The following is a 123,201-nucleotide window of genomic DNA, read 5'->3' as shown; positions in this document are numbered from 1 at the left end:
TCAGCACGAATTCGCTCAAACAATACCAGCTGAATTCTCTGATGAAAACCAAAGTCTCTCTCTTGGATTTCCTTTCTGGGTTCTCTGTTTTCTATATACAAAAGCAGCAACACCTAAAACAAGAAAAAGGCCACCCACTTGAGACCAAAGAAAACCGAAGCTAGGAACCACCAAGGAATCTCTGGTTCTTTGAGTTCCAAGAATTCCTTTCCTTTCCTTTCCAATGAAATTTTCCATCAAATACAAGACATGGGACAAAGAGGGAATTGCTTATCTTTGTGAGCTTTGAATTCTCAAACTTGGATTGTCACCTCCCTATTGTCTTTGCTTGTGGTTTTCCTTTGAATATGGTCCAAAGAAAGGTACCAAGCAAGCTTGGAATCCAAGCTGATTTGAAGAAAAAAAAAATGAAGAAATCTAGATCAATCAAGCTTTCAGATATTGAGAGCTTGAGATCATCACCTTTGAGAAAACATATCCCAACCAGGAAAGCCACCACCACCATCTCTCAATGTTCCAAACACTGCAGCTTTTCCTCAGAAGCAGCCCATGAACAAAACAACTTATGGCTCACCAAACTATATGAAGCCCACCAGCTGTTCTGATGCAAGGAAGGAGCAATCCTAGAAAGAACTTCAACAAGGACATCTAGTTTGAAGCTGATATGAATGTTCAGAGCATGGGCCGAGCTCGAAGAAGTTGCCGATCATGAAAACAACCACCTTGGAAGCTATGAGTGTAAGCTTTGCTTGACGCTGCACAACAACGAGGGCAACTACTTGGCCCATACACAGGGGAAGCGCCATCAGACTAACTTGGAAAAGGGAGCTGCTCGTGAGGCCAAGGAGGCTCCTGCTCAACCCCAGCCTGACAAACGCAAAGTCAACTTGCGAAAGACAGGTGTGTATTTCATATTTGTTTCACACGAATTTTGTCGAACAGTTAGTGGGCATCACCTTCCAGTTCTCTGCAAGATCCAATCCAACCATAGCTGACGAGCCCTCAGTGGCACCACCTCAACACGGTTTCATCTCTGCAAATCCGAACCCAGCGCAACATCTTCAAACTGAAAGGCATGGTTTTCTTGAGCTGGATTAGGCCAAGTCCTGAAGAACAAAAGGCTTGCATTGACAGGTCAGGTAGCTTTAACTATGAGGCTAAATTCAGGGGAGCTACTACTAAGTCCCTGTCTTCCCTCCAAGAAGACAAGGGGCTCTCAAACAATGGTTTCTTGTTCAACCATGCGCGCGTTTTGGTTGGTTCTGGTGTTGACACTTATGAAAAGGGCAAGAGAGCTCTTCAGGACTGGAGGCATTTTGGACTGAATTGGGCATTTGTTGACCCAAAGACGCCGGTTCAAAATGGAGTTAAGTTTTGTGTTTGCGCGGATGATGATGAGGTTTTCTCCAGTCGGCAAGGACAGAGAATAAAACAGTGTAAATGCAGAGGCAACTTTGACAGACCGAAATGATGAGCAGCACCCACCGATAAAGAAGATCCAACAGCAAACCCACCGAAAGAAAGAAAAATAAATAAATAAATATAAATAATAAAAAAATCACTCAGCAAGGGCACTGACCCTAAAGTAACGATAAGATCTCTGCTCCCTGATCTTCCCTATTATTTCCTATTATATTTATCTGCTTTTCTATTACTAACCATTAACAAAAATGGACCCTTGGTAATACTAAACATATTATCAGTGGGAGACCGTTACTAATACTAACATTTTTCTTATTTTATTCGGTGGTGGTTTTAACCCCTTATTTATATTTATTTTATTTACTGTATGGTGCGGGTTTATCGTCCATACAACAGTATTTATTTAAAAGGGTGGTGCGGGTTTATCGTCCACGCCTTTACTTTTATTTAAATGTATGGAGCAGAATTAGTGTCCATACAAGCACAATTTCCTTTACCGCACATTTAATTTTATTTAAAGTATGGTGCGGGATTAACGTCCATACAGCAAGCAATTTAATTTATGAATTTACTTTACCGCACATTTAATTTTATTTAAAGTATGGTGCGGGATTAACGTCCATACAGCAAGCAATTTAATTTATGAATTTATTTTACTGCACATTTACATTTATTTAAAAGGGTGGTGCGGGTTTATCATCCACGCCTTTACTTTTATTTAAATGTATGGAGCAGAATTAGTGCCCATACAAGCACGTTTACTTTATGAATTTAATTTACCGCACATTTACATTTATTTAAAGTGTGGTGCGGGTTTATCGTCCATACCAGTAATTTATTTACCAGTAATTTATTTTATGGATTAATTGTGCTGTATGATGAGTTTTTACAGTATGCAGATCAGGACCAGAAGTTCCTTGATCCTCATCATACAATTACATCAGGACTTGAAGATCCTTGATGATGATGTTAATATGAGAGCTGGCAGTCTCTCCGGTACTATATTTGTAAACATGTGATTGGACTTGAGGGTCCTTGATCCCTGACATGTAAATAAAGACCTGGGGTTCCTTAATGATGTAACAGTACTGTATTGTTTCATAATACCGTACACATGGATGATAACTGTACTGGCAAATGTACTGTCCACATGAATAGTACCGGATATATGAATAGTGACGTATACATAAATATTAACCATTTTGGGTAAACCGTCACTATATACAAAAGGGAACCTGTAGTTCCTTAAACTCATGGATGAGCAATTAAATGAGATGCCAGAAGTTCCTCAAAATATGGACAATTATGTAAGGGTTTGAAGTCCAGATATATGTACAGAAAATTGTAAGAATGTCCATACCATGAGAACATGTGATTTTGGCTTGAGGTTCAAAATCTAACAGTGTTGAGAACCTGAAGTTCCAATAATTAAATGGACAACCCTTGAGGTATTATTGCAAATTGTGGTACGCCACATATTTCTTTGGCATAAGAGAATGATGAATTGAGGCTTCCCATATATTTTGTTATATCTGGAAGCTCATGAACCCAAATATATGAGATATTAGCGTGACTTTTACTCAATCCATATTTCATGTTCATTTGAAAAAGGGCAAATAAATTCTGAGTTTGTGTTTAGCACAGGCCAAAAGTTCCATACGTTGAAATATGAAATTTGGGAGAGTCGATGTGGTTATTTGAACCTATAAGGCACAAGGTTCCAAACCGTCATTTTGAAAAGACGTAAAAACCACAATTGCAAGTTTAAGAATGTGCGCAATTATTATAACAGGAACATACAACAGATAGATTTTTTCCTGCAATGAAGGTGCAGGCCCTGTAAAATCTATAAAAATAAATTATGTTCCGGAAGCCTCTGAAGGAAGAGGACGACGCCTCTTAAGCTTAGCCATGAGCTTCTCATGGTCTCCCAAAATTCTTTCATTGGAGACCTGCAGCATGTCTAGCCTTCTCAGTGTATCAACAGAGTACGAACTCACCAGTTTCAACAAGACATTATTCTCTCCTTTAAGTTTCTCAACCTCCTGTTGAGACTCATGAAGCATTCTTTGGAGAGACGAATTTTCAGTTGTTAAATTCTCAACCTCGTTTGCTCTGGCACGCAAACGATCAGCCATGTTAGAAACAAAAACAGCACTCTGAATGCTAAAAGCCATTGAGTCATCAATAGCCTCTTCCTCTGATCTCCCTGTCAACAACATTTCATCCATTGGAGTAATGCAATTCCTAGCTACTATGACAGCAGTAGCATCATTCATCATCACAGAATCATTAACTGTGAGATGACGATTTTTGGATACAAAGGATGGACGCCAAACTTGGGCGTCACTGGTTGTTGTGGGAGTATCATTTAAATTGAAATAATTTGGGCAGAAAGAAGAGGAAGCCATTTTTAAGAAGGTTTCGAAGAAAGCCTTAAGAAAACTAAAGTTTCAGAAAATGAAGGAAGTTAAGTTGAAACGCAGTTGCTCCAATCAAGTTTTGCAAAGGCAATATCTATAGGAGGAAATATGGCTACAGTTTTTTCAGAATCCCAATATCTTTTCGGATCCCCATATTTTCTTTCCCAGATTCCAAAACTTCACGTGGCCTCCATTAATGTTTGTCGGCACTTTCGGCGTTTTCAAAGTATTATTTTCGTCAAAAGCCGATCTTGCTTTGCGGATTTCACGGAGCTACTTTTTCAAAAGTATCCCGAGAATCTCGCAATTTTCCTATGGTTAATTTGAAATTCACCGGTTCTACCTATTCATTGTATTTGTGTATAAATGTGTTACTAACGAAATTTTCTTTGCAGAAGACATCCAGTTTACTCCATACCTAGTGATGCGATATCTACTTATTTTTCTTATCAGTGAGCACTCAATATGCCCGAGAAGCAAGACTATCTCTGATCATCCATTCAGGAAGCAAGACTATCCCTGATCACGTTTCCGCTACATCAGAAAACTGTGAAGGCGATCTTATGCTCTAATCTCCGAAAGTCCTTCTAGACTAGGAGATATGAGAGCTTATTGTCTGCTCCCACCAGCTTCCTTCCCTGATTGCTTACCTTCTCTTGCAATCAATATCACAATTTTATTTTATTTTGCATTTTTTCTCTTTTTGTAACTCTCTGAGGGTTATTTGTTTTTGACAGAGAAAAGAGTTGTGATTTTGCTCTTGCAGGATAAAACTAGATCATCAAGCGCTACGTTATATTTACTGGGCCGATACGAGCTTGAATGATACTTGAGAAAAGTTTCTCCCACCTAAGGATGTAAGCAATACTTGTGTTCTTTTTATGCTTATATACTTATTTGATATTTTATCTTGAGAGGTAACCAAATGGGGAGATAAGTCTGTTCCAAAAGAATGGCTTGTATGTATCCATGAATTATTAATGCAAATTTTACAGATTGCAAGTTGGATACATTGATAATACACTGCACAGATTAAAGTCCCATAAGAATAGAATATGGGTATAGCAGTGATCAATATGATGCACGCCTGTTGCGTAGCAAATGATGTGGATTGAAGTCCCGAAAGGACAATCCTTTGACATGTCAATATTGATATTATGCACGCCTAATGCGTAGCAAATTATATGGGTTAAAGTCCCATAATATGGGTTAAGGTCCCAGAAATCAATTGACATGTATGTATTAATCTGTGGCATGCCTTCAGCATGACAGATATATGGGTTCTAAATGTTCCAACTCCCTAAATAGAGATTATCCACGCCCTCCTGCTAAATAACGCTCCATTGGAGGTTATAATCCACATTCTCACATAATAAAAGCCCCCTGAAGTGGCTTGGGTACCCAAAAGTAAAGAAATGCTTATAATTGATGCATGCGCATGCAAATGAGAATGGTGGGATCATGAATTGATGAATGACAATTTTTGGTTTTGGAGTAGCTACTCAAATCATCAATGGGCTGTGTTGATTGGAACCACGTTCAATTATTAAATGTCGACAATATCATTGGCCAAAATGGAACGAGGTAATTCCATTATAGATGAGAATGAACGTGAAAGAACAAACCCACAGTACGAACCCCAAAAGACGTTAATACTGAAATTTATACTTGGGTGTTCGGAATAAAAGGGAATATACCTACTTTGTATGACACACTGTTTCTGGCAGAAACAAGGAATGTTGGGTTTTCTCCATATTTACAGATTCAATTGTGCCCCCCTTATTACACAATTACGGAGACCAACATATTATCTTAAAGGGTTATTAAATGCACAGAGCATATCGCCAGAAGCGATTTCCTAAAGATGTATAAATAGCTGGGTAAAAGCTATATAATGTGTCATAAAGTTTAATCCCTTTTAGACAAAATCCGTTGAGAGGATTGACATTGCATAAAGCAAGTCCCTAAAGGACATGTGCTTGAAGCACAAAATTTGTACTCAATATTAATATGCATAAATTACCTCAGTGAGTACATTGATTATAATGTGATTGCAACACATTAAAGCTTCTGCAGAATTCATGAAATATTTATCTCGATCGAGCATTATGCCAACGAGATTCTTGCTTATACTAAAAAAGTATTGAAGCATTTTTATGAGTCTTATCCGTTGGTCCTTAAATATTTTTCCGGAAGTATACTAGACCAGATAGAGCTCAGCTCCATCACCACCACTTTGGGATGGCTAGTCATAAATTTTTCAGGGGGAGATATTCATCAGGGGGAGCGTGGTTTTAATAAAGACCTTCATACACTGTACTCTTTTTTCTTCATCCAGATTTTTATCCCACTGGGTTTTTCCTGGTAAGGTTTTAACGAGGCAGTGTCGCTTAAGATTGACTCACAGAAGCAGTGTCAACTACGATATTCAGAAAGGTGATCAACAGTATGACTTAAAGATATTTTGCCAAGCATCAGGGGGAGCGTGCTATCAATAAAGATCTTCAAACATTGTACTCTTTTTCCTTCGTCCAGGTTTTTATCCCACTGAATTTTTCCTGGCAAGGTTTTAACGAGGCAGTGTCGCACGCGCGTCAATATACATAGAATTTTATGTTACACATGATTATGTACTCTTTTTTCCTTTAACTAGTTTTTGTCCCACTGGGTTTTTACTGGCAAGGGTTTTAACGAGGCATATTCTATATCATTTGTGGTCTCCAAGGGGGAGTGTTGTAAATGTGATGGAGCCCAAATGCCTATAAATAGGGCTTCTCCATTCCTGTAATTAAATGACACACATTCAATGAAGAGAAAACATTCTCTTCTCTCTCTCTCTCAATTTCCTCTCCAATTTCTCTAGATTTATAACAAAAGAAGGTTTTCCTATTCTAGTTCCCGTAAAATCAGGTATTGATTACTTTCCAACACAAGCCACATCAGCTATCTTAACTTTAATGTTATTTACGATGTTAATGTTTTTCTGCTTGTCATCTTCTTCTTCAATTGTTGCTGATTTCTTTGCTTTTTATTCCTCCGACTTACAGGAAAACATGGACTATTAACTATGTTTCTAATGGCAGGAAAAGAGGCAATTGATTAATCCATTGCACAACCCTCGTATTCTAGTTTCCACATGTGCCCATAACTCTTTTTTTTTTTTTGGGTCGAAAATGACCAGAAACCTTCAACAATGACAAAAAGGAGAAAGAAAGAGACAATGCTTAAACCCAACAAGCTAATGGAGGTGGGGCACTCAAATCAGAATTTTTTTTTAAAACACAAAATCTGCTACAAAATAATTTTGAAAACAGATGGGGAAGTTGGGATTAAATTAGAAATTGAATCCAAACCCCCAACTTCCAGTAAACAAAGCCAACGACACCAAATTTTATTCAGACATATATATGATGCTCCGAGCTCACAAATTCATTGAATTAAACTTCTCAGAAGATTAAAAAAGAACGAATGCAGTTGTGTGGTGATGAATTGGGAGCCAAAGTACTGGTAAAAGTCGTAAAGTAACGGAGTTAGCCATCAGTTTTGATTTTTAAAAAAAAAAAAAAAAAGATCAACTAAAAGTAAGGCATGTGGCTATACGGGTAATTGTTGTAATTGTTGAGATGAAACTAAATACGGGTAAATGCAAAGAATCGAGATCTGTTTGTACATACCAAACTAAAGATTCTCTAGTTTATAGAAACATTCTCCCGCCTATTTGAAATTTTGTATTTTGAAATCAGCAGGAAATAGTACTTATGCCGCCAATAAGGTTTTTCATAGTTCTAATTATGGTGTTTCACTATTAAACATTAGTTTCTGTAGGAAAAAAGTTAATAAATGGAAGAGACTAGAAAAAGAAGTCAGTATCCAATTGAAGGCAAAACGCCAAGGCGGCTGAGTGAAGGGGAGGCAAGCAGTTTGCAAACAAAAATGGGGAGCCAGCCAAGCTTGTTTGGCTGATTTGTGAGTGGAGCCGAGTTTGTTTGACAAATTGATTCTGATAAAAGGGCCAAATATGAAAGGAAGAAAATGAAAATCACTTTATTTCTAGTGTCTATCCCAAATACTTTTAATAGGTATGGTGGGAGAATTAGGACCCGTTCGGTAACGTTTTCGAAGAATGTTTTTTTAGAATATTTTCAGAAAATAAAAGCAAGAAAACGAATTTGCATTTTCAAGAAATGAAAATGTGTCTGATAGATTAATTAGAAAACTTCTTCAGAAAATAAAAACAATGAAAACGTCTCTACTAGTACAATTTGAAATAATAATATGTGAGTTGTTTTTATGAAAACGTTTCCCACGAGAATGAAAACAACTTGTTTACTATTTTTTACAAGTACACATGAACTTGTTTTCATTTTATAAAAACATTCTCAATGTTTTCTGTTTTTGGGCCATCGAACGTGTTCTCTGAAAATAAAAACAACCCCTTAAAACGTTACCAAACGGGCCTTAGTTTCTAAACAAAATTCAAAAGCTACTTTTATGTTTTTTTATTATCTAGATAATCAATGGGTAATGGCTGTTTTTCTAGTAGTGGGCTCTTGACCAACAGCACACCGGTGTTCCCCAACTGACCACCATTGATTTTGTAGGGTTCTTAAAAGAGTTCATTCAAGAGACGCAAGGATCTTCTCCGAATATTCTAAGGGAGGAAATGTGCACAAACAGCAGTAGTGTCTAGTATGTATTGCACCTTACTGTTAATGTTGATTAACGAGCAAACAAATAATTGATTAGAATTGCATACGTGGGTTAGTTCAATTGGCCACGGCAGTGAACCCATCCGCTTGCACCAAAGTCAAGTCCTCTTCCATAAATTAGATTAATTTAGAATAGTTTAGACCATCATTTATATTAAAAATATATATATATATTTAAATTTATTATTGTTGACTATGTAGTGAATTCTTCTTGTTGTTGCGATTAATGTAACTAGACTCTTTGTAAAAGTAATGAATAATAATAGTAAAAACTAGACAAGAAAGGATGCATAAGGATTGATGGTCGGGTAATACTTATATGCTAGCTGACTCTGCACCTTCATTCACGCAATCCTGGCACTTTCCTTTAGTTAAGAAGTAGTTTTGGACAGTGCGATCATTCCAGATGCTATTTTAAAACACTTGTCATGCGGTTAAGCTGAAATTATTTATATTTCAAAAAATAGAACGTACGTGTTCTTAATTTGTGGTTCTAAATATACATTCTAATTTAAGAAAGGAAATATGACGTGCGCGTAAGTGTTTCCCAAACAAACCAAAAAAAAAGAAAAAAAAAAAAAGAGTAACGTTTTGTATAATAGAATACAACTCCTCTTTTTCTTCTGTTGGTGAAGACGGAAGAGTAGGCTTCTTTCTCATCCTCCGTCGTCGACATTTTCTTGCATGCAGGAATGTACAACAGGAAAAATTAAAGCTCTCTGTCTAACATGGTTTGCCCACAAAGCAGTCAAGAGCGCCGGCAAACTTAGTCATTTTTGTGACGTAGGTGCCGGGCTTGAAGGGAATCATATCAAGCTTGTCTGCGCGCAAATTGGCTGGGCTCCCAGATTCAACAAAGAATGCTCCATTCATAAACAAATCTCCCTCAGATTTCCAAAGCCAATTCTTCCACTCCGCTTCTGCCGTATACTCCCTCTTCGTCACCTAATCATATATTTAGTCACAACCAATCAGTAACTAACTATCTCGTCTGACCATCTAGGCTACCATTTTTTTAATACACGCGGCAAACGCTATTAGAAAAATAATTAAGACCTTATAAGGCGGTTGATTAGTTGAGATGGTACAAATATTATACAAGAAAAATTACCTCTTTGGTGGCGGAGTTTAAACCAGCAATGAACCTGTTACCCTGGCTGATGATGGTAGGGTTCATGCTGCCACCAATGGCATACATGAGCCAGTGGGTGTAGTCGTTGTTCACCACGTGGAAGAATCCGTGCCGGCACCTTGGCATCCTCTGCACCAAACCCTTACCAAAGTGGTTGAAGGCCACAGTAATTTGCATCATCTTGTCTTGAGTGTAGCTGTTGCTGGCACCGAACAACAGCACCTGCATATCAAATTTTTAATATATATATATATATATCCACGAACACACATATACTATATACTATATATATATATATATATAGAGAGAGAGAGAGAGAGAGAGAGAGAGAGAGAGAGAGAGTGTATGTTATAATTTAGGGTTTGTACGTACCTCATTGTGCTTAGTGAAGTGGCAGTTGGAGATGGTGATACCGGTGGAACCCATGATGGCGTCTATGAGCCCATCTGTGCAATTTTCCATGGAAACGTGGTCAATCCAAATGTTGGAGGAGCCGAAGATGGAGATGCCATCACCATCACTCTTGGTCCTCTGACCAAAATGGTCGACGGAGTCTCTGATAATTCCACCTTCTTTGGCCTTAATTTGTTTGATGTGAAGGTTGGTGATGATCACATTCTTCACAAACTGGATGGTAATGCCAGCACCGTCAAATATGTTAACATTGGCTCCCCTACCATCAATGGTCTTGTCACTGGCCACCATCAGCTCTTGCTGCAGCTTAATCACCATGTTGCGTGCAAAGGTGATCCAAAGAGGCCCTTTTTGAATCACGGCGTGACGCAGGGTTCCCGGTCTAGGGTTTACCAAGTCGCCATCTGAGGGATCAGTCACGACATAAATAGGTCCGCCTTTACCCCCGGTGGTCTTGCGACCGAAGCCTTGGATACAGTCCACGATCTTCATGCGGTTGTTGGCCCAGTTAGGGTCACACCTCCAGCAGGAGTCAATTGGGTTGGTTACCTTGCATGGACCAACATATTTCTTTTGACCCTTCAAGTTCCTTCTTGTCTCGTTTTTCCCCATTATAAGCCTGCATGCATGCAAAATTTAAGCCACGAAAGTTGATACGAAAATTTATGTAATGTAAAAGAAACATGCATGCATATTGAAACGATGTATATTGTGATGAAGGAAATTAATTGATGAAGAAGACCTACTCGCCAACTTCAGCATTGAACTCGTCGGTGACTCTCTGAGGATTTGGTTCGTAAGATTCCATGGTGTAGTTTTCGGCTTGCTCAGCTCGTTTTTTCCAATACTCATCTAATTGTTGAGGTTGATCACTTTCGGCATTGGCAATAATTGCAGCAAAGGATAAGAAAAAGAAGAAGAGAAGGATATATGAGTTAAATAATTTTGCCATTGTTTTTGTGTTTTGTGTTTGGTTCCCTTTGCGAGGAACAAACTGGTACGTACTTGGGCGGGTGGGCGAAGCCAAGGTTAACTCGAGGGCTAGCCTTTGGAGCTAGGCGACCAACCCAAGCCAAACAGATTGAACCCACAAGAGAATCAAAATGGGTTTAATCGGATATATTTTGGTTTGCTTGGCCTGGGATAATTCTTCAAGGTGGGGGTGTTTAAATACTTAAGGCAACTATGGAGGATTTGCCAGTGATGATGGGAGATATGGCGGGAAGTTTGGGGAACCACTTCCAAGCTATGGTTCACAGTGAAAAGCGGAGTCCATTTTTATAAATAGTGCTTATCCAATATAGGTTCCTACAATTTCTATTTTTTAGACATAAATCTATGTATAAAATTCAATTTCAAACTTAAATGACCAGTAGGATATAAGAGGTCATAGTATTCCTATGTTTTTACATCGTTTACCATCAGACTTCATATTTTATTTATAATTTATTCCAAGTATTTCATTAACTGTCATAATTGTAATTAAAACTTCCTATTAATAGTATATCAATCACTCTATTTCTTTTGGTTGCCATTCCCTCTAACACATCGCCCCCAAATTGCAAACCATATATATATATATATATATATATATGTGTAAATTACATATCCAATAATCTACATATGAAAAATAAAAATAAAAATATATACGTATAAAAATATAGGTATATTATTTACCAAAAAAATAAAAAATAAACTAGGTCAATTACTTTGTAATTGAAATTTCCGTACATTTTTCATAAATTAAAATAGGTACACAATAATTTATAGAAAATCGGTATGTTGTATAATTGAAATTTATGCACATTTTTTATAAATTAAAAATAGGTGCATTATTTAGAAGAAAAAAAATAAGTTCATTATACTAGGTAAATTGTTTTACTAGGTATACATTATTAGATAAAAAAAATAGATACATTATTTAGAGAAAAATGCTTTTCAAAAAACAAACAATAAATAGATTATCAAATTATTTTTCAACATAATTATAATGTACACTATTATTCATAAAACTATAATAAAATAGATTACTAGTCGTATAATTCATAAAAGGAAAACAACATAATTTTTTTTATTAAATAAACCAAAACGTTAATAACCTATAGATTACTACAATCCTGATCTCTTGGACCACAGGAGTCCAAGAAATTGTGGTCACTCACCGTTGGATATTAATCTAATGGTTCAAAAAAGTTTCTTAAAAGGAGTTCAAGATTGAGTGAACCGTTGAATTTACATCTAACGGTGAGTTACTACAAATCTCTTGGACTCCTGTGGTCCAAGAGATCGGGACTGTAATACATTAATGTTGAATTTAATATTTAATTTCAAATAAGTTTATAAATTAATTCCTACATCCATTACAACCATTTGGAGATCTTTCCAAATTCAACGTGCATCATCAACCCCCCATAACACATTAACTTATAAATAGAGGTAGTTTTGGAATCCGAAAAATACAATAAATCATATTTTAAGTTATATTAGGTAACTTGCTTAGTTGAATCCTAGTCATCGGATATTATTTTAAAAATTTGGGTATTTTAAATAGAAAAATAAAGGAATGGGTTGTAGGTGATTTAAAATAAATTTTATGGGTCTAAGCTCAATTTACTATTAAAAAATATTCATAACTTCTTTCTTTTGTTCTTTGACATGGACTTTGAGTTGGCAGCTTCAATCAAAAAGCTAGCCATCAAACTCTAATTCAACCATGAAAAGGGAAAATTACTAAAATTCACCCTAACTTTCCTACAACCACATGACGATCACACTCATAAAAATTTCTCATTGAGGGTTTAGGTCGAATTAAATTAGTCATATTTGTTCCTTAAAGAAAATAATAAATTAAAATTAAAATAAATAAATAAAAAGCATATTTACTGTAATACCACCTGAAACTTCAGTCAAATCTCACTTTAACTCCCCCTCAAAGTTAAAGTGACCCACTTAACCCCCTTGATCGTGGTATTGTGTTCCACTTTACCCCCCATTGTTAACGTCATCCAAAACACTGTCAAAAATGCTGACGTGGCAAGGTCATTATGGTACAAACACACACGGTGGCCAATTGCTAAGCATAGCCTACTTGGCAAAGTGGACCCCACATGCTTTTAAAATCGAAATCTAAGCAGCTCAAGGGGTCAAGTAGACCACAATTTACAATACTCTCTCTTTCTTTTTCTTTTTTTCGATAAAAGGGTTTCTGAACCCCAAAAACAAAATTTACTTACCACCATTTTGAGGATTGAAGGTGCTATACCCAGATAAAAACTTCTCCATCTTTCTTCAGCCTCATTAACAACAATGTCATCACCCTCATCCTTTACGTTTATAGCCTTTTCATAACCCTCATCCTTCACATTTATAGCCTCTTCATCATCTTCATCCTCCTCATACATACCCTCATAACCAGATTGTTCATCACTCTCATCTTCTTGTTCAAATTCAACAGTAGGTTTCTTGCAATAATGAAGGGAAATTTAGGTGTAGGGATTTCTATGACCCCATGAATATATGAGAGAACAAATCATCTAGCCTATGCATATCAAATATGAAATCAAATAAAACGGAAGCAAGAAAATAGCTAGAGATTCATGCAAGTCTCAACTTAGGTCCCAATCTTTATAGGTCTATGAAAGTTTGCACCTTTGACACTAATATCACATATTAAAGAGAATGTAGGAAGTGAGCTTAATTACCCTTAGAGCGAATTTTGAATCCAATGATGGTATTCAAGTAGAGGGAATGGTCCCTTAGTTGTTGATTCTCCACCTTATTCTCCAAATAGGCACAATAAAGATATGCCTCTCCAGAGTATCTTCACTAAGGTAGAATGAGAATAGGAGAATAAGGAACCAAGAGGAGAATGTGGGTGCTAGCCTTTACTTCCTCTATGGTGGCCGACCAAGGGAGACTAAGGAAGAGGTTTGATGTTTTCCTCTCTTCCTAAATGCCAAACTTGAAACCCTAAGGAGGTGTTGTGCTATAACTATGATTATATATAGACATATTGTCACACATGTGCCCTTAGAGACCCCATGTACCGCACCCTCCTCTTCCTTATTCTTTTTGGGCTACTTTGATCTATCACATTAATCTTATAATGTGTCACACTTTGCCTAAGTCTATTAGGTCCATTTTCCTATAAATGTTTAAGTCATATAGGACCAAAACTAAAGTTCCATAACTTTAATTAATTCATTAAGCTAATCTAATTAGTTTAATTGATTTAATGACTTAACTAATTACATCACTAACTTGTCTAATTAGCATTGGTCCTAGTCAACCTTGTGTTGACCACGTCAAGTCTCAAGTCAATGGTTTGACCTTTAACTTTGACTTTGACTTTGACTTTGACCAAGCTACAAAATCATTTATTCTCTTTTCAATTCTCGATCCATACCTTTTCGGTGTGCGACCTTATAGGTTCTTATTAGCGAGGCTGTGGGGAAGAATGATTACTTCTAAACCGAATGTAAATCGTATCCCTCTATACAATTCTTCCTATTGGCAAAAACTAATTGTAATTAGTCCTTACAGAGCTTCCACAAACTATGAGTGACACCTAGCAGTCTGTCATGGCTACCCAAGCTAAATAGAATTCATTTTGAGAACAATGCAATACTCTATGTCTTGTTGTTGTTAGGATATGGTTAACTCGTGTCAAATCCCTCACATGACATCAATAGGTTATATGATTTACTTGGATGCAATTGCAAACATTCTTGTTTCAATTCTTATATTGTACTTTGGCCAAAGATTCAACGAATAATATCTTTATAGTATTCTCTCTTCTTACTAAGAGTAGAGATTTCTTACTGTACGTTCACATGCCTCTGTGCATATGATGAGTATCCTCAAGAACACTTTTAAGTCACATCCTTTTGATACGACTGTATAGTGTTCTAAAAAACAAACAGCTCATACACAAGATAACTATGATGTCTCAAGTCTAAGGACTAATTTGCATTATCACACTTTAGAATTATTTGTTTGACACTTGTGAGTAAGACTTCCATACAAGAATTCTTGAGTTGATCGCATTCAGTGAACTCCATCTCTATAGAGCACCTACGTACATGTCTCAGTGTCTTTACACGAATGACTTGAGACTAGTCATCCTCCTATTTGAGCAGACATAGGATGTACTAGTCTTTGCGGTTCACCATTTTCCAATTGGTGATCCTATGACCATGAACTTTTTAGGATATGATACTTCTATGATGGAAAGGTTTCATGAATCTAACTTCTTTAGACTGCTTTCCATTCATATCTTTATCCATGGACTTGTTACTTTATGTACGTTATGTATCTTAGAGTAACATTCACTCCCCTTTGATTATATTAATTATATTATATCCTTAGAATATTCCATTTTTATACTGGTTTCTAGGGCATATATCTAACAACTAGGACCCCTCTCCCTCCAAGCCACTGTAGTTTCATCCACATCAATAACAGTGGAGTGTTCCAAGTAAATTACAATCACTCTTTCAGCTATGAGGCACCAAATGACACCATTAAAGTAGCTAAGCATCACTGTCTATACACACTTTCTTACCACTTTGTATCCATGTCACAACCACTTGGTCATGGTAGCCAAGCTTTTTTGCATACCCATATATCTCTAACAAATTTATGTAGTTCACAAGACACTAATCCAAATAATCAACAAACCCCTCTTGCGCGCCCCCTTCTCCCCACACACATAAAACCACCACTCATTGAGGTTTGGGGACTTTACCATTATACTTCCATGGTGTACTTCAAATGTGATTATTCCTTTGTCATATGCACAACAGAACATTAAAAAACACACTTTAACCACTGCCTAGTCATATGTACAGTTTAAAAAGGAGAACACAACAACCAAACTACCAGTAAACATAGATGGAGCAACATTCACACACAATCCTAGGATTTATGTTGGATTTTTTTGGGTCAAAGAAGCGGACAATCCTGGGAAATATATAGGTTTACCTACTATTTGGGGAAGGTCTAAGAAAGAGGCTCTTAATTATATTAAGAGTAATGCTATTTAGACACACAATATTGACCACCTTAGCTGACCACCTTATGTGGCAGCTGAGGTGTCTTGCCATGTCAATTAATGAATATTGACATGTGTATTCTATTTTTTCTTTTTCTTTTTTCAATAATCCTTAAAAACCAAAAACATTAAAAATTAAAAATCAAATTAAAAAACCCTAACGTCCCTGGCAAGTGGCCTCACGCCGTTCTCAATTCTTCCTCGCGTCTCCACAGCACTCCCTTTCTCCATTGTTGCTGCACTCTGATAAGAGAATCACTAGAACGTGGCTGAGAGTTGGAGTCCCCCCGTATTCTCTACTTTGCTTCTCTCATTGCCTCCCTTCCTCCACTAAATTTATCCATCCCCATCCTCCACTGTTGTTGGTGAAAGTTAAGAGTTTTCTCAAAAAGAATGAAATTTGCAGTCTTGGGCGATTGGGTGGTTGAAGAATGGAGAGGTTCACTTGTCTATTCTTCTCCAAAAGCCTATCTGACAGAGAGGGTGAAGATTGAGGTACATACCCAATTTTTAGAGTAATTTTGTTGTAAAAATTGTTGTACATGTTCTTAGTTTTTGTTTCTTGAATCTGCAATTTGTTGTAAAAATTGATTAGTGTAATTAGTTGGGTCTTGCTAGCATGTAGTTCGTGGGTACTGGGTGGCTATAATGTCACTGAATGTGATAATATTTGAATTATAAAGATCATAACACTTGTGATTGAATGCAAATTGTGATAGTTTATATGTGGTCTTTTCTTTTTATTGGTGCTGGATTGTTGCCGGAACTTTTTGAGGGACATTATTTCTGTCAGGCACAAAGGGAGGACTTCTTTCAGCGAGCAAAGCCTTACAAAGATCATCAACAATTCTTAGGTGAAAGCATTGGGCAATAGCTTTTCAATTTTGGTTTGATCTTCCTAGCTGTCCTCATCTTGGTTTCTGCATCGTGCTACTAACATACCAGGAGAACCTTTAGAAAGAAAAATGGAGGAAAAAAAGTTCTTAATTGACTTGGGAACACTTTTTTGGCAGTAATACTTATGTATTTTATTGCTTGCTCTGTAGGATGCAAAAACTTATGTATTTTTTTGGCAGTAATACTTATGTACTTTTTTGGGTGTGGTAATACCAGTTAGTTTCTTTGAAGAGGCAAATAATGCCCATTACAACTCAGTTAGTTTCTTTCAAGTTGCATAATGTTCCTCTTATTTGATCTCATCTTTTGATTATGATAAAAGCCACTATTTTTCTGCTGCAGGCTACCAGGAAAAGTTCTACTTCAATCCAGGTGACACTGGATTCTGTAGCAGTATATTTACACACAAGGGGTCCTTCAGGTGACACTGGATTCTGAAGCAGTATATTTACATTTTGTAATCTGAACGTTGCATAGCTTGGTCTACAATGACAAGGAAATTGAGTGATTTTATAAGTCCAAATTCTGCAACCCCAAGTTTTGTTTTTTTGTTTTTTTTCCTACAATTGCAGATAGGTTTCTCTGTCTTGATTGTAAATGCTCACTGATGAATAAGTGGCTATACTCATATATTTTTGTAAGGAAATTCATTGAATTATATGTTTTGGTTCTTTGGATCAGTATTGGCGTTTCTTTGAATGTGGTTCTTTCTGACTGGATGATAACCATCCTACTCTTAGGCAACAATGCAGGGAGGCCCAAGTAACTCTTAATAGAAATGCTGGAAGTAATTAGACAACATTGATATTGGAAGAATAACTATAGAAATTAATAATGATATTTCCAATCCACGAATGGACATGATTAACAGTATCATGTAGATTAAATTGCTACAATAGTGATATATATGAATGAAAAGGAAAAAGAAAAAAAAAACTAATTTTGTGGTTGAGTACAAGATCAACTCCATTACTTCTGGACACCAAAATGGGACTTGAGCACTTCCTTATTTCATGTGTTCGTGAGGTTGTAGATAAACAACAGGAGGGTGTCGTGTGCTTTCTATCATATACTCTCCATTCAAGTGATGTGGACAATCTGTTTGAGCAAACCCCATAAACAAATCCAGTAACCAAATAATTTCAAATACATCACTAATTTAAAAATCAAACAATTAAATAAAAAAGTAATAGAACAACATCAGATGAATCTTTTCACAACTCACATTTTGAATGGGAAATGTAGGGGTATTAATCATCATCCATACCACCATGACTATCCTGTGCAATTTGAGAATCCTGAAGTACAAAAAAACCAAGTATCTCATTTTAAAAATACATATGTATCAAGGCCAAGATAAAGAATGGGAATCACAACTAAATATTCTTACAGTAAAAAGAATACTCTCTTGTGTTCCAACTATATCACAACTAATTTTGTCAGTGGGTGGAACATCACTTTCTACCATCTGGAACTCCTGAAAAATATACAAATACAACACATGTACAGCATGAATATTTTACTCACTTAACATAACAAAATAAGTAATAGCCATTTTATTTGCATACCTTAATTCTTTTTCTTTTATTTGTATTTTTTTCTTGAGATGTGCTCTTCTTTTCTCCTTCTTTTCTCTTTCTAACAATTTGTTCCATTTTAGATTCCTTCTTTTCTCTTTCTAACAATTTGTTCCATTTTAGATTGCTTCCTTTTAAATGGTGGTCGACCTTTGCTTCTGACTGCTAATGGGGTAAGTATCTTCTTCGAATTTGAAATTTCATTAACACAATTGTCAAAGCTCCTACCAGTTGGTGACTTGGGAATTGGTTGAGTACTCCCACAAACGTTGTCATGGTTAGACAATTGCTCCTTTAGTTTCTGCATCTAAGCCATCACAATCACACACTTTTCTTCAGAATCAGCTGCCAACTCCTTAATCTCATCAAAGGTCTTCTGCATCTTATCACACTGATGTGCTTCAAGTGTGGCATTTGACTCATTATAGCTAATTTTAATCTTTGTGTGACGTCTTGTCACATCTTTCCTCCATCTTCGCAAGATGTATTTATCTGGAATTAAATCCATCTTATGCTTAATCAAGACATAAATGGCATGTCTGCACAGTATTCCCCTAAACTCAAACTTGGAACAATTGCACTTAACTTCGCTGTCAAATTCATGGAATATAACTGTAAAGTTTGCACTCTTTTTTTTCCCCGCAATTATCATATCTTCAGATATCTGATACTTTAAAAACGCACCATCTTCCTTGGTATCAACTACCTCACAATACATTTTACCTGTTAATTCATTTTGGAACTCCTTGAATTTTACTGTAGATGACAATTTTTAAGACAAAAAACTTGAGGTAGCTAAAATTCCTTGTTCGTAAGGTACCTGTAAATTCCTTGTCTTTTTGGAGTCTATAAGGCTGATTGTTCAAAGCATTATAGGCATCTGTTATTAATAACAGCAGGGCGCACAAAGTTAAGAACCTATACAACAATTTTTACAACAAAATTACACTAAACATTGGGTATGTACCTCAATCTTCAACCTCTCTGTCAGACAGGCTTTTGGAGAAGAATAGACCAGTGAACCTCTCCATTCCTCAACCCACCCAATTGCCTAGGACTGCAAATTTCATTCTTATTGAGAAAAGCAGAGTAGAGAAGCAGAGTAGAGAATGAGAAGTAGAATGAGAGAAGCAGAGTAGAGAATATGGTAATTAAGGGGACTCCAACTCTCAGCCACGTTCTAGTGATTCTCTATCAGAGTGCAGCAACAATGGAGGAAGGGAGTGCTGTGGAGACGCGAGGAAGAATTGAGAACGGCGTGAGGCCACTTGCCAGGGACGTTAGGGTTTTTTAATTTGATTTTTAATTTTTGATGTTTTTGTTTTTTAAGGATTATTGAAAAAAGAAAAAGAAAAAATAGAATACACATGTCAATATTCATTAATTGACATGGCAAGACACCTCAGCTGCCACATAAGGTGGTCAGCTAAGGTGGTCAATATTGTGTGTCTAAATAGCATTACTCTTACTTTATATCGTGAAATTGATTCACTTATTGCAAATTTCTAGTGGGGTAATAATTCAGTAGGGGGAAATAAAATTCATTGGAAGTGTTGGGAGCTGATGGCTTTATCTAAGGCAGTTGGAGGAATAGGGTTCAAAAACCTAGGTTATTTCAATGATGCTATGCTTGCTCGGCAAGCCTGGAGGATTATTTGCAACCCGGGTGCCATATAGGTCCAAATTCTTAAAGGTTTATATTTTCCTGATTGCAGCTTTTTGGAGGCTCAAAAAGGAGGCTGTGCTTCGTGGGCTTAGTCAAGCATTCTAGTGGGACGGGATATTATTCTTTCTGGAGCTCATTAGCATATTCTAAATGGATCTTCTACCTCAATTTGGCCTGATAAATGGATCCCAGGTGATTATTTGCAACCTTGTCTCCTTGTTCTTATGGATGCTCCTGTCAAGGTGTGTGAGTTAATTGATTGGGATCATGGAGTTTGGAATTTGTTACCCATTGCTCATCTTATCTCCTAACATGAACTTAATGCTGTTACGGCTATTCTGATCGAGGGGTCTGTTTCTGGTGACTGGCTGGTTTGGCCATAGGTCAAGTCCGGTAACTTTACTGTGAAGTCGGCTATAATTAGATTGTAAATCAAAACATCAGGTGTCCCTTGGCTAATGCACAATCTTTGCATACCATTTCTCTTGTCACATGGAAGATCATTTGGAAATCTAAAACCCTTCCAAAAGTGAAACAATTTCTTTGGAGAGCGGTCTCTAATATTCTCCCTTCCTTCTTAAATCTCTATAAGCGTAAGTTGTCATCTTCACATTTATGTCCTATTTTTTTGGAGAGTCCTGAATCAATTGAACATATGCTGGACATTTGTCCTTGGACAGCGTGTGTTTGGTTTGGAAGTGCAATTGGCTATCGCGTGGATTTGCAAAGTTTTACTTCTTTGGATAGATGGTTGGGCAGTCTCTTGAGAGGGGGGGAGTATGTTTTCACCCAATTCTAGGTGGATTTGGTTGGTTGTTGCTTTCACTTGTTGGCATATTTGGAAGGCTCGATGTAAATTTGTTTATAATGATATCCTAATTGTGTCTGCAGCTACTAGATCTCGTGCTTGTTTGGTGGTGTCGGAATTTTGGAATGTTACAAAGAAGCTAGTTCTTGGGTCTGTGGGTATGCCTATTCAGATTTCTTCTCCTCATCCTTCTCATTGGCTACCCCCTATTTCTTCTTATGTTAAGATTAATACTGATGGTTCTTGGAAATCTGGTTTTGCTATGGCTGGAGTTGGAGTTATTATTCAGAAGATTGCTGGTTCTTGTATTGGGGGTCTTGCTGCTCAAGTGCGTGCCCAATCTCCACTTATGGCTAAAGTTTTGGCCTTGAAACATGGTCTTTTGAGAGCTAAAGAGTTGAATTTGATTTATGTTGTGGTGGAATCTGATTCTCAAGTGGCTATTAATTCTGTTCAAAGGGATGTTTCTTCCTCTAATTGGGAGTTGTATCGTATATATCCTTAAAGGTATTAGGTTTCTTAAAGCCTATTTCACAATTGAATTGGGCATGGATGCCCCGTGAAGCGAACCGATCTGCGGATGTCGTTGCCTCGCTTGCTAGGAAGGAGATGTACTTGGAGTCGTGGTTTGTGCGACCTCCATCCTCTCTAGTTCATATTTTATCTGGGGATGGTCTTCCTTGCCCTCCGCCTGGTGCTTAATCTTCTGTTGTGTGGCTTTTCGCTTGTTTTGTTCTTTTAGCTTGTTTTTAGTTCTTTGGTTTGGTGTGTCTGTCCTGTTTGTTTGGTTGGGTTTGGCTCCCCTTTGGGCCTTTGCGGGTTGGCTTTTAGAGCAACTCCACCCATTTGCCCTTAGCCATGGCAAGGGTGGAGCTAGGGCAAGCACTATTCACGTGAATAGTGGTTGCCCTTGCAAATAGTAAATCGTTTCTCCACCCGTTGCCCTTAGCCATGGCAATTACTATTCACTTTTTTGTTTTTTCCTCCTATTTTTTAATGAAAATAATTAATTTGGGTAATATTTTCAGATAAGATTTTCGGATTCCTACGTGTCAAGACTATTCATAATCAGATAAAATTTTCGGATAAGATATTTGGATTCAAATTTCGGATTAATTTCAAAGTTCAAATTTCAGATAAATTTTTGGGTTCAAATTTCGAATGAATTTCAAAATTCAAATTTCAGATAAATTTGGGTTCAAATTTCAGATAAATTTGGGTTCAAATTTCGGATGAATTTCAAATTTCAGATATGATTTTCATCCAATAAAATCAAGCCACATGGCATGTCTATCTTGCCAAATTTTTCTATAAAACCAGAGTCTCAGCTCATACCTCTCACACCACATCTTTCTATATTTTCATTTCTGAGAGTTTATAATTCATACTTCATTCATTCTGAATGGAAGAATTTAGGAGATGCTTGGAGAGACAAGAGAGAGAAAGAAGAGAGAGAAACCGTAGAGCAGATGAAGTCAATGAGTTGCAGAGACAAGTCGATGAGCAAGTTCTCATAACAGTGGCTTTGGAAGAAGAAGAGAACCAAGGTCGCCGCCATAGTTCACAAGCCGGCCGCCGCCGGAATGTGGAAAGACATAGGCATTCTAGGGGTAAGAATCTTTTGGAAGATTATTTTATCCCAACTTCTTTGTACTCTGATGTTGATTTTCGAAGGCGATTTAGAATGCAACCTCATTTGTTCAATAAAGTCATGCATGATATTTGCAATTATGATGCATACTTTGTTCAAAAGTGTGATGCTGCTGGGGTTTTGGGGCTTCTTCCGGAGCAAAAGCTTACAGCTGTTATACGAATGTTGGCGTATGGAGCATCTGCTGATCAGGTGGATGAGATTGCCCGGATGGGGAAGTCCACTACGTTGGAGGCTTTGGTAAGATTTTGTCAAGCTGTTGAAACTCTGTACACTAGGGACTACCTGCGTAGACCTACTCCCAGGGACCTCCAAAGGCTTCTGCAAAAAGCCGAAGCTCGAGGATTCCCTGGAATGATTGGTAGCATCGACTGCATGCATTGGCAATGGAAGAATTGCCCAACTGCCTGGCAAGGTGATTATGGAAATCGAAAAGGCCAAAAAAGTATCATCCTTGAAGCGGTTGCTGGTTTCGACACATGGGTTTGGCATGCCTTCTTCGGAGTTGCAGGATCACAAAATGACCTCAACGTGCTGGGTCAATCCCCCGTCTTCAACGATGTATTGAGAGGTCAGGGCCCCAATGTCACCTATGAAGTCAACAATACAGTATACCAGACAGGATACTACCTAGCTGATGGAATCTACCCGAGGTGGACGACTTTTGTCAAAACCATTCCAAATCCCCGATCCCAGAAGCAAAAATTATTTGCTACATATCAAGAGGGATACAGGAAAGATGTCGAAAGGTGTTTTGGCATCCTTCAAGCCAGGTGGTTGATTATTCGAGGTGCGGCCCGCATGTTTGATGAGGAGATCCTCAGAAGCATTATGATGACTTGCATCATCCTCCATAATATGATTGTGGAGGATGAGTACGATTATGATGCTTTAGAGGTCTACGAACCGGATCCAATGAACACGGCTTTGACACGGATTTATGAAAGGCCCATGGGGCCAAATGGAGAACCGTTTGAGCCGGAACCGTTGGTGAGGGATGGTCATTTGATGACCCGAATGATAGATCGATATACGGAGATGCAATCTTCGTATATTCATGAAATGCGTCAATTTCACTTGATGGAGCATCTATGGGCGGTGAAAGGCAATGAAGATTAATAATGGAGAATAGATGCTTTGCTTATGTTTTATTTAGTATGGTTTGGTTGTGTTTTTATTTTTATTGTGCCTTGTTTGTACTTTTATTTTTATTATTGTGCCTTGTTTGTACTTTTAATTTTAATTTTATTATGTTTTGTTTGAAGTATGGAATATGTTGAATAAAAAGGTAATTTATTGAATGCTTTGTTTATTAAATAATGAAATGTAATACAAGTCATTATGAATTACTAATAAAATAAAATACATGAATTATAACAACTTTAATAGAAAACAACTAAAATACAAATACATAAAAGATATGCTAACTAATTTAATGGTTTCCATCATTTAACCAATCCGTGTTGCTAGGCCCATCATCCCGGAAAAGTCTTCTTCTCATAACATCCCTTCGTTCTAGCTTCCAAAATTGTTTTGTTTCAGGGGACATATGACTTGTATTCATCGCCATGGTTTCCCGATCTGTCTTGTCCATATCTTTTTTGCGCAAATACTCCCTTTCACGTGCAAACTCAGCATCAAGGGCCAACTCGTGCTCTTGGCGTTTTTGCTCCATTTCTATTCTTATGCCGTTTTGCCTTGCAATTTCCTCCAAAAATTGTGAATTTTGATTGCTTGAATTACCCTTCTTCTTTGCCTTCGCGGCCTTTCGGCCAATGGGCCTCGGCTCCTTTTCGATGGGTGAGTCTTGACTCATAGGAGAATCAAGAGGTGAATCCGATGTCATTGAATCACGGAGTGGCGTCTCGTTTAACACAACCTCCGGACCCGTTGGAATAATTACGAAGCGTTTGCAAAATTTCACCACCTCCCAACATTCATGATGGGTGAAACTTTTTTTGCCACCCCCGGTTGCACCGAACCACATTTGTGCTTGAATCATCTATTGAACAAAAAAATGGAAATGCAATAAATATTTAAAATATATTGGATATGCAAGAAATATTAACAACATATTAAAAATACAAGCAATATTAACAAAATATTGAAAATGCAAGAAATATTAACAACATATTGAAAATGCAAGCAATATTAACAAAATATTGAAAATGCAAGCAATATTAACAAAATATATACAACATATTGAAAATGCAAGAAATATTAACAAAATATTGAAAATGCAAGCAATATTAACAAAATATATACAACATATTGAAAATGCAAGCAATATTAACAAAATATTGAAAATGCAAGCAATATTAACAAAATATATACAACATATTGAAAATGTAAGCAATATTAACAAAATATATATATTAGGAGATTAAACTTAATAACACAAAAATTATAAAATACTTACCTCGTTAGTACGATTTTGCCCACTTCTATAGTTGTCCATCGCTTTTGCTAGGGCATTTCTCCATTTTCCCAACTCTTTATTGAGAATTTTCCACCTACTGGATAATGCCATCTCCGTACGAGTAGACCCCGGAATTTTTTCACAAAATTCGGCATGAATTTTTTTCCACATATGAAAAAATTTCATTTCATTGCCGGACACGGGACAATGACAAATTTGGAGCCAAGCCTCACACAAAGAAACATCTTCCATTGTGCTCCAAGCCCCTCCGGTTTCGATAGAAGAAGCCATAAAAATATGAAATCAAAATGCTAGATGAAAAAGAGGAAAATGTTGTGTAAAAAGAGTGAATATTAGTAGAAGTATAATGAAATGTAAGAGTATTGGTGTTGAAAGTGAAGGGTATTGATAGGTATTTATAGAAAAAAAATACCAGAATTTTTTAGAATTTTTTAAAATTTTTTTTCATATTTTTTTCACCCAAAAAAGCCTCAGCCGTTGGATTAGAAAGGAGAAGCAGATCGGAAGGCACTGAGCGCGACACGTGGCAGCCTACCGTTGGCGCTGGCGTCAGCGCTGACGTCAGCGCGCGCTGATTCAAAATTTTTTTACCGTTGGCGCGTGCATTGCACGCGCCAACGGTAAAAATTTTTTGACAGCCCTAGCTGACGTCAGCGTGACGCCAGCGCTGACGTCAGCACCCGCGTTTTGGACCTGGGGCTGGTTTGGCCTTCGGGCTGGCCCGAGTTGGTGGGTCCCACACCAAACCCGGGCCTGGGCTGCACGCTGGAGCGAAATTTTTTTTTTTTTCTGCCCTTGCCTCGGGCTGGGCTCCTTCGCTGGAGCCACTCTTATGATATCTTTGTTGACAAAAAAAAAAGCACTAAAAGAACCTTTAAACAACTAGTAAATAACAAAAACATAACATCAAGACATAGGGGACCACAACAATATTTAATTCCAGACTTTTCAAACTCAACGCCTTTGGACTGGACCTAACGAAGCAAACAAACAATAAAGAAGCTTAAACCTGGACCACACTCTGTAAGTCTCTTGCTTTCATCGATTCCACGTCTGAAAAGAATGGCCACTTACCATACTCGCGTTGAGAACCTCCTTTTTCTCTCGGTACCGTCATTGTCTTCTTCAGTCTCTTAGATATTCGCACTTCTCCCAAGATTTCGAATCTTCTGCAATATTTTCTCCTTATCAGATTCTCTCTCTCTCTCTCTCTCTCTCTCTCTCTCTCTCTCTCTCTCTCTCTCTCTCTCTCTCTCTCTCTCTCTCTCTCTCTCTCTCTCTCTTCGATTATACACTCTAAACCCTAATCCCTAAATTTTTTCGACTTAGAAGCTTCTTCGTTTGGCCAAATCTACGAACTCAGCTACTTAGATTTCGATTTTAAAAGCATGTGGGGTCCACTTTGCCATGTAGGACGCTGATTATACTTAGCAATTGGCCACCGTGTGTTCTTTTACCATAATGATCCTACCACGTCAGCATTTTGACTGTCTTTTGGATAGCGTTAACGATGAGGGGTAAAGTGGAATACAAAACCACAATCAAGAGGGTTAAGTGGGCCACTTTAACTTTGGGGGAATGGGTAAAATGATATTTGACCAAAGTTTCAAGAAGTACTATAATTTATAAGCTGAAATAAAACTGTTATGGTTGGCTCAGTGTCCATAGAGAGAGACTCTCATGCAACGGAGATAACAATTCTTGGTATCCTCGGCCAATAACACAATGACACATGGAAGTTATCCCACGTGTCATTGTGTTCCCATTACAAAAAAGTTTTTCGTGATGCACTAATTAAACGTTTTGAGTTTTTTAAAATATTTTATATACAAGCGATATTGAGGAGGAGGGAATCAAACCTAGGACCTCATGGACATGAGTATACTCTTAACCTCTTGAGCTACAAGCTTCTTGCAATTAAAACATTTTTAGTTAAAAACATTGCTTTATTAATTAATCAATGAACAATAACTTGTTTACACATTAATGGAATATACACCAGAACATGTTTTTGCATAGAAGGAATCACAATAAATATCAATAGTGTATATGATGGAAACACTGCCCTTTTAAACCTAAAACATGCTCACCACTTCCACACCTAGCCGACTGGCTGCAATTTTCTATTGCTGAAAGCAGGTCTTTCTGATCGTCTGTTGAGCTTTGACAATCCCTTGAACTACGGAAATGCATGGCAAGAAAACTTCAATTCAAGGTTCTCAGCCAGACCTCCAGAGAGAAGTACATATTATTCTATCTTGGCACCCTTTGATTTGCTTAGATGTAAAATATGGGAACTTCCTTATTGAATCATCCTGCAATCAACTTTTATATACTCATAGCTACATAATATCGTTGTGGACAAAGTTATGATGCTTCCCAGACCTTGTAGTCTCTGCCCTCCGCACTTTTAGACCATCTTTGAGGTCCACTTGGGGGTTCGTAGTGACCTGGTCCGATTTTTACAGCAACCTTTTCATCAATGATGGCCGCATACACGTCTCTTTCTGCCTGGGTAATTTTAACCTATATTGTAAAATGAAAAATCAAATCGATGCTTCGATAATATGTTCCACAGAAGAACGGAAACGGACATCTAGTTTGATAGTGAATGAAGCCTACAACTTGGTTATTGATACTTACTCTACTCCGACAGTTGAGCTTGTTCCGGTTTCTCAGAGAGAGTAGAGCTTTAATTTCAGAATGGTAGTGAGAGAAAATGTGGTCATAGAAAACTGTTGGTGTTCCTGGATGAGTCAGAATGTAAGCATATCCTTGCATTTCTTTATCATGTGGAAACCTCCAATGACCCTTCAAAAGGAAAGAATGAAAGTAAAAATTTGTAGCTGGTTACTCCTAAAATATCAAAAGTAACGATAACACTATAGAAAGGTCCAAACACTACTCTCTGCTCTCCACTTATCTGAATTCCTGAAAGGAAGGTTGGAGGAGCAAGAGATAACTCAAGATATATGGTGATCCATCCAGAATGTAAAAGAGACCAATTCCATCACTTCGGAAGAGCTCATATGGAAGGGCCCATTTCAAACCCAGGTAGTGAACTTTAAGTTTTCTAGCAAAGAGGTCTTAAAACAACAAAAAATTTTGAAATGATCTACAGGATTTCTCATGAATGTCATCTACAAATAAAAGTTGCCCCTTATTTAGGGGAAGCAATTCAGTGTAGTTGCCTTCATTCTCAATTGGATTGTATCATGTTAAAAGGTAAAATTTAGATCAATGTCCTACCCAAGCTTGAATCTGATACAGGCTGTTGGAGGTAGGTGGATTTTACCCTCAGCTGTCTGATAGGGGAGATCAATATTTTTCTTGGCTAGAAAATAACGGGATTCAAGAGCAAAGAAGTTCAAACCTGAGTAGAACCAGTATCGTGATTCTCTATGAAAGTGACAGCACGAGATGGCCACCATCCAAGAACCCCTGGAGGCTTTCCCTTCTGATCTGATAATCGCCAATACTCGCATTTTTCCAGTGCCTACAAAATATATTCTATGTGAACAAAAGTATCATACAAACATGGAAAGATGGAAAGCAAATAACTATAGTTTATAGACAATGGCCAGTGTATCCAAAAGCATATCATTCTTCAGAACAGTTACTGAACCTCTTGACTGGACATCAAACAGAATCAGATTATAAAAGGAAAACAAGCTAATATAGTTGATCATATCACATATACGCATTTGAGTATTATGTACCACTTAAAATGCTAACTTTAGGCCAATACTTGAGGTGCAAACTATCTCCTTTCTAAGTAGGTGAGCACTCTCAAAAGCCCTTTTTCTTTTATTTAGAAACATGGTTTGCCACTAGGTGATACTGCTTCTTATGGAACAACCAGAATTCTGCCAAAAACTATAAGCAATATTTTACTATAATGCCTGATAATGCGGCACCCACTAAATGGATGCTAAAATTCAACACACAAGTCAACACTATAGTATGAAGAAAAATAAAATTAACATAAACCTATGAATCAATACAAGCCCATCTGATACCACTGTGGTGTACTATAGGGGACCAATTGAGAACAAATTTGGCAGTTGCAATTTAAAATTACAAAGATGAACACTTACTGCATGGAGAATCCCTTTTGTTGTGACATCAAATGCACCAGCAGTTCCATTAGTAGCATTGATCCAATCAACAATTCTCTGTCTGTGTGCATCTTGATTGTGATCCATTTCACCGTATGTATAACATAGGGAATCCCAATACTCGCCTACAGCAAAGTAGGGCTCAGTAGAATCTATGTAGTCCTTGACATAACCACCCCAAAATCCTCTAACAAAATCAAGCCTCCATCCGTCATACCCAATTTCTTCCCTGTGACAGTCACTCATACATTTACATCAAAATGCTAGAGTAAACTTTCAACATATACAGCACAAGGGAAATGCACTTCAATACAATAAAATATAACAAGTCCATAATTTTTGAAGGAACGTCCATAAATATTAAATGCAAAGGCCAAACTGATATTGTACGTCAGCATATGTATAAGAAATGCATAAGAAAACCTCATCTCAAGAACTCTTGAAATATTCAATTCAAGAAAAGGAGAAGTATGAAAAGAAGCAATTGCTTGTTGGAAAACCCAAATTAGAAGCAATTCACTAGAAAACATAAAATGGCCCCATGGAAAGAAAAGACAACCCATAAAAGTATACTACATTTTTCTCGTCAAAATAAAAACAATGTAAGTTTATACCATCAATGAAACCTTTAACAGACTGCCTTTAAACTCAAAAGACCATGAACCCACTCAAGAAGACATCAGTGCATTTATTTCTCAAAAGAACAAAGGGTCTCAAGGCTAGGTGGCAACTAGGACTTGCTCTATGGAAAATCCCGAGAAATGCTATGAGACACCCCTTGAAGGTACTATGACCTCTACTCTAATTTCCATAGCACAATAACTCAAGTCTATGATCAAGCATGGGAATGTGCCCGAACTTACACACGTCCTATAACAGAGAGATGATCTAGCTTCAGGATCTACTTTTTAGTTTCTAGGATGTGCATTTCTCTTTTACATACAGTATTTGTGTTTAGTGATAGTGTGATACAAATCTTAAGTTGAATTCTCAAATAATAAGAACATCTTAGGAAATGGAGTAAATAGTCCAGACTATTAACCTTAGCCATTGTAACCATTCTTTGATATCCTTCCTCACAAAATCTTGTGAATGATCAATGTTTGGAGCAGCATGAAAACACTCCCCACTACTTTTATTGCCCCTGCCCTGTATAACAGAAAGAAGGCATTTTCACCAATCTCAAAACATACTGCATACAAAATGTCACCAAGATAACATACTAGGCAAACTTTGGCATATAAACATTCACTCTGCACATATGATAGACATACGAAGGCAATTCCATAAGCTGCAAGCTTCACACTTTTTACCCCTTTAACAAAAGTAGTCTAATACAAATCTAGAAGTAATATAATTTCTTCTTCCCACATATCACATTTATTCTATATTACTTTTAGTAACCTATAGAGATTACAAAATACTTTCCAAAATTAGTATCCAATCAACCATAAAATGAACAGACCTAGACAATCAGTTTTTTAACTATACATGTGAAGAAAAGGGGACGGAAGAAGATAGTCTAAAGAACAGGTAACATGTTCCAGTAAAGAGTTCCTTTCATTATTCATATTATTGAAATCAAATACGAATTTAGGGTCACCATTTGGTCGATTTGGACCGTAAATGCACTATGTTTATCCCTTGTAATGCTGAGCACCGTGAACATTCCAGAAACGAATTTAAGGTTACTTTGTATGATTGTCACACGCTAGCAAGGTCATATTCTACCGTATCACATGAGCACATCTATGCACATGAAATAAACCGCAGTATCACATGCTAACAAGTTCATAAACTACAGTATCACATGTACACATGTGAGCACATGAAATAAACTAAATATCATGTCTCTTTCTGAGCATACCCATGAACATTCTAGAAATGAAATTAAGATGGGCACAGAAAAATTAAAGAACTGAAAATGTGGAAGAAAAAATAAATACCTGAAAATGTGGATCGTCGGCAACAACTGCACGATCATCCCAATTTAAACGACCACCAAAGATATTCCAAATACCATTTTGATTCTGATATTCTGCACAACGGTGGTTCAGCACAGCATCTCCAAGAACTTTTATACCGACTTTATGGAATGTCCTCACAGTCTCCTTTAGTTCGTCAATATTTCCATATCTGAGAAGTGTGAGACAGCAGCAATCAGTACTTTTTAGTTTTTACAGTATACTCTATACAATGATACTAACTAGCATTTCTGATATGAAAGTTCAATATGAAGACTAGAAAAGAAAAGTAACCCTCTGAACCAAATAAAAGGAAATTTACTACCATTCCCATAAATGATAAAGAATGAAACCTTAAGGTTCAACAAGTGATTGGTATGTTGATCAGAATGCGCATAAACCAAGCAAGCAGAGGTATGCCAAACTACAAGTTTTTTTTCAAGAGATGTTACAAAAATAGTTATAAATTTTTGAAAAATACAAGTGAAAATAGTAATCAAAGTGAAAGCAGAACAGAGCTAGCTCAATTATTTGGAGTGAACTATGAAGACCATGACAAAATTATTATGTGCATTATGAATTTAAGATATGGTACCTGGAGTTCAGATTATATAAATCCTTCGGCATGTACCCTTCAGGTGACACAGAGTCTGTAGGGGGTGGTAACCAAATCACAGTGAAACCTAGTGAAGATAATTCTGCAGCTTTACTTTGGAGTTCCATGTACCATCTTCCAGTTTTATGAGATTCCCAGTTAAAACCTTGGCACAATATTTCAAAACCTGTGCCTGTCCCTGAGCATATTTTGGCGGGGGCTTTCAATTCTTCAGTCTCTGAAATTGCTTCCTCTGTGAAAGTTGGAACAGTGCTTCGGAAGATACTATAGGCTTCGGAAGCCAATTTTTCTATTTCTTGAAGAATGCTTTCTTGTGCTTCTTTGGACTTTGTCTTTTGATTCTTCTCAGAGGAAATGTCACTCACCAAGTTCCTTATTTCATTTATTATTCCATTGGTATATGCAGTAAATTTTTTTTCTTGAACTGCTTCTGTACTACTGTCAGGTACCTTTGCATCTTCAGATGGAACCTCTCTTGGTAGAGCAATTGAGTGATTTGAGCTGGACAGAGGGATGTAGAAGTCATTGCCCGCACATTTCAACCACGTACTTTCATTTAGTTTGAAAACAAAAAGAAATCCTGCGAGTCCTTCTTCCAAAGTAAACAATGCCCAACATCCTTTTCCACCCTCTTTTTGCTGCACACAGGATACCCATGAGAATTCGACCAAACAAAAAAAGGATACCAATGAAAATAACAAAATTGATCTAGAAAATAATCCATTATTGATCAGCTTAATTGAAAATTTCTCAAGTAGGCACAACACAACTAGGAAACCTTGATTTTAAAGTTTTTTTTCTGGAGAAGAACATATAGTATAATGACAGTAAATTTAAGATTAATGATTAACCAAACAATTGCAAGCATGAAGATGCCAGAACTTATATGCATTCACCATTTCTCTATCATCTAAATAATGTACACCAAGTAAGTGTGCACTGAACTGCTAACAAAATCTTCAGATTGGGTTTTGATCATATAAATGCTCTCAAAAACAATCCCACGTCTCCATTGTTCAAAATCATGCTCCAACCATCACAAAGGTATTTGTATGCCTGACGAGTTAACTAAAACTAACAATGTAGCATGAGTTTCATGATCTTCAAAGATGATGACCTAATTAGTAATTTGAGTAGAAATTTAAAAGGCACATATTTGTGCATGATCAAGTGAGAACAAACTTGCACTCAACTCCTTGATCTCCAGTTATTATGCTGTCCTGCAAAAGTATTAGAAATTGTTTCTTTGAGCAAAATCTAAAATTTAAAAAAACAGAAAGAAATTAACAGTGATCCCGTAATTCGAATAGTAACATTGTGATAGTATCTAAAAGAGGTATACATCTATTCAATGTTATATTACCCCAAAATAAAAAAAAATAAAAAAAACTAATAGCAAAGCCGTCAAGAAATAATTGCATGAGAAAGGGGAGGGAATAGAAAAGAAAAGAAAAGGTCATAGAAACCTGTAATCGAGTCCGCAAAGCCTTGTCCTTGAATACTACTGTTTCTGGTGGATGTGGGGCAGCTGGAATTTCCCATCTTTTAGAATCATCTCTACAAACTCCCCAGTGAACAACAACATGATCAGGCAAATCTGTTTCTAAGCATAGAAGATTCTTAGCTGTCTCAGGGCACTTCCTTACAGAAACAGTTGCTGAATTATTCACAGAAATTTCTTTTGCAATAGGCAGTTCTTCATAGAACTCTTCTACACGCCTAGTTTTCTGTTGAGGATCTCTGGATTCATTGCTGCTATCTTGATCTTTGGAGTGCGATGATTCAGCTTTGACAAACACATTTGATAGCTTTCCCAAAGCTCCTAGAATTGAAAAGGAGACAAGCAACTTTCTTTCAGCTCAAGTTGGATAACTCTGGAGAAAAACTGAATATCATAATCCAACCACCCATAACCCACCTCCACAGCCGACAAGAGTGGGCATGTTTGGGCTCTACAACTTAGTAGCAGTGACTGCGAGACAGCCACTTGGCTTAACTATTGGCATTGACATAAATTCACGCTAGATAAATTCAGGAAGAATTCATGCTACTAAACAACACCTGCTTTCCATTTCAGTATATAACTACAAGAATAACTAGACAAGGAATCATTTATACATATTGACCTTACTAGTCTGTTTTGAAAGTGGGTCCTGTCCTCAATTTTATTTTTAAAGATGTATAGAAACAAGGGAGTCAGTTTCACTCTTATGTTTTACTAGGACATTCATCATTCCTCCAGGATTTTGTTACACCATTTCTTGGAAAATCACAAATTGGTTCAGGCTGTAAATCGTTGGAAAGTGTAAAAGATCCAACAGCATTACGAACAAAATAAATCAAGTAGACCAGAGAATAGAATGGCTTTGACAACCTGGCCATGCGCCCAAGCCCCATTTTGCTCCAACCACATTGTCATCCTCTTGCAGGTAGTCCACAAGAGGCACTCTAAAATCTCTCCCTCTATGCTGATACCAAGCACCAGTTTCTTCATCCTGCACCACCAAAACCCCCCAACAAGGGCAGAAATTCTCACTAAAAGATGCATAACATTATAACAGCCTGCATATCTAACATAAAGGGACGAAATTCTCAACTGTTAATAGTTGAAAATTAGAACCTTGAGAACAAAATTTATCGCTGCAATTGCACTGTTGGGTTTAACATCAATCTTCACTTCATGAGATTGATCACCTCCTACGGGCAACGCTGATTTATTCAAGGGTGTATCTATTGCATAGTCCTGAAATTCCACATCTATTTCAAATTCATATTGAACGGAGCTCCGCAATCAAACTTAAGAACCCAATACATACCTTGATGGGAATTGAACCAGGTGGCCTCATTTCACTAGGAGGTTGATCCCATTCACTGCAAAAAATAAATACGCATTCTTTAAGTTATTATGAGATTAGCATAACACCATGGAGAGAGAGAGAGAGAGAGAGAGAGAGAGAGAGAGAGAGAGAGAGAGTAATTGCAATCTAACATTAAGTGGAAGCTTTACCTGCCAACGTCGTCAACATAAGAAACTCCCCAGTGAAGAACCCATTTTCCAGGAAGACTACAACCAACGGTCAGCATCCAATTCTTGGCATTCTTCCCATGATCTAATCTGACAAAGATCTTCCCCTCTACCTACAAGTTCAAGTAGACTAAATAAGACATCGCTAAACTCAGAAATAAAACTTGACGCTCTGTATGGTCGCCGAGAAAACAGAGGAAAGAGTAAAATTTATAAGAAATAAACGAACACCACTACAAGTTTCCAGCTTTGGAAACACTGTTCATCGATAGAAATTGCAGAGCTTCAAATTCAAGCTCAACAGTCTCTTTTCTTGCGTATTTTCAAATTCAATCTCAATAGTTTATTTTCCCCGAATACAATACAAACAGATTCGACAAACCAACAGAAAAAGACGACGACCCAGAAAGGAAGAGCTCAAACCACTTCAGTCCGCTTGAGAGGAAAGGTCTCCTTGAAGAAGAGGTCGGTGGATTCAAAGGTCTCGACTGTAGCTGCGTCGGTAGAGGCAGCTCTGAGAGTGAGAGCCCTGGGAGTGGGAGGCTGGAAGTTGCAGAAGCTCCGGCCATTGTAGACCAGCTTCTTAGGCAAAGCATTCAAAAAGCTGAGCTTGAATGACTTCGATGGAGAACGGTAGCTGGGTTTTTCTCTGCGATAGTAGTGGAGAAGGGGCTCTATTCTAACCGTCGACATCGTTTGAGCCACGGCCAATGAGACTGAGGAAATGAAACGAAATTTATGGACATTAATAGTGAAGGAATGAGAGAGGTGGAACTCTATTTATTTTACTTTTTTAATTTTTTTTGTTTTTATATTATATATCAACGTTGCTGTAAAAACCATGCTGATTGTATGCGAATAAGATACATAATATAAACTAGCTCATTCGTTTTTTAGTGATATTTTTATTTTCAATGACGAAAATTCTAAAATAAATCAATTTTACAATTTTAAACAAGCCCAACCTTTTTCTTTTTGGTGAGCAAGAACATCCCAAATTAGGAAACCCCATAAAATAAATAAATAAATAAAAGAATAAAGCACGCCAGTCCTTTGCTTTTTAGTGAGCAAGCATGCCGACTTCGACTACGGGTCAAACAGATATTTAAGAGCGTTTTGTTTTTTTCTGTGGATTGAATTATTAAAGCATTTATGTTTTTCCGTGTCAAAAAATAATAACACTTTTTGGAGCATTTTTTTGTTTTTGTTTTTCAAAGTTAGAAAGGGGATTGAAGAAAACTCACACACGGGTACTATGAGAGTTTGAAACCAGGACCGTTTGGGAGCGTACCAAAGTTCTGGGTCAATCCAACTAACACATCATGAGTATTTTTTGAAGGGCATTTTAAATGTGTGCGATAAAAAGAATTTTTTATTTTTTTATATAGATAAAAGTCGTTAGATATTTTCATCACCAATTGATTGATATGCTCTCCACAAGAAAGAAAATGAACATCATTATGGATTGAGAAATATTTACGTTCACGCAAATTGTATCTTTGGATATTCTTTAGTCCTTTTTCCCCTTTCACTAAGGTCAGGTCAATGGAACCTTTTGTCCACACGTACACATGCGTACGGCACTTTTTGTTTCGTTAAGGCACTAATGAATCTGATTGTGAGATCCAAAGACAAATTAACCAAAAAAGTCGGATCGTCTTTGCGTAAAAACCTGAAACTTGATTATTATCTCGAAAAGGGTTGAAACAGCTCTTTGTGTTCCATCCAATCCAAGTAACACATAAACAAAACTGAACCCTTGCTTCAAACTAATCCGACGTCATTACGTAATTGCAGAACCAGAGGAGAAATATTAAGAGACTCGGAGGATAGAACTTTGGGTGCATGAAACTGTGAACATCAGGTGACGAAACTCCACATTAAAACTTTGTGTTTAAACTTTGAAGTACATCCTCCATTGATATTGGGATGGACGGAAATTCGGAAGGAATATGACATCGGTCCGTGCCAATTATTTTATACAACCCATTACCACCAAGATATGAAATGAAAAACGAATAGCACCACAATAGGACCACAAGTTCATCAGAGAAAATTCTTCTTCTATCTAACTACTACCCTTATTGCCCTCCACCATGCAAAAACAGAACCCACCTTCCCATTAGCAACGGATACCCGCTTAAGCCTATGGCTTGAGTGCCAAGGCCAAACCGATCTTTGCACTCTTTTCAATTGCCCGGGTATCAACCTCTCCTGAGATGGTGAAGAAAGATTTGGGACGCCACTCATGCTGGATGAGAGCACTTGCCCTGCCATAGTTATTCACACGACCCTTCACTGTGGTTAGGGGGTCAAGTGCATGCTGAGTTCCAATTGTGAGACTGTTTTCATTGCTTGAAAAGCTATGGGAGAGCTCCGCACCAACAGCAGTGTTGGTGAGTGGACTTACAGTGTGGTAGTAGGAGGCAGTAACAGTGTCGGCTTTATCATTCCTGTATCCATCAACAATATCAGTAGATCACACAAAGAAGCACATCAGCCTGAACATACACATGCAATAAGCACATCGGCCTGAAATACACATGCAATAAGCACCACTCAACTGAAATAAATCTCTTTTGGTTTTTTGTTTGGGCATCAAAAGAAGTACTCACAGTATAAGGGAAGCAATGAGATCAGTATGGGTGAAATTCAACCCTGCATTCCATTTTGTGAAGTTTCCAGAGGCTGTATCAAAGGAAAGATCTGTTCCAAGAGAGAGAAGATTGTTCCCAACAACACCAGAAAAGTTAACAATCGGATTGGCAGTCAACCCAATGCCAGTACTTATTCCAGCATACTCATGCTGATATTGGAGCTCCACCTGTTTAACAAAATACCCAAGTTCGGACCATAAATCAATGATTCTCATGCACATCAAACCCAATATGACATGCAGCAATAGAGCATAAATGTTCACATCTTCAACAACATCAACTAATAAGCCAAGAAATGGACACTATGATTCTTACCTTGCCAGATCTCTGGTCAGGTACAATAAAGCTAAAGATTGCCTTTAGACCAGGTGCAGGCTCATCAATGGTAATGGTTGTACGAAGCTGCACGTAACAGGCAATTATCAGTCAAAATATCATAGTATGAACTTCATAGTAAGATAAACAAATTACTTCATTCACATAACTTTTTTTCCTGTTCATCACATGAAATTTACACATGCAAAAAAACAAAGGAGAATACAAACATTTAAAGGCATAGCCCTGGCTACAACAAATTGATGATAGAAGATAAGAACATAATTATAAGAGCCATACAAGAAGGAAAAATCAATGCACTTCATTTGACACAATACTAACAGCAAATTATGTAATGAGTAACGAAATTCATAACAATTTTTGGTCTGTAAGGCTGAACTAACACCATCTAGGCCCCGTTTGGTTCATGGAAAGGATTTGAGGGGAAATCACTTCCCATGTCATTTCCCAAGGGATGGGAAATGGAAAATTCCTTTCCCATGTTTGGTAATGCAGGGAAAGTAACCATGAGATATCACTTTATTTCCTTTCCCGTGTTTGTTTTGAATAGGAATGGAAAACAAAGTTTGCATATTGTATTTTAAAAAAAGAATGCATTTAATGATATATTGTAATTCTAAATTGTTGATGGGTTAAAATATGGTCATGAAAAATGGGCATTTAATGCTGGCCCATTTTCCCAAAGTTTCCCATGGGAAGGGAAAATGACACCCAAGGGGGGAGGAGGGTTACATTTTCCCCCTATTTTCCCATGTGACAGGCAACTATTTCCCATGCATGGACTTACCAAACATGGGAAAGCAATTGATTTCCTACTCCCAAGCCTCCTTTCCCATGAACCAAACGCAGCCCTAGTGTGGTTATGGTCTTATCTAGTAGTTGGGGAAAAAAAAACAGAGCGCTTAAAATGATAAAACAAAGTCTGCTTCGGAAATTTTATATAACAATTTTTCATGTTTAATTACATGGAGCATCGCTTCCATGTACATTAGCAAACAAACCCAAACAAATTCATTGTACCATCGATCCAACAAGTGAACCAAGCAATAGTAAATTCAAGGCCCGGGGGTTTCTGGTTAACACATTGACTTATTTACACGAGCAGAAAATATGCTCAATGGTGAGGGGCAAATTAAATAGAGATGTGATTAGCTGTTTTGACTTACATTAGAGTCGGTGTCAACTTTTACATCAGTTGTGATGTTCTTGTTCTTCAGCTGAGTGCTCACATCTCCCAGATAGAGGTCACCCTTCCTAATTCCAGTTGAACTGATTGCCTTGATAAGTATAATGAATCAAAATAACAGACGAAAGCAAAGTCAGATAAAATGAAAGATATAAAACTTAGATGTAAATCATACACTACAAGCATCCACATCCCTAGTACAACATATATTATAATTCTCTTTTCCGGATTACCCACGATCAAACAGGTTATTTATCATTTAGCTTAAAAACAATCATTCAGTCCTCTACATTCAACACACAACTAGGCTTTCCATTTGTTTAACCAGAAAATGTAAGAATATTAGTTGACTGCAAGTATTTTATTTTGACGGTCAAACTCAACTTAGCTCAGCCGTACACATCAGGAGCCTTTAAACGATTGGATACAGTAAAATAAAGCATGGAGCTCAGTATATTATTTCTTTCTTATTCTAGTTTCAATGGTTTTCACAGCAACCGAACTGAAAAAAAATCGAACAATGAGACGCATATTCCTTTCGCGGATAAAAATGAAAACATCAAAACCGGAATAAAAATAAAAAGAAACTAGAAGCTTACAACTCCAGTAGAAGTGTAAGTGGTAACGGTGAACTTGTGGTCGCTTTGGTAATCCTTGTAGAGAAGATCTGGGGAAAAAATAATATACATATTTATCAGCGAAAAAGAAAAATATCGATAAAAAAAAATGGAAAATGGAAAATACAATTCATCTGAAAAATAAATTAACAGAAAAATAAAAAGGATGAACCTCTGGCTTTCTTGCCGATATCCAAGTAGAGACCGGGGCCCTTCACCATGATTGTTTCTCGAGAAAATTCGAAAGGAAAATTGTAGAGAAAGTGAGGGGTAATTTGTGTTTGGCTCCGCTGTTGATAAAAAGACAGACTAGAGAAGAAGCATAATGTGTATAATCGAAGAAACCCTAGAATCAGTGTTTTTTGGGAGGACAGATTTGGGCCGTTGGATCTTGGGTTGGGTAGAGGTACGGCTTTTCTGGCCGTTGATATAAAGAAAGGTCTCGGTGCTTTTATAACCTCGAGAATCGTAGGGAGGTTGTGTTTGGCATATTCGCCCTTTTGGTGCTGTTTTGTGACACGTTGCTGAAAAAAAGAATTTTGTTTTTTCTCCCGTGCTGTTTTCTTTTCTTGAGGAACAGTCTCATGTTACTCACAGCTGTTTTCTTTTGTTTAATTGATCATTTAAACTTGATACTCATACAAAAAATTGCACAGAAAATGATGATTTAAACTTTAGAGATAGTTTGTCCAAAAAAAACTTTAGAGATAGGACACTGCCTCCTTCCTCCCAGGGAAAGGAGGCATTCCTAATTTCTGTAAATCATAGTTTAATATATATGTGAAAATGATTTTACAAATTTAGTTATATATTCAATTTTAGACATAGTCTTATAAAGAAATTCTATACTATTTAAAAACTATAAACACATCTAAAAAAAACTCAAAAATTGACAGCTGTCAATTTTATAATTTAATAGCTATTTTTCAGTTTATTTTTGTGTGTAAAATACTTATATTGCCCTTGTACTATGGATTTAAGAGAGAAAAATCCAATCTACCCAAATCTGCCAAAAAAATAGATCTGTCCAGATCTGCCAAAAAATCAAATCTGCTAAAAAATCAAATTTGCCAAAAAATCAAATCTGATTTATTTTCCCCTTTCTCGCTGGTGTTTTCTCAATGTTGGAGCAAGAGGAGGTTCCATTGAAGCTCAGTCTCAAGTTCAACTATATTCTGCATCCTCATCTTCGAGCTCTACTCCTCTTTCACCACGTCGTTGTCATCATCATTGTCCTCTTTATTGTCGTCGTCGTTGTTTGGTTTGGACTTGAGATTTTTAATCTTTTGCTTCAATTATGTGTTTCTCTTCAGATTTTAGTTGATTTTCGAAATGTATTTTAAGCTTTGATGATTGATTTATCCTCTGTCACTCTTTCAGTTATGGATCTCATTTTTGTTTAACTATGTACTTCTATAATAGAGTATTAACAATGTACTTTTATGACATGATAGTATTAACAATCTGGGCTCAGCTTGTTTTGAGTTGGTCTGGTTTGTTCTTTCGTCTTTTCTTTGGTGGACATGTATTAGAAATAGCAACAAGACAAGTATTAATCAACATCGTAAACTATCAGTGTTATTACCTGAGACTGGAACATTACAAGGGTAGATATGCATTATAAATAGGATGTCATAGAAAATTAGCAGTGTTATTACCCTAAACTAGAACATTACACAGGGTAGACATGCATTAGAAATAGGATGTCATATGAAACTAACAGTGTTATAACCCTAGACTGGAACATTACAACCATTAATCAACATGACAGTAAACTAGCAGTGTTATTACCCTAGATTGGAACATTATAGCCATTAATCAACATGACAGTAAATTAGCAATGTTATTACCCTAGATTAGAACCTTACAAAATAGCAATGCTATTACCTTATACTTGAACATTACATGGGTAGACATGCATTAGAAATAGGATATTATATGAAACTAGCAGTGTTATTACCTTAAACTGAAACATTACAGGGGTAACACATGAACTAGAAATAGGATATCATAGGAAACTAGTAGTGTTATGACCCTAGAATGGAAGTGTTATTACCCTAGACTAGAACATTACATGGGTAGACATGCATGAGAAATAAGATGTCATAGGAAACTAGCAGTGTTATAACCCTAGACTGGAACATTACGGCCATTAATCAACTTGACAATAAAGGTATGGTGACAGGACCCGATCCAAATTCCGCTTTGGAATTCGAGCCGGACCCTGTGCGTGTCCGACACCTGGCGAATGTCGGGCACAAATGACCTATTTGCCATTTTTTGCAAAGCACGATAAAATAACAAGGTTGGCTTCTACCGAAAAACCGGCAGAGTTTCCCTTGTAACTGGCTCAATACCAAAACATTTTCACCTACCAAACAAGTATATATATATACAACCAACTGCCAGCATACGTATATATATTCCAACAGTTTAAATCTCAGTCTAGAGCAAAACATCATAGCGACTACTAAAAATTTACAAAGGAATCAATCCTTGTACAAACAAAAGTCCTACATCAAAGGAAAGGCGCGGAAGATGGGAAACGGCCCGGTGGTGGATCCATGTACACGTCTACTGCCTGGGAGTGCAAAACAACAAAAAGGGTGAGTGGACTCAAAAACAAAGTTTAGAAAAATAGCATGTGAACATACTAACCCCACTGTAAAAACAGTTATACAAACTAACTTATTCTCTTTATTTCTGAAATCAATACACGTATATAATTATACATGTATATAAACCAATCATAGTCATGGTCAACATTACTTTTGAAAACAGTTTAAAACTATCACCTAAGTGTACCCCTTATTTCCGTCAATGCCTGATATCTGTCAATTCCTTGCATCACCATGGGTGACACATACTCGCAGGTCTCAATGACACAAGGTCAGTCCGAGCCGCAACTCGCAGGATTCAGGGGACCGTCGTCCACTTGATCCGCATTACTCGCTCCCCACGAGTTCGAGTATCAAAGAACTTGTAGGGCACCTGTCAAGCATGCTGACTAAACCGAAAGCAACCAATACAATCCGAAGGCAACTGATTTACCGAAGGCAACATTTATCTATCTGGGTACAATACAAGGTGGTTTAGGAAAATATAAAGTTTCTGAAGAAAAACTATTAAATAACTGAATTTCTGTAACCTTTAAAATTCTGCTGCCATTTATCTGATAATTAACTAGAATTGCTTTTCCTATATCCTTTAAAAGGTATTCCACTCGGCAGCATGCAAAACAAAATATTTAAAAGCATATAACAGCTTATAATACTAATCTTTAAATAACATTTATTCAAGCTCAAATACTGTAACTGAAACTGAACTGTTTAAATTCGTTTATAAAAAAAACAAAGAGTCCACAAAATGGTAGTCCGAGCTCGCTGGACCTCTTGAAGGTCCCTCCTGCGAGTTAGCTGGTGCCCGGGTGCCTGATTCAATGACCATAAGATTCTATTAATACAACATAGTATTAAATTAAAAACCCTGACCCCCGGCTTCCTAAAAGTACGTGCGTCAATTTAAAGTTATCCATATGCCCATAAAATCTTTCCTTCCACGTGAGATAGTTTAGCAGTATCTTGGGACTCAAAAAGCGTTAAAGTCCCAAAAAGATCAACCCGAGACCCCACTGGTCCATGACCTCACAAGATGATCCGGAAGCCGCTAGAAGGTCCACTATATCTAGGACACATGTCCCGAGGGTTTGGTGTCGATCGGACGGTCGGATTGATCATGATCGTGTAATCGCATAATTTCTAAACCCTAGCCCTAGGATTCGCGATTTCGGAGTATCCAGACTTCGATTCACGATCCGTCGAATCCTATACGTTTCTAAAATTATCTAGAGTCACATAGCTCAAATTGATTACGATCCAACGGCTCAACAGTATTGAACCCGGAAATCGCACAATATGGAAAATCTGTTCGAGAATCAAACGGTATCCAAATTGAGATCCGCGAATTCCTACGCGCTCGTGACAACCTAAGGATCGCATCAAGACACAGTGCCACTGTACCACCCTCGCCCACGTGCCTCCGTACGCGCCGGCAGCGCTGGGTGTCCAAAGCGATTACGCATCGCCAAAAAATCTCAAAACCACGGCTCCAAACTCCTACCATAGGTATAACACCATATTTGGAACCACTTTTGTTCTTGGACCTATCCCAAAAACTGACCGGAAGTGGCCGAACACGGAGGCCGAAAATCGACTGAATTCCAATTTGAAAACCGAGCTATCTACGGTCAAAATCGATGCAAACTTACCAACCATCAGCTAGAGCATGGAAAATATGTAGAAATCCATACCTTACTCGACAAATTTGGAGAAGAATTGAGGGAGAACGAGCGGGTTGAAGTTTCTGTCAAAACCGCTCAGTTTTCTGCAATTTCCGGCGGCTGGAGTGGCTGACGGCGACGGAGAGTGATCGGGGCTTGAAGACGGAACCGAGCTGGTCCTTTTGGCACCGACGGCAGGGGCAGGGGTGGTCGGTGGCGGGAGTTCTGGCGATTGGAAGGTGACTGCTGGAGCAATGTCGACGGGAGGGAGAAAGAGAGAGAGAGAGATGAGGTTTTAATCTGATTTTTTTTTTCAGATTACCATTTTGCTCCTCATGATATTTTAATCGTATTTCTTCGTTAAAACTCCGATTCGAGTCTACTTCGTATCTTCGAACTCGTGTCGTCGTGCTCTACGCAACGGTGTATATGAAATTGTCAAATTCCTTTTTGGTCAAAAAGTCAACTTTTCGTTAATAAATTATTTCAAGGGCAAAATTGTCATTCCTCATAATAAATTACTAATTAAATATGAATTTTAGGTTTGGGTCATTACATATGGAACATTATAGTCATTAATCAACATGACACGTTAATGAAGCTGTGGTTTTCAAGACATTTTGTTTGTAATGAATTGTTTGGGTTTTTTAATAAAATTAGGTTGGGCTTGTTTTGGGTGCTATTTAAGTTTTTTGTGTTGGGCTTCTTTTAAGTTGATCAATGACAGTCATGTAATTTATAGGAACTTCAACACCAATTTCTTATGTAATAAATGAGTTTTGGGTGTGTTTCTAAAATGCATTCCATGTGGGATTTTTTTATCAGCCCCTATTTTGGGTATCTTAGTGAAGTTCCCAAATAATTTATCAAAAATATAGAAAGAAAAATCTCTATACACATGTCAAACTATGATTGGAAGAAAAATATGAGTTCTTACTTCTATGGGAAGGAGGCCAGTTTTCCTTGGAGATATTTAGTTATATATTCATTCTTAATATTAAGTGATTTTTACAAAAATTTGGGAAGCACTACCCGTTTGGTAAACTATGAGAAAATAACTTATTATTAAAAATTGTTGTGAGAGAAAGCTATAAGGGAAAGAAGCTCATGAGGTGCTTTCATTTTCTGATTATGCTGGAATCAATTTCGAAGAGGCGCTATGTTTAATGATTATGCAAGAATTATTTTCTGATTATGCGAGAATTAGTATCAACAACACATTTAACAAAAAGTTTACCAAACGCCAAATTGTTTTATCTCACAACTAATTTCTCTCACAGCAAATTTGACAGCGATTATTTTCACAGCACAGCAATGCCAAACTGGCCCTTAATATACTAATTTCCGGTTTTACCTTTTGGTTTTGAGTGTTTTGGGTTTTTTGTTAGGTTTTGACGTTGGGCTTGTTTTAAGAAAAACGATGGCAGTTTTGTAAATTATTGGAAGTTCAAAGTCTTTTGTTATGTTGTAAATGAGCTTTGTGTGTGTGTGTTTCTAAAGTCCATTTCATGTATGATTTTTTTTTTTTAATAATTTGGGCCCCTATATTAGGTGTGTTTCTCAAAGTCCATTTCAAGTTAGTAGTGTTATGTTGGAGTTAAGTGGTTGAACACGTGTCAAAAAATTATACAAGAAACACGAAAGGACATGGAAAATGGGGACAACGGATCTCGTCCCAACAACTAGGAAGTGGTGCATTCTCGCCGTTGTAAAATAAAAAGTTGAGGAAAATATTTGTGTTGAAAAATTATCAAGTACAAAAAATTTAATTTCTTATTTGCAAGAATTATTTCCTACCACTCGCCTCATTAGAAAATGAGAGATCAAAACGTGGCATTTGTATATTTAGTGCCCGTTTAGTATTGCTTATTCGGGGTTATAAGTGATTTTTTAAAAAATTTGAGAAGCCCAACTCGTTTGGTAAACTATGAGAAAATTACTTAAAGTTCAAAATTGCTGTGAAAAAAAGCTATAAGGGAAAGCATCTAATGAGGTGCTTTCATTTTCTGATTATGCGGGAATTAATTTCGAAAAGGCGTTGTGTTTAATGATTATGCGGGAATTATTTTCTGATTATGCAGGAATCAGTAACAACAACACTTCTAACAAAAAGTTTACCAAACGCCTAACTGTTTTTTCTCACAGTTGATTTCTCTCACAGTAAATTTGATAGCGATTATTTTCATGAATGTGATTAGGTTTTTTCCTAACTTTTTTGAACAAATGGAATAGTTAAAGGGAAAAAAATAAATAAATAAATAAACAGAATAAGAACGTAATGTTTTATACGTAAGTAGATTAAAAGAATTTACTGAACAAATTTAGAAGTTCAAGAAACTCTAGTCACGAAATCGAAAGGCAAAAAAAGCTAGCAAATTTTAAACACAATTAGTGCAAGACATTCAAATAGGAAACACGCTCTAACAAAAACCAACCAAATATATTGAATCGCTTCTCTATACTACATAAAGTTTAAACCCTTTAGAGGGCAGGTATCAACAAGCATGGAGAAATCACCTACATATTATATACGTTATATGTCAAATACTAAAGAAACCACATTCTTAGATCCTAAAGCACACACAAACTTCAATCCTGCATAATAGCACTAATCGGAAGCTTAAAGAGCCGGCCTCCAACTTCGTACAATGTAATAACATTACACCTGAGGTGGATTTGCTTGAAGGAGGCCATCTCGTATCTGTGAAGCAATGTCTCTCACGGCACCGGGGCCGTGTGGGATGAAAACCGAATTGGACTTTGAGGATGCACCGATCTCCTTCATTGTGTCGAAGTACTGGGTCACCAGAACCATGTCCATGACATCCTTTGATGATGTCCCTGGCACATTCTCAGAGAAGGCCAGCACACTGTCTCTCAGCCCGTCCACAATGGCCTGGCGCTGCCTTGCTATTCCAAGCCCTGACAGATATTTGGACTCTGCCTCTCCCTCAGCTCGCTTAATCTGCAATATCTTCTCTGCTTCAGCTTTCTCAGTTGCAGCCAACCTCATCCTTGCAGCTATTGTTATTGGAAAACATGCATATATTAGTCTTTCTGCAGCTGTTAAAGCTTAAGAAAACTTCATTTTTAAAAACAAAATTAATTATTCTAAGCGACACACTTTACTGCAAATGTCATTCTGTTAGTGTCCTACAAAAAGGAATCAATATTCCAAAGAGACCCATGAGACTTCCGGGTCTCAATACTTTTCTGGTTCCAGGGGTGCAATGGAGGAGAATCCTACTGCATACTGCATCTCAAGAATGGGTACCATCTTTCTGTTTTAGACACACTGATGCTATTTGGATGATAGGAGTCGAAGGCCATATAAGAGCAAACCTTCCTAATCCTTCTATTTACCAAATGCAACAGGGCTCAATTTTCATTAGCACTTGGTAAAGTTTCTAAATAAATGAATCTTTACTTGGAATGGCATGCGGAAAAAAATAGCCTATAGAAAAGGAGTAAAAAAAACATTGCATTCCATATATCATATGTACATATTGTACCTGCATTTATCTCATTCATTGCTCTCTTCACATGCTCATCTGGTTCAATATCCACAATTAGTGTTTGAACTATCTCAAACCCATAATGTGACATGGCCTGCATATACACAATAAATTACCACGATGTTTCGTAGGGAATTCTAAACCAAACAAGGCATACAGATCCACACCTTTTCAAGTTCTTCTTCAACAGCTTTGGCTATGTCATTCTTTTGCTCAAAGGTTGAATCTAGATCCAACTTCGGAACACTAGCCCTGATAACTGAAACAAAAAATAGAATTTTGTAAATTCTATCTGCAAGCTACAATCTAAAAAAACCACACTGTATTCCTCTCCAAAGTACAATGACACGAGAACAAGAATTAGCTAGAATTTCAAAGCAAAACCTCAAGCTAAGAAATATTCTACACCAGAATTCAAACGACACAAATGCCAAAAAAAGAAGAAGGAAAGCTTCTTTTTGTTTTTCCATCTCTGTTTCCAAGCAAATTTATGTTTTAGAAGTTCAAAATCAGATCAAAAAGAAAAATTAAATCAAAACCCCACCAAAATTTACAGAAAACTTATCACAGTCGTTCACAAGCTGCACTATTTGCTACCCTGGGATAAATGATGATACATGACACAACTGAACTAGCTATAAATGGATATCTCAATTGTTAGAAGGAAAAAAACGACAAACAAAAACCCAAGAACTTATGAAAGTAATTACAAATTTCAGTAAAAAATCCATACCATCGAAGACATAAGATTGGATCTGCCCTCTGGTATTGCTGAGCTTGTAAAAGGCATCTGAAGCCTTCTCAGCTAAAGCTCGATATTGAATAGATGCAACCACAGTAACAAAAACGTTATCCTGAAGTGATACCATAGATCAGAATTGGCAGATAGATTGCACTTCTAATTCCTAGATCCGACCCTACACATAACTCTCACACAATAACATATTCTTCCTAATTTGTTACAGTAATACTAAGAGACGCTCCTAGTGTGCGTATGCAGTGCTTACTGTGTGTACTTAGAAGGTTATAGCAAAATCTTCATGTTGAAAGAGAATCAATATGAAACAAACCTTTGTCTTTGTTTCACAGCGAACATCCAATTGCTGCACACGTAAAGAGAGATGACCAGCTATCTGGCTACCCAAACACCAAGGCAAACAGTGACAACCAGGTTCAAGCACATCATCAAACTTCCCAAAAGTTTCTCTGATAGCAACAGTAGACTGGTCCACTTGAACACAACCAAGAGCTTGTCCCATTTTCTGATTGTGCCAAGAACAGTAAAATCAAGGTTATCCAATGCTAATTTGTAAATGCAGTTTTTGAATTATGTTGCCAATAAATACTTAAATGCTATATAGGCTTCCCAGAAGGCCTGTCATAAACTCTATGAATTTTTCAAAGAAACACAAGGCTTGAAAGCAAAATGTCAACAATAAACAAAAAATAAATGTATATCACAGCCCCATCTGTTCACCAGGATCACCTACATGCTTTAGAATCAAACTTAAGTACTAATGGATTACCCAAGAAATTCAAAATAGATTATATAAAAGCAAATGAAACATATGCTTCTTCAAACTTGAACACAAGGTCAGTTGTAAGTGCATTACAATATCTAGAAAGAATTTGAAACCCGTATTTGTTAAATAAAAACTTAGACACTGCTTTTTATACAAGTCAAATAGAATATATTAATCACAAAGTGATGAGGACATCGTTAAAACATATATACCAAGATGCACGGGTCTGTATGTTTGTTTGCGTGTGTGGATTTATGCACACATATGAAATGAGGTCACTGAACTAAACAAAGTTTACCCAGGTAGTATCTCAGACCTCTATAACCAATTCAATGAGAAACGTAGTTAGGAATAGTCAAGAAAAAGTGTTGAATAATGTATTCCAAATAATTTATCCCCAATTAAATAAACATAAAAACATAATAATTTCAAAGTTTCGACCCTAGATTAAGGAGCGAACTGAGGGCGGTACCTCATATCATTGCTGCCACATCAACTACCACCCCAAAAGGGAATGGGAAATAAAGAATATTAAACAATTATCCTCAAATTATTGTTAAACCACAAAAACAAATAGTTGATGTCAACCCAGCAAAACCATGAGAATGAACCTGACCATTTAATTCATAAAAGTATAGTTAACATTATCTAGTTTCTTGGCCAGCGTTAGAGTTGAAAAATAAATTTTGTTTTAGAAGAAAAGGATTACAATATTTTTTAAAATAAATGGAAATGACCACTTTACATTTGAATTTCAACTTAAAGAAGGTTTATACACGCAACACTTGCTTAAAAAATAAGATATATTGTGTCACTGTATAATACTAGATGCAACCTTTGACAAGTGCACAAGTAAAAAGATAAAGAAGCAAATATGATGAAATCTTCATAGACCGTCAGAAAAACATATAAACTACAGGATAACATGGATGAGCTGCCAAATGGAACAATTGGCTAACTGCTTCGACGCTGAATTGGTCAAGCAGAGTTGGGTTCTTACAAACCGAAGCCTTAAACAACTCAATTATGAAGCTAAAATGGGTTGTAGCAACTGTATATCTACAATTAAAAATAACAAGAACTTGGTAGTTTTTTAGTTCTTTTTTCTTTTCAATGAATATCTTTTATAAACCATTCAAGCTGGCGAGGCGCGTGTATGTCTTGTGTGTGTACAGGAGACCATAGAGGCAATATTTATAAGTATCTTTAATAAATAATGCAAAGCTACCATATAAAGTCACAGAGAATAAAGAAAACAAAACAACCACAAGAGAACAAAGGCCAATTAAGTAAAGCGTTAAAGGCGAACTCTATGATAAAACTAACATGTATCTCAGAGATCAAAGCGAAAAGCAATTCATATCTACGATTCAAAGCCATAAAACTTCGAACCAAAAAAAAAAAACATAAAACTGGTTTGCATGCAACTCAATCCCAACAATTACAAAATAAGAAACCTAAAAATTTCTAAAGCAAATCTGCCGAGCAATGGTTGATACAAATACAAAGTCAAATCGAATCACACAAGTTTCACTCAGCAGTTCATGTAAAGCTCCAAGCGCAGTACACTGTATAAAATCGAGAGCTAGAAGAAGCAGGCAAAATCAGACAATTACATTAGCTAGAACTACAAGGCATGTAAAATTACAGTGAGAATTCCAGCTATGTACGTCCCGGAACTGGAAGCGTTCGTCTGCAAATCTAACAGAAAGGAAGCGAGAGAGAGAGAGAGAGAGAGAGAGAGAGAGAGAGAGAGAGAGAACAAATTCCCAAAACCACGTGAAATTGGGGGAAATGAATTACAAAGAAATAGATACTTACAGAAAGGTAAGTAAAAATTCGGATGAGCCTTGAGCCTCGCGGGGAAGTTACGAGTCGCTTTCGCGGACAGCTATTTCGCTGAATTTTCCGAGTGCGCGGAAGGCAATTTGTTTGTCACCGTGTAAAGTGTGGGTGGTGGACATCGTGCCCTGTTCTTTCGTGGAAAGATTATGATCAGGGAGACTTTGGAAAAATCCAATGGAAAGAGAAAATTTGTATAAGAAGCTAAAATGGATAAAATTGTCTTTATTTATTTTTGAATTTTTTAAAGGAATTTTTTATATTTGTATGTTTTTGATTTGAAAGTTGAGAGGTTGTTTTATTTTTTATTTAAAAACTTTGACTTTTTTTAAAAGTAAAAAATTTTTTGTAGCTAAAACCTAAATTTACTTTATGATTAATGGTGATTCGCAATCATTTATTAATGCTTAAATTTTAGTAAAGTCGAGATAATTGATCGTTAATTAAGAGCATGTTCACCCCAAAAGGCTAAGGCAAGGGTACGGGCAAGGCAAGGGCTGTTACTCTTCACATGAATAGTGGCAGCCTTCATTTTTTTGGTTCCACCTCAAAGGGCTAGGGCAAGGGCAAATACTATTCATTTTACTTTATTTTCTATTTTTTTTTATACTTAAACCATTAATTTTGATAAGCTTTTTAGATAATATTTTCGGTTGTCACGTGTCACTATTTATTATAAAATTCTCACTTAAAATTTAAGATAACATTTTTCGGTCAAATAAAATTTTCGAATAAAATTTTCAGTTGCCACGTGTCCATATTATAAAATTCACTTCTCACTCATCATACAATTGAAATATTCTCGGTCCTTATAGTCCGACACAATGGAGTACAAGAACGACTCAATCATTGGCGGAGGCGGTTCCACCAGATCACGACGTGGGGGAGTATTTTCCTTCGGATGACGTGATAGTGCCATTATTTCAAACACGGAACGCACCACTGGAACCGACTGCGGGCATTGTTCACTTGAGGAACCATGTGTAATGGTTTTTCTCTTTTTTGTTTTGCCTTGACTAATCTATTAAAAAAATGAAATTTGAAATGCAAGAAATATATATATATATATATATATATCAATCCCCTTCTATTGAGGGATCCCTCAAATAATTTTATTTGAGGGACGCCCTTTAGGGTACTTTACAATTTTTTTCTCAATGATCCAAACCATCTATTTTTTAGGTCTTCATTCATAGATCATCTTTACAAAAAATTAGACAAATCGGAACCCATTTCGACATCCAATTGTGTCTTACAAAATCAATGAACACGGTGCTTCAAGAAAATACTAAAATTTCAATAACTCAATTGAGTGGTCAAATGATATCTGATTCAAGTGATTTTTTGTATAGATGATCTTTGAATGAGTATCTACAAAATAGACAGTTTGGATTAGTGAAATACAATCTAGAGCGGGGCCTACAAGGGGTATCCCTCAAATAAGTTTATTTGAGGGATCCCTCAATGGAAGCTCTCAAATTGTATAAAACGGAAATTAGTTTTTCTTTTACCTTATTACCAAGGTTTTGACCTCTTCAAACATTTGTCCACGACCCTCCGGTTTCGATGGAAGAGGCCATTTGTATTTGTTTGTACCATAGCTGACCCTACCACTCACTTCACGACACGTGGAAAGAGTATGGAGTTAAGAAAACATTCTGGCTCACCGACAGACCAGTCAAAGGTATGAATCGACATAGGTGACCGATTCATCACAAGGCATAGTCGTCATCCACTGATCGGCTTACGCTCCCAGAAGCTCCTAAAACGTAACGATTGGCACTCCATGCCGATTACACGAAAGGATCTCGAAAAGTCCCTACTGATATTTTGCGAACTCATGTCGATCTCAGAGGGCACTCCCACGAGTCCCACATCGAAACTAAGTACTAAGAGCATCTCAAATGCTCTCTATAAACAAGACCCCTTGCCCTAGACAAAGGGTAAGATCTCTCAGCTTGATTTACGCTATAAATACTTGCTAAAATAGAGAATTGTCCCAAACTAACTTTGCCATTGGAGGGTCTTAGGCTGGTACACTCTCGACCTCATCCATTATTTCTTTTCTTAGCCCGGAACGAAGCATCATACCTCAAGGTACCGAATGCTCACATCAAGGGTCCACCAGGCCGAATCATCACACCACCTGTAAGTTGCCTCTTTCTCTATCTGTCTAGTTTTAGGGCAAACAGTATTTTTGCACAAATGAAATTTTGTAGCAGAAATTTTGGTGTGGAAAGTGAAAAATATTGGAATGAGATGAGTTTGTATGAAGATCTGGTGTAGAAAGTGAATAAAATTGTTAGGAATTTGAAGGGGAAAAATTCATACTTTTTTGGTTTTTTTTTTAAAAAAAATTCCGACCGTCAGATTTTTGGGAAAAAAAAAAACAAGCGGAGCGTCCGGAAGCGCCACATGGCGTTTTCTCGTTGGGTTTTGTCAGGGCTGACGTCATTAAGCGGAAGTCAAATTTTTTTACCGGTGGGGCATGAAACTCACCGCCAACGTTAAAATGTTTTTGGATTTGTGCTCGCTGATGTCAGCGCCTTCAGGCTGAAGCCCAGGCAAGATCTGCCCTTGGGCTTGCCCTGGCTCTATTTCTTGCGCTGGAGGTCCAAACCCGACTGGGGGGGCCTCTTGCCCTGGCAAATTGGGCTGCGGTGGACATGCTCTAAAAGTTTTGTAGTCTAAAATTTATGACGGGGAGGATTCAAACTTGAGTGCAAAAAGGTGAGTTCGCTTCTTTAATCAATTGGACTAACTCACGTCTACCATTTAAAGTAATTTTTAGAATTTGCATCAACATAATATTTTATTTATTGATTGGATTATATTTAGTGTTTCAATTTTATTGAAAGCAAGAAAAGTAGCCCATGAATTGATATTGCAAATTGTAATGGCTTGAAAGCAACTATTTTGGCTCTTTGGACAATATGATTGGGATTAGCCTTTGGCCGTATTGACCTAGGCAGTGGACTTGATTTCATAATAACAATAATAAGGATTAAAATATCATACACATTTTATCCATGCGCATTATCTTTATCCACAAACAAACAACATGAAAAACACTGCACCACCACTAACTTTTTCCGAGAATCTATTTCTTTTCTTTGCACCACCACTAACCACGAATCAATTGTGTCCGGGTGTCCCAACAATGCCATTCCAATCACGCACACAAACTCTAAGCACACGCATCTGATGCACTACTACTCCAAACACGAACACCATCACTCGAAGCACAAACATTGCCACTCCAAGTATAGATATTACCATTGTTTGTACTTCGTATAGTGAATAACTCCCTATTACTAATTGCATTTCTAATTTTAGAGAAACTTTTCTCTTTGTTTCATTCATATATTGCATCATCGCTTAGATCATCAATATTGACAAAAGGGTTTTTACTTACATGGAAGATTTTTATCGTTAATTAAAAGAATTCTACCATGATATACGATTATAAGTCTCCTTATATACTCACCATAAAATAACTCTAATTAATGAAATGATACACGAAGCTTCGTTCCACAAATGAATAATGTGATATATGATGGGCCAATCAATGTTTAAGATCCTCTTCAATATTATCTCACTCACTTATTCATCACATGTTTATCCGTCTGCTAGTAGTCAACTTTCTTTATTTGTCTTCTCATTCAATCGTCATGTCATATAGATAAACATTAACTAATTGTTTAATAGAAAAAAAAAAATTTGAAGCAAAGACCCAAGAATTATTTCTCCCCTCATCAACCGAGTCATGCTTAGAAGTCCTTATTTGTAGGAGTTGTATGGCTTACCCTTCAATTCCGATTAGTTGCAATATACTTTTGGAATTTTAAATTCAATCATTATAAAGAAAGTGGTGAATCCCACATAAAGGAAAAAAGGAAAAAATGTTCAAAAACTTAATGATGATGTTGAGTAAGCCATCCAATTTGCCTATAAATAGGCTTTCCATTGCTCAGCAAATTACACTAACGGAGAAGAGAGGAAAGAAAGGAAGAGTGAGAGGAAAGAAGAGAGAGTGTGAAATCTGAGTATTAGTGAGTTCTATCTTAGAGAAAATTCTATCAGTGTAAACACCAAAAGAGCAAATATAATTCTACTCCCAATATTTAGTGATACTTTTCATACTCTCACTTTACGACTACGACGACATGCAAACTTTTTTTTTTGTATTTTCACAATTTTTATGTTGTTTCATCCATGTTTGTTTAATTTATTTTTTTGTACTGTAATTTGGAATGGTGCGGTTTTATACCACATCCTGTTATTTTATGGTAGTGTAATTTTCAATGCCCATCGCATTATAACACATATTATCGTAATACAAATTATGGTGTGATCTTAAAACTCATCTTATTATATCTTGAATAGTGGCGCAGTTATATTGTCCACAATATATGATATGTTATATACTTCATATATATTAGGTGGCGGTTTTATCCCCACATTTACTTTATTTATTGTATAGTGTAGGTGATTTATTACCCATATGGGAGTATTTATTTAAAAGTGTGGTTTGGGTTTATCGTCCACACAACTGCCTTTACTTTTTATTTAAAAGTATGGAGTAGAATTAGTGTCCATACCAACATGTTTACTTTATCACACATTTACTTTATTATTTAAAGCATGGTGCGGGATAATGTCTATACATGAAGCAATTTAATTATGAATTTATTTTACTGCACATTTATATTTATTTAAAGTATGGTGCGGGATTATCATTCATACCAGCAATTTATTTAATGAATTAATTGTATGATATGATGAGTTTTACATCATACAAAGATCAGGACCAGAAGTTCCTTGATCCTCATCATACAACTACATCAGGACCTGAAGATCCTTGATGATGATAATGATATGAGAGTTGGCAGTCTTTTCGGTACTATATTCGTAAACAAGAGATCGGATCTGAAGATCCTTGATCCTTAATATGTAAATAAGGACCAGGAGTTCCTTGATAATGTAACAGTACCGTATTGGTTAATAGTGTCGTACACATGAATAGTAATTATATTGGCAAATGTACTGTACGCATGAATAGACACGTATTCATGATCTAATGAATAGTACTGTATACATGAATAGTGACGTATACATAAATATTAACTATTTTGGGTAAACCGTCACTATATACAAAAGGGAACCTGCAGTTCCTTAAACTCATGGATGAGCAATTAAATGAGAAGCCAGAAGCTCCTTAAAATATGGACAATTATGTAATGGCCTAAAGTCCCGAAATATGTACGGGAAATTATAAAAATGTCCATACCATGAAAATATGCGATTTTGGCCAGAAGTTCAAAATTTGACAATATTGAGATTATGAAGTTCCAATAGTTAAATGGACAACCCTTGAGGTATTAATGCAAATTGTGGTACACCACATATTTCTTTGGCATAAGAAAATGATGAATTTAATAAAGTTCGATTCTGTTACAATCAACACCTCAAGGAAGAAATATACTTTGTGAATTCTGGTTGTTAAGAATACACCGTGAAAATGAATTGAGGCTCCCCACATATTTTGTTATATTATATGATCAGGGCCGGAAGCCCATGGATCCAAATATATGAGAGATCTCGAACCTGAAGTTTTGGGTATATAGTAGTTAATGCTCTTCACTACTATATTGCAATATTATCATCACTTTTACTCAATTTATATTTCATGCCTATTTGAAAAAGACAAATAAATTTTCAAGTCGTGTTTAACCCATGCCAGAAGTTCCGAACTCACATGCATTGAAATATGTAATTTGAGAGATTTGATGTGGTTATTTGAACATATAAGGCACAAGGTTCCAAACTGTTATTTTGAAAAGATGTAAAGACCATAGGTGTAAGTTCAAGAATTTACCCAATTATTATAACAGGAAATGAGCATACAACAGATAGATTCTTTTCACCTGCAAGGAAGAAGCAGACTCTGTAAAATCTATAAAATTCCATTATGTTCTGGAAGCCTCAGAAAGAAGAGGACGGCGCCTCTTAAGCTTAGCCATGAGCCTCTAGTGGTCTACCATAATCTTTTCATTGGAAATCTGCAGCATGTCAAGCATTGTCCTCGTATCAATGGAGTGTGAACTCACCAGTTTCAACAAGGCCTTATTTTCCTTTTTAAGTTTCTCAACCTCTTATTGAGACTCATGAAGCATTTTCTAAAGAGATGAATTTCCAGTGTTCAGCTCCTGAATCTCGTTTGCTCTGGCATGTAAACAATCAGCCATGTTAGAAACAGAAACATCACTATAAATGCTAAAAGCCATTGAGTCATCAATAGTAGAGGTGTCAAACGGGCCGTGCCGGGTTGGCCCGTCCTATTTAAACTCGTGCTTTTAATATTTCCGTGTCGTGCCGTGTAGGCCTATTTAATTTATCGGGCCTTGTCGTGTTAGCCCATTTAGTAAAATCATTGATCCCGGCCCGACTCAAAGCCCATGTCCATATTGAAACAGGCCGGACCGGACTCGTGCCGTGCCCGTGCCATAATCGGGCCCAAGAACTAACCCATTTAATTTGAATTTTTTTCACTTGATTTTTTTTTTTGCCCACTAGATAATTCAAATTAACATTAAAAATATAATTAGAGGCAAGAAATGATGAACTACTTGAAAACATTAATCAATCAAACATCCAAACAATATAAAGGGGCGGAGGGAAAAAAGTGTCCAACTCCACAAAGTCCACTTCAACTTTTCATCTTTAAACAGCTTCTTATTTTATATGTAAAGAAATGTCTTGCTTTGATTATAAGAGAAGTGTATATGTCATATGCATTGATTAGATATCAAGTCCAATGTTGTTTAATTAATTTGTAGTTGATATGTTTAATTAATTAAGGACCCAAGTAATTTTCCTAAAATGAAAGACATCAAATATATATTTATGATTTTTTTTTTTAAAAAAAAATATAAACAATGACATTAGATGTCAAATTATTGCATTTTGAATTTTGAGAAGAAAAAAAAAGTTAAGTGGGCCGGGCTTGGGCCGTGCTTGAAGCTGGCTTGGGCCAAGCCCGGCCCATGTCAGGCCATAGACCGGCTCGGTCCATGTCGGTCCATGGGCCGGCCTGGTACATTAGACCTATTTTTTGATCCCGGCCCGGTCCAAATTTTATTGTCGTGCCAAGCACGGTCCACTAATATTCGTGCTCGTGCTGTGCCGTGCCTCATTTAAACGGGCTGGGCTCGTGCCGTGCTGGGCCAACCCGTCCCGTTTGACACCTCTAATCAATAGCCTCTTCGTCAGACCTTCCTATTAACAGTATTTCATCCATAGGAGAAAGGAAATTTATTGCTACTATGACAACAGTCGTATCATTCATCATCACAGAATCATTAACCGTGAGATGACAATTTTGGGATACAAAGGATGGACGCCAGACTTTGGCGTCATAGGTTGTTTTGGGAGCAACATTTAAATCAAGATGCTTTTGGGGAGAGAAGAAGAGGAAGCCATTTTAAAAGGGTTTCGAGGAAAGTCTTAGAAAAGCTAAATTTTTAGAAAATGGAAGGAAGTTGAGTTGAAACGCAATTACTCCAATCAGGCTATAGATGAAAATGTGGCACCGTTTCCAAGATCCCAATATTTTTTCGAATCCCCATATTCTCCTCTTCTTTTCCAGATTTCAAAACTTCACGCGGCCTTCATTAATGTCTATCAGCACTTTAAGGGTTCTCAAAGACTATTTTCATCAAAGCCGATCTTGCTTTGCAAATTTTACGGAGTTACTTTTTCAAAAGTATCTCGAGAACCTCACAAATTTTCGTAGTTAATTTGAGATTCACTGGATCAAACTATTCCTCCAATTTGTGTATAAATATGTTACTAACAAAATTTTCTTTGCAGAATACATCCAGTTTTCTCCAGCTTTCTTCATATGATGCAATATCCTCTTGTTTTTCCTATTAGTGAGCGTTCGATGTGGTTGAGAAGCGATACTATCCCTAATCACGTTTCAACTAGATCAGGGAACTATGAGGACGACCACATGCTCTAATCTCCTGAAGTTTTTCTAAACTAGGAGAAATGATAGTTTGTTGTCTGTTACCTCACTCGTTTTCTTCCTTGATTTCTTACCTGCCTTGCAATCAATATGCAATTATTTATATCTTTTCTTTCTTTTTACAATTCTCTATTCATAAGGGATTTTGTTTCTTTAGAACGAACATCTGAAGAACAAATCCATGTAGTGAACCTAACACTGAGGGTTATTTTTTTTGACAGAGACAGAAGAATTGTGATTTTTGCTTTTGCATGATATAACTAGATCATCAAGCATTACATTGTATTTGCTGAGCCGATACGAGCTTGAATGATATTTGAGCAAAGTTTCTCCCACCTAAGGATGTAAGCAATACTTGTGTTATTTCATGCTTGTACTATTATTTTAATATTTTTTACGACATCCTTAAAGGTAACCAAATGGGGAGATAAGGCCGTTCCAGAAGAACGCAATGCAAAGGACCATTCCAGAAGAATGACTTGCATTATAGATCGTTCCAAAAGAACGACTTGTATTATGACCATTCCAGAAAAATGGCTTGTATCATTCTGATATGTATTCATGAATTATTAATGCAAATTTCACATATTGCAAGTTGAATACATTGATAATACATTGCATAGATTAAAGTCCCATAAGAATAGAACATGTGTAAGATCCCACATCAACCAACAGAGAGGAGGTGATGTGCCTTATATGTGCACACCCGTATCCATCTAGCACGAGGCCTTTTGGGAGCTCACTGGCTTTGGAGTCGTAGGAACTCCGAAGTTAAGCGAGTTGGGGGCTAGAGCAATCCCAGGATGGGTGACCCACTGGGAAGTTGCTCGTGAGTTCCCAGAAACAAAACCGTGAGGGCAGAGAGAGGGGCCCAAAACGGACAATATCGTGCTACGGCGGAGTAGATCCCGGGATGTGACAATTTGGTATCAGAGCCACTCTACCATGTGGTGCGAGTGTGCCGACGAGGACGTCGGGCCCTTAAAGGGGGTGGATCGTAAGATCCCACATCAACCAACGGATAGGAGGTGATGTGCCTTATATGTGCACACCCGCATCCATCTAGCACGAGGCTTTTTGGGAGCTCACTGGCTTCGGAGTCGTAGGAACTCCGAAGTTAAGCGAGTTGGGGGCTAGAGCAATCCCAGGATGGGTGACCCACTGGGAAGTTGCTCCTGAGTTCCTAGAAACAAAACCGTGAGGGCAGAGAGAGGGGCCCAAAGCGAACAATATCGTGTTATGGCGGAGTCGATCCCGGGATGTGACAACATGAGTATAGCAGTGATCAATATGATGCACGCCTAATGCGTAGCAAATTATATGGTTTAAAGTCCCAGAAGGACAATTAATTAACATGTATGTATTAATCTATGGCATGCCTGCAGCATGACAGATATATGAGTTCTAAATGTTTCAACTCCCTAAATGAAGAGTATCTATGCCCTACTATAAAATAACGCTCCATTGGAGGTTAAGATCTACATTCTCACATAATTCATCCTATAAGAGATGTCTGTCTAGAAAGAAACAATAAAAGCTCCTAAAGTGGCATAGGTACCCAAAAGTAAAGAAATGTTCATAATTAATGCATACACATGCACATGAGAATGGTGGGATCACGAATTGATGAATGATAATTTTTAGTTTTGGAGTAGCTGCTCAAATCATCAATGGGCTGTGTTGATTGGAACCATGTTCTATTATTAAATGTTGACAATATCATTGGCCATAAATGGAAAGAGGCAATTCCATTACAGATGAGAATGAACGTGAAAGAACAAACCCATAGTACGAACCCCAAAGAGATGTTAACTCTGAAGGTTACGCATGAGTGTTGGAATAAAGAGGAATATACTCACTTTGTATGACACAATGTTTCTAGTAGAAACAAGAAATGTTGGTTTATAAATGCAATTGTGCCTTCTTATTGCATATTTACGGAGACCAACATGTTATCTTTAAGGGTTATTAAATGTACGGAGCATATCGCCAGAAGCGATTCCCTAAAGATATATAAATAGATGGGTTAAAGCTACATAATGTGTCATAAAGTATGATCCCTTAAATCCCTAAATGATTGAAATTACATGAAGTAAGTCTCTGAAGGGCATGTGCCTGAAGCACAAATTTTGTACTCAATAGTAATATATATAAATTGCCTCAATGAGTACACTAATTATGATATGGTTGCAACACATTACAACTCCTGAAGAGTTGATAATTGATCAAAACTCCTGAAGAATTAATACTTGGTCAAAACTCCTGAAGAGTTCAAGAAATATTGGTCTCGGCCTAAAGATTGAGCATTATGTCAACAAGATTCTTGCTTATACTAAGAAAATATTGAAGCATTTTTATGTGGATTATCCGTTAGGCACTTAAATGATTTTCCGGAAGTATATTGGACCAGACATTATATTTTTCAGATAGAACTTAGCTCCATCACCACCACTTTGGGATGATATGAGACATATTTGATGTTATCTCCACATAAAACTATATACGGGCATATTCTTTTCAAGTGAACTTACAAATAGCCTAGGTTTTGTTTGATTCACGGACTCTGGAAATTTTTATGATTTATATAGAGATAGTTCACTAGGGATGCATTTGCTTACTTAACTACATGAATTGTTGATGGTTACATCATTCACTCAATCCGAAAGATCTTCCCTCTAGAAAGATAGCCATGAAGATATCAGGGGGAGATATTTCTCAGGGGTAGCATCCAACAATATTACAAGATTGACTCACAGAAGCAGTGTCAACTATGACATTCAAAAAGATGATCAACAGTATGGCTTAAAAGATATTTGCCAAGCATCAGGGGGAGCGTGCTGTCAATAAAGATTTTCACATACTGTACTCTTTTTCCTTCGTCCAGGTTTTATTCCACTGGATTTTTCCTGGTAAGGTTTTAAAGTGGCAGTGTCGCACGCCTGTCAATATATACAGAATTTTATGTTACACATGGTTATGTACTCTTTTTCCATTAGACCAGTTTTTGTCCCACTGGATTTTACTGGCAAGATTTTTAACGAAGCATATCCCATACAAAGAAAAGAATGAAATAATATTCAAAAAAGCTTAATGATGATATTAAAGCTTAATAATGATGTTAGGTATGCCATCCAATTTGCGTATAAATAGGCTTCCCATTGCTTAGCAAATTACACCAACGGAGAAGAGAGGAAAGAAAGAAAGAGAAAAAATGAAGTGTGAGAGGAAAGAAGAGAGAGTGTGAAATCTGAGTGTTAGTGAGTTCTATCTGAAAGAAAATTATGTTAGTGTAAACACCAAAAGAGCAAATATAATTCTATACCCCATATTCAATGGTACTTTTTACACTCTGATTATTTTATTTTTATAACATCAATAACATTTTCATGAATTTTTTAGTTGTGTAAAAGACTACTTTAAATTTGTGTCACATTGTAAAAATTATAAATAGTTGATGTAGATTCGCTACAAAATTTGTATCAAAAATTCACACACACTACTCACATAATCCTCTTACTCATCTATCTAAATTGTACATCTAGATACACAATAATATCCATACGTTTTGTTAACGACAGTAATATATCTGAACTAGCGGAATAATTATTTTAATATTTTAATATTTTAATGTCACTCTAGTCATGGGAGAAAAACTTTCCTGGCACGGGGATGCCAGGTAAGTAATCCACCTAAGAAGTATCCCGACCCAATGAGCTTTGACAGCTGTCAGCAAATAAAACTTGAGTATAAGAAAATTTTTTTTTGAAGCCTGTTGCTCCTCCATCGTCCGCCTACCCTGCAACTTCACTTTAACACTCACCCCAAAAAAAAAAAATATTCGACAGACAAACATCTAGTCTTCTCTTCCAGACCGCTGCTCCGCGCCACATCCACCAACGTCGGCGACAAAGTCCACACCGCCATCATTCATCCTCTGCGTCTCTATCCCTCCTTCATGCTCCATCGTTGTTGGCTTCGTCTCCCTCTTCTCGTCGGCTCTCTCATCCTCACCTCTCTCTCTCTCAGGCCAACAACAGTGAGCGAGACGACCTTGCCAGCCTCCAAATTTGAGGTGGCTGACTTCAGATTTAGAGGCCAATATCTCCCTCTCTTTCTATCAACCTCTGATTTGGCTTATGCAAATGGAGAGAAAGAGAGGGAGGGAGGAAAGAAGAGAGAGAAAAGGAGAGGGAGGGATGAGTGAGAAAAAAGGGGTTTGATTTCAGGGAAAAAAAAAAAAAGGGTGTGAGTTGCAGAGTACGCTGAGGATGAAGAAGCAAGAGGCGACAAATTTTTTTTTCCCTCAATTTTTTTTGGACGACAGCTGTCAAGAGCTCATTGAATGGGGATACTTAGGTGGATTTCTTACCCTATCCCCGTGCCAGGAAAGTTTTTCTCCTAGCGAGGAGGCATTGTCGTGAAGGTCCAGGTGGCGGGTGGAGCTAAGCTCGAAGCGGACGCAAGCATTACCAAACAGAAAGAAGATTTTTATATGAATACGTCAGAGAAAGAGAGAGAAGGTCTTGCGTTTGATTGATTGAAATTTGAAGCTACCAGAGAAATGAGACTGTCCAGAATGTTGCCCTTAAGCTCATCAGCCATTAACAACGGCTCTCATATTTCCTCATCAACTTTGCCCTCATCCTTCTACTCTCTCACTCCTCGCCAACCCAGCATTAACCCCAAAAATCCCATCACCAGGAATTTCATCTCCCTCAACAAATCATCGTTTTCTCCCCTCAAATATTCAATCTTCACCAACAAGCAATACATGTCCACCGTTTGTAGCTCCAAATCTGACAATGGATCCCACGATTCCCCTTTCCAGGTTTTTTCCTCTCATCTATCAAGGTTTTCATTATTTATTTATTTATGATTTTTATATACATAAGTGGATTGCAGGGAGGTGAATCATTTTTCAGGGAAGTGTTGGCAAGTATGGAGGCTGTCTATTTGAGCAGGAACCCAACAGCAAAAGCAGTGTTGGAGCTCGTTGGGTCGGTTGCTGATGACCAAATTTGCTATGATCATTTCGCTTTTAGGACATTTGGGGTAATTTCTCTTTTCCTTCAATTAATACCAAATAGTGTTGATTTGTATTTTCATTATTAAGACATTAAACAGGTATGCATATGTATGCATTCATTTCAATTGATCTTGTTAGCATTGTTATTGAAGTTGGTTTTCATTTGGAACAATCAATAGGTGAATGGTTATGGGATTGACTCCATGGCTAAATTTTTCCTGGATTTCGGGTACACGCCGCGGGAGGAGTTAAGATTCCCTGCTAAAAAATTGAGAGCATTGTGGTTTTCTCCTCCCAGTGTTCCAACTTCTCGTGGTGGCAGTGGTGTTAATGGACCTTTACCAAGAGTGTTTGTATCTGAGCTTCTTGTGGATCAGATGAGTCCACAAACTCAGGTATGTATATATATATGTTGCTCTGTTTATCCAAATATGTTTTGATATTTGTCCTATTTCCCATTAGTTGAAACTTGAGAGTGTTCTTCAACATTCAGGATATAATCAAAAAGTACACTGGAATATCTGGTTCTGGAAATAAACATGCTGCTCTAGCAAGTGCACTGGGATCGTTAACGTGGGAAAAGCCATTGCATTCTGAATTTCAACAATTGGCTAGGTACTTGGTTTTCATTGTGTACCTATGTGCATATCTTACCGTTTGTATAAGCAAAATTTTCATATCTTAGATAAAGAGGTTAGATTTGAATATTGTAGCATATTATCTTCTCGCATGATATAAGGCTTATATCTGATTTATGGATATGTAGGGAAAGCGAATATGCTGCCTGGACCCTTGTCAATGGGTATGCACTAAACCATGCCACTATCTCAACTCATCAGCTGAAATCTCGATTGAGAGATATTAAAAACCTCAATCAGTTCATTGAGAAGAATGGGTTCAAGTTGAATTCTGAAGGGGGAACTCTGAAAGGTTTGTTACATGATCTGTAGCACAACAAACATGTCTTCGGAGCGATCTTGTGGTGATTTTTGTATATGTTCAATATTTATTTCTGATATAATACTAGGAGTATAGATTAAACCATGTTCATTTTCATGTACCTAAGCTGCTCATTCTAAGGCAGAACATGCAAATGCAGTTAGCGTCTTGCTAAGGTTTTGAGTAAATATACATCATCTTCTGTTAATAAAAAGGAAAAAAAAAAGAACGATGACAGAGATAGAGATTGATATAATTTCTTTATAGGAAAGTAGGGAATGATATTATTGGTATTCAGAAACTGATATGTTTGTTGGAACACATGACTGGGCCTTTGTGCGTATCATCAACTGAATTAATGTGGCTTGCCATAAGCAGAAGTTGAGTTAAGTGAAATTTCTTGCAATATCTTTTATTGCATATTACTCAATGCTGATTATTATGAGTTTACTTCTTCCATCAACAGTGAGCCCCGATGGCCTTCTTCAGCAAAGTTCAACTGTCGCAGATTCAATTCATTTCCAATTTTCTGATGGTCTAACTGAATCAGTCCCCTGCTCCTATATCGAGTTTGCTGAGCGCCTGGTGCTGCCTCAGTACAGTAATCTACCCCTTGAAGAGGTAACCAAACTTTTGTCTGTTGGTATTTTGGGTTTTTCAAGTTGCTTTTGGTGTTGCACAATTATGAACTAGCAACTTGCACAGGTCAAAGAGCATCACAGGCGAGATGGATTTGAGGTTGGAAATGCTGACAAGATCTTCGAGAGTACATCCAAAGAGCAGCTGACCAGGAAGGCTGGATGAAAGATTGATCCTTTACAATGATGAAGTGGATTTCACATTTGAAGATCCTCCAAAAAGAAAGGAACAAAAAATAAAACCTCTTCAGGGATTAAGTTTAGTGCATCTAACGAAGTGGTCTTCAAGGCTGAGATGGTAATGTAAATACGTGTGCCACCATTGGAGGAGTTGGAGCATGTATATATCTACTTGATAGAAATAATAACAGAAGGCAGGTCTTATGGGTTTTCTTTTTTTGGTGGTATGGGCTCAATGCAAATAAGCCACTTTGGAAATGCGTCCAGTTGACTCTTAGCTGTAGCTGTTGTGGCACAATATGCCCATAATGATTTTATTTCAATTTAAAATTAAATTTTCTTATCTTATGCTACATATTGCTATCTGATGGTGAGATCCTACCAACCCTGCCATCACTCTCCCACCTCCTCTCGTTGAATGGCGCCAAGCTTTTTACCAAGTCCAAAATATAAGGCCACGAGACAAGACGTAGCTTATTTGAAATTGGTTCATCTCATGTACTTAATTAAGCCGAAGTAGTGCATTTTGTTTTATACCAGAAAGGGATATGACATATGACCATGAAACAAGGACTTGTATTCATCTATGGAACAAGATGACAAAGGATATAATGTAACGGGAGGCAACAATCTTGTCTTGGTATTTCTAACCAATACAATTTGTTCAATAAACTTCACATGCCCTTTCTTCGAGGTCATCACTCTAAACATAACATCAAGCAAACATGTTTCTCTGTTGCTTTTTGAGTTGTCCATGAACAAATGCTTTAACAGATGATACATCTATACCGAAGAAGAGGTAAAAGGAAGAAAAAAAAAAAAAAAAAAAAAAAAAAAAAAGAAAGGAAAATGATTGCTGACAATGGGGTGGGAAATGATACAGACAGCTGCCAACCCTATCTTAAGGTTTGCTATTAGGTTTTGGTGATTGATGGGGATATTGATGGTGATATGGAGAAGCATGGGAACCATTTGGTATTGAGAGGCTCCTCTGCTGATGATGCCCATTCCTTGTTAGCAATCCTGCTTGTGTTCTGACACCATTTCTGGTATTCGGGCTGGACCCAACGCGGTCAGCTTGCATGGTCTGGAAATAGTATGATGAGCTTGCCATATCCTTGAGGTTTGGCAGCGGCTTTAGGGCTTCAACAACTTCACTCATTAGGGGCCTGGCTTTAGGATCTCGACTAAGGCAATGGGCAGCTAGTTGTGCAGCTTTTTGGACACCTTTTATTGAAAAGTGGCCTTCAAGCCGGGGGTCTATCAATCGGTAGAATCTTCTTCTCTCGCCTAAATGTGGCCGTGCCCATTCCACAAGGTTATGTTCACCATTCGGTCGATTTTTGTCCATAGATCTTCTGCCAGTCAGCATCTCAAGTAAAACCACGCCAAAACTATAGACATCACTCCTGGATGTAAGATGTCCTGCAACAAAATACAAGTGAATCTACTTGGACTTCAACAAGGCATCAAGACATGTTTACATGTATCCAAAATGTGATATCCTACAGGATAAGCATTCTCTTTGGACCTAGCTAATGTATAAATAACAACTCCAGATAATGGAAGATATCCTTTTAAGAAAATATAAATAGGTACAAATAGCAGACATTCTATGTTAGGAAGATAAAAGATTGAGGGTAACTGCACTCACCAGTCATTACATATTCTGGAGCTGCATAACCATAAGTTCCCATCACACGGGTGGAGACATGGGTTTTATCACCCTCAGGACCATCTTTGGCAAGTCCAAAGTCAGACAGTTTGGCATTGTAATCCTGTAATGGTACTTTATTAGAAAGGTGAATGATATTATGGGGGAATATGTGAGTTTGTCAAAGTTTTAAGGGCATACTGCATCCAATAAGATGTTGGAAGTTTTAAAATCCCGATATATAACAGGTCTTTCTGCTTCCTCGTGAAGAAAAGCAAGACCTTTAGCAGCACCTAATGCAATTTTCATTCTAATTGACCATGGAAGAGGCAAGGACCCTGCATATAGTAGATATTATCAGAGAATGCCAAAAGACTATACTTCTAAATGGGATTGAATGAAAATTAGATTTTCAGAAAGGCAGTTACATACTCCTAAACAGATGGTTCTCCAAACTCCCTCGAGGCATGAACTCATACACGAGCAGCCTTTGATCATCTTCAATGCAGTATCCTATAAGTTTAACTAAGTTTGGATGGACAAGGTCACCAAGGAAATTTACTTCAGCCTGACACATAGAAAGCCGAACAAGAATTAAAAAATTGTATACAACATAGGCAGAGAACACCAAAACATTATGTAGTATAAGAGTTAAAACAAGTCAGGAAAGTTCCAAACCAGCCATTCTTTATGACCCTGAAGCCCATCATGGTTAAGAGTTTTAACCGCAACAGTAAGCCCTGTGCCAGGTTTTACTGGAGCAGTTCCATTTTCTTCTATCCACCCCTTGAACACACAACCAAAACCACCTTCACCAAGAAGACTTTCAGGTCTGAAATTCCTTGTTGCCAATTTAAGATCATTAAATGTGAATTTTCGTAACCGCGAAGCAACTTTCAGTTCCTCTTCAAGTTTGGAAGTGGATGCATTACTTTCTGTGTTACTAGTGGTTGAGGAAGAGACTACAGTAGCAGTAGGTTGGTCTCTGCTTGTATCATTTGTAGATTTAGTTTCTGCAAACCCCAAAAAAGAAACCAATACATTAGAATACTGAAAATAAAGAATAAATGTGTTTTTTTTTAATAGCACCAAGTTGAAAAAAAACTGCCCCTAAGCAAATTAAGTTTAAGCATATATAGGACCTGATGTAAGAATTACACATGACCAACACAGGATAAAACCTTAAATAGACTTAATCTGACTATCATATCAGTCAATAAGTGTTGAATAGGAAATTAGAAGATTATCTAAACTAGACACCAAGCACAGCCATCTGACATGAATCATGTATTTTCAAAAACCAGTTTTTATCAAGAATTACTGTATACCCAATTCAAGGACCACTCTTCCAACCTCGTCGCCTCAGGAAAAATATTCCTAAAGCCATAAAATCTATTTTCTATGAACAACAAATCTCTTACGCCTTCACTTTCCATACCAGTATGACACATCCTCACCACTGCTACCACAATTTTATTTGCATGCTCCCACCATCTCCTAGCGAATCCTGTAATTACCAATGAACCCGATGTCCCTAACTCACAACCAGTATTATATTGAGAAAATCCTCACAAGCAGATAAGTTTTACACAAAGCATACAACAAATCAAAAGAAAGTATAACATCAGAATACCTAACCCTTCATCCTTAATATCAGGCAGAACATACTCAAGTTGCCTTAAAACGTATGTCTTATTATGTATTTATTTAGTCATACAGTCAGGACTCAAATTATTGTTTCCCCGCTATAGGAGACTGCAGGGATGGATAACTCTTGTTCTCAAAAGCAAGCTCACATGTTTCTGTGAAATGTTTTTCCAGGACCAAGAAGTTTTCCAGCCACCAATCTCCTCTTCTCGTATGAGAGAGAGATTAAAGGGCTCAATTGGGTTTGAGCTCTAAAACTAGCCTCCAAACCCAAAACTTAACCAGGTTATTGCAGGTATAATCTTCACGAACAATGGGGACCTTCATGCTTTGATTAGAATCTATCAAGAGCAAAGCTCTTTAGATTGACCATAGTAGTATAATGCAGCCAACTTATGGGCGCCCCAAGCAGAAATGTTAACAGCAATTATTTGTAAAATTACTTACAGAATCTCCAGGCCTAAATTTTATTGTGTATGACGACTATATGCGCGACAAACATGATATGGCTGAGAAAGGAAGAACTGTACGACTACAGACTACACAAGCTAAAATAGAAACAACAGAACAATCCTAAAAAGCAATCAACAAGAACACTTGAAGCATATGAGCTAGTAAAAAGTGATTCCAAGAAACTAGAAAGTTACCACAGTGAGTACTGGTTCCACTGATTGAGCTATCAACTTTGGATCTTGAAGAAATGCAGCTCCCAAAGAACCTCAGCCTAACCCAACACCCAGTCTCCTCTTCCTCCACATCATCATCATCATCTTTCTTCTTCTTCTTCCTCACCTTCGATTTGCACATGCTCCAAGACTCCACTTTACCATTCTCAGCTCCCAAACCCATCTTTCACAAACCCTAAAGAATGAAATCCAGATACCATAAAAAAAAAACCCAACCACCAACTTTCCCACCCCCAACAACAAAACCAGTCAAAAACTGCCTCTAGCCCTCCACACAAACCATATAAAAAATCACCAGAAAGCTCTGAAATTTCCAAACTTTCCTCAAAACCCAACTAAATTTGGTGGAAAAAAGGATGACGCAGCTGAGAAAAGAGCTAGATCACACGGAAAGTAGATCAAACTTGACAAACCCTTGAAGCTCAAAATTGATCAGCTAGTGAGGAAAAAGACAAAAACCAAGGAGCAAGTGTCCGTTTTTAACAGATAGGAACAACCAAATTTCAGTCTAACCCAGAAATGACTGCTCAAAGACATAAATCTCAGAAATGAACTCCCACAAGCTGACCAGTTTAAAGTTGGGTGAAATTTTTTTATATATTTTCCAAAATATCGTTATAAACTTATAATACTCTGAATTATCGATTCTCTCTCTTCTTTTTTTCCCTATTTTCAATTGAACCGAAGACTACAAAAAAGCAAATCGAGCTGCCCGGAGAAAACGGGCAGGGAGTTTGGGTGCCCGGACTGCCCGTTATGTTTTGGGAAAGGAGGGAGTAGGGGCCGGGCAGTTCGGTCAGAGAGAGAAGTGGAAAAATGGGGACAGCGGGGACAGCGGGGAGGAGAGAGAAAGAGAGAGGCCGGACCCACTGAGATGGTGACGTGTCTAGCTTGGGTGGCCGGACGGAAACGCGCGCGTCAGGTTGATATCATCACTACTACAAGCCTGCTGCAATGCATTCTTATTCTCATCTCGTTTTTTTCACCAATTTTCCCTTGTTTTCTTTTTATTAGTCTCTTTCCACGTGCTTCTGCGCCTGTGAGAAATTTTGAAAAAAAAATTTTATTTTATTTTATAATTAAAAAATATAATAGATAGTTGTGTTCTATATTTATAGAATTCATTATCTGATTTTTTTTTAATTTTAAATTTTTTTAATATGAAAAAAAGTGAATTTACCATATTATCCTCATTTAATTAATAATTTCAATTCTTGATGTTTGCATTAACCAATGGTTTTTTTTAGTATTTTTAATGTTTTACTATTCTCTGCCTTTTATTTTATATATAATATATATACTAGTCTTTCCTCACGAGCTTCTGCACTTGCGAGATGCTTTTTTTAAAAAAAAAATTAAATTTATTTTAGAATTAAAAAAGATAATGAGTAGTTGTGTTCCATAAAAATAGGATATATTATCTGATTTTTCGTTTAATTTTTTTAATATGAAAAATGTGAATTTACTATATTATCCTAATTTAATTAATAATTTTAATTATTAATGTTTGTATTAACCAATGACATTTTTTAGTATTTTGAATTAGGGCTGGGCATGGTAAGGGATGACACGGGATAGAGGTTATTTCGGTGTCAATTTCGGATAAGGGAATTGTAATAGGATGACACGGGATGAGAGTTTTTGAAAACACGTTCAAACCATACCGGACCCAAACGAGACTAGTATGATTCGGTATCAATGTTGATACCCAAAAAACAAAAAAAAAACCTGTTATTTATTTATTTATTTAGCCATTACTTTTGGTAAATGAAAAAGGAAAGTAATTGAAGAAAAAAATATATATAAATTAAATAAATTAATATAATATAAAAAATGCAGAGTTTGGGTCAAATGCATATCAGTTTCTTTCAAATATACCATTAATAAATTTGTAAGCATGAGAGAGAACTACAGGCAGTTGCAGTATTCGCAAGGGTTATTAACTTATTATTGTTTTGGGTTGGGGCATTCATTTTCCACCAGTTTGGGGAAGAACAGAGTGAGAGAGAGAGAGAGAGATAGAGAGAGAGAGAGAGAGATGAGGAGGAGGAGAAGAAGATGAGATTAATCGATGGTGGAAGATTTGGAAATTACGGCTTCAAATCATGATTGAGAAAGGAGAAGAGAAGAATAGATAGAGGGAAGGAAAGGAAAGGATGGAGGAGAAACAAAGCTGAGTCAAAATGTCTATGGGAGAGAGAGTAGGAATTGAAATTAAATTAGGATTATTATTTACATGTATTGTTAGGTACGGTATGGCACCAAACGGGATCATAAATCTTTAACTGGTGTCGTGCCAAACAGTAACATGATGACACGGTATCATCCCGTTTACACGTCAACACCAAATGGGACGGCACAAGATTGGTACGGTTTGACACAGTTTCGAGATGGTTTCGGTATTCCGGTTTTGATGTCCACCCCCTATTTTGAATGTTTCACCATTCTATGCCTTTTGTTATATATATATATATATATATATATTAAAACATGAAAAATATTTTAGAATCTGTCTTCTAATATGGAATTTATTTAAAACCCAAAAAAAAAAAAATTGCTCTGAAAAAGGGAAAACACTTCCCTCCTTCTGCTATAAGTATGAACTCATATATTACTGCCAATAGTAGTATGACATGTGTGCAAAAATTTGTTTGTGTTTTTTATGAATTATTTTTGCACATGTGTCAAATTATGATTTGCAGGAATGAGCTTGTTCCAGGAAAAGGAGAAATAATAGAATGGTACGGTATCACTACGTCAGCTAGTGATACTTCCATTCAAAATTCGCCACATGTATTATTTTTTGACAAACTTTAAAAATAAAAAAAACCCAAAAACCATCCGCTTCATCAATAGTGACCCCCCACCACTGTCTTCCATGACTACTGCCTCATTCTCTGTGTGAATTTGATGACACCCCAACACATGATTCCACTTTAACAATCATTAGAAGAAAAAAAAAAATTGATTCGGCTATTGATACATGGAAAGCTATGCAACCAAGATTGGATTCCTATTTACCTACTGTAAAATTTGCTTTTCTTGTCAATAATCTCAATGGCCATATACCTTGTAGGACTTTGGAAGCTTATCAAATTCCTCAAAAACTTTTAGACTTGTTGACCTTCACGTATGAAATTAAATAATTTCTCAAAGACCATAAACCCATCTCCAACAAATCTTCAATCTAAATTCCTTGAACCCTAAAGCCATCATAGAGAGAAAATTCCATGAACCCTAAATCCATAATAGAGAGGAGGGATGGAGAGGGAGAAGGAGAGAGAGATTGGAAAAATGAAAGAACGAACGGAAGCCATGGTAGAAAGTGGGCAGGCGGAGGCTTTGTATCGAGCTTAGGGAAGTGGTTCTTGGCGATTTTTATTATTAATGAGTTTTTTTATATATTTTTTTATGGTTTTAAATTATAAAATTAGATTTTTAAATCCAGCTGTATAAATAGTTAATTTTTCTTGAAAAATTAATTTTTCTTTAAAAAATAGTACACATGGCGCATTTTGAATGGAAGTATCACCAGATGACGTGGTGATACCGTATCATTCTATAATTTCTCAAGGATGAGGGAGAGCAATATCTTTGAAAAAGGAAAAAAATGCTTAGAACAAAAAAAAAAATATTAGTTTTATAAGATTTTCTTGGTAGTTTTGTATTGCTATTGAAGGCATGGGATGTAGATAATGCAATAACAATATGAATTATATATAAAAGATGAACCGTGTTCAAAGGTATCCATTATTTTATTTATTTAAAAAAAAAAAACACAAAGCATCATTTGTACTCTCAAAAACAGAATGAAGAGCGGCTTGGAGAATTATACTTATCAAGAGCTAAATTAAATTCAACGAGAATATTAAGATTATTAATATAAGAGCTTGTTCATTGGTTTAAGAAATCTGGCATGCAACACCGAGATTGACTTCCAAATATCCAGTATGTTAATTATTATTATTATTATTATTTGCTTTTAATTACTATAATATACTCATTGAAATGGCGAATAAGAATGTTGTGCCTGCCTTTCGATGATGATGTTTTTTTTTTTTTTTTGGGTTGTGGAACTTGATAGTGATCATCTTTTTTCTTCCCTGACGAGATCGGAGCCATGACTAAATTAGTTGGGTCCAAAATTTTGTTGTAATATATTCTAGATGCAACAAAACTATTTCTTAAATTCTCTCAAATTCCAATTTCTCACTACTTTGAGTACAAAGATAGAGCTTCTTGCAACACTCTGATCTAAAACGCATGTTCCACTTTAAAGTTTCTACCTAATTATAACACGTTTGGCATGAGAATAATTACATGATATTAATAATCACACATGATTGGTACTCAAAAAAATGATTCGGGGTAGATTAGGCCACCCTGTCCAATATCATGCTATTGGTAACAAATTGAAGATGAGCAGCACCCACTCAATATCATCTGCCTGCATTTTCAGGCATTATAATTATTTTATGACTTTTTTTTTGCTAACCCATTATTTTAAGTGTAGATTAAAAAAAGAAAGATCATATTTTATAGAGTAGCAAGTCTACATTTGGAATATTGACACATGGTAGGAAATCCTTGTAAAAAGCATCAAATCATAAGGGGTTGACATCACTTCACAACAGGTAGAGAAAAATAGATTCAAGAGAAGAATAGGGCGGCACCTCACTCTTAGCAAATTTAATTAAATATCTGTTTTATTTTAGAGTTAAATGTCAAAATGGTCCATGTATTTTGCAACGTTGGCCAATTTATTCCCTGTATTCTTAATTTGACCGATTTGATCCTTGTGTTTAGGACCGTCAAAACTAACGTAACATTGGAAGAAGTAAAAATAAAAGCTTGAAATTAATTTTTGAATGGACAACAAAGAGTCAACCCAATAAGAATCTACACAATTTTTTCTGTATTAAATGATTACATATCACACAAGTAGATTCATCTACAGAGAATACAGTCACCCACTGGAAGGGGTAAAGGGGTATCAAACAATCCCTATTCTCAAGCCACGGTTTACAACACACACTGTGACCTTATATTTCTACTAGAACGAATTGACATGAGAATTCCAACTAAACAAAGCCAAGGGAAACCTCGGTGCCTGTTGTTACGCACCCGATGTTTGATCGCTACACAAGTGACAGTTCAAAAATTCCTTCACGGTTCAGTTTAAGATGTTGAAAGAAATGCACGGCGCACTAGATATTTCCTAAATAATCCCAGTTGAAATGCTGGAAGTCGCATTAATCTTCAGTGAGTACTCCGGTATATAAGTAAGACCTGTTATGCCAGAACATGATACTCCATCAGAACAAATTCGACAGTTGGGTTTTTTCATTTAATTAAGGATAACCCTCCGAAATTATTGTTTTGATGGAGGAACCAGAGAGTGCAAAGACCAGCCCAAGTGTCTTCTGGTATACTAATTCTTTATTGATTATATTAACAGCCTAATAGAGTCCACTCAATAAGCATTCTTCTGACAAGGATGCGTGTAAAAAGAAAATAGTAGAAATAATAGGATGAGTACCTTTTTCCTTGACATCAATTTGTAGTGTGTCCAGTGTAATTATGCCATCGGTCAATGGAAGTAGCTCAAGCTTGATGGTTGCCATAGATTGGGAGGGAACGCATCTGATGTGACCATAGAAAATTATAATAATTGGAATATCTATGAATAAGAAAAAAGAAAAAAGATGGAAGTATTACCCTAGTGGAACTCTACTCTGAAGCCACAGATGTGTACAACACAAACCATTACTAGGAATGGCATCAGATATTGGAGAAGCCTGTTCGTTGAAAGAAGCTGGCCAAACTCCACCTTTACCATTTTGTTTCTGATTCTCTGATGAAAGGAGTGGTGAGCTTAGCCTCTGCATTGTAGGACTCCTTCCTGTAAACTCAGGAAAACCAACAAATGGACTCATTGGTGAAGAAGGTGAAGAATTCAAGGAGACCACTGAAGGAAGGGAAGTAAATGAAGCTGGAGCAAGAACCGTCAGAGTTAGATCTTCTGACATTAGATTTGAAACCTGAAGAGTTAAGACCTGCAAATTGAAAAATTGGATGAAATGTGATTATACAAGGTAAAAAAGAAGAAAACACCACATATGCATATGAACTACTAAGTGTATGAAACCTGAACAGGAAGCTGAGAGACCCCTCCACTGGGTGCACTAGATTGTCCAGACATTTCAGATGCAACAGAGATCATAAGATCCCTTGAAACACGTGGCTGCCAACTTGTTGGCTGTTTGAAAAATAATCTCGACTCTACAGATGTAACATAAAAGAAGAAGAATTAGAAACAAATAACTTAGGTTCTCCAAATAGGGTACACTAAAAGGAATATAATTACCAGTGTAGTTGCACCGACATGAAACCATAATTGCATACTGATCAGCAGTTGAAGCACTCCTCTTTAATTCAACAGCCTTAGATGGTGGACGCAAACTTGATGCTGCATTTCCAGCCTGCAGTTGTGATGTTTGAGTTCTTCTATCACCACCAGCCTTGAGATTCTTCCACAGGGATGTTGCCGGTTTAAGAATAAAGGAATGCTCTTCACCTCTCCTGCCATGAGAAATTCTAATGAGAAGAGAAGAAATAAACTTAGGATTCCAATAACTAAACAAAAAATGTTCCAATTACAGACTCCATGTTTCTGGTGAACATCAAATTTACAAAGTTCACAATAGAAACCTCCGTACTGGGTTCAGCCAATCCACACTAAATGACCATTGCCAGATAATAAGCATCTGCTCTCTCTGTAGGGAGGCTAAAGTTAACAAGAATGAGAATTGAAATAGGTAATCACATCCTGAAAGTCTTATTTTCCTGAAAGTCTTATTTTAAGAAGTGTGATGACATTAAATAATGATGCATGAGCATCCAAGAAGAAATGCAAAACTAAGTGTCCACCAACACAGAGTACTAAGCAATATTCCACAGCAACTTAACCCCAACTGCCTGGGGTTGCCAACCCATACAATTTTCTAATCCCAGATATTGACGTGCTCCAAGAATGCATGCACAATCACCATGAAGAAAACATGATATTTTGTAACAAGGACAATCAGCATGAAAAAAATGAATACCAAATTAAAATACCAAGACATAAAAACAACCTGAGGGCTAGGTTTGGCAAACTGTGGTCGTTTCCTGCTTCAATACATGCAATTGGTAATGATAAGGATTGTCCACCTTTTGAAGCCTCCTCAAATACAATTGTTATAGCATCTATATATACCACAATATGTGGTGCATGTGCTGGAGAAACATTCTGCAAAACAAAATGATAACTTAATAGGAATGCGGAACGAAGCCAAACAAACATCTCATTCCTAACAAGAATGATGTTATAAAAATTTCAGGCAAAAACAAGTATTAACAAACACATGTTCTGGAGAAACATTCTGCAAAACAAAATGATAACCTAACAGGAATGTGAGACAGCCTAACAAACATGACATTTCTAACAAGAGTGATTAGAATTGGAAAGATATGAGAAGACAGGCATATATAACAAACACCTTGATCTAGTCAATCATTGCTCACACCTTTATCTGGACACAGAGAAGGTCATCTGTATTGCAGTCAGCAGCAAAAGAATGGATTTCTACAGGTTGTATAATTTCAAGTTTTCTCCTCCACCTTCTTCCTGGAGTATAGATTCCCTCCAATCCACAACAAACAGAAAATCGTTCTCGCTCCAATGACACACCTCGAAAAGATAAAAGCACCTCGTAACCAGTTTTTTGACTCTTCCAGAACTGCTGAGATGAAGACTGATCCCAATCTTCAAGATCAAAGGTTGGCTTAGAACTGGCGGCTTTAATAGGTGCAGGTGGTGGTGTAGTATTTTGTGGTAGTGATGACATGGAGTAACTTCTAAAATGGGAGAAGAGTTGAGAACCAGACTTTTGAGATGTGCTACCCATTCCTGAATTGGAAGTTAAAGGAGGAGATAAAGGGCGAGCTGGAGGCGGAAGTGTGTTATCCAATGGAAGCAACCATTTTAACAATTCTCCACATGGGTCCTGATTTGCATCAACTAAGTTTTCCTGAGTCTCAGAAGACAAACTTCCCTCACGAGATTTCTCAAACTGAAGAATCTCAATAACAGGGTCATTCAAAAAATCTACACCAACATTCACTTGTAAAAGAACCTGCACCCTTCCAAAGAAGAAAATGGAATGAGAATCAGTGATCTGAACAACTGCTTAAACCAGCCATGAATGTGAGAGGAAAAAAAATTTCAGAACTAAGATATTTAAAATTGGAAGGTAGAATAAACAAAGCAGCAGCAGAAAATTAACCTAAGGGTCAGCAAATTGTTATCAGAGTTACAACACTCTTGCTTATTTTGGTACAAACTAAGACCCACCAGGGCTTTCCTCCAGTAAAACCTTGCAGAAAGCTTAAGATTTATAGGTGCATGTCAATGGGGTTAACATAAAAGGCACAACTACTGATATTTTTTCTGTCACTTATCACGTATATTGATGCATAAGCACACACACACACACAGACTCGCAAATATACATATTCGTAACATTGCGTTTTAGGTTGGCACAACTTAAGTCTACAACTTTGAGTTTATTAATACCCATTATTTAGCAAAAAAGAGAATAATTGTGGAAATAAGATGAGAATATAAGTAACACATATGTACGCATACAAGGAAGAACCTAGAAGCTTCATTACACATACCACTATGTCTCCATTAGAAAGAGAGCAACACTTGACATTATTTCTTGCTACACCACCAGAGACTTTGGGATCAAAATTTCCTTTATCAATAATAGCATTAAATCGAGACACATTTACAGCATTTTTCTGGGTTCCATTTTCCTTAGACTCTTGACCATCCATCCCAAGAGATACTGAAGATTTCTTAGGAGCACTTTTTTTTGACCAAAGTGTCTCACTTGACTCTGCAATCCTAACAAAAAAATGAGACCTCTCAAATCTTTGCAATAAGATTTCAGTCTGTCTTTTGTGATCCTCCATTCTAAGAAGGGATTCACTATCAGTAACATCCTTTTGTAGATCAGTCTTCTCTTTTGACAGGGTTTCACCATTTTGTTCTGCACCTTGACTGTCAGGACTCATTTCTCCTTTTCTCAACAATGCACCATTACCCTCTTCAGCATTTCCATTTTGTTTCTTTGGGCTTTGTCTTATGCCATTTTTACTCATGGCTGCAGCTAATTTAAAGGGAGTAATAATTTCTGTATCCTGCTGACAAGCTGACAAGCATGCAAGGATATGAACTTGTTCACCTGGATTAAAAATAAATTTCAGGTCCTAAATAAAGGATACATCTCCCATTGGGAGAAAAAGAGTCAGGAAATTCAAGAAAGAGCTACCGGGGAAAACAAAGGAGCGGTCCAGAGAGCGTAATGAATGTATATCTGGTGCATCATTCCAATTATCAGGGAGTTCTTCTGCAAGAGCAAAACACGCTTTAGATATACTAATTTTATATCACGACCATGATATATTTTACGTATTGAATATATAATATAGGCACCTAATCAACTATATGCATGTGTATTATAACGCAGTTTATGTGCACACTTATAAGTGTGCATGCAATCCTAAACATTATGAAAATATTAAAACATGCATGTTGAGTGTAATGGAAATCACTTACTGTATGGAATGGCAATCCATCCCTCCTCATCAGATACGTCATAATGCTTTGCTATGACAGAAGATTCATTATTTGCACCAATGGCATTTTCACCTCTATATTCACTTTCTCCAACATGATCATCGATTGTGGAATATTGTGGATATGAATCTTCAGCAATTAGACCCTCCAATGTTGTTGCTGATTTTGGGGTAGGGTGAGCATCTGCAGGTGGTTCAGGAACAGACGGTTGTTCTGCTGACACACGTTGTACATGACTTGACCGCATAAGGAAATTCATTGTCCCACCAAAATAAGTGTCTGCAAAATCCATAAATGTGGTCATTCAATTACAACATGGGTTACGTTAACGCAAGCATATATGTACATCTGACTTGAACATGCAAACCCATGTCGTTGAAGCTGGTGTTTGAATCCCATTGAAAAATCACTTAGAACGTCAAATTACCAGCAGTGCCTTGTGGCTAGTGAAACTCCCCACACTAAAAATTTATATCACCTCCTCCTAACACTTTTTTCAAACACCAAGTTTCAACATTTACAATCAACAGCCACTGGATCCAAACCAGAGGCTTTATTATCACACTACTACAACAATGAGCACTTGATCAAACAGTTAAAGCACTATAAATCTCACACTCATGGTATATCTATGATAAACAAGCAAATAAAAAGCACACTCTAAAGATATCACATGAAATCTACAAGGCGCTTTCTATTTCCAACGATTTGGCATTGGTTTTGAGTTTGGCCTTCCAATGCCGAATCCACAGTAATTGGGTCTAACGCTGGCACTATAATCGAACACCAAATGCGTCCCAATATCACATTTGGCTGAGACTCAAAATCCAAATTTGATTTAGCTGTTCGTCAGAACCAAATCTACTTACCCGAGATCGAGCTCTCCTCTGAACCTCAGAGGTGATCGCAAGCCAGAAACGTCTCAAAGCTGAAAGCCCTAATTGTCCGATTCCGATTCTTCTCTGCCGGAAAAGCCCTAAATGTGAGCTCCGGAGGACGCAAGACTCTGATACTTTGGTGGTGTGCGATCAGAATTCAGAAGGGAGCCTCTGAGAGCTCTAATTGTAAACTTCGGGTTGCATTTCACTACCACCATAACCGTCGCTGGAAAAGAAGAAAAGAGAGTTGGTTTTTCGGTCGGAAACTTTCAAATTCATAAAGCCCAAAACAGAAGAGAACGCAACTACAGACGGAGCCCAAATCTTAAGGTTGGGCCATCCATGGATGGAATTTATAAAATAATAATAATAATAATTTTGCTCCTAAAAAATAAATTGGTGTTTTTAGATATACCATGGAGTGTAGTGTAATTATTATTATTATTATTATTTTTTATGTGTGGTTCTAGGTGTGAATACAGGACGGAGCCACAACAAGGCATGTCGTGACCTTGATTTTTTACAAAACATATACTATAACAATACAATTTTTGCAATTAAGTGTGACCCGATTAAAGATGAGAAAGTTAAATGCAAATAAATTTTGGTGTCTCCATATCGAGAATCCTAGCTCTGCCCCTATGTGAAGTGAATTTACCCAATAAAATGAAATGTAAAATTAGGCCCCATGGAAAATAATTTGTTTATATAATATAGCCAATCTCTAATCACAAAATCAACATAAAGGATTGTCAACCTTTCGGCTTTGTAAGATGATAATATTTGTATTTTGTTGTGAATATCCAAACTTTTTTGTTTTGAGAAAATATTTATCCTGGTTACCACCCAAACAAAGAGGGCAATTTTATGAAATTTTATTTTGGTATCTGTCGTATGGACTGACACTCATATTAAGCGGTGCATTACGTTATCCATTTCCTGATGTTTCTGTTGTTTTTTCAAAACTATTTTATTGATTTGTGATTACGACACATACGATTAGTTTTAGGTTAAGTTAATATAATATTATCATTATGGTTTGGCATAAAAACAGAAGGCAGCTTGTGGTTACATGCCACGTCAAGCAAAGCATCACATATATAATTAGAAGGGACGACACCAAATGAGGTGGATTGGATAAATATCATCAAAGTCGGTTCCTTCCTGTGTTTTGTTATTAGTTTTGTCGGTTTACGAACTTAATCCATTTGGTTTTCTTGAACCAACATCAGTTGACAATGATTGGAAATCCTCTAACCTGAGCTCATTTGAAGATAGGATGATTACTTGTAGGTGAGGGACTCTCATTCATTAATGAATTAAATTTTCATCGAAGATTGAAAGGCACTTGTATATATATATAGGCGATTATCACAAACACATCTATGAACTTGTATGTGTAAAATCAATAATGGAGTGGAGTTGGGGTCCACATGTAGATGAGAGTCATTTCCTTTCCATTATAGGCCAAACCAAAGGCGGCTTAATTGATGTGTTGTGGTATGTGAGATGATATGAGGATGGCCACAAAACAATCACCAAGCCAAACAATGACTATGGAAGGATCCTAGGTGATTTCATTCATTAACTTTATCTCACGTCCATTGTTTTGGTACATCCATTTACCCAAAGAAATCAAAATAGTTCAGATTTGTCAAAAAAATTAGAACTTTCTTTGTGGTTTTCCTTGCAGTGATTTGATCTCAAATTGTAAAATTCAGAAGCTGTTCTCTATAGTGTCACATTAATAAAGTGAGTCATTGTAAAGCTACTGAAACGCATAAAATCTCAGGTTGGTGTGTGTCGATTCTCAATCTCAATTTCAATCTCAATCTCAATGCATGTGGTTGGTCTCAACTCTTGTCCCTTTCATGGTAAACCATAAATAGACAGAAATTAATTATAACAATCCCAAAGTGAAAAAATAATACGAAAATAAAATAAAATAAGAATATTTTGTGACTCTGCACAGCTGCACCAGGCCTTTTGTCTATTGTGTCCAATATTGCATCAGAAAAATGCAGATTTAATTTTCCACTAATGAACTAAAAACGATTGATGGGTATTTCTCAACGATTATTGTTCGTTCGAAAATCACAAGTTCACAACCCGCACCAGATATTTTTTAATTTTCATCTGCAAGTCGTGATGGATAGGGTGTGTGTGTGTAGTTCACTATCAGCTGACTTCCTCTCAAGAGATGTAAGCCTTTTCACGTAAAACTACCCTTCTGTTTTTATCAAAGCTGCCATTTTTACATTTCATCTATCGAAAAGAGTCTCTGAGAAATCATTGGGCAAGACCTGTATGCTATAATTCCTCGAATTTCTGGGTGCCCTGGTTCTTCTTCTTACTGGGTTGTCTTTGAATTTTGAAGCTGCAAGCGGCACAAACACCCGCTTAGGTGCCCACATGGGATTGGGACTAACTCGAACACAGAGAGAGACGAAGGTTTTGTACAAGAGATTGAAGAACAAGGAAGATGGAATCGGAGTTGGGTTTGATAGAGCAATCATTCAATAGCCGTTACTCGCTTTGGGTCCAGGAAGCTCTGAGCGAATTGCCCGACAGTTTCACAATCACTGATCCTTGTCTCTCTGGCCACCCAATTGTATTTGCGAGCAAAGGGTTCTTGAAAATGTTGGGTTATTCGAAAAGCGAGGTGATTGGCAGAAATGGTAGAGTGTTTCAAGGTCCGGGGACTTGCAGAAGGTCGGTTGTGGAAATAAGAGAGGCCATCAGGGAAGAGAGAGCTATTCAGATTAATTTGCTGAATTATCGCAAAGACGGGACACCCTTTTGGATGTTGTTTCATATGTGCCCTGTTTTTAACAAAGAAGATGGGATGGTGACTCATTTTGTGGGAGTTCAGGTTCCGATTTCGAGGAAGCCGAGGCGGTCTGGCAGAAACGGGGTTAATTTGTGCGAAGAGGGGTCTAGGATGAATGATATCTTTTATGGGTCTTGTAGAAAAGAAGTGTGCTCTTCGGTTGAATTGGGTCGTGTCTTGCCTCTGGAGTCTGCATTTGATGATGCTGATGACAGAGGTTTGTTTCTTTATCAATTTGCGTTGTGGTTCTATAAATGACTATGCAATATACTTTGCTTGTGTAATGATAGGGGCATCGTTTAATTTTCTATTCCAAGTAATATTTGACTATGCTACTTGCTTAATTAATGATTTCTGTTATCTATGAATGTTGATAGTGGATTTGAAGTTACTTGTCACACATTCATTTACGGTTAGCAATCTGATCTGTCCTTTTAGGTGTTGTAGCTCTGTTGGTTGCGGTTCAAGTTTTGTTTTGATGTGATTTTATGGTTTTTATTTTTTATTTTGTTACAAAGTATTGGTTGTGATTGAGTTTTCATTTACTATGTAACATACAGGATTGGAGATTGAAGAGTCGTGCGAGGCAAGTGATGTAGAGAAGACAAGAGCTGCAACTGCCATTAATAACATATTGTCTGTGCTAACTCACTATAGCGAGTTAACGGGCAGATTGGTCTGTGGAAAGAGATGCAGCTTATCTCTTGGCCTTCTCAGTTCATCCTTAAATATATCTCTTGGTAGAATCAAACAAAGCTTTGTATTGTGAGTTGTTGCAAATTCTCATTTTCTTACTTTGCAGTAGGTATCATACTTTCTGAAGATTTCTGATGTTTATACTTTGTGTTTGCTTCGATATGATTGTGTTGCCTTGTAGAACTGATCCACACTTACCAGACATGCCTATAGTTTATGCAAGTGATGCCTTCTTCAAATTGACAGGTAACATTCACAATGCTATTTGCCAGAGGAATACTAAACCATTCTAGACTTGACGTTCTTTGCAAATCTTTTCAAGAATCCAGCATATGCAGTTACTCAACTCAGTTGTTTACCTATATAGGTTATACCAGACATGAAGTCTTGGGGCGCAATTGTAGATTTTTAAGTGGGGTGGATACAGATTCCTCAATGATATATCGGGTATTTTTCCTTTTCTGTCATGATTATTGGTTTTCGCCATGTACTTTGGTGACTTGATGGAATAGATAGTCTTAAGTGTACCATCCCATCTTTTCTCTTTTTTTCCCCAGATAAAGGAAAGCATTCAAAACGAAAAAGCATGCACAGTACGTATCTTGAATTACAGGTCGCTACTTGACTATTTATTCAATATGTTTTGCATGAACTCCACGTTATTCATCTGTTTTGACTTTTGTTTCTGCTTCATTCTCAGGAAGGATAAGAGTTCATTTTGGAATCTCCTACACATATCACCTGTTCGTAATGCTTCTGGCAAGGTATTTTATATGCTAAGCTTTCATGAGTCTGGTTGAATCTTAATTTTCTTACTGTTAATTGTTTTTGTCAATGACATGTATGCTGTCTGATTGATGTGCCTTTGGCTTCATTAAGAGCAAAGTAAAGCAGCATATGCTTTAAACTGATCAAACTCTTGTCAACTTTGTTTATTGGTCTAAACAAACAGGAGATAAAGTATTTCTTATGTGCAAATTTGAAGTTTTTGGACTTCAAGTTTATTTCCAATTACTGTAATAGCTTGGCTTGTGACTGTGGGATGTGGTTGACAGAGGATTAGCTTGGATTCTCTTGCAGTGGATTTCTGTGTTTGCATGAAACTTTATGAACAAATGAGAAGCTTATGTTAGCCTAGACATTATTAACTTTGGGAGAAGTGTTGGCAGAGCTGTAACTATGCAATTTGTGTTGCACAAGTATTTCTGTTCTGAGTGATTCAGTTTACTGCTGCTGTAAACATTTCTGTGGCACACTTATTTGATTACTCAACCAATTTCCATCATCATTTTCAGCTCACAATATATTATTGGTGTAAAATCAGAATAAGCTATTGGCCATTAGTGTGCATGTTACTAACAACTGGGGTCACCGGTGTCTATATCAGAACTGTTACAGCTTACCAATTTCTAATCTTTCTCCATTAGATGAAGAATTTAACCTCTTGATATTTTGGCGTGTTGCAATGTGGCTGTTCTGCTTCTGTATAACATGTAGATCCCTTTAGAGTCGTAGACATATGATCCCTCAATCCTTAGTATCAAAATTAGTACTCTAAGTGACGATATCAGTTTAGTTCCATTCAACTCTATCTGATGTTAAGTGGCCGGAAAGAACTTGTGGTTATTTTATATATGTCACTCTGTTTCTCTTACTATGTTTGTGGCTGTTCAGATTGCATACTTTGTGGGTGTTCAGATGGAAGAAGGGTGTAAAAACCAGGTTGGACATGGGCTAAGCCCTGAGATGAGGCAGCTTAGCGCCGTTGGTGCAGTCAGAATTGCAGTAAGGACCTTATCAATGGGTGCTGGCCCTTCCAAATCTGAAGAGAGTAACAACCTCTGAATCTTGCTGCCGGTGCCTAATATTTCAAAAATGTCTGCCACGATCCTATCCTAGAAATATATATTCATTTGTCTCAAATTTGTAATCTTGTCTGGCAATAGATGAGAAGGCAGAAAGCAGGGAAAGTTTGGTTCATTGCCGCATGAGATCTCTGTTACACTTAATTGTTTATATATAATATGAAGAAAGGTCTAGCAGTGAAAATTTATTGACTTTCTGCTGGAGTCTCTCCAGCTCCAAATTGTGGCACTTTATTTTGTTTTGGGTGTTTTTCATATTTCTAGTCATTTTATGATTGTGACTGGAAATATTAGAAGAAAAGCTGGTCTGTTAAACTGTTGCCTTAAAATGCTTAGGAGAGCAGGTGGAGTGATGTGAGATCTATGGACATCAAGCGAAAATATTCACAAGCTGGCATATATAATGAGATAAAAAGGAAGAACATTGCAAATTTGAGATACATAGGCTGTCATATTATGGCAAACCTAAAATACCACTTACTAAAATAAAAAACAGTTTGAACCAAATAAATAAATAAATAAATAAATGGACACAATACCAAAACAAATGTCGTGAGAAAAGATCAACATCATGGCTTTATTTTTGTGCAATTTCACTTAACCTGTTTTAATGAAGTTAGATAGGGATTGTAACGACGACTAAGAAGAAATGAAATGCGGTAAATGAGGGGAAAATGTGTAGATTTTAAATGCAGAAGCTTGTGATATATATAACTTATTATTTTTGAAATTTGAATACAATTAGGTACACTTTTTAGTACAAGCTATAGTCTAAATTATAGGGGATGTGGATTTCTTGCTCAAATATGAATATGGTTTGAATACTGTAGGTTAATTGTATTCTTCTTCATACTGAGACATATATAAGAGTTAATAAGGGTGTTTTACAAGGAAATAGATATAGTAATTAATTAGGAGAATATCTCCTAATTATACAAGGATGTGTCAGCCATATGAAATAAGGAAGTAAATCACCTAATTAACTTAGGAAATAAATCTCCTTGATTTTGTAGGTTAACTCACGTCAACACTCCTCCTCAAGTTGGTGCATACACATCATCAATTTCCGACTTGGTGAGTCATAAAACACTCATCCACACACAGCCTTTGTTAAGACATTCGCTAATTGATATTTCAATTTTACAAAAGGTAGACATATGATATTCTTCTCAATTTTTTCTTTGATGAAATGTCTATACTCATCAACATGTTTTGACATGACCCGACCCAAATTCCACTTTGAAATTGGAGCCGAACCCTGTGCGTGTCCGACACTTGGCGGGTGCCGGGCACAATGACTAAATTGCCCTTCTAGTTAAAATTCAAGTTCATTACAAGTTTGACTTCTGTCGAAAATTCGGTAGAGCCTTCCCTGTAATTTTATCATTTCCCAAAATTTCCACCTGTCAAAAGCATAAATATACATATCTCAACTGCCAGCATGCTTCCAATTTAAGATCCAAACAGTTCTGATAAACTAAACGGCCTCAGGCCACACAGAAAGTCCTAGAGCAAGTCATAAGAGCAACTAATTCCGGAATATACAACAGAACAATTTGATTTCAAAAGAAAATTCTATATAAGAGGGAGAGTGGAGCGGAGTGTGGAATCTACCCGGTGATGGCGCTCTGGTGCACATCTATTGCCTGAGGGCGCAAAACATTCAAAAATGTGAGTGGACAAAAATAAAGGTTTAGAAAATAGCATATGAACATACTAACCCCACTGTAAAAACAGTTATGCCAAACTGAATTATCCTCTTTATTATATTCGTACTAAAATCAGTGCATTCATATATTTATATACGTATATGCCAATCATACTCATGGTCGATAAAACTCTCTTAAAAGCATTGAAATCAATTTAAAACTACCACCTAGGTGTACCCCTTTATTTCTGTCAATTCCTGATATCCGTCAATTCCTTGTATGCCGTCAATTCTTGATATCCATCAATTCCTCATGTCACAATTTGTGACACGTACTCGCAGGTCTCGGTGACACAAGTGTCAGTCCGAGCCGCAACTCGCAGGATTCAGGGGACCTTGGTCAGCCTAATCCGTATTTCTCGCTCCCATGGTCCAGGCGTCCCCGAAACTCGTGGGGCAACTGTCAAGCGCGCTGACTATACCGAAGGCAACAATTTTGTTCCAAAGGCAACATTTATTCTGAGGCAACTTTATTTTATCTGAAGGCAACTTATATACCGAAGGCAACATATTTATATCTGGGTACCTAAGGTGGCTTAATAAAATATAGAATTTTTGAAAAATCTGATGAATAACTGAATTTTCGTTAAATCTAAAACTCTGCTGCCTTTTATATGATATATATCTCAATCTTTACTTTCCATATCCTTTTAGCATATTCAACTAGGCAGCACATAAATAAAGATATTTAACTTCAACAAATCATGCTAGGAAACCCATAATCAATAAAACTTATTCAAGATCAAGAAATGAAATTCATTTGCATAAAATCATTAATAAAACAAAAGTCCACTCACTCCTGGTCTGAGCTAGCTGGACCTCCTGAAGGTCCTTCCTGCGGGTCTGCCTGGCCCCGGGTGCCTTGGCTAGACGATCAATTCCAACTTTAAAGCCCTCGAACGAAGCTTTTTGTCTCTTGAAAAACCTGAGCTGTGGCAGCTGGAATCCGCTGGAAAATACCTCGAAATTTCTGGGTTCGAAGCTGCCCGTTTTCGGGCTCAACTTTGGCTCGATTTTCTGGTTGATTTGCTTAGAATCAATGCTGGATATGGGTATGAATGGGAAGAGGAGAGAGAGGCGAAGAGTTTGCAAGTTGTGGCACTCAATTTGGTGGCCAGACGGAGGAGAAATGGTTGTCTGAAAATGGTTGTTCGAAACATTCGCAAGAGGAAGAAGAAATCTGGGTTAAAAAATTCTGAACTTCAAAAAATTTACGATTATGCCACTAAACTTCTTTTGATCGTAACTTCTTCGTTACAACTCCGATTTGAGCCCAGTACGTGTTTACGGACTCATCTCGATGTGCTCTACGCAACGGTATAATTGAAATCCTCAAATTCCTTCTTGAGCCAAAAGTCAAATTTTGACCCAATAAAATATTTCCGGGGTAAAATAGTCTTTTCCCATAATAAATTAATAATTAAAATTTGATTTAGGATCGGTTTGTTACATGTTTAATTCGATCATGTTGAACTGGATAATGAGCAATATCGATTGCTAACTTATTATCACAACGTAACTTCATTGGCTTCTCTGGTTTAAAACCCAATTCTGTCAAGAGTCATCTGATCCACAATAATTCACAAACTCCTTGAGCCATACCTCAATACTGTTCTTCTGCACTAGACCGAGCAATTACATTTTATTTTTTACTCCGCCAAGTGATTAGGTTACCTCCAATTAATGTATAGTAACCCGACGTAGAGCGTCTATCTGTAATGGAACCGGTCTAATCAGCATCTGTATATCCAACAACTTTAATATTTCCATTCTTTGAGAATATTAATCCCTTTTCAGGGGCTACTTAAAGTATCTTAAGATCCGATCAACTGCATTCCTATGAGAAACATTGGGTGAATGCATAAATTGACTAACCACACTCACAACATATGCAATATCTGGTCTTGTGTGTGCCAAGTATATCAACCTTCCAACAAGGCACTGGTATTGTTCCTTATTGTTTGGCAAACGGTCCATGCCTTTACATAACTTGTGATTCATCTCAATGGGTGTGTCAGCAGGCTTACATCCAAGCATTCATGTTTCAGTGAGTGGACCCATCACATATTTCCTTTGAGACAGAAAATACTAGTTTTTTACCTTACTACTTCAATTCTGAGGTAGTATTTTGGAGCACCTAAATCCTTCATCTCAAATTCATAAGACAAATACTTTTGTAGCTTCTATTGCTCTCATTTGTTATTCACAGTTACGACCAAATCATCCACATAAACAATTAATGCAATAATTTTTCCTCCATCATGCTTCAAGAAGAGAGTGTGGTCTGAATTACTTTCAGTGTATGCAAAATTCTCCATGAACTTAGTAAATCTCCAAACCATGCCATAGGAGATTGTTTTAACTTATATAATGACTTTCTGAGCTTGCAAACTTGATTCTTCTTGTCATGAGCTAAATTACATATAGGTGGTAAATCCATGTATATTTCTTCTTCCAAGTCTCCATGTAAGAAGGTATTTTTAATATCGAACTGATATAGTGGCCAATCTAGATTTGCTACTAAGGACAGTAGAACTCTAATAATGTTGATCTTGGCTACTAGAGCAAAGGTCTCCTGGTAATCCACCATATACCTCTGTATACCCTTTTGCCACCAATCTAACTTTATATCTTTCAATGGATCAATCTGCTTTGAGTTTTATAGTATAGATCCACCTGCATCCCACCATCTTCTTTCTGTGAGGTAAATGCTCGAGCTCCCATGTGTCATTCTTCTGGAGGGCTCACATTTCTTCATTCATGGCTTCTTTCCATTTTGAGTCTTCTAATGCTTCATTCACACTATTTGGGATAGGTATATCGGTCAATTATTTCACAAAGTGTTCATGCGACTTTGATAATCTGCTTAGAAATATATAATTATTAATGGGGTATTTCCCTTTGCTTTAAAATTTGATTCGTACTGTACTCGAGATTTACCACGGTTCTTCCTTTCTGGAAGCTGATATATAAGGCTATATGTATCCTTTATGTTTTCTGAAATCAAATCATCATGGTATATTTCATTAGTATTATCAGTTTCAGGGGGATATGTTACCTTAATGACTTCCTCAGTAGGTGATTGGTGTGGCACTAGAGCTGAAGGTAGGTATGGAGCGCACAAAATCTCAGAAAACAATTCAATTTCCTCCTCCTAATTTTGACAGCATGGAGTCGACCGATCATTTTGAAACTAAGGCTCTACCCATGAAGGAATAAAGGGAGGCGACCGGTAGCTTTGAGGCAGAAACTTGTCCTGCTAAAAAAAACTCTAGAATCTTCGGAGTGTTAGATTCTAGATTCTTCTCAAGTGCTGCTAAAAAATATATGTCGTGTTGAGAACACGACATCCATAGAGGTATATACCTTCTGACTCAGAGGGTGATAATATTGATAGCCTTTCTAATGAAGAGCATAGCCAATGAAAACACACTTTTCTGCTCGGGGATCCAATTTGCTTCGTTGGTGATCATGTAAATGTACAAATACGACACAACTGAAAATCTGTGGTTCAAGGTTGGGGGTGAGAGATATTTGAATATGGTGGTGAAGTGTTTGAAGTGGTGTTTGAAAATTCAAGATACTAGAGGGAATACGATTGATAAGGTAAGCTGCAGAGAGGACGACCTCTCCCCAAAATGACCAAGACATATTGGTATCAAAGAGAGAGGCACGAACTACTTCCAATAAATGAATGTTCTTTCATTCAGTCACCTCATTTTGTTGGAGAGTGTATGGGCATGAGTGTTGATGTATGATGTCATGATCCTGTAAGAACTTGTTAAAATCTTGTTTGAAAAATTATCTGCCATTGTTAAAACGGAGAACCTGGATTAGGGCTTTGTGTTTCCACCATTTTATGAAACTGTTGAAATTTTAAATTGACTTCCCCTTTAGTTTTGAGAAGGGAAACCCAAGTCATGCGTATGCAATCATCTATAAATGTGACAAACCATCAAGCTCCCCTTAGAATGGCAATTTTAGCAAGTCCCCAAACATCAGAATGAACAAGAGAAAACGGAACCAAACTTTTATTTGAACTTAAGGGAAAAAGAACAAGATGACTCTTGGTCAGTTCACAAATGTCACACTTAAAACTTGAAATATCTAAACTGGTGAATAAGGATGGAAATAACTGATGTAAATATCCAAACGAAGCATGTTGAAGACGTCTATGCCATAACCATACTTAGTCAGTTTGTTTCTCAACACTAGCTCTTCCAATCTTGAAAGCTTGACCAACTCTGGCTTCACTGTCAGGCTCCAAGTCCGAGTAGACAAGTTTGCCCCTCCTAGTACCATAACCAATCGTCTTGCTACTGAAAATGTCTTGAAAAATATAATGAGTTGGCCAAAAGGTTATAGTACAATCCAAAGCCGTAGTAATTTGGGCAACATATAATAGATTATGGTGCAAGGATAGAATAATCAACACATAATCCAAATTGAGGGAGTCACAGAGAGAGAGAGAGAGAGAGAGAGAGAGAGAGAGAACCCTCCTCAATCGCATGGGAGATGGTACCATTAACAGTAGACACCATCGATTGAGGAGACGATGTATAAGAGGTAATTTGTCAAGTATCAAATGTCATATGGTCAGTTGCTCATGAGTCAATGATCCATGTGTTTTTCTTGGATGAAGTATTTAAAACATAACATTTGGTACCTGTTGTGGTTATAGAGGCAAATGTTGGAGCCGGTGTAGCCGAAACAGCATGACTTATAAGATCTGATTCGAAAGATATGTTGAGTGCTTTGCTCCTATTCCTACAGGGAGATTTGGAGTGTTCTCATCTATCAGGGTACCCAATCAGTTCGTAACAACCCGCACGTGTATGTTTGTCTCCTTCATAGTGGGTGCACTTCTTCTCCGGACGAGATCCTGAGGCCTTATTCTGAGAAGAGCCACCGGTAGAAGTCTGGGGCCACATTTGACGTTGAGTTACCACTACAGAAGCTTCCTTAGCACTAATCATAGTCATTCTTTGTTGAGCTTCACGACGAACATAGGCAAAGGTTTGATCAAGGTCTAATTTAGGATCTTTGCATAGGATTTCCCCTCGAACTTGATCAACCTCAGGGTCAAGACCGGAAAGAAAAAGGTGAACACGAAGACGATCTAGTTCTATATAGCGCTCAGTCACGTCGAATGCGCAGTGCATAAGGATAGGACTCCGATGGTCAATTTCTTGAAAGATGCCCTGCAACTGGCTGTAGAATTTATGAACTGGTGTACCATTTTGTTTAATAATGAATGCCCGTTTGTTGAGATCCAAAAGATAAGTTTCATCGCCACCCTCATAGTAAGTCTTCTTGATGGCAGTCTAGATTTCTTTGGCAGTATTTAACTGGATGAAATGATTCATCAATCGGGGGACATGGAGTCAATTAACCACCCATTGACTCAAAAGTTCTCGGTACACCATTTGTTGTAGGTGGACAAGAGCTCATGAGCCTTTGGAGTGTCACCGGTTAGGTAACCCAATTTTTTCTTATGCAACAATGTTGTTCTCCATGACTTGAGACCATAAGGCATAATTGGTCTTAGTCAGAGTGACGCCGGCAGGGAGCGGGGAGTTGTCACTTTGAATAGTAACGATTTGAGGAGTATGGGTGGAAGATCCTCTGTTGATCGGAAGCGAGACGTCGCCCATTGCAGCAGAACAATTTGAGGGTAAGATAAAGGTATGTGTTTAGGGAGTTTGATAAGAGGATTTGATTTTAGAGTTTAGGATTTGGATTTGAGGAATTTGATTTACGGTTTGTGTTTGAATTTGAGGACTTAAAGACAACCTAGGATCGATTGCTTTGATACAATGCTAAAATATGAATATGGTTTGAATACTTTAAGTTAATTGTATTCTTCTCCGTAAGGAGGTATATATAGGAGTTTATAAGGAAAAGATAGAGTAATTAATTAGGGGAATATTTCCTGATTATACAAGATGTGTCAATTATATGAAACAAGGTAGTAAATCACCTAATAACTTAGAAAATAAATCTCCTTGATTTAGTAAGTTAACTCATGTCAACATTCTCACACAAACACCACACAACACAACTATGATGCCCTGGGAGTTCGAACTAAAGACCTCTGTACTGCAAGTCAATATCATTTTTCACTAAACTAGACCATTAACACAATTAATTACTTAAATAAGCTGTCCCATAAAAGAAACAAAGGTAAATATGTGAACAATTTCTAGGCCTATTGTGGCCCCAAAGTTATCAAGCAACAATCCTCAGCAGTTGGCCACACACATATATAACACCCTAGAAATCACCAATTCATGCATCAAGGTTTTTCCTTCTTGGCTAAACAACCTAAGATAATAAATCATATAATTATTTTTGGATTAGGCATTGAATTAAAACACCTTAAGTTTAGCTTTCAAATTACCACAAATGTGATGGTAAAAAGGGCTTGTCCAATATAGGTCCCTACAATTTCTATTTCCTAAACATATATCCATCATTCTATAAATCTATGTGTAAAACCCAATTTCAAACTTAAATGACCAGTAGGATATAAGAGGTCGTAGTATTTCTATGTTTTTACATCTTTGCCATCAAACTTCATATTTCATTTATAATTTATTCCAAGCATTTCATTAACTGCCGTAATTGTAACTAAAACTCCCTATTAATAGCATATCAATCACCCTATTTCTTTTGGTTGCCATTCCCTCTAACATATGGCCCCTTAAAATTGCAAATAAAAAAAATATGTAAATTACATATCCAATAATGTACATATGAAAAATATAAATATAAATATATACGTATAAAAATATAGGTATATTATTTACCCAAAAAAATAAACAAAAATAGTTCAATTAAATTTCCATACATTAAAAATAGCTACATTATTTAGAAGAAAAAAATAAGTTCATTATACTAGGTAAATTGTTTTACTAGGTATACATTATTGGAGAAAAAAAAAAGGTACATTATTTAGAGAAAAAAATAGGTTCATTATACCAGGTAAATTGTTTTACTGGGTATAATTTGTAATAATGTACCTAGGTCAAAAATAGGTCAATTACTTTGTAATTGAAATTTCCGTACTTTAAAAATAGGTACATTATTTAGAAGAAAAAAATAAGTTCATTATACTAGGTAAATTGTTTTACTAGGTATACATTATTGGAGAAAAAAAAATAGGTACATTATTTAGAGAAAAAAATAGGTTCATTATACTAGGTATTGTTTTACTAGGTACATTATTAGAGAAAAAAAATAGGTACATTATTTTGAGAGAAAAAATAGGCTCATTTTTTTTTAAAAAAAATTGTTTTCATAAAACAAACAATAAAAAGATGATCAAATTATTTTTCATAAAACAAGTAATAAAGAAAAAAAAATAGGTTCATTAAAAAAATGTTTTAAAAACAAAACAATAAATAGATTATCAAATTATTTTTCAACATAATTAGAATGTGCACTATTATTCATAAAACTATAATAAAAAAGAATACTGGTCGTATAATTCATTAAAGACAAAAACATTAATTCCTAAATTTAATATTGAATTTAAATTACTAATACTTTAAATAGATAACTAGTCGTAATTCATAGAAGGAAAACACCATTAATTCAAAAATAGATTACTGATACTTTAATGTGGAATTTAATATTAAATATTAAATAAGTTTCTAAATTAGTTCCTACATCCATTACAACTATTTGGAGATCTTTCCAAATTCAATGGATGTCATTAGTTACACCCCCCATAACACATTAACTTATAAACAGGTGTAGTTTTGGAATCCGAAAAATACAATAAATCAGATTTTAAGTTATATTAGGTAAATTGCTTAGTTGGATCCTAGTCATCGGGTATTATTTGAAAAAATTAGGTATTTTAAATAGAAAACTAAATGAAAAGGTTGTATATGATTTAAAATGAATTTATGAATCTAAGCTCAATTTACTAAAAACTAGGATCATCAACATCATCATCAATTGCTTCACTTAACCTTTTTCTTATGTATTTTGAATACATTCGTGTACTTAAACAAGTAAAAATGTGTCCCGTAATCATAAATTAAAAAAAAAGGAAGGTAATCTAGTAGGTGAACCAAATACTTAATCAAGATTAAGCCAACACAACCTCAACTAAGCTTCTTTATTTTTGGGTGAAAACCTCAACAAAGCTAAGCTAAGCGCACCATTCATTCACAGAACCTGCGCATTTGGCAGAGAAAGTAAACAAAAGTTACAGTGAATATCTGATTAATTCCATCCAGTTCAGAAACACACAAGAGTATGACGAACATCCACGTCAACACTAATTCGCCATATTACCATTTTACCCCACGAAAATACAAGCGCATTGATGACTACTACCATATGTTAATGTTTCCCAGGAGAGAAAATTCAAAAGCCCCTCACCGAAAAAACAAACCAATCTTTTTGCAATAATAGGTAGGTTGAATCTATATGACAACTTCGAATTACGTCAGCTTTTGGGCCTGGTCAGGCCCAAGTTTGACTCTTTGAGATATCTGACCTGTCACCTGTGGGCCCTCTAATATGCATGTACTTGGTAGTGTGTATATAAATGAGACAGTGTCAGCAAAGAAGACCTAGCTAGCTAAGGCCACCTCCACCATGCACAGCTAAGACCTTCACATATTGTCATCATCACACTCACTGTCTTCTTTTTTTGATTTGTAAAACAGAACCCACTTCCTTTTATAAAGAGATAAACCCCAATCTCCCCAAGAACAAAAATAACCAAGAAACCAGTCGTCGGCCATGGCTTTCATTTTCAAGAACCTCTCTTTATCATCCTCCGTTTTCTACTACGCCATCCCCCTCTTATTTTCTTATCTCTTCATTGTTTCCCACTCCCAGTACTTGACCAATCCGACGCCGTTTTCCTCCATTAATGCTACTACCAGTAACGTCTCCGCCGGGGGGCAGTGGGTTCTTCTCCACAAAAGTATCGGAGTCTCGGCAATGCACATGCAACTCCTCAAGAACGACAAAGTCATCCTCTTCGACCGTACGGACATGGGCCTCTCCAACTTCTCCTTCCCCTCCGGCACCGGCTGCCGCAAGTACAACGACACCCACCACCGCAACAGAACCATCACAGACTGCACCGCCCACTCCCTCCAATACGACGTCATTTCCGGTAATATCCGCCCCCTCTACGTCAGCTCCGACACGTGGTGCTCCTCTGGCGCATTGGACCCCAACGGCACCCTCATTCAGACTGGCGGGTACGGCCCGGGCATCCGAAAAATCCGCACAGTCGCCCCTTGCGACGACGGAAAATGCGAGTGGACCGAGCTCCCGGTCAACCTTGCCGACGGCCGCTGGTACGCCTCCACGCAAATCTTGCCCGACGGACGCGTCATCGTCGTCGGAGGGCGGAGAGCTTTCTCCTACGAGTTCTACCCCAAGACTGACGACGTGTCGTCCAAGAGATACTACCTCAGCTTCTTGGCAGAGACCACCGACCCTTACGAGGAGAACAATCTTTATCCCTTCTTGCATCTCTTGCCGGACGGCAACCTCTTCATCTTCGCCAATAACCGGTCAATCTTGCTTGACTATAAGCAGAACCGGGTCGTCAAGGAGTTACCGGTTATACCCGATGGCATCAAGCGGACCTACCCGAGCACCGGGTCCTCGGTGCTCCTCCCGCTAAAAATGAACGGGTCTTTAGACGGGTCGGATAAACCCGAAGCCGAGGTGCTGATATGCGGCGGGTCGCCACCCGGTGCGTTTAACATGTCGAATTTGAACCGAGTCTTCGTCAGCGCCTCCAACAGCTGCGGTCGGATCAAGTTGACCGACCCGGATCCGAAATGGGTCATGGAGGAAATGCCCATGCCACGTGTCATGTCCGACATGCTTCTCCTTCCTACGGGCGACGTCATCATCCTCAACGGAGCGTCAAACGGAACGGCAGGGTGGGAAGACGCGGCGAACCCGGTCTTCAACCCGGTTTTGTATAAAACCTACGAGCCCGACCCGAATCTCAGATTCGTTGTGCTTAACCCGTCCAGCACTCCCAGAATGTACCACTCGTCCGCTTTGCTTTTGCCAGATGGCAGTATCCTAGTGGGCGGGAGCAACCCGCACGAGATGTACAATTTCACGGCGAGACCCTTCCCAACCGACCTCAGCCTGGAGGCCTATCAGCCGCCGTACCTGGGCCCGCTCTTGGCAGTATTGCGTCCTTCGATCTTGACCATCGAAGCGAGGGACAGCATCGTATCGTACGGTCAGATGTTTTCTGTTACGTTTATGTTATCCGTGTACCGGGCCGATCCCGGGATTTCAGTGGTCCTCATAACGCCGTCGTTTACGACTCACTCCTTCTCCATGAATCAGAGGATGGTGGTTTTGGACGTGGCGCGCTTGGAGAACTTGTCCGCGTTTGCTTACAAGATTGCGGCGTATGGCCCACCGAAGACCACGGTGGCCCCACCGGGATACTACATGCTTTTTCTTGTCCACGCTGGCACTCCCAGCCACGCTGTGTGGGTGAAGGTGCAGTAATTTGGATTTGGTGTTAGGACTTTTAGGAATTCTTTGGGGCATAGATTACCAAATTTTGAATGAAATTTTTTAAAATTTCTTTTATTTTATTTGTTAAGAATTGTAATGATCACAGTAATGCTAATGAGACTGATGGTGAACGAGAGAAATGGAATCAGTTAAAGAATTATCGTGTGAATTGACTGAGAATTTCTGTGGGATTTAATTACATTAATTATAAACAGTAATAATGTAGTCAGTTAAGAATTTTTTTGACCAGCTCAACGTTATCGCGTGACCAAACGAATTGATCTTCACATCCAGGTTTTTAATTGGTCAAGCAACAACTATGTACTGGAAAGCATTAAAACAGGGTTTATTTACCCCTGGGTAATTAGCAATCTAAACATTACTATCTTTTCTATTTTTTACTTTCTTTTTTAACGAAGCGGTATTCTAAACTATTTTAATGTACGAAAAGATGAATCAAACTCGGGTGCAACGGAATAAGCTCACTGTCCTGACCAATTGGTCAAACCCACATCTATACTTTTCTATTTTGAAGTCACCCCTTTTCTATTAATCCATCCTAGTTCTAGATGATTCAACTAGTCACCCTTTTTTGTAACTAGCCTAATATAGGGATTAAGAAGCATAGGTTGGTTCTGGTTGCTTGCAACAAAAACATTGGTCATCTGCAAATGGCACATCGCACATGAAGCATTGCCAATCTGACAAGATGAACCAATTTACTATTTTATATTATTACAGAGAACTGATGATTACAAGATAAAAACTGTTCTTAGATCACCCTAGATTTGATCTTCCTTGTGCTGCAAGGCAATGAAGATGCAGCATTCGGCCCATTATATACAGCCCAGGTAGTCGTCGACAAGTTGAGAATATATATCCCAAAACTCTGTTTTACTTTACTTATTTGGTCTTCCTGGTCTGTATTTGTATCTGGTGGCCCAGAAAAGGTAGTGTAAGAAATTTAATCCACTGAGAACACACATGAGCCAGTAGAATCTCTCAAGATGGTAATGGTTTAGGTTGCTTCCAGAGAGCCATTTGTGCTTGGAGTATTTGCCTGAAACATCGTTAACTAGAGAAACAATCACTGAGCTAAGATAATACCCCATGGCCAAAGATGCCCAGGTAAGAGATGTGGCCAAAGATCTCATGCTTGTTGGTGCTTCTGTGAAGAAAAATTCCAACAGTCCAGCCAATGTGAAGAGGTCTGCAGACCCAAGGAACAAGTACTGAAGTGCAACCCAAAAGAATGTGAGGGGCAATGGCTCTTTCGAGTCGAGTAGCCCCGAGGTGGAAGCAACTCGCTTTCGCTTAATCTCGACAAGAGCTGCTATTGCCATTGCAATGATGGACAGAGCTAAACCGATTCCAATTCGTTGCAAGTGAGTGATCCCCATTTCAGATTTTGTCGATTTTCTTGCAAATGGGATGATGAAGAAGTCATAGACTGGTGCTAGGATCATGATGAAGACTACAGGGAAAATGGGGAGAGAAGCTGGTGGGACTTTCAAAGAACCAAGCTTTGTGTCCATGGTTGCAGCTTGCTGGACAGAGAACGTTGAGAGCTGAGCTAAGCAGCAATTGAGCATGATGGTGCAAGCGAATATGGGGAGGATTTTCAGCACAATTTTGACTTCTTCTACTTGTTGCAAGGTGCATTCTAGTGCCTTATGTGCTGGGTTGTTCACCTGCGCTGCTCTGTTTAGGAATTTGAGGCTTTGTGTTGGGGCTTGATCTTGATCATCAGCAGTGGACGCCTCCTTCTCCGTGGTGTTTCCTTCTTGGATTGCTTTACTGGTTGGGGTTGGAGAAGAAGGGGTTGGGGCCATGCTTGCAATGGCATTGCTTGGACTTTTGGTCATACAACTGTGAAGTGTTGCAGCAATCAAAACCTACAACAAAAACAAAAAAATTAACAAGCAGAAGCTAAATTAGTTTACTTGGGAGTCAAGGATGATTGATTAGTTTTCTGGACATGATTGTCTATATGATGTGTATGAGATACATAGTGCTTATGATTGAATTTGAAGAGCATTAGAATCTTAGAGGGGCTAAATTACTTGAAGAACAAAAATGATCTGCCATGGACATATATTTGTCATCTTTGGCTTACCTTGAAAATTGTTGTCAGTGGACTTCCACGAGGTATTTTGTTCCTGTAAAGAGTGGAGCCAGCAAGAAAGACTGGTATAGACAACAATATGCTAATAGTTGCAATTCCAAAACCCCATTCCCATCCTTTGTTGTCCTCAATCCACACCACCAGCGTCACCGCAATTAGGCCGCCGCAAGCAAGGCAGAATACGTAGTAGTTGAAGAAGGTTGATCTCTGCTTCCTTCCTTGTGGGGTGCTCTCATCGAATTGCTCAGCTCCATGTGAAGGTAAGGAGCCCTTTATTCCTCCAACACCCAATGCCACCAGATAGAGGCCTATGAACAGCAGGGCAGCCTTTCCACCTTCAACTTCTTGGCATGGATTATTGAGGCTGTCTGGACTGCATGTTGGTGGCTTCAGTGAAGGTAAGCGAGCTTGCACTGTGAGTAAGATTAAACCCTGTAACAAATATTTGATATTAAAATTGTTAACAATAAGTCATGTAAAATTCAAGCAGTTAACTTATGATAAATTGTGCAAAGGAAAAGTTTGGTTTTATCCTTGGTACTTAATTTGGGCTGACCCAACTGCCATGAATAGCCTCAAAAGTTGATCCAGACCAACATACATTGACATATGTTGTTGGGCCTTTGTCCCATCATCTAAAAGAAAGCCATAAATAATGGGGTCCACAACTTTCGAGCATAGGTATTAAGTAGCGGACTTACTGTACTAGTCAACTGGCGTAACTCACGTTTCGACCAAGGGAAATAGTTTTTAAGCTTCTGCTTCTATTCTATCTAACACTCAACAGTCAACACATAATCCAAAGAACAAACAAAGAAAGAGTCTAGCTAGTTTGGTTGGGCATCACAAAATTGGGTCCCCAAGCCACATGTTGATTCCCGATTCAAATTTTGGACACTATCGCATGAACAAAGACTTGTCATCACAAATGTCACTACGCATGCAGTAATGTTCTTGGGGTCTATATATCATAGTTGATGGCTCTAATTTGATGTACTTTTAAATAATAAAAAATCATTGCTCTATTTGCCTCTGGCCCTCTTATCAAAACTGTAACCACACACGTGGTTCGTGAACTTGGATGGGAAAACCCAAAACAAGGAAATTTAATGTAGATACGGATTTTTCAGCTACTATATATGTGAAATTACCATAGTTTAGACGATGACACTACGACTTTTGGTACAACTATGTCTCTCAAAACTTGGATATACGTGGGTTAGATAGAAGATCAGGCAGTGAGGGAGGAGTGCGTACGTGGCAGAATTTGAGCCAGCATATTGCATGAAGCTGGTGCACTATCGGTGATAATAGTAAGATCTTATCATGTACGGGTGTTCTAGTAAAGAGAATGCCTGAAAGTATTGTTACGCGTGTCATAACGTTATTTGTCAAAAAAAACAAAATAGTACATGTATTTTTCTGAAGAGAGAAGGGAGAGGAGGACAAAGGTAGATGCATGCATTGCTGTCAAGCTGAAATTGAGGCATCGAAGTTTCTTATTGTCATGGCATGACATGAGACAAAAACATAATTGACCTCCCAAAAACAAAAGACAAACGCAAAGCCACATAGGCCCCGAGGCTTTCACTCTAATTGGCTCTACGTTGCATGAGTTGTATATGTGTAAAACATGATTTTGGCACAATTGAATGTTGAGTTGCTTTCAACACGAATTTGCATCCCATAACATAAAAATGTCCCAACCCAACAACACAAAACAAGCAAAGTTTTGTGTTTTGGGGTTAAAGAAACAAAATCATATCAAGGCCTAAAAACCCACCTAATAATTTTGATCAGAAAAAAAAAAAAAAAAGGGCAGTGGTTTTCTCAAGGCCAAAACTACGACCAAATGCGTGCGTTGAATATTACGATAATTTTCAATCCCTGACTCCTGAGAGGCTGAGAGGGTTTTATGGCGTTTGCTTGCAACAGACTCTGATTTCTGACAGAAACATGATCCTGTTGCAATTTGCAAGCCACGTGTACCTGGATTCCCTCGAGAGAATCAACACCATTATTCTTTATGATAAAGTATAAAGAATTGAAGAAATGCTTAGGGATATTGAATTAAGGAGAAAGTTATATCAATATGTGCGCAACAGAGGCCAGATATATGTGTGCAGCCGCAGATTACTTAGTAATAGAAGAAAGCAACTAATTAACAAAAAGGAAAATGTACAGAAAGAAAGTTGCAAGCACAAGTGAACAAAATACTCTGAGAGAGAGAGAGAGAGGGACTGGAGGTGTACGTATAATTACCAGAAATTCAGTAACTGTACTTATCAAGTAGATGTGATAAGTTGTGAAAAAAGCATCGGATAAGAAACCACCAAGAAGGGCCAGAAGGAAGGCTGTGCCCATGAAGTCTGTGACATCGTTGGCCGCTTTGGATGGAGATAAATGCATATACTTTGATAAGTAAAGCACCAAATTGCTTGCATTTGCCAGATATGCCAAGTTCTCCAATATCTCCGCCACTGCATATAAACATACACAACACCATTCATTACATAAAGTCTAAAACTTCTGTATTGAGAAACAGAATATAATCAATCATTTCAAAAACCCAATTCTTGTTTTTCTGTTTTGAGGAAGGAATTGAGAGATATGGATACAAACCCAAGACAAAGGAGGCGGCAAGCATGCCACCATGGCGGCCTCTGATTGCAGCTCTGTTCCTCCAGTTAACATAGCCTTCCCATCTGGTGCTCAGCTGCTGTTCTTGTTCCTACAGGGCCAAAACTCATGAGGCTTAGAAGGTGGTTCCAATAAAGGAAACCAGCATGAAAGGAAAAGTGTGAGGGATGAAAGTAAAGGAGAAAAAGAGAGAGAGAGAGAGAGAGAGAGAGAAAGAGGAACCCACCATTTTCCCTGCCTCCTTTTTTTCCCCACTTGGGTTCTAATTAATTTGGATCCTTCGGTGGCAGAGGATTTTGATTAGAAATAAAGAGTGATGACTGGTGGGAGATATAAAGAGTTGGGGGAGGATATGAGAAAGGCTCCAACTTGGGGAGAGAGAAACCTTTAGAAAATGACTTCATTTGATCCCTTTTGAAATCTCTCCCCCATGTTACTACAGAGAATAAGCTAATTACTTTCCAACACTACATATACATCCAATTTGGCAATAGAAATAAAGGGTAGGTTCTTAACTTTGAAACTGCTTTGGTTGAGATAGGGAAGCATCAAATCATCTTGACCTGAAAAGAAAAGAAATAGGCAAAATAAATGTAAAGGTGTAGGTGCCTCACCTTCCTAATTATGGTATATAAGCCCTTCACAGATTGGGGATGTTAAAAGAGGGAGGAGGGGGGGTCTATATAAATCTTAAAGTTTGCTGATCCTCTCCCCACTGTTACTAGCTCTTTTAATTTATGACTAATTAAAGAAGAAAAAAAGAACATATTCTTTCATCTTTTAATCTTTGACACAAGCATAACAATCAAATTACTTAAATAAATAGATCCCCTGGCAGAATGGAAATCCAAGTTGCATGCCAGATTGATGACCACAAAACTAATTGGATATTTTTGGATTAAACTAATACTGATGGAGGATTTGAAAGTGAGTCAAATATTAGCTTTGTAAGATCATACCTGATACCCACCACCATCACCAAAACTCATGACTCACCACTCTTACCCCTCTGCTAGTGCTACGACCGCGGACTTATTTGTCTTATTGCTAATACAAAACTCCGAAAATTATGCATATATTACCTGTATTCACAAAGATACGCGTTAAACCAATACCCTGTATCGAACTCGATAAGTGTGAGATTTTATTACAAAATATCTCGATACTGTTTATAATAAAGCTACTCATATATATTGTATTATATTTGTCAAATTTATTATATGAAACTTTACATTCTTCAATAATGCATATGAAATGAAAGCAGACAGAGAGTGTTGTGCTTGGGGTGTATATTTTGACTGTTTGACTTGTGAGGCTGTGAGTTTGTGACTCTACCACGACACTAAGCTAATGACCGATTCTTCGTGTACATATCACAATAGATAAATAGATGTACGTTAACTTCAAGTTACATCTCTCTTCAATTAATAATTGCATGACAATTTCTATCTAGTGACGAAGGGTTAAACGAGAGTAATTTTCATTGTTTTTTTTAATAGCATTTCATTTTCAATCTCAATATAATACGTGGGAACTTAAAACTCTAATAATAGATAAAAATCCAACTTTTGTATGTGTTTTTTACAATGAAATATTCTAAATTATTATATATAATTTACAAAAAGATGAATTTAAAATTCAAATATAAAGAAGCGGACATATTACTCTGATCAAACAACTGACATAATAGTTAAAATTAACAAACAGAAATTAGGTTAAAGACATGCGTGGTGAAAAACATTGCATGTGATATGTGTAGTGTAGTTGCATATGCAGCTCGTGCTGTTTTATTAACTTGTTTCTTTTCCCCAACATGCAAAGTTCGCAAAACTGAAAGAGACAAGGAAGTGGTAAATTAATTAGCAGAAGCAACACGGGGTTTCCCTTGTTCCAAAGATTTTGATGGCTATAATTTTCAACCTGTGGCCTCTCAGAAATCATGATAAGCTAGCTGTCCTGTTGTGACAGAAGGTCACTGTTCAACAAAGACAATTTCGATCAATATCAATTCAAAAGGCCGTTTGGATATATGATTCTGGGAGCTAGGTTGGATCTGCAATTGCACTTAACGAATTTATCTAGAAGAAGCAGATAAAAGCAATGTTTATTCTACAGGCATATATTCTGTATATCACCAATTTATTATCTTTTTTTTAAAAAAAACATTCTATGAATATTAATTGAAATATATCATATCTTTCGATATATATATATATATATCACGATGTGTCCCACACTCGAAGAATGAGATTAATATGTGCTCGAGATTCGACTTTACCCAAAAAAAATTAGAAAAGAAATATATCATATCTTTGAAAGGAAGGAAAGGATGTGAAGCGGAAATGATATCAACATTACTTTAATGAAATGGATAAGGAGATATGCTTAATGTGTGAGGCCAAGCCAAGCCAAGGATTTGAAAATAAATCAACTCCACTGTTAAGCTGCGATCAATCTTTGACTGCAAATGTGGCCGCATTGCAAACTTCAAGAACGTCCAAAATTAATTTCTCAGTTAGATAGTAACTTCGTATTGCAACGTGGAAGCTATATATTATCGACACCAGATCATCTATGTAGCATCCTTGTTTCTAATCTAACTCATCTGGAAATGTTCGATGAGAATTTAAGCAAACCGTAATTTTATTTGCCCACCTGTCACTACATACATATTTGATGCGTGAGAATTTGATTTCTCAAAATTTGCATGGCTCTCCCTTAACTATAATTTGATTAATCAAAACAAGTTGCGGTTTTGCGTGGAGTGAGATATTGGTTATGTGAGTTGATAAGGACAATGAGACAGCTCATTTTTAACGAAGTTTAAATTCACTTGCATATATTAAATTAATTTAGAATATTATTTGTATAAAAAAACTATGTAAATGCAACATGCTTTTTTCCTTTCATGTTAGTGAGGCAACAAACAACGCGATTATTTGAAAAGTTAAGGTAATTGGGTTCCATCATGTATTCTAGCAATAAAGGGACATCTCTTTAGAGTGAGAAACTTGTAATGAGGGCAAACGTAGAAGCCAAAATGCCACACAAACAAACTACCAAATAACACATTTGCCTTAAAATTTGACTTGTCTCTTGAAGATATATAAAGCCGGCTCTCTATTTGTCTTTTGTGCACTGTGACATTTAATTTCAAGCTCTTGCTTTAATTAAATGAGAGAAGCAAGCATTAAATAAGGCTACGAATAATTAGGTAAATAGAAGACAGCGACCCAATCAAAGTCTACCCTTTTCTTGTAACCAAAAAAAGTCTACGTATCCTTTTCTCCCTTGGCTCTATTCTTTCGATATGACACATGCAATTTTTGAGAAATTTTTAGGTATAAGCGCAAATAGTGTTATTAGTTTACATATTATAACACGGGTAAACGGTATAGTGATATGCTAAGAACTTATAATGTAATGTTTAATTAATGATTATACAAAAATTAATACACAGGAATTGATAACATCACATGAAAATCAAACTGAAAAATTACTAGCAAATTTGCAATATGTTTTTTTTTTCTTTGGGCTGTATGGTTGAATTCTTTTTCAGCAGATACACGTGCGAAGTGTGAACTGTGATCTGTGAACCCCCAATAGTCCGGCGCATACATTGCTCCTAGTCATTTTGCCTATTCAGTCTAAGCCCCGAGGCCTAGGGCTCTCCATATATTGGACGACAGAATGTAAAATATAATAAATTAAGCAATATTTATTCTTTTATGACTTCAACTTTACCCTTATTCCACCAACTGCTACTAGATACAAAATCACTTGTGTATATATATATATATAGACCAAGTATGCGATGGCGGAATTACGAATTTTTCAACGAGTAAGTTAACTAAAGTATTATTTTAAAATGTAATAAATTTTTTTGTTATTTCCAGTTTCTATAGTCTTTAGATATAAAGTATACATTAAGTCATATAAATCACACTAATTTATAATTTCATTGACTAATTTTTAATATGCTTTTTTTCTTTTTATACAAGCGATATTTGTGGAGAAGGGAATCGAACCTAGGACCTCGAATTTCTCTATTTTCACTAAAACTGTTTAACTCTGAGTTTCTTGCTTTCTCTTCGGATCGGTGTGTTACTCTTCCTCAGTTGATTGAGCATATCCCTTTTATTTGGCAAAGGTGACAACTACCGCCGTGAATTCGATATGCAATTCGCGGGATGTTGTAAACAATTTCCACACTTTGCCTTAACTCTAGCCTTTTCACTTTCACATACAATACACAAAAGATTTGAATTTCAAAAATAGAAATACCTTTAGCCAAATAGATCACAATATGCTAGTTTGATGGCGCAACAAGGAAATGACAATTTCTTCGAGGATAAATTTAGAACACTCCACTCCACCTGATAATAAGAAAAGATGCCAAAGAAAAAAAAAACATATAATACAGAACAGACGATGTTGTTTCAAACACATGAAAGATAACCAACCAAAGGTTGATAGAATCTGTCATATGTTCTCCTTGTGTATTTATGTGGTCCAAAATAAGTTCCAAATTCCAAATAGAAATCCAAAAATACTGTTTAAATCCCCTGGAAATTATAAGTGAAACAGTTTCTCATCAATTGTAGCTAGCCTGATATTTCAGATTCTTATTCCCCATGGCATGACAGGAATGGTAGAATATGTTTTTTTGGCAGGCTTGGCACCTTGGTGTACACTCCAGCAATGCTCGGAGGACATTATTTCTCAAGCTTCCACTGTTTACGATATGAGGTCAGCTGGAATTTATCTAGTTATAAAGAGATTTCTGTTCATGATTGAATGAATAAAACCTTTGTAAAGAAGAAAGATGCCTAAACTAGCTACAACATGCAATTGCTACTTCGCTTTTTTTGTTTTTTGTTTTTCAAATTTTCGTCCTTTAGCATCAATTATCTGAGAAACTAACAATCGTATGACTATGAACTATTAATCGGTGTCATCATTTCTCTATTTCTTAATGATCTGTAAAAATATGATAGAAGAATAGATTTTGAGTTAAGAGATTAGGTCAACATCTTTCATGTAAGGGAAAAAGAAGAAAAACAATTCATCACCTAGAACATCTTCCAGTCCTTCCAAAAAAGAAGGCGGCGTACACTTTAGACTTCTTTTTCTTCTTCCCAAAATTGATTAGGTATTAGCAGTCACGTAACTTTATATTAATTAACACAAGATATGCTTATAGTCAATTTCAAGAGAGGACTTTAGATGGTGTATTTTTCTTTTTGAAGATACTGTGCAACTTGCCTGGACACTAGTAAACAAGTGGTAAGAACCACTTGCTTTTCTATGAACATACGTCTCACTAACTCATTTTCTGAAAATCTATTAATTCGAATTTGGAGGTTGATATCCAAGAAACTAAAACTCTTCTGTGCATCGAAACTAACCATCGTATTGGTAAGAGTAAACGCTTACTCATCACATTTATTTCCACATTTTAAATGACCAAACAATTAATTTTAATACTAGTATGTTACAAAGAGTGCATGACTAAGCGTTTACTCATTTGCAACACATGACCTCATGAAAAGGAACGTTATATTGGAATAATGAGAGTAGAAGAGTTTATTCAAATATAACGTTCTTTTTCGCCAAATCATGTATGCTGTAAAAGAGTAAATGCTTAGCCAATTTGTAATATAAAGTTGTAATATACTATTTTTCTCAAAAAAGCATTTGATTGTTTTCACACATTGATTTACGTAACCTTTTATTTATTAGTTAGAAGGTCTTGCTTTGACTCTCCAGAAATATAACAGCCTAGAGCTGATCATATCTGAGTCGAAGATTACTGCCTGCCTACCATTGACCTTGGAGATTTATTATTAATAATGAAGGTCAGGGCTTGAAAATATTAGATGCTTATGTAAGCATTAGATAAGTAATTAAATTGAAATTAGGGTGTGGTATTGATCTTGCATCCTAATTAATTAATGGAAAACTCCTGCCAGAATTGCATTTGGTCAATTGGTTCTGAACTTGTGTCAAATTATTCTGTACTGCCGCAAGATCAATAAAGCCAATGAGAACAGAATTTTCCCAACTCATAACCTTTCCAGCACTCTGTTTGAGTCAAGTTCTAAAGACCACTCACTCAGCACCTAATTAAGCAACCCATGATTGCATTTTTAATTTAATTTAATTATAAATAATAAAATAATAAAAAGTGGACCAACCCGAACATAGACTTGGCCGGAAAGGTTTGTTTACAATAAATAAATATAAAAAAAAGCGAGGATGCCATGCCTGATTTTTCAAAGGACGTGTAGATTTTTTCTGGGAAATGTCTCTTTCTATATTCATGGACTGGTCACAGTGGAAGGACCATTTCAGTGACTCTGATTATTTCGGTTTTACAAGTAATTTCCATTTGAATTTTTATCAGATTAATTGAACCTGTCCTGTATAAGTGATTGTGAATAAAGATTTTGGTCGGTTTCTAACATATTCTTGCAAGTCATTTCCATCACTTTAAGATGAAACTTGTTTGATTAGGACACCCACTGGTCAGAACTCTTGGGATGAAAAAAATACTGGCCTAGAGAAATGAGTTGGGATGATCTTCTGGGTTGGGCTAAGATCTGAGGGTGGAGAAGGACTTTAAAACTTTTGAAGTGGGCTTGGCTGGGCTGTAGCTAATAGCCCATTCATTAGATATAAGCAGATATCAAGTCCAATATCAATATCAGAGCTCTAGACAGAGAAAGAAAGAAAAAGATGGTGAAAGTAGTGCTTAATTGATCATTTTCAAAGAAGTATACAACAAATAAAAATTGCAAATGATATCAGAGATCAAAGAATAAATAATCAGCTTTCTGTTTCTTCTTCTTTCTAGCTGTCCAAGTTTAAGAGACAACAATCAGGACTTGAACTGTGAACAGACCCATGAATTGATGAGTATTTTACTCACCAATAACCTTTGCAAGAGCACTCCCCATCCTGAAAATGGTGAAACCTATTCCTGTCTCTTACAATAATTTCTCTGTTAAAAAGTTTAGATATCATTTTGGTCACATCATGGCAATCCCAACAGACCCTGAGGTTCTTCACAATCCTAATCGGCACGCCTTCTTTTAAACTGATCAAACCGAAAGCAATCGCAACCTTCTCACTATGTTTACACAATGCATCCTCTTTCTCTTCTTCTTCTATATCAAACAGCACAGGATTGGTGTTAGCCACATAACCTGCTAATTTCAGCCGCCTAGAGATTTCTCCCAACATTGCCTCAATTTCATTATACCTCGGATGTGACTTGTCTCCTACTAAGAACTCATGAACTTCACCATCAACCTCTAAGACACTGCAACCAGGAAGCTTCCTCACACCTTTAGCCTTCATTGTCCGCCGCACATTACTAACTCCATCCCATAGCTTGGAATCAGCATATATATTGGACAAAAGCACATAAGCACCATGATTCTTGGCCTCTAGTTTGACTATCTTTCTCGAGGCAAGCTCGCCTATTTCCATATTCTTGTACATTCTACTAGCGTTAAGCAAAGCCCCCCAAGCACCCGCATGTGGCTTCATTGGCATGCTGTTTATGAAGTTCAGGGCTTCATCTAAACGCCCAGCTCGGCCGTATAAATCAACAATGCACCCGTAGTGCTCTAGCTGAGGTTCAATCCCATACAATTTCTTCATTGAGTCGAAATGTTGACGACCTTCCTCAACTAGTCCAACAACAGTGCAGCCCCTTAGAACTGAAACAAACGTAACTTCATTTGGATGAACCCCTTCTTTGTTCATAAGGCAGAAAAGCTCAAGACACTTCTCGCCAAATCCATTCATAGCGAGGCCCCCCAGTGCACTACTCCAAGTATACACGTTCTTTTCTTTCATACCCCAAAACACTTCCATGGCCTTATTCATGTTCCCGCATTTTGCATACATGTCAATGAGTGCAGTCCCCAAAGTCACCGTCATCCGTAGCTTGTTTCTCTCTATATATGCATGAGCCCATCTCCCTTGATCCAATGCCCCCAAATGGGAACAGGCGGATAAGACCGAAACCATAGACACCTCATTGACCCTCACACCCTCCATTTGCATCAAATGAAACAAATTCAAGGCTTCCCTAGACTTCCCACATTGCGCATACCCTGCAATCATCGCATTCCAAGCAATAGGGTCCCTTTGAGGCATTTCATCGAACAGCTCCCTTGCAAAACCAACATCACCACATCTGGCACAGGCGCTCACCATAGCAGTCTGGCATACCAAATCAGGCTCAACAATTTCTCCAAACGCTCTATGACACGAATGTAAGCAACCCAATTCAGCATACATGAAAATTAACCCGCTTTGAACATGGGGGTCATTCTCAAACCCACGTTTAGTCAATGCAGCATGGACCGAAGGACCAGTCTCACGTGCCAAAAGCTGCGCACAAGTGCGAACCAAGAAGTTGAAGGTGTAGTTATCAGGTAAAAAATTGTCCCTGGATTGGAGAATTCTGCTGTAAAAGTGAAAGCTTTTGGATGGCGTGGAGCTTTTAGAATAGGCTCTGATCATGGAGTTGAAGGTGAAGAGGGTTGGGTTTTCGCATTGGTCCAGGACTTTACTGGAATAACCCAAATTGCTGGGGTTTCTGATGGCTATGGTGGCAACAAATTGGCCAGAAAGGTGAGGGTCGTTGAGAAGACCTTTAACGAGCAGTTGGGAGTGGATTTGTTTGAGTTCTTTGAGGGTAGTGCATGAGTCTACGAGTGAAATGGTTGGGTGCTTTGCAATGCATCTTAGGGAGCTCATGTCTTAGCAAATCATTAGTGTCATGTTCCAATAACTTCTAGTCTAATAATATACCAATGTCAAAACAAAAACATTTGACAGAAAAGTGCCAATTTTTATAAGTATTTTTATATATGAAAAAGAAAAGTCGAGTGCCCTTTGGAAAACAAATCTCCAATCTCAATTTTAACACCCTTTTGGTTATTCTCATGCACAATGCCATTGCCATCAACATTTACAAACTCAAATGGCCTTGACTCATATAGCAAGGGGTTGACCGTGCCCAAGGCTAGTCGTGTTCAAGTGTCCGACACTCTCCCATTCTTCAGCTTAGTGAAGTTTCCGTGTAACATAGTGCTTAACTGGGAATGACAAAGTTGGGCATGCACCTACATGCTACTTTGCTCTAGGAACCAGTTGGCTGGCAGGAAAAAGAAAGATTTTACCTTTACATGCAAATGCAACACCAAAACACATGAGCTCCTGCATTGTACTGTATGACATGACTTTTATGAATATGACAACATTTGGGTGTTCAAAAAAGTATTTGGCTCTTGGGAAAATTTTGCATCTCCAGTTTGGAAAGCATCAGGACTTGCTAGGTAGCTAGCAGCAATGCATGTGGCAGGCAACAAAGAAAAAGGTATGCCTCAAGCTAGCAACCAATAAAATAAAGTTAGAAAGTAGACCAAGACCAATGCTATATTCATATTCCTCAATGCATGCATATTAATCCTTAATAAGAAATAGTTTTTTTCTTTGTAATTTATTGGCAATGGTGCACTAAGCGAGGATATGGATCCAGCTTGCTACAAAAGCACTGGTAAAGAGAGAATCCTGGGGACCAGCTTAACTGTTATATCCACATTAAGGACAAAAGCGTCGTCTTTGATGCCACAGAGACAGAACATTATTGTGTTGATCCGAATCCTCCCAATTGTGAGTGCATATGTTGCTGCTAGGTTAGCTATGTACTTCTATGTTGGTAAATCGCACATGTACATTGGATTTACTTCTTCTGTTTTATATCAGTTGCCAAATTACTTGAAGGGAAAGCAAAGAATAATCACCAGGCATGATTTGCAGGTCCTAATTGGTCATAATTCTTAATTATCTGCAAATTAGTCATGCATGGTAAGCCAGAGTGTGCTGAATGATGAGTTGAAAAAAGTGTCTGTGGGCTTTTGAATAACACTGTGATGCCGTAAGTTCTTTGCATGCTGTATTTAGTTGCTATATGTCTTGTTGGCATAAATTAGGTTGTGCTAATTTTGGTCCAAAAATATCAAAAACATGACTCAAGTTGTTCTTTCTTATGTCATATAACCATGCTTGATGTGATATAACTGATAAGGACGTGCCCAAAAGAGCCCAATTTCTTCTAATTAGCCAACTTATAAGTTTTAATATGAAAGTATGAGAGCAGAACTTGTAAGCTACTTGTAAGAGTCTGATCAAAGAAGCCATGCCATGCTAAGATGTCAACCATGTGATATGAAAAGTTGAAATGAAGCAAACCCTTGACATTGAGTTTGAGTAGCCAAAATTCAATTTCAAACCGTATGGTATTAGCATCCACTAGCTTGCAGCCTTGACTTTTTACACACTCAACCGCTCGCTTATCAGAGTGTGCTGCAACCTCTGTTGACTATCTCCATCCTCATCCTTCACAACTTGCAACTAGCCTACCTGCCTGCCAGGGCCACAGTTTCAAACCACAAGCATATTTTATATTGTATCTAGGATTGAATTTGTTACACTCGTGCCCAGTACATAACTTCAATTCATAACCATTCCCCTAAAGACTTCTTCTAAGGTCCCCATATATTTGTTTGACCCACAAACCGTTCTGGTCAAATTGGTAGGCTAAAATATATGAATGGTTCTTCAACTAAAACACCACTTTATTTTTCGTCCCTCAACTTCAAAAATTATTATAATCATCTTTTTATTTTAAATTTGAGAGACAAAAAATAAAGTCGAATCTTAATTAATAAACCATTGCTACATTTTAGCTTAGAATAATATTTACCCTACAGTATTACAGTTACTAGCAAAAGCAGCAAGATTCAAGAGCTGCTCTGCGAATTCAGTTTTTTTTTATAATCTCTTTACAAAGAAAATAAACAACAAAATGGGCAAGTTGCAAAGTGAACAAGGAGTTGGAAAAATCTTGGACGAGAGCCCATCAAACTCTTGTTCGAGTGGAGTTGCAGAGTGAGGTGAGAAAGTGATAAGCTATTGGTTCAAATCTTGTCAGTTTAAAGAAAGAAAAATCTTGGATGACATTAATGACATGGCTCTCATGGCCTAATGTTTAAGCTTAAAGCCGACTTGTTAAAAATCTTCTAAAAGTCGACCGAAATATTTGACTGAGAAAAAAAAAAAAGTCGTAAGCACATATATATTATTATATAAAAATTGGAATATGAAACCAATAAATAAGAAAGAGCCGATTTTGAAAAACGCGGCGGCTGGGTGAGGTTGCGCCGGTGGAGCCAACGGAGAGGGAGAGTGGTAGGTCAGAAGTCAGTAAGCCTAGAAAAGTAAATAAGAGTGGTAGGGTCATAGGGGCCATAGGGGCCATGACCCTTCTGATCCCTCCCTCGTCATCCATATAGACTGTTTTTTGTGGTATCTCCTGTCCGTTTACCAAACTGTCCTCCTCCTCATTTTTCTTCAATATTAAGGATTTTTTTTTTTTAGAGGTTCATCTATCTCTTCTTATTCTTCAATTTATCTCTTTTAATAGCTTCACTACTCTTTAACAGGGTAATCATATAATGTGGTACATGTTTGAGTAATGCTTGTCTTTTAATTGGGCGATTTCTTGAATAATGTTTACGCTGCTCGTTTATAAGCTGGCTATCTGACTCTTTATGCATCAATGGTTGAAAATTGCCCACTAACTTGTGGCGACTAAATCTTACAAAATCTTAAATTTTTATATTAAATATATGTAGAAGACTAGAAATTTATAATTAACTTGGTCTATGTTAGATTGATATGCATTTTGAGCTAATTCCTTAATAACTTAAGTATTTTGAGCATAATCTATTATGGTATTAGAGTTTTGGTTCCAGAATTTTTAAGTTTGAATTTCTTATATGGTTGAACATGAGAGAGTGTTAACTTGATATACATTATTGTGTGTATATGAAAGACGATTTTAACTCGATATACATTATAGATTTATTTCCTGACATTTTATTTGGATGTGATGAATATAGTAAAGATAGGAAAAAGATTAAAGTATTTTGCATAACCCTCTTGATCATCTTGAGTTATGAAAATGTCATAAAACAATACTTTTGCATGCATCAAGCAGTAACTTCCCCTCCCAATGCTTTGAAAATGAGATGGAGACATTGACCCGCTGTTGAGCAATATCAATCAACCATGAGCATTGAGCACCAGTATATTATATATATAATTCAAACAGACAGTTCAGATGTCTTTGAACCCAAAACTTCATTTTCTTAGTGGGAATCCGATTAAGTCACAAGTTTAACTACCAGATCTTTTTACAATACTTACGATTATTAATGATTAGCTTATAACAAGATTCCCCTTTAGAGAGAGACCTTGGAATTCAAACATTTAGTTTTGTTCATTTGGAGAAAAGAAAAAAGAAACCTATTATTTTCTAGTAATACAAGCAACAGGTTGGATAAGAAGAGAAAACAGATGGGGCACTTTGGTCATTTATCCAACCTGTCAACTCTCTCCCAGAAAAGAAAGCCTCCTGTCTCTTCACCAAGCTCCTTATAACCCCACCAAGCTCTACCCCCAAGGGAAGAATCTCTCTTTCTCTCTCCCAATGTTTTAAAATTTCTGGCCTTCACAAGTTCCCAACCATAGAAGCAAAAGCTGTAGCCAAGGGGTGAAAGAAAAAAAATCCCATAGTAGCAAAAGCTTCTTCTACCAGCTTCTTCTTCATCTTCATCGTCTTCATACAAACCCAAGATGTCACCGTTCTCTGCTTGATTGTCTGTTTCTTCATCTAAGCCGTTTGCTTCTACTACTTGTTCTGAGTCACTGAGTGATGGGTGTGAGCTCTACTTTCTCTCAGACTTTCCACATTACAGTAATTCTCACAAGAAGCTCTTTTCGCCGTAATCCTTAGATTGAAGCCAACACATGTCCCTTTAAGCCCCTGGGAATTCAATCACACACAACATTGATAAATACATAAAACACATAAATATATGGCGGGTGGGAAACTCTACAGTGCTTCAGACATGAATGTTATTTTCCAAAACGAAAAGCTCCCTTGCTCTTCTGACGTTCTTGAGTCAATTTGGGTTCCCACTTCTTCCTCCTCTTTTCATGGTAATTTTATATCTGCTTTGCATTTTTTTAATTTGTTGGTTCTCGGGCCTTTGAGCTAGCTAGTTATTGTCCATCTGTTTGATGCTTTTATTCTTGTTGGGATTGTTGCCTTTCTTTTCATTTTTCATTTTTTCCTTTTCCATTCCCTTTCTCAGCTATTCAAACTAATGGGTTTTCTCGTTTGACTTTGGTTATATTTCGTTGCTCTTAGATTGATCACTGTAAAGCTTGAAACTTTCGCTCATCCCATTTTGAATTATGTTACTTAATGTGTAAAATTCGAATTTTGGCAGAACTTTTTTACTACTTGAAAAAAATTCTGGATCTTTGACATTCTTTCGACTATTTGTTACCTGTTTCGGTTGATCAACAGGGTAAATCTGCTTGACCAACATGTTAAGATGGAAAGTTTGAAGCTTTCTGCATGCTAAGATTGGAAGTTTGTAGCTCTTTGCATGCTAAGTAGAAAGTTTGAAGCTTTTTGCATAAACTCTCACAATATTCTATTGCGTTTCTGTAAGATTTTTTTGGTTTGTAATTGTTTTTTTGTTCTGGAATGAATTCATCCTGTAGTTGCTAATTTCAGTTCCTCTCTGTAAACAAAATGGGGAGACTTTCATCAATAGAAGAAAGATATATAGAGAAAACCCCACCGAATACGCTTATCTGAAATTTACACTATTGAGTTCTTGAAAAAGGTGTGGCCGTCTAAAATTTGGGTGATCCTTGTTTTTGTTCCAGGTTCAAATTCAATGGTTCATTTTGAAAGTGCAAGTGGAGAAGACTCCTTGGATAGGTCATTCTTCCGACCGATTGATAAAGAAAATGGGGATGACGATTATGATGCAAGCCTTAATCAACCAGGAAAGAAAAGGCGGCTTACGGTGGATCAAGTTCAGTTTCTGGAGAAGAACTTTGAGGTAGAAAACAAGCTTGAACCAGAGAGGAAGGCCCAACTTGCAAAAGAACTTGGCTTGCAGCCTCGCCAAGTTGCAATTTGGTTTCAAAACCGGCGGGCGAGGTTTAAGAACAAACAGCTGGAGAAGGAGTATGACTCATTGAAAGCTAGCTTTGACAAGCTCAAGGCTGATCATGACAATCTCCTCAAGGAGAACGGAAGTTTGAAGAATGAGGTAAATAAATTCAATATGATCAGCATGCCTCATTTGAGTAATTTGTTAACTCTTTTGACTCAGAAAATAGTAAATGGTTTAATTTTTCCTTTGTGTGAACAGATTGATTCCCTCAAGGACATGTTGATTTTGAAAGATAAAGGAAAGCCTGGAAAAAGAAATCTGGAGTTACATGATGCAAACAATATTATTTCATCCGATGTAAATCCCCAAAGTGCAACTCCAAATGCAGCAGCTTCTGATAATGTGCCAATGGTGGTATGCAAGCAAGAGGATGCAAGTTCTGCCAAAAGTGATGTTTTTGACTCAGATAGCCCACATTGCACTGAAAACCATTCTTCGTTGTTAGAGCCTGCTGATTCTTCTCATGTCTTTGAACCAGCTGAACAGTCGGATTTCTCACAAGATGAAGATGATGATCTCAGCAGGACCCTTTTGCCCCCACCCTACTTAAAACTTGAAGATAGCTGCTATGATGAGCCGCCCGCAAGTTCTAATAATTTTGTGTTCCCTATGGAAGATCAGCAGCCCTTTTGTTTCTGGCCTTACTGAGAGAGAGATTATCATGTTTCACATTGACAGACTGCTATATTTCTCTGTGATGAAATGTGAAGTTCTCAGTTGTAATTATGGTTAAGTTAACTAGCAATAAATCCAATTATTTTGCACGTTCACATATGTTTTATGTTTTGATTTGCCGGGTTTATGAGACGACATAGTTTTTTTTGGCTACGAGCCAAAGATGCAATATCCAGAGTGACAAAAAAAAAAGAAAAAGAAAAAAGAGACACAATATCCACGCAAAAAGATGAGAACTTTAGGGATTTGAGTGCAAGTAAGAAAGAAAGAGAAAACAAAAGTTGGTAAGCTTTGTTCCCTTCATAAATGCATTAGAAGTCGTGGGGGTTTTGAGTGCATTTTATTAAGTAACGTATCTTAATGCATATTCTGGAAATCTGATGTTGCTGCATATGATAATCTGCGTTTTAAATTGATCCTTATGCAATAAGATACACAGGCTCCCAAATACTGTTAATTTGTTATAATAATAATAATAATAATCAAACTGCAGTGAAAAAGAAATCTTGGCATATAGTAATACAGAATTATCTGTCAAGATTGTTGTATTTTTGGATTTCCTCTGAAGAATATATTTGCTCAACACAGCACACTCACTCCAAAGGAGAGAGAGAGAGAGATGATTATCATAATGTTTTTGCTCTGTTAATTAATGTGTTGAATGTTACATCTTTGTGAAGTAACGTCCAAGACAAGTATATTTTAATAGCAGCGTGACAAGCTGAGTTTGAATCCGAACACAGAGAAGCATATGCAAAAGATGGTAAAAATATAAAAGAAAGAAAAGAAAAAGTCAAATTTTTGGGTATGGTTTCATCTTCAAGTGACAATCACTCGTGTGTGATTGGCAATGACTTTTCGACACCACCACCCCCGACCCACAAATCCCCGATAGCTTATTGGGGATGTTGACACCTTGGTTACGTTAAAGCTTTAAATATCTCAATACTCATATGTAATTTTTTTTTCTCTAAACCAAAGTTTGTTTTTTCCTGCAGATTGCTTCTGTTACAGAAAATCTTGCTGATGCAAGTTTGGATTTCCCAAGAAATTGTGCCCTCGATATGTAAACACACTCTTATGATATGGGTGTATATTATAATAACATGAGATGGGGCTCTGTTTTTATATTTAATTGTTTTGATGGAATATGGATTGCATCATGCATGGTCCATGGGCAAATATAAAATTGGAGCAAACCTTCTGAGAGATGAAGTCTAACTGGTTTGTCACACTTCACGTGGAAAAGAGAACCTTTGCTTTGATGTGAAAATTTAAATTTCAACTTTATTCGGTGGAAGAGAAAGAAACTGTTAACATTGATTTGACCCCAGAGTAGAAATTCTTCATTTTGGACTGAAATATGCTTGAATTTCAATTTTCAACCGTGTTTTTATGTGGTTATTTCTCTTTGTGCTGCTTATTAAAATTGATCCCAGCTAGTTGCGTCATCAACTTGGAAGGAGGGCGTAGAAATTACAGAGTTTGAGCTAAAAAGATGCTGCCACCAAAGTTGAACTCTCTTTGTGGCCAAACTGAAAAAAAGAAAAGAAAAAAAAGTCTTGCTCTGTTTCTACCAAATTGGGTTTCAAGACTTTTAAGAGTGCAAAAGTGCACTGCATGCTCTTGATTCTTGTTGCAGGGTCCAGTAGCAATTCCAAGTTAAGGCACACATGTAGGAGTATTTGAAGACATGCTCTAATCATTGGGGATACACAAATTTCATCTGTAGAAGGGTTTGGAACAGCTTTTCTTTTTCTTCTCACAGTGAAACTTTATTTATAATTTGAATTTATGATTATAGCCGTTAGAAGGACGGGTAACGGGTTGGTCATGCTCTCATATTTCTACCAATTTTGTCACGACCAACATTCTCAATCACAAAAAGGAGATAAAAAGGCATAATTCAGTCAAGCAACACCACCACCCATCCATCCATATGTTCCGTGTGAGATGTTACAACTTAGGCCTCTGCTTCACATCTTTCAATGGCTTGAGCAAACCTACAAGTAAAGCACAAGTCCATAGTTGGCAAGTTATGCCACGTGGGGACAGCCTCTGGACTGGCCACATCAACTCTAGATATTTCCTCCCAAACCACACAGTACTGACGATCTCAAAAATCCCATTCCATTTCTGAAATAGACAATCGCATTCGTCCGGAACCATCGGAAGTGGCTTGAACATCCACCACATACGTGTCAGTATCCAAGCATGCCACCACACCGCAGGAGCATGCACCGGGATGGCTTTTTAATGGGCCGGGCCCACATGTGGGCCGTATATACAGATATGCATGCAACGTGGCGATAATCCCATGGTGGGTCTGAGAGCAAAGCTTGGAAAGGGCTGGTCCCCACTGCAGAAGGGTTCCTTTACGCAGTCTCTGTTCCAGGAGAGGAGGGTAGAGACAGAGCAGGATAAGAATGTAATGGGGCGGGTCATGCATTGCAGTTGGGCCCCGGGACTGGGATATGGGCTTTTGTTGGTATTGAGACAGCACTGTCAGCTCTTGATCATCCAACCAACCAACCTCACACTCTCTGGGTCTGGGTGATGATGTCACTCGTGTGCGGTCTCTTTCGTGGGTCCTACTAACCACGAGCCTACCCACACTTTCTTCTTCGTCAGCTGATTCGAAGAGTGTGGTATATTAGCCTACCCAACCTCTCATGCGAAGTTTGATGAACATAATTAGACTTATTAATTAACATATTGTGTTTTACAAATACCATTTAAAAGAGTGTGATTTATAAGAATTGATTTGAACTCAACTTCAATCTAATCTAAGTCAATCAGTTTACCAAACGAGGTCTAAATGTTGTTGTCCATAGCCCATAGTTAAAAATGGGCTGTGCCCTTCAGCTGAAAAATGAGAAACAAGAGGTGGGCTTTGCGCTAGTTTAATCCACTATATGAAAATGTGGGTCATTTCAGAACAAGAATTCTATAACAAGGGCCTTATAAGTGAGGCTATATTTCTTAACTGTTGGACATCAAATTAGTTAGCCTGATCCAATAGTTAAGAGATAAGAACTCACCTAAGGGCTATATATAAGGCTCTCACTATAGAACGACTCTACTTCAGAAAATCTGAGAGGAATGAAATATCAGAAAAAAAAAAAAAACCATCCAATCTTAAGCCCAATAGGAAAAGACACCAAGATGGATTCCCCTTCCACAAAGCCAGCTGGCATAGGATGTACCCTGACGAAACAAGACTAAATATCAAGAACTGGAGAGGATCTACAAACATATACTATTTCATAGTATCTCTACGAGAGCTTTTACAAGAGCATTCTTCAAAGGTGTTAGCCAGGACAATCGCTTCATTATCAGAAAGCAAATCCTTCTCCTTTGAAGCATATGTTAACAAGTTCATAAGATCAGTACATTTGGAATTCTTTACCAACATTTGAAGAAATAGATTTAGAATAACAGGGGATAGAATGATATTCATGATTGAACATATCCCATGTAAATTTATTTGGAGAGCAGCATAGGTGAACCATCCATTGTGGTTTAACTAGCACAAACAAAATGAGAGATGTTCATCAAGTGACAAGAAAAACTTAATCCGACTGCAAGCACATTGCAGATCCAACATAACAACTCGGCTCTGTTGTTTGAAATGAGGAGGAGGACGCATTACTTTAATTACTCCAAACCATGACCAAACTAGGAACAAGATACATAGGTATGAGGCTGTGACGATGCTACCATAACCTCTTTGAGAGAGATTCATCTCATATTGCTTCACATTCAAGTTTCAGAAATCACAAAGCATTCATACATCTTCTACAGAAATGTTGTGTATTGAGTCAAAATATGCATTGATAGGGATAAACATGTAGAAAGTGAGTAGCGAAAGCATACAATCTCAAAATTCAAAGATCATCAGTTAACCCTTGCGAGGGATTGGATTACTTCAAGAATTTCCAATGTCATATCAGCTTGATGAGCTTAAAGACTTCCTAAGGTTCCGAAGGATGCTCCACATGAATGTGGATATAATGAAGAGGATAATACCAGTGATAATTGCATATTTGAGACCAAGGTTCACCAGCAAATTTACTAGAAGCCCAGCCAATACAACACCAAAGAAATTTGCAGATACTGCTGCCCAGAATGGCATATCAAGAATGGAAGCTATGATGGCTCCTGTCCATGCTCCTGTTCCAGGGAAAGGCACAGCCACAAACAGCATCAGACCAAGCCATTGGAACTCCTCTACAGGGCCAGCTTTCTCTTTGGCTCTCACAAACAGTATGTCAAGGAACCGAGCTGCGGCCTTGTTCTTTCCAGCAAGGAAAGATGCAAATCTCTTCAAGTAAAGTATGATGAAGGGCACAGGAACCATGTTCCTACAGATACATAGTCCTAAACTTTGTTACTTCCCACAGATATATATAGTCCCAAACTTTGTTAATTTCATGAAAGAAAATTAAACTACTCTCTTAATCATGGCAAAATATACCTTGGACACAACAATGTAATACATAGGAAGGTAAAATACTGAAACTTGAAGCACCCTTTTGATCAAAATTGGGCAAAAGACAAATAGGGCATTAGGAAAATACTGAATGAAGGATGAATTGTTTAAAAGTAAAGTAGCCCATTGCTCTAATATCACCATATGCAGGCATATTCTATCAAACAGATACAAAGGAACAGCGAAGGCAAAGTTGTAAAAGAGCATTGGTGAAAAAAAAAATCCAACAAAAATCAAGTGGAATATCAAAATACGGATACAGAGGGAAAAGACTAACCCCAGAACGGATAGAACGGTTAGCATAACAGGCTTGAGTTGCAGCCAGTAACCAACAGGAATAGCCCCACGAAGCTCAATCACAGGAAGCGTAGCCAGGGCAAATACCACAGCCTCATCAGGCCAGCCTGAGCCTCGAAGGGCGCTCGCAATCTTCAGGCCAAAACTGGAGGCTCTAATGGAATCAGCAGCAGCAGCTGCTGCGGCATTAGCATCCCCAGAAGCTGCGAACAAAGCAAGGGACACAGAGGCCCAAACCAAAACCCAAAAGACAAATTTGACTGGCCGTTCCTCAAAGACTGGCAAAATATCATCTTTCTCATCTTTATCAAGAAACCCATGTGAAGAAACTCTTGTTGCAGCGTGAGAAAGGGGTGAATTTGCCAAAAGAGGGTTTAAAGGGGACAAAGTTTGGAAATTTAAGTCTGCATTTGAATTGAATGGGGGTTGAATGCTATGGGCAATGGAGGGGCGGCCATGTTTTGGTGAAAATCTGAAGCGGGTCTTTCCAAGAGACAAATTTGATGTTAATGGTGATGTTGATGCTGATAAAAATTGAGCCATTGCAAATGGGAAGTTGGAGAATTGATGGGTTGTCAGCTCATGTTCTGTGTCTCCGAGTTAGGTGTCTGATAGAAATTTTGCGAGCCGATGTGTTGGGGGCTTTCTGTTGTGGATTTGTGAATGGTAGTTTCACTGAAAATTTACTGTTTCCAAACAAGGTTTTCAAAGCACCCATCAAAATGTTGCAAAGTGGATGGAGACTATGAGCTGCTTTCGTTTACAGTTCGGGTTTTTATCGTAAGATTTCGGGTATGGCTAAGGTTGAGATGAGCATTGAGGCTTAAACGGCATAAGACAACAAGTATGGAGGGATTACCAAGGTCTTGTTGGAGATGCGGTTACGATCTTTTGGATTTATGGTAGGGCTAAAAATGTGAAGCAACAATAAAATGGTCCGTGAAGAGACTTGGTACTTGCCTTCATTTCTTTTAAATCTTTTTTCTTGT

The 123,201-nt window shown here is 37.3% G+C and overlaps 13 protein-coding genes across 17 annotated transcripts in view; 4 read left to right on the top strand and 9 right to left on the bottom strand.

Annotated features, from left to right (window-relative positions):
• On the bottom strand, positions 8,917-11,212 carry LOC18791252 (pectate lyase). The gene is made up of 4 exons (XM_007224213.2): positions 10,847-11,212; positions 10,059-10,719; positions 9,666-9,908; positions 8,917-9,499 (listed from the first exon to the last, which is right to left on the bottom strand). The coding sequence occupies exons 1-4, from the start codon at positions 11,050-11,052 to the stop codon at positions 9,278-9,280; spliced, it is 1,332 nt and encodes a 443-aa protein (XP_007224275.1). The 5' UTR covers positions 11,053-11,212; the 3' UTR covers positions 8,917-9,277.
• On the bottom strand, positions 27,117-35,729 carry LOC18788862 (alpha-amylase 3, chloroplastic). Its single transcript, XM_020555210.1, has 13 exons — positions 35,338-35,729; positions 34,897-35,027; positions 34,706-34,760; positions 34,510-34,632; positions 34,264-34,384; positions 33,356-33,711; positions 31,869-32,527; positions 31,256-31,445; positions 30,352-30,458; positions 29,289-29,538; positions 28,565-28,687; positions 27,835-28,002; positions 27,117-27,717 (listed from the first exon to the last, which is right to left on the bottom strand). The coding sequence occupies exons 1-13, from the start codon at positions 35,605-35,607 to the stop codon at positions 27,559-27,561; spliced, it is 2,712 nt and encodes a 903-aa protein (XP_020410799.1). The 5' UTR covers positions 35,608-35,729; the 3' UTR covers positions 27,117-27,558.
• LOC18789817 (mitochondrial outer membrane protein porin of 36 kDa) lies at positions 36,757-40,167 on the bottom strand. Its single transcript, XM_020555211.1, has 6 exons — positions 39,883-40,167; positions 39,693-39,760; positions 39,074-39,184; positions 37,887-37,973; positions 37,530-37,738; positions 36,757-37,367 (listed from the first exon to the last, which is right to left on the bottom strand). The coding sequence occupies exons 1-6, from the start codon at positions 39,929-39,931 to the stop codon at positions 37,061-37,063; spliced, it is 831 nt and encodes a 276-aa protein (XP_020410800.1). The 5' UTR covers positions 39,932-40,167; the 3' UTR covers positions 36,757-37,060.
• On the bottom strand, positions 46,411-50,980 carry LOC18789502 (hypersensitive-induced response protein 2). Of its 3 annotated transcripts, none has more exons than XM_007223314.2 (6): positions 50,849-50,980; positions 48,575-48,766; positions 48,238-48,358; positions 47,672-47,763; positions 47,502-47,598; positions 46,411-47,010 (listed from the first exon to the last, which is right to left on the bottom strand). In XM_007223314.2, the coding sequence occupies exons 2-6, from the start codon at positions 48,761-48,763 to the stop codon at positions 46,649-46,651; spliced, it is 861 nt and encodes a 286-aa protein (XP_007223376.1). In that variant the 5' UTR covers positions 48,764-48,766; positions 50,849-50,980; the 3' UTR covers positions 46,411-46,648. The 3 variants fall into 3 exon arrangements, with proteins under 3 accessions (XP_007223376.1, XP_007223377.1, XP_007223378.1); XM_007223315.2 differs by lacking the exon at positions 50,849-50,980 and adding an exon at positions 50,676-50,826; XM_007223316.2 differs by lacking the exon at positions 50,849-50,980 and adding an exon at positions 50,644-50,820.
• Positions 62,486-66,034, top strand: LOC18789098. Its single transcript, XM_007222981.2, has 7 exons — positions 62,486-63,726; positions 63,801-63,950; positions 64,104-64,319; positions 64,418-64,539; positions 64,691-64,854; positions 65,330-65,484; positions 65,569-66,034. The coding sequence occupies exons 1-7, from the start codon at positions 63,460-63,462 to the stop codon at positions 65,665-65,667; spliced, it is 1,173 nt and encodes a 390-aa protein (XP_007223043.1). The 5' UTR covers positions 62,486-63,459; the 3' UTR covers positions 65,668-66,034.
• LOC18791689 (probable serine/threonine-protein kinase PIX7) lies at positions 66,238-70,346 on the bottom strand. Of its 2 annotated transcripts, XM_020559168.1 has the most exons (7): positions 69,630-70,323; positions 68,774-68,842; positions 68,014-68,348; positions 67,768-67,903; positions 67,537-67,673; positions 67,336-67,459; positions 66,238-67,106 (listed from the first exon to the last, which is right to left on the bottom strand). In XM_020559168.1, exons 1-7 carry the CDS (start codon positions 69,829-69,831, stop codon positions 66,583-66,585), a joined length of 1,527 nt encoding a protein of 508 aa, XP_020414757.1. In that variant the 5' UTR covers positions 69,832-70,323; the 3' UTR covers positions 66,238-66,582. The 2 variants fall into 2 exon arrangements, with proteins under 2 accessions (XP_020414757.1, XP_007222609.1); XM_007222547.2 differs by lacking the exon at positions 68,774-68,842 and having other exon boundaries at positions 69,630-70,346.
• Positions 74,507-80,512, bottom strand: LOC18788783. The gene is made up of 11 exons (XM_007225228.2): positions 80,226-80,512; positions 79,336-79,635; positions 79,049-79,126; positions 78,390-78,961; positions 77,237-77,845; positions 76,805-76,959; positions 76,036-76,250; positions 75,817-75,950; positions 75,387-75,724; positions 75,208-75,311; positions 74,507-74,957 (listed from the first exon to the last, which is right to left on the bottom strand). The coding sequence occupies exons 2-11, from the start codon at positions 79,613-79,615 to the stop codon at positions 74,887-74,889; spliced, it is 2,556 nt and encodes an 851-aa protein (XP_007225290.1). The 5' UTR covers positions 79,616-79,635; positions 80,226-80,512; the 3' UTR covers positions 74,507-74,886.
• On the top strand, positions 82,232-85,846 carry LOC18791378 (protein TWIN LOV 1). 2 transcript variants are annotated; one of them, XM_007222215.2, is made up of 7 exons: positions 82,232-83,281; positions 83,625-83,829; positions 83,942-84,006; positions 84,128-84,207; positions 84,318-84,373; positions 84,461-84,524; positions 85,435-85,846. In XM_007222215.2, the coding sequence occupies exons 1-7, from the start codon at positions 82,717-82,719 to the stop codon at positions 85,603-85,605; spliced, it is 1,206 nt and encodes a 401-aa protein (XP_007222277.2). In that variant the 5' UTR covers positions 82,232-82,716; the 3' UTR covers positions 85,606-85,846. The 2 variants fall into 2 exon arrangements, 1 of the variants encoding a protein (XP_007222277.2); XR_002269666.1 differs by having other exon boundaries at positions 82,717-83,281; positions 84,318-84,353; positions 85,435-85,472.
• Positions 95,852-98,285, top strand: LOC18788519 (aldehyde oxidase GLOX). Its single transcript, XM_007227610.2, has one exon. It carries the CDS (start codon positions 96,094-96,096, stop codon positions 97,849-97,851), a length of 1,758 nt encoding a protein of 585 aa, XP_007227672.2. The 5' UTR covers positions 95,852-96,093; the 3' UTR covers positions 97,852-98,285.
• LOC18788568 (protein NRT1/ PTR FAMILY 4.6) lies at positions 98,493-103,206 on the bottom strand. Its single transcript, XM_007221933.2, has 5 exons — positions 102,852-103,206; positions 102,608-102,716; positions 102,248-102,465; positions 99,977-100,417; positions 98,493-99,755 (listed from the first exon to the last, which is right to left on the bottom strand). The coding sequence occupies exons 1-5, from the start codon at positions 102,852-102,854 to the stop codon at positions 98,760-98,762; spliced, it is 1,767 nt and encodes a 588-aa protein (XP_007221995.1). The 5' UTR covers positions 102,855-103,206; the 3' UTR covers positions 98,493-98,759.
• LOC18791477 (putative pentatricopeptide repeat-containing protein At5g40405) lies at positions 109,365-111,525 on the bottom strand. The gene has a single exon (XM_020561796.1). It carries the CDS (start codon positions 111,398-111,400, stop codon positions 109,553-109,555), a length of 1,848 nt encoding a protein of 615 aa, XP_020417385.1. The 5' UTR covers positions 111,401-111,525; the 3' UTR covers positions 109,365-109,552.
• On the top strand, positions 115,042-117,520 carry LOC18790532 (homeobox-leucine zipper protein HAT5). Its single transcript, XM_007225010.2, has 3 exons — positions 115,042-115,711; positions 116,453-116,844; positions 116,947-117,520. The coding sequence occupies exons 1-3, from the start codon at positions 115,588-115,590 to the stop codon at positions 117,394-117,396; spliced, it is 966 nt and encodes a 321-aa protein (XP_007225072.1). The 5' UTR covers positions 115,042-115,587; the 3' UTR covers positions 117,397-117,520.
• The window catches only part of LOC18793852, a 2,138-nt gene continuing 60 nt past the window's right edge, over positions 121,124-123,201 (bottom strand). The window contains exons 1-2 of the mRNA XM_007224061.2: positions 122,193-123,201; positions 121,124-121,787 (exon numbers count right to left, since the gene is read on the bottom strand). The exon at positions 122,193-123,201 is cut by the window's right edge and continues 60 nt beyond it. Of these exons, the coding sequence (XP_007224123.1) occupies positions 121,373-121,787; positions 122,193-122,755 (978 nt within the window). The 5' untranslated portion in view covers positions 122,756-123,201 and the 3' untranslated portion in view covers positions 121,124-121,372. The remainder of the gene's footprint in view (positions 121,788-122,192) is intronic.

This window comes from Prunus persica, chromosome G1, assembly GCF_000346465.2.
Source record: "Prunus persica cultivar Lovell chromosome G1, Prunus_persica_NCBIv2, whole genome shotgun sequence".
Taxonomy (NCBI): domain Eukaryota; kingdom Viridiplantae; phylum Streptophyta; class Magnoliopsida; order Rosales; family Rosaceae; genus Prunus; species Prunus persica.
Note: the sequence above shows the minus strand (reverse complement) of the source record. Positions and strands in the feature narration are given on the sequence as shown.

Excerpts from the sequence above, each read along its gene's own strand:
- LOC18791252 (XM_007224213.2), bottom strand. The coding sequence starts at position 11,052 with ATGGCAAAATTATTTAACTCATATATCCTTCTCTTCTTCTTTTTCTTA. Across the intron at positions 10,720-10,846 it reads TTCAATGCTGAAGTTGGCGA|GCTTATAATGGGGAAAAACG; the intron begins GTAGGTCTTCTT and ends GCATGCATGCAG. Across the intron at positions 9,909-10,058 it reads ACTTCACTAAGCACAATGAG|GTGCTGTTGTTCGGTGCCAG; the intron begins GTACGTACAAAC and ends TTTGATATGCAG.
- LOC18788862 (XM_020555210.1), bottom strand. The coding sequence starts at position 35,607 with ATGTCGACGGTTAGAATAGAGCCCCTTCTCCACTACTATCGCAGAGAA. Across the intron at positions 35,028-35,337 it reads CTCTCAAGCGGACTGAAGTG|GTAGAGGGGAAGATCTTTGT; the intron begins GTTTGAGCTCTT and ends TTGAACTTGTAG. Across the intron at positions 33,712-34,263 it reads GGGCTTGGGCGCATGGCCAG|GAGCTTTGGGAAAGCTATCA; the intron begins GTTGTCAAAGCC and ends TTTCAATTCTAG.
- LOC18789817 (XM_020555211.1), bottom strand. The coding sequence starts at position 39,931 with ATGGTGAAGGGCCCCGGTCTCTACTTGGATATCGGCAAGAAAGCCAGA. Across the intron at positions 39,761-39,882 it reads TATCGGCAAGAAAGCCAGAG|ATCTTCTCTACAAGGATTAC; the intron begins GTTCATCCTTTT and ends TTTTTTCCCCAG. Across the intron at positions 37,739-37,886 it reads CTGACCAGAGATCTGGCAAG|GTGGAGCTCCAATATCAGCA; the intron begins GTAAGAATCATA and ends TTTGTTAAACAG.
- LOC18789502 (XM_007223314.2), bottom strand. The coding sequence starts at position 48,763 with ATGGGACAAGCTCTTGGTTGTGTTCAAGTGGACCAGTCTACTGTTGCT. Across the intron at positions 48,359-48,574 it reads GCTGTGAAACAAAGACAAAG|GATAACGTTTTTGTTACTGT; the intron begins GTTTGTTTCATA and ends GTATCACTTCAG. Across the intron at positions 47,011-47,501 it reads AATGAATGAGATAAATGCAG|CTGCAAGGATGAGGTTGGCT; the intron begins GTACAATATGTA and ends CAATAACAATAG.
- LOC18789098 (XM_007222981.2), top strand. The coding sequence starts at position 63,460 with ATGAGACTGTCCAGAATGTTGCCCTTAAGCTCATCAGCCATTAACAAC. Across the intron at positions 64,320-64,417 it reads AGATGAGTCCACAAACTCAG|GATATAATCAAAAAGTACAC; the intron begins GTATGTATATAT and ends TTCAACATTCAG. Across the intron at positions 64,540-64,690 it reads GAATTTCAACAATTGGCTAG|GGAAAGCGAATATGCTGCCT; the intron begins GTACTTGGTTTT and ends ATGGATATGTAG.
- LOC18791689 (XM_020559168.1), bottom strand. The coding sequence starts at position 69,831 with ATGGGTTTGGGAGCTGAGAATGGTAAAGTGGAGTCTTGGAGCATGTGC. Across the intron at positions 68,843-69,629 it reads TGGAACCAGTACTCACTGTG|GATTCGCTAGGAGATGGTGG; the intron begins GTAACTTTCTAG and ends TGGTAATTACAG. Across the intron at positions 67,904-68,013 it reads AGGGTCATAAAGAATGGCTG|GCTGAAGTAAATTTCCTTGG; the intron begins GTTTGGAACTTT and ends TCTATGTGTCAG.
- LOC18788783 (XM_007225228.2), bottom strand. The coding sequence starts at position 79,615 with ATGAATTTCCTTATGCGGTCAAGTCATGTACAACGTGTGTCAGCAGAA. Across the intron at positions 75,951-76,035 it reads ATGTCGGTGCAACTACACTG|AGTCGAGATTATTTTTCAAA; the intron begins GTAATTATATTC and ends TTACATCTGTAG. Across the intron at positions 74,958-75,207 it reads AATTGATGTCAAGGAAAAAG|GTCTTACTTATATACCGGAG; the intron begins GTACTCATCCTA and ends CTGGCATAACAG.
- LOC18791378 (XM_007222215.2), top strand. The coding sequence starts at position 82,717 with ATGGAATCGGAGTTGGGTTTGATAGAGCAATCATTCAATAGCCGTTAC. Across the intron at positions 84,007-84,127 it reads TGCCTTCTTCAAATTGACAG|GTTATACCAGACATGAAGTC; the intron begins GTAACATTCACA and ends TTACCTATATAG. Across the intron at positions 84,525-85,434 it reads TTCGTAATGCTTCTGGCAAG|ATTGCATACTTTGTGGGTGT; the intron begins GTATTTTATATG and ends GTGGCTGTTCAG.
- LOC18788519 (XM_007227610.2), top strand. The coding sequence starts at position 96,094 with ATGGCTTTCATTTTCAAGAACCTCTCTTTATCATCCTCCGTTTTCTAC.
- LOC18788568 (XM_007221933.2), bottom strand. Across the intron at positions 102,466-102,607 it reads TGCCGCCTCCTTTGTCTTGG|TGGCGGAGATATTGGAGAAC; the intron begins GTTTGTATCCAT and ends GTTTATATGCAG. Across the intron at positions 100,418-102,247 it reads GTACAGTTACTGAATTTCTG|GGTTTAATCTTACTCACAGT; the intron begins GTAATTATACGT and ends TATTTGTTACAG.
- LOC18791477 (XM_020561796.1), bottom strand. The coding sequence starts at position 111,400 with ATGAGCTCCCTAAGATGCATTGCAAAGCACCCAACCATTTCACTCGTA.
- LOC18790532 (XM_007225010.2), top strand. The coding sequence starts at position 115,588 with ATGGCGGGTGGGAAACTCTACAGTGCTTCAGACATGAATGTTATTTTC. Across the intron at positions 115,712-116,452 it reads TTCTTCCTCCTCTTTTCATG|GTTCAAATTCAATGGTTCAT; the intron begins GTAATTTTATAT and ends TTTTTGTTCCAG. Across the intron at positions 116,845-116,946 it reads ACGGAAGTTTGAAGAATGAG|ATTGATTCCCTCAAGGACAT; the intron begins GTAAATAAATTC and ends TTGTGTGAACAG.